Here is a 120,133-nt window from a genome sequence, read left to right as displayed (position 1 = left end):
TATTACTTAGTTTGTGTGTGATCTTCTAATTTTATAGCCATGCAGTTAGAGCCGGCAATTTTGGACACGACCCGATTACACGACACGACACGGAGTTAAGCGGGTTAGGGTTGGGATTAATGGGGTTCGGGTCATAAACGGGTCAACCCGTTTATGACACGATTATTTTCGTGTCTTAGGCGGGTTAACCCGTCTAACCCGTTTAGACACGAAATGACACGTTTAATTAAACGTGTTAACGGGTTGACCCGAACATGTTAACACGATTATATACGAAATGACACGTTTAATTAAAAGGGTTAGTGGGTTAATCTGAACACGTTAACACAATTATACACGAAATAACACGTTTAAAATTAAATAACAAGTTTAACAGGTAACACAACACGACCCATTTAAATTAAACGGGTTAAACAGGTTAATAGGTGACACGACACGACACAATACGTTTAGTTAAATGGGTCATGTCGTGTTACACATTTAATAAACTTGTCGTGTTTGGGTTTAAGGAATTTGACACAATTATTAAACGGGTCATGTTTGGGTTAGCCTGACACGTGTTATACGTGTGTCTCGACACGACACGATTACAACCCGCCAACACGAATTGCCACCCCTACATACAGTAATCAGGACACGTCAAACTATTTGACATCAATCGAACATTTTGATTTACTATGAGAAACTCTCCAATTCCTCATAGCACCTTGAAAGGTATTGAGTGACCTATATTATAATGTCATGACGATCGCAATGGCAATGAAGCCAACGCTTTAGGTAAACCTATATGGGCTTTTGATTACCGTGCACTATAATATTTCTACTGACTATTGTCCTGAATGAGTTAGAGTCATAGACTGATTAAACTCACATAACTTTGTAGCTATGCGAATATCTAGTATAATATGATTGAGATTACACATCGGAACTTGTTTTGACATCATAAACTCTTTTGTGATATCACATGCACCATAGCCAAGGGCTTTCCAACTACAACTAATTGAGATCGCATGTGATATTCACCTCACACCATAAGTAAATGGATCCCATTAGTGAACATCTATCTCCATACACCATTGCACAAAGACCATACAAAAAAGTATTCATACCTCTCACACCAGATGGTTTGTCTCAACGACAAATCTCTGATACTAATGCACAAAACAACTATGTCGCATTCAATCTAATGACTGGATACACAATAAAAAACTAGTAACATATTATTAATCCTCTCAACCATGTGCTCTGTTACAAGTTTCACATTCAATAGATTCTTAACCAATACTTACATACATGTTTACTATCTGCATCTCATGCAATACGTGGGTATGTGATTTACCATCATTTATTACTAGTATCTCATACTAATCAAGTGCAATGGCCTATGTGTTAATTCATGATTAATAATGCCTTTAAGAAATTTTGTATTATGGATATTTGTCACACATTATTAATAGTTTAAAAATAAAATCATAAAGAAATCTAATGAGTCATTCATACACAATTGGAGAGCAATTAATGAAGATATGACCATTTTATTAATTGTAATAATATCATACAAGCATCTCTATTACATATTAGATGTCATATAAATCTAGCATTATAGTATACAACATTAACACTAGGTTATTTATTCTCACCAATCTAACGATTACAACTACTTATTCATTGATTTATTATTTTTATCTTTAACTTTCATCCTCACTATCTATCTATCTTTCCATTGTCAATGCTTTAGTGTAGTGAAAACCTATGAGTCCTCAAATGCTTCAATTGGAAAAATGATAAGTTAGGGTTAAGGTTAATTTATTAAAGAATCAAATAGCATAGAGGGTTATGAGAAATGTGAATTGTTGGGTTTGATGGCCACGGTTGGTTTTTTCTCGATGATGGTCTATTGTTCCATTGCGCACAACCCTAAATGCATTTTTTCACATTGCCATGGATCTCTGTTGCTCTAATTCTTCTTTTTATTTATCTATTTTTGTCCATTGCCACCAACGAATCTATTGGTAAGTATAACTATTATTGACGTTGGATTGTTTAGGTTTGTGTTTATTTATTTATTTATTTTTTTAACTTTTAGTAAAATTTAGTATAAATTGATTTAAATATTATTTTACTAACATTGTTAGCGATAGAAGAATGTGCAAGTAAAATGTGTAAATTGTAAGAATCTTTATAATTATTTATAAACCATAAGGGGTATATGTAAAAATAACCTAAATCACAAGGTTCTCAAAGTAATTTACTCTAAAGAATCTCCATAAAATATTTTTCATATAAAAATTCTTTTTCGTACAAGATATCGTAAATTAAAACAAATCAAGTAACATACCACAAAAAGAAGAAGAAGAAGAAGATAAAAGACAAACAAATGAAATTTCATTGTAATTTGTTCATGGGTAATGTTAATTATTGACTTTAAGCATAACAATAGTTAAGATGCAATAAATGCACAAGGTTTGCATATAAAATGTATTTATTATATATTATTTTAAAGTACAATATATTTATTATTAACTAATCAAATTATTTAAATATTAAAAATAAAATACAATTAATGTATATTATTTTAAAACAATTGAAGCTTGTTGCACCTTTTAAGGCAATGGTTAACATTTCCCTTTGTTTATTTTAGTTAACTTTTAATTAAATTAGAGAGTGAAATTATTCCTTGACAAAAAGGTGGTTTATATAATTATGTCTTACCTCACTACTAGTTAGTGTTATTTGCTTTTTTTTAGTTATAGTTGTTTGTTTTTCATCTACCTACAAATAACTTAATTTATTGTTTATTATTATCAAGTATGTTTTTCAATAAATTTGTTTACTGCTTATGAATAAGTTAATTCATTGTTTAATACAAAATTTAATGGTAATGACTTGTTTATAATGAACAAACATTATTCAAATAAAGCTCACACATCAAAATATATTAATTAACAAATTAAGCTGGAATAATTTGTATCTAGCTCAACTCATAAATAGGCTAAGCTATAACTCCAAATATAAACAATCAAATCTCACGTGTAGCTAAACTTGATTACCTTGTGACCACTTTCAGTGGTGACCAACAAAAAGTTGTCATTAATTTATGTATTTATTGACAACTAAAGTAAACTATCACTAAAGAATACGAGATAGTTGTAGGTGGTATAAACTTTTACTAAAGATAACAATCAATGACTACTCAAACTCATCTCTACTAAAAATTAATAATTTGTGATGACAACAAGTTGGCCCTCTCCAATAGCCAAATATTTAATGAGGGTCAAAACAATTTGTCACAAATAGTTTTTTCATTAATGGCGAGGGCATAATCTTGTCCTTATAGTAATCCATCAGTGAGTGAAGCACAATATTTTGTTCAATGAAATATATTTAGTGACAAGCACACCATTTCTTCACTAATTGTGATCCATTAGTAAGGGTTTTAGGTTTTTCATCATTAATCGTAGACTAATTAACGAGGAAAATGTAATGATTATTTCCAATAGATTGTTTTTAGTAACAACGGCAACAACTTGTCACAAATAATGAACCCATTAGTGAAGGTTCCGTTTCAACCATTTCAAAATCAATTATTTTTAGTGATAGCCTTTGCAATTTGTCACTAATAGTTGACATTAGTGAGGACTAATCACATGGTATCACAAAAATTATTTTATCAACGAGGATATACAAATTAATCAATAATAATCACTTTTTCTATTTCACTAAATGTTTGAACCATTGGTGAGGGCATGATTTATTAGCCACTAATTGTGATCTACAATAACTATCTATCATGATATTTATTAATAATATATTTAAGTAAAAAAATTCATGTCATTCACTTAAAAATGAGCTCACGTCACTATAACAGGTGGGGCTAGGCTTAGGGTTTCTTGGCCCTTGGCCAGTTGGCTCATTTAGTTAGGTCCAATTAAATTTAAATTTTTGATATTTAATTTAATAACAAATTTATAGATATCCCTTTATAGTATAAAACCCTTGGCTTCCAATACCTTTAATTTTTAAAGACACATCTTTTCATTAATTTTAAAGCTAACATAGTTGACTTTTATGTCAAAATGACTTAGTATAGAGTTAAAAAATAATTCTAAATTAAAGTTAAAATAAACATAAAACTTAAAAAAAAAAAAACCTTGTGAATTGAAACTAGAAAACAATGCTTTTAACGCCATTACTTTCTATGACCCTTTCTCTTGCTCTCAGTCTCTACTAAATTGATGTAGAGAGAGAGGGGGGGGGGGGGAGAATTAAATAAAAAGAATTAAACACTATTTTATAAACTTTTATTGTACTTGATTTGTTAGCAACGAAAAAAATAAAAAAAAACAAATTCGGGTCTTTTAGTGGCGGCTAGAAGTAGACGCCACTAATAAGCTTAAAATTAGGCGGGATGGTGGAATGAGACGACAGTGGATTGATAGACATCTTTGCAAAACGACATCATTTTGACAAAGTGCGTCTTCATCAGTCACAAATAGATCGATCATTTTCAGTCTGGCGCCCCTTCTCATTTTTTTTGCCTTGTGAGGAGAATGGTCGATGTCCTCTTCAATTCCTCAACCATTAATCGGTACTGTTGTCCTCTCTCTCTCTCTCTCTCTCTCAGGACGATTGGTTGGGTTTTGTTCTATTTTCAGGCTGGAACAGATAGTTGAGTTGCATTTTGCCAAGGCCCACTAAGGTATGTGAGTCATGTTTTGTGTTTTGATTCCCATTTTGTTGGGTTTGATTTATTTGAGTTTGTCCTTGCATTGTGGTTTCCGTTTTGGGAGATTTTTTGTATAGAGGAAGGGTTTTATACATAGAAAGATATGTGATTCTGAAATCCGAAGATTGACGAAGGGATTATATCAGTTCTTTAAAAAAAGAAGCGAAATTCAATGGATTAGTTCGCCCGAAATCCAATGTCAGTTTAGTGTATTGGGACCTTAATTTGCTGTATAGAAAACACTAAATGCAATTAGATTCATGTGCATTTCTCAGTTCTTAATGATGAACTTTTAGTACAGAGGAATGTTGAATTTATTTGAGGAAAGTTCAACCTTGAAACACATATTCTGCCAACTAGCACATTTTCATGTACTTCAATGTTTTGTCAACAGAAGTTTTTAGAATATATCATTTTTTTAGATGTGTCTAGTTCGTCAGGGAGTAGATTTCCCTAGTTATACCACTTATACCTAATGGTATGATAAACATTAAATTGAACTGGCATTATGTAGAAGAATATGTTACTTGAACTTGTTTCAGCTTGCTTTATCTATTGTGTTGCTGTTTAGTTAGCTGTTGTATTTGATATGTATGCTGCTTGTACTTGTTGTTAATTAGCTAGACAGTGATTAGCATAAGTGGCTTAGGCTCGTAAGTATATAAACTCAGTGAGCCTTTTCTCTTGTAAGTTTGATTTCATTTTTACCTTTCGTAAAAGAATTTCATGAGAGCATTTATTCTCTCTCTCTCTTGGTTATCTTTGTGCCCTAGGTTTCCTATTGCCCTAACTGTCTTTATATGATATCAGAGCCCGCGACTTGCGTCTACGGCATCTAATCCCGATCGCTATTCTTCTTCCTCTCTTCCACCTCATTCCTTTTCCACATTGTCATCTGCCTCATAGTCTGATTTTGTAGCTGTGATAAAGGCTTTTAGTTTCATACCAATCAAGTTAGATTCGAACGATTATATTTTTTGGAAGATGCAGATCCTAGCTACGATTAGAGCTTTTGATTTGTTTCCATTTCTTAACAAGCCTCCGCCTCCACCTAAATAAGTGTTGGATTCAATCAGTGATGGTGAAGCTCTGGTGGTAAATTTAGAATACCTAAATTAGCTGCGATCTGATCAGTTGCTGCTTGGCTAGTTGTTCTCTACAATCGACAAGGAAGTGCTAGCGCAGGTGATTCATTGTGAATCATCTGCTGATGTATGGTTTTCCCTTGAAAGCCCATATTCTCGTCAAACTATAGCAAAGTCATTTCAATTAAAGTAGCAACTAAGGTCAGTCAAAAAGGACTCTTTGTCTATTAATGATTACATTTTGAAAATTAAGACCGTCGGTCATGCACTTGCTGCTATTGGTGAATCTTTAAGTGATAAGGATCTGCTGCTCGCCATATTAAATGGATTGGATCATGAATATGAGACTGTAGTTAGTCTAATTACCTATCAAATGGATGAAATTGACCCAGAGAAGGTGCAACACTTACTGTTGATGCATGAACAGAGATTAAACTCAAAGAATTTGTCACAATCATTAGTGCATTTTGAATCTATTATGAATACTCCTGTGAATGTTAACATGGCTTCAATTACACTACAAAACAGTAATAATAGAAGAGGTTTTGTACAAAGAGGAGGTGGATATATGAATAGAGGGAGAAGAAGTCATGGTAGAACATCTGGTAGATGGATCTATTGTCAATTATGTGGGAAGCCAGGGCATTTCGTTGATAAGTGTTATTATAGATTTGATAGAAACTTTCAGAGAGTCTCTGGTCAGAATTTTAAGAGAGTGTCTTCTGTTGCTTCACAATCTAATCCTAGAGCATATCTAGCTGCCTTTAGTGATTCTAATGAGTCTTACATGACTGATATAGGCTTAGCTCAAGGAACCTCCTATGGTCAATTTTTTCAACCATCTGAAACCTTATCTTAAGCCTCCTTACCAGATCACTCCTGGTTTGTTGATTCTGGAGCAACAAACCATATTACCTCTAATCTCCACAATTTGTCTTTGCATGCTCCTTACAACGGTGGTGACAAAGTCTCCATTGGTAATGGTAAGCAACTCTCTACTTCTAATGTTGGTCTTGGACAATTATACACTTATCAAACCCTACATCTATTATTTCTCTGCCTCATGTTCTTCATGTTCCTCATATGAAGAAAAATTTAATTAGTGTATCATAACTTACTAATGATCATAATGTGATTGCTGAATTCCGTTCAAATGTGCGTTTGGTTAAGGACAAGAATTCAGTTTTGGTGCTACTTCGAGGATGTATTAAGGATGGACTTTATCAGTTGGCTCCAGCTTTTGGTTAAGCTACCAGCATTCCAGATCATCCTGTTAAGCCTAATTGTCTTAAATCCTTTGCTAGCAGTTCATTTTCTTTGAACAATTGTAATGATTTTTCTTTGGAAAATTGTAAAAGATAGCTTCCATTTAGTCATGGATTGTCGCCTAGTGCTAGTGTAGCTCAACTAAATAATATATGTTAGCAATGGCATGCTCGATTAGGGCATCTTGCTTTTAATGTACTGAAATTGGTTCTTAATAAAATTCGAATTCCTTGTTCTTCCTCAATTCTTTCATTTTGTGATTCTTGTAAAGTTGGGAAACATCATCAGCTTCCATTTTCTACTCATGAAATTACAACAAATAAACCATTGGAATTGGTTTATTCGGACTTATGGGGTCCCTCTCATACCGTTTCTCTATTAGAGGGTTTAGATACTACATTATATTTGTTGATGCATACACAAGATATACAAGGCTATATCCCTTGAAATTAAAGTTTGATGCATTGTCTACCTTTATCAATTTTCATAAATTTGTTGAACTCCAATATCAAACCAAGCTTAAGGATATCCAAACTGATAATGGGGGGGGGGGAATTTAGAGCGTTTTTGCCTTATCTCCAAAGCCATGGGATACAACCTCAATTTACATGCCCTCATACTCATCAACAAAATGGTGTAGCTGAAAAGAAACATAGGCATATAGTTGAGATGAGCCTTACATTGTTAGCTCATGCTCACATGCCTTTAAAGTTTTGGGAAGAGGCTTTTCAAACTGCCGTGTATCAAATTGCTACCATCATATTCTCTTAATTTTCGTACCCCCTTTGAACTTCTCTATCATAAAGAACCAAATTACCTATTGTTGCAACCATTTGGATGTGCTTGCTTTCCTTACTTGAGACCCTATAACAAGCACAAGTTTGATTTCCATACCGCTAAGTGCATTTTTCTTGGATATAGCCATACACAAGCTGGTTACATGTGTTTGCATCCCTTGGGAAGGGTTTATGTCTCTAGACTTGTGCGGTTTAATCCTGATGAGTTTCCATATCTCACCTTGTTTTCTCCCTTTTCTCCCTCTTCACCACAGTTAGTGTCGAGTAGTTCCTCCACTTTGTTGTTTTAGTCCATTCGTTTACATTATTCCATTTCTTCTGCTTCTCAAGTAGCACAACCTTCTATTCTTCCTGTGTCAACACCAGTTTTTGCTAATTCTCCTAGCTCCTCTCTTGATCCGGTTTTTACTGCTCCAAATGCCCAACACTTATAGTCTACAACACCTAGATCTGTTGCCCTTGTACCTAAACACAAAGCTATTCTAGCTCCTTTTGTTTATCCCATGCTTACCAGGTCCAAGGCCAAACAACCTTTGACCACCTCTCCTCATGCCTTAGTAAGTTCCTTAGAACCTAGCATAGTTCATGAGGCCTTATTAGACTCTCGATGGGTTAAGGCTTTGGAGGAAGAGTTTTGTAATATCCCGAAATTTGAAAATAAATAATAATTATTCAAAACGGTGTTTGAGAACATTATTGAATATTTGAGAATTTAAGAGAAATTATTTATTTATATGGTTTTGAGGAAAATAAGGAATTAAAGGTAATTAATTAAATTATTTGGAAATGGTTAATAATTATCAATTATTGTATTTGTCGTAATTATTGAATATTTGTGGGTTAAAAGGAAATATTAATTTATTTGGTATTTGGAGATTTAAGAAAAATATTTATTTATGTAATTTTGAGGAAATAGGAAATTAAGGGTAATTAATTATTTTATTTGGGAAAATAATTATTTATTGGAGAGGATTTAGGAAAATAGGAAAATAAATTAATTTGGTGGAATTTCTAGAAAATTTGGGGTGTACGTGTAATAAGTGGAAGTTAAGAATAGGGGTGCATGTGTAATTGCTAGAAGTGTTGGGTGCTGCTGCAATTTCGGAGAAAGGGTTGCGGGTCATTTTAAAATTATTTTGATGCACATTAATGTTGAAGGAACAGCCAGCGCAGCTGGCACGCGGGCGCATGGGCGAAGGCGGGGACGCGGGTTCGAGGTTGGGCGAACGCAGGCGTGCGCGCGCGGAAGTTGGCTGATTTTAATCATGCTCCAGGCGCCTAAACGGCGTCGTTTTGGGCCTTAGGTGGTGGCCTCCAGCGGCTGCCACGTGGCTGCGTCCTGGCCGCTTATTTTTGGCCAATTTAAGGCCTAATTTGGGCTGATTTCGCGTAGATCAGAAGAGGAAATGGAAAGAAATGAAAGAGAAGAAGAAGAAGCGGCGCCGAGGCTGAAAATGGAGGAATTTGGGGTAAAATCCAAGATTAAACTTGGTTTAAATGAGTTTTAAATAGCCAGGTAAGTAAAGAAATGTGTATTAATCATTCTGTACGGTTAGAATTTTATTTTGGGTCATATTTGTTAATTTTGGGAGTTATTTTATTTTACAGCATGTATTAATTTGGTGGTGTTTAAGCGGGGAAATGCTGTAAACGACTAGATACAGGCAAGCTCTCATCTACCCTTACAATTTCTTTCCATTTTATGAACCCCTCGCCTTCCCTTAACTCGTTTCGGTGTCGCGTATTAATTATATATATAAATTGAGGATGTTATTGGCGTTATTTAATTTAAAATAAATATGAGATTTATTGGGATTTTATTTGTGGTGCGCCTACGTGGGATTTTAGGCAGTTAAATTATTTATATTAAACGGTTAGATTTAATTAATGTGAGCCACGGGGTTATTAATCGCTATTAAACGTTTTACTTCGCAGCGGGAGCACAAAAGAAGCAGGAATCGGTCGATTTCAAGCAAGCTCCTAACCCTCTCCTCGTGATCTTTAATTCTCATGAAAAACTCTGTGATTTCTCGTATTTTATCACCTCCCTTACTCTAATTCGGCGCCTAGCCTTATTTATTGAATTATTGTTCATTTGTTTTAATTTAAATTAAATCCTAGACTTCTAGAGTTTTATTTGTTGAGTGCCTACGAGGGTTTGTACCGCCCCTATTTCTTTCGGAATGATGCTGAACCCAACTTGGGGACTAGGTTCCTAGACGTGCGGGTTTATTTACGGTTTTCTTGAATTTATTTATAGTTCGGTTAGAGCTATCGAGCAGTGGGGCAGGGGTCAGTTGTTTGGTGACGTTGGGGTCGACTATTGTACGACCCTGAAGTGGACCGTCGAGTGGACACTCCTAATCACTGGCCGTTGACCGGTGCCGGGCACTGCTGACTAGCTCTGCCGGTATGTGATTTATTGCATGATTATATACATTGTATTACTGTTTATGATTTGATATGCACATGGGTACGGGTTGCATGTTGGGATATTCATTTATTGAGTATGCTTGGACACGGACATTCTAGCTTGGTCAAGTTGCATCCGGCACGGGCATATGCATCGCGTGTGGTTTACTATGTGGGCGGAGCATGGCCTGATGTCTGGATGTATGGGCGCCAGTGTATCACGTTGATGCTCATCACGCCATTGCATTTTTATGTGCATTGCATGGCTACTGGTAGTATATAGTTCTCGGACGGGAGTACCGTTCCGAGGGAGCCTATGGCTCGGGTGTCGGGAGTACCGACATGGACGGGTGACGGGAGTACCGACCAGGGACAGCGCGCGCAGGTTTGTTGGAGATTTATGTTGCCTCTCAGGGCAGCGGTAGGTTGGTATGGGACTTGGGTGCCGTGTGTCTTGTGTGGGCCCCAAAGACCGGTATGTGCTTTTATTATGTTATGCTATTGTGTTGTAGCGTCTCATGGCTTGTGTGTACCTGGGGGTTTATTCTGGGGAGAGTTTATTGGATCTATACAGCCTTTATCTCCTTATGCTTGCTGAGTCTCTCAACTCACCTTGCTTTCCATCATTCCAGGTAGTAGCAGCGTGGGCCATGGCAAGGGAGTCATCTTTTAGCGGCAGAGTCGATATGGTGTACAGGCAGTCCCGGTCAACTCTGATGGTTGAGTAGGATTTACTCTATTATTTTTACTGTGCCAGGTCTTTTCTCGTGTCTTGTGTATGTCGGCACAGGAGTCTGTGTTCATTTATTTATCATGTGATCGCTGTGTTAGCGGGGTACCCGTAGTGCATGCATGTGTTTAGCTTCGCTTCTGCTGTTCTTATTTTTGTGTATGCATGCCAGGTAGTTTTTGTCTCGTGTTTCATTCTTTCTCCTTCCGTAAGTGCTCCCGTTCGGGTAGTCCGGGTGGTTGGGGATATCCGGGCGGGGGTGCTTACAAGTTTTCTGCTTTACAGAGAAATAATACATGGGAGTTGGTTCCATTTTCTAAAGACATAAATCTAATCGGCTGTAAATGGGTGTTTAGAATCAAGTACAACTCCGATGGGACTGTTCTAAAGCACAAGGCTCGCCTAGTTGCAAAAGGTTTTCTTCAAAATTCTAGAATTGACTATGCTGAAACTTTTTGCCCTGTTATTAAAGCACCCACTATTAGAGTGTTATTCTCATTGATAGTAACTTTTGGATGGGATATATAACAGGTTGATGTCAACAATGCATTTCTAAATGGTGATATTGTGGAGGAAGTTTTTATGTTTTAACCTGAGGGTTTTGTTCATTCCCAGTTTCTCTCTCATGTTTATAGGTTGAAAAAGTCCCTCTATGGACTGAAACAAGCTCCTAGAGCTTGGTACACAAAATTAAGGGGTGCACTTTAGTCTTGGGGTCTTTCAAGGGCTGTGTTTGATGCCTCTTTATTCATAAAACGGACTCTTGCATATGTACTCTTCATTTTGGTTATGGGTTCTGATTCTTCAACTCTGCAAGCATGTATTCACGATCTAGATACACACTTCGCTCTCAAAACCCTTGGTTCTGTTAATTATTTCCTAGGGTTTGAAGCATATAGAGATCATAGTGGTATCTATCTTACTCAGTCCAAGTACATTCTAGATTTGTTGGTGAAGGCTGTTATGAAGGATTGCAAGCCTTGTGACGCCCCTGTTAATCCTAATGTGTCCCTAACTAATGAGGGTGAGTCTTTTGTCAATCCATCTTTGTATCAGACGATTATTGGATCTTTGTAGTATCTAACTTATACTAGACCAGATATAACTTTTGGAGTGAACAAGCTAAGTTAATTTTTGTCTGATTCTAAGCAACAACATTGGCTAGCATGTAAGCAGCTGCGTTGATATCTTAAGGGTACCCTTGGTTTGGGTCTATTCTTTTCTCCCTCTCCTACAGATTTACCCCTAGTTGTATACATTGATGCTGATCATGCTGGTTGTAAAGTTTGGAGTTCCAAAAAGCAGTCTGTGGTTGCAAGATTAGTTGGGGAAGCTGAGTATAAGGCCATTGCCCAAGGTGTTACAGAGGTGTTATGGCTGAAATCATTATTTGGTGAGTTGGGGTATTCATGTGTTCATACTCTAGCCATTTAGAGTGATAATCTAGCAGCCAAAAGTATTGTTGAGAACCCGATGTTTCATTCTCATACTAAGCACATTGAAATTGATGTGCATTTTGTTAGAGAGAAGGTGGAGAAGATTGAAGTAGAAATCAGATACGTGCCTTCTGCTCATCAGGTGGCTGATGTGTTTACTAAAGGATTGCCAAGGAGCAGATTCAAGTTTCTATGTGACAAATTACATATGCGAAAGTCCCCTGTTGTTCTTGATTCATGCAGTGTATCAGATAGGGAAATGTTCAAGAGGAAGTCTGATTTGAGGGGGAATGTAGAAGAATATGTTGCTCGAGCTTGTTTCAGCTTGCTTTATCTATTGTGTTGCTATTTAGTTAGCTGTTGTATTTGATATGTATGCTGCTTGTATTTGTTGTTAATTAGTTCGGCGGTGATTAACATAAGTGGCTTAGGCTCGTAAGTATATAAACTCAGTGAGCCTTTTCTCTTGTAAGGTTGATTTCATTTTTACCTTTAGTTAAAGAATTTCACGAGAGCATTTCTTTTCTCTCTCTCGGTTATCTTTGTGCCCTAGGTTTCCTATTGCTCTAACTGTCTTTACAAATATTTCCAAGATGCTCAAAGATGTCTGATTCTTGGGCTAATGAATAACCTAGGCCAACTACATTTCTATTCGGCGTGCCTGTTAAACAAATAATATAGAAAGAGTTCCATTACATGAAGTTTTTAAACTTAAGGGTTTTTAGGTTTAGGGTCCGAGGTCATGATTCTTGCTCATATGGAGATTATGATGTGTCAGCTGATAGATTTTAATTATCTAAGGTGCATGGTGAATGAAGATGTCATGTTCTTCCTTTTTTCTTTCTGTAGTGCAGTAGCGCAGCTGCTGGTGGGGCAATCAAGAAAGCTAGGGTTCATCCTTCTTCAGCAGCCTACTTTCAAGGTAACTATATAGTTAACACCACTCAGTACACAGCTTGCGCTGCTATATCTATCTATCCCTTTGTGTTTCATCTTGGGTGATTGCTGTTGTCTTTCTTGATTGTCTACTTGCTTAAGAATCATGATTCTTGCATTGAAGATGCAGCTATTGAAGGCAGAACTGATCTAATTCTTCATTCTTTGTAAACAGGTGAAGAAGGAGAAATTAGGAGATAGGAGTAACAGTCCTTGACCAGCTAATCTCCCCATTTGGGAAGGTATGGTATTTTAAATTAATTCAAACAACACAATCAACAATTCAAGTAATAATATACATAAAGAAATTTATAATTTTCTTTTTTTTTGTTAACAAATAACAGAAATTTATAATTTTCAAATGTTAGCTAACTGTCACATATAAATTCAAGGATATTTTTGTTAATTATCACTAGATTTAGTATAAGCATGACATAAAACATAACTCTCATGTGAGGAAATACATCTCCTCTAGGGAATTAAGTTTCTTTTCATCAAATTAAAAAAAAGAAATATCTTTGTATTCTTAATTAAATTCCCTAGCTAGCTGGGTAGACTGTCATAAAGCTATATATAAAGGAACAATGTTGAAGATGACTTTGGAAGGTTATGGTGTGTTTAATTTTATTATTTATTTTTCTCTCTCTTTTTGCAAATTGACACTGCTTCGGTCTTGTTAGAGGCTATTGGACACATAAGATCCCTTTAGAGTCCTTTAGATTCATAATCAAACCAAATGTCTCCCTAAACCAAATATCACTTTACTTGGTCTTTGATGTTTATAATTTGATGTGTACATGGACCAAGGACTAGTTAACTAGGTCCATGATGGAGACTTGAGAGACCTTCCTACTAGGTATTCCTATGACAAGCGTGCAAATAGTTACCTTTGAAATCTTCTCTAAAAATTGTGTAATGGATGAGGATTGTCTAAAGCAATCCTAATCCCAAGATATTAGGGATTGTTGTCACTTCCTAGCAATTTCAACCATAAATAGAGGAGAATCCATGCTCAAGTAAATCACTTTTACTTATTCAAGAGCTCTACAACTTCCTTTGATTTCAACAAATATGTTATGCAGAGAAGTAAACACAACCCTAGAATCAGAAGCGATAAATGCATGAGAATGGCCTAGGACAAACCAAGAATTAGAAGCAATAAATAAGCGAGAATGATCTAGAGCGCTGAAGGCTATTAAGACATGCAATGAACTACGAATGGGAAACACTAGGGCCCATGTGAGACATGCAATAACAAGGACTACAAAGCCAAGCGTGAAAAATCTTAAAGTCTATCACTTAGGATCGCTTTGGTCTCCGTCTGAAGAACAAGCGTGACAAAGTGCCAGACATACATGGGTCAAGATAACTTGAACCAATGGGTTATAGAAAATGAGGACCCATTATAAATGCACACAGTTATTCAAAAAACGATAAGTACAAGAATCCTTTAACAAAACAAAGTCTTCCAAAGGATTGGGGAGGAAACCTTAACCCAAGAAGGGAAAGACACAACGAGAAAAGAAGAAAATCATGGATAAGCAATGAGATGAAGAAGAAAATCATTTTATTAAACAGTACATGAAGATAATAAAGAAAAGAAAAGGTACATTGCAAAAAGCAAAAACAAAAAACAAAAAGCCCTAAAGTCTACTTCTTAGCTAGGTTGGGATAAATCTCCACCTAGGGCACGAAAAATTAGTTAGGAGCTCTAAATGGGACTATCGTCGAGGAAGGATCGACAATATCTACATTTTAGAATGACTAAGATATTCAAAAGGTGGTTAAGGTCAAACAACTAACTTGGATCCTCCACCATGGCCGGAATATCAATATAACTTGGAACACTAAAATACACTACTTCCGGTCAGGATAGACGAATCTCGTAAATTGTCACGACCAAACTATGGGTGATTTCTTGATATTCAAGCATGAAGGAGACTTAGTGCTTGGTGTAATAACATTTGATCTAGCTGTCTGTGAGAAAGTGCTTCAGCCTTTGCTTGTTAAAAACAAGCCACAAGATAGGCCAAACATTCAATCCCACCAATAAAAAAGACTGAGAAGAGTGATAGAAAGCTTTGTAGAATGTGCATCGCAATATTTTATTGCCACCATATATACCTCTCTCTCCATCCCAACACTAACATATGTACCCTACATTGAAATCACCAACTTTGAAAGGGAGGTCAGTTAAAAATTTGCTAGCTCTCGGCAAGTGCTGAAGGGTAAGAAAACTTAAGCATTGGTCTAGAATAGGCAGCAATTCTCTCTGAAGGCACAAAATCGAGAAGGCCACCAACTGAACCCATTTGTTGGGATGAAATTGGGCAGGAACTAGGCAAGCTTTCTCTCAAGAAGGCCATTCCAAATTCAGGATGAGGGAACTAATTGCCAAGGAACCCTCATGGACTCCTATGATGAAAGAATTCGCTAAAAGGTCCAAAAACTGAGGAAGCCTTTTGAAGACTAGAACTGTAAAAGATTCAAAAGACACTAGGAAAACATGTGGAAGACTAACGGGAGACATGGAACTTTGTTGGAAAACCCAGGTAAAAATTTAAAGGAATGAATCGACAAAAAACATGGAAAATTGCAAACTGACCAAGGTACCCCTTTTGTAGGGAAACCCGAAAGACGAAACAACAAAGGAAGTGGTGATCCAAACTGCTTGATGAAAAAATCCTAGAGAAATCATAGCTGTTGAATTAAAGAGGGGGGGGGGGGGGGGGAGATCCAAGTAAAACAAATTCCACCCTAAAGAAAAAAGTCCCCTGTAGGGGAGTCTCTCGAAGAGAGTAAGTTGGTAACAAATATTGCTATTCTTTTTGTGAAAACTAGAGGAAAGAGTGGGGAGCAATTGATGTGTATATGGACTAAGAACCGATTAACTAGGCCTTTGAGGGAGACCTAGGAGACCTTGAGGGAGGCTCGGAGGCCTTGAGGGAGGTCCAATGGACCTTCCTGTGGGGTGTTCCCATAACAGACATACAAAGAGTTACCTCCGAAATCTTCTTTGAAAATTGTGTAATGGATGAGGATTATTTGAAGCAATCCTAATCCTAAGATATCAAGGATTGTTATCACTTCCTAACAATTTCAACCATAAATAAAGGAGGATCTATGCTCCCAAGTAAGTGACTTTTACTCATTCAAGAGCTCTGCAACTTCTCTTAATTTTAGTGAATCTGACTTAAGTATTGGACTGTTTGCACAAGGAATGCCTTGTGTCTTTTGACGATTTTCTTCCTTGCAGAGTATTTGAAGCTTTGTGGCAGGTTTTTTCCGTCTAATAAATTATATTTTTGTCTTCAAGCAACAACAATATTGAGTTTAGGTTTGAGTTAAATGGGTTTAAGTTGAAATTGAGTTAAACTAAAATTAACTTAGAATTATCGTGTCAAATTTAAATTAACCTGCTTAACTTGAAAATAATACGATGTGGGTTAATTGTGTCACTAATATAAATTTAACCTCATTTACACTATTTGTTTCGTTTAAGCTATGTATATATCCTTTTTTGTACATAGCTCCTACTAAAAACGAAAAGAAAAGGGAAAAAACCCCTAAATCTGAATAGAGAGATGTATCTACAGGGGCAAGTGGGATTAATTTTATGCCACTAATTGATTAATGGTTATTGATTCTCTTTAGGCTCAAGGGGAGGTTTATTTCCCTAAGACCTCGGTTAGGTATATATGCTTTTCATTGGGATCCTCTAGGTTAATCCAAAATATAGTGCAAACTAAATGAAAACATGCTTGAGTTGCTTTCTCATGCACTTCATCTTGTCCTTGGCTTGAGATTTGATATATCATTTGTCATTTTAGGCATATATTTGGGCATGACCATATTCTGTAATGTCACCAAGTTTAATTTTAATAATAGTAAACTTAATTTGTGTACGTAATCATATTCTTTAATTCACACACACACACACTTGTTTGTTGAGCTGCAGAACAACCTGCACTATTCTCTCTCTGTTTACACTTTTTGAATATGATGCTCAAAAGTCAAAATAAATTAATTTCTTTGGTAGCCGATAACCAACGTAAAACCTAGTCAAATCCAAATATGAATTCTAGACAAACTATCTGTTGGAGCGTAACCCACATAGAAGTGTAGAATTCATGTAGTCGACCCCATATAGTGGGATAAAAGCTGGATATGCTGTTGTTTGTTGTTAGTGTCCACTCTCTGGATAAATGAGGGACAGGAAACAAAATAAGAAGAGGAAAGTGAAAGTTCCTGATGATTTCCTTCTTCACTTTGTTACTTTGATTTTGGTTAATTAGGAAATTAAATGAGATGAAAATATTTGGCAAAGCACCTTCCAACGTTACGTTCATTTGCATTTTGGGAAGATTAATTAAGAAACTGTAAAATTGTCTGATGAAATCAAGTTGCAGTTGCAGCATGCTGCTAGCCAAAAACTAATATATATATATATATAAAATTACTTGTAAGCTCAATTAGCTAAAAACAGATCAATCTGTACAACTAATCAACATATTAAATAAAACAAAACTAATTGTTCGCGTATTCTTTCCCGCAAGTGAACGGAATCGTAACAAGTAATATAATGATGAATAAAGTATCGTTCCCACGAGAATTAGCTTTTGATCCCTACTTTAACTACTATTAACTTTAATAAGCCACACACAATTAAAAGAATACTCAATGGAAGTTTTATATTAATTAAAACTAACTCACCAAATGGAAAACACAAAATAATTCTTTAGGTTTTTGAATGTAGAAATCTAATGCACTAGGGTTCATGAATCCACCGTAGTTCTTTAATTGGTTTAATCTTTCAGTGATCGGGTTTTATAATTCTTGCTTTGAGATGAAAATCGATGATCCTAAGTTAATCAAAAGCCTCTCTCGATGGTCAATCGAATCTATGCTTACATATTAGATTAATTATCTCTAATTAATCTACAAATATACAAACATGCATTTATCCACAATGATCATCAAAATAGGATTTCACAAGGCATAACGGTATCTCTACCTAGTATTGAACCTTATGTCGTTTATTACCAAGTGCTAATCTATATTGAATCTCTCGAAAGCAATATAAATCACAAACATGTTCTAATGGCGACCAAGCATGGAATTAGTGCATAACAAACGATCAACCCGAAAGACAAGAATATAATAAAACCCAAATACTCTTAGTTAAACCATCATTGAACTAGGTTTCATCAATCACCCTAGCCACAAAGTATTTAGCCTAACATAGTTTCAACCAATGAAAGAATAATAAAAACGGAGTTCATGATGTTGGAGAGAAGAAAGAACAGAAAAATACAACCAAAACTGAAGATCTTCAAGAAAATCTCCTTATTCTTCCCCGACTTGCCATCTTCTCCCTCTTCAAAAGCTCCTTAATCTCTCAAGAATCCTTCTTTATATAATGTTTTTTAGGTCTTCAAAGTCGTGCCCCTTGAGAGAGCCCATCTCCACTTGATTTGAAAGGAAACGGGCTCAAAACGGCCTTTTTATGAAACGTAGAGTCTTACCGCGGCCTTACCACGGAATGCTTTTCGCGATAAGGTCGTGAGCCACAGAATAAAAATTTTGTCACGGGCTTACCATAGAATGCTTTCCGCGGTAAGGTCGTGAGCCACAAAATACTTCTTCAACCACGGCCTTATCATGGAATGCTTTCCGCGATAAGGAGCATTCCGTGATAAGGTCGTGAGCCACATAAAACAATTCTTACCACGACCCTACCACACAATGCTATGTGTGACAGCACCGTGAACCGTTTCTCTTTGATTTCCAACACTTCACCAATGACGTCATTCTTCCGGTGCTTTGCAATATCATCATCCTCGACCCCGAATGGACCTTTAACCTTGCCTTTATTGCCATTTTAGCTCCAAAAATGCGACATCATCATCACTTTTTGCTCCAATTGTCTTCAACACATGCTCCACATCTACATAACCATATATAGAACCAAATCAAGTAGAAATCATGCTCATTGAATGTATAAATGCTAAGTTTATACACCAAAATAAGTGTATAAAAGACACTTATCACTAATAATAGCAACTTGATCGTGTCAATTTTTAAAAAAAAAAACAGATAAATTGTTACAAAAGAAGACTTAAGTGTTACACTGTTCTGTTTCTTGATTGTGCCAACTTTTTCCTTTTTCTTTTTTTTTTTTTCCCATTAATTTCATTACAAGACACGTTATGTTTCATGTTTTCAGAATCTTCCACTAAGGATATTTTTCCAATTGGTTCACCTTTTGCTTACCTTTTTCTGGGGCTAAGAATTTTTGTTTGGTTTAACAACTTTTGGAATTTATATTGGTTCTTTGATTTTTCACCATTGATGCCTTGAATCAACAACACTACTCAATCTTTATATCTTTCTCTGGTGTTGAGAATCTTTTATTTATTTTGGCTTCTTGTTATATATCTTGTGTGAGAGGATGCATCCTACTTTGCCTTCAAATTTGCATTATGCATGAAAGTTAGGGACTTACCAACATTTAGGAATCAAACTAAGGGAGGGGAGAAAACCTTTGGGCTAATCAATCTTAATTACACATTTCTAATTAGATATATATCACAAACCCACCCATCCCTTTAGACCTATGTTTGCTATCAATTCCATTGGGATAATTTCTATGGGGCATTTGTGTAAACATGTTGTTTTGTGGATTTCCTTAACTTGCTGACATACAAGAATTTATTTACCTTGTGTTGATTTGGTTTATCATGGTTGTTAGATGATAGCTTTATATTTGATTTAGGGATTGCTATCTTGTTACCTAATGTTGTTGATTCTTTTGGTTAGCATACTAATTTTTGATACATTACTCAAGTTTGTCTTTGATTGTAAGATTATTCGTTTCCTTTTGAAAAAAAAAATAAAAAAATTCTTCATTCTCTCTCCCCCCCCCCCCACTTTTTAGAACAAGTCTCTAATTTTGTCACCATTTATGATGAATTCAGTGTGATGGATAAGAGTTGGATGCAATTGGATGATAGACCTTGCGACCAATATGTTAATGGAGTTAATGAATTCCTTGAGTTTCCATTTGGTTAGTCATGCTTCAATGATAGGATTCAGTGTTCGTGCATGAATTCCAACCATATTGTTGTTAGAGGTTGAAGTGAATTGAAATTCCATCTACTTAGGTATGGAATAGTGAAGAATTATGTTAAATGGTATCATCAAAGGAAGATGATGTATTTGTTGAGGTAGAATAGGAGGAGATGGTAATGATGATAGTATGTGTCCTCTATTGGAAGAAACATTTGGGATATCAAACATCAACCTTGATATGGATGATGGTTCCTTCAATGGTGATGGCAAGTCTAATGAAATTGCGAAAAAGTTCTACAAATTGTTGAGAGATGTTGAACAATCTCTTTATCTAGGATGTAACCATGCCTTAAAGCTTCTATTTCTTATGAAATTGGTGCATTTGAAATGCTTAAGTGGTTAGACCTATAATTCCCTCAACAATTTGCTCCAACTCATAAGATATATATTTCTAGTGAGTGAAACTATTTTATCTTCTTACTACGAAGCTAGAAAGTTCATTAGAGACTTGGGGCTTGACTACAAGAAGATAAATGCATGTCCAAATGATTGCATGCTTTTCTAAAATGAATATGCGAACTCCCATAAATGTGTAAAATGTGGTGCTTCTAGGTGGAAGTCATGACATTTGAAGATGATTTAGTTCAAAAGAAGATACATGTTAAAACCATAAGATATTTTTGTTTAACCCCAAGGCTTCAAAGGTTATATATGCCATTAAAAACAACTACATATATGAGGTGGCACGACAAAGAGCGTGTTAGGGATGGGTTACTATGACATCTTGCCAATTCTGAAGCTTAAAAGAGGTTGGATGAGCTTTATCCACCATTTTCGATTGATCCTCATGATGTCATACTTGGATTGGCAAGTGGTGGATTTAATCCATTTGCCGCAATGAGCATTGCTCATAGTACATGGCCTATGGTTGTAGTTCCATATATTTTGCCCCCACGGATGTGTTTGAAACAAAAATATTTCATGCTTTTCTTGCTTATCTTGGTCCAAAAGCACCAAGAAATAATATTGATGCATTCTTGAAACCTTTGATCAAAGAATTGAAGGGCTTATGGGAGTTGGTGTTCAAACTATTAATGTATCAACAACAACAACAGCAACATATCCAGCCTTTATCCCACTATGTGGGGTTGGCTATATGAATTATAGACTTCCATGTATTTCTGTCTTTTGTCATATCTTCATTTAGGTCCATACACTGTAGAAGTATAAATATGTTGTATTGTTGTTCTTGCTATATCTGTTGATCTGATTATGTTGTATTTCTGTTTGTGTTGCTATTTTTATAACTTAAGTGTGTTAGGCGCTGTCCTTCATTAAGGAGTGCTAGCTGTGTCTATAAATAGCTATGCCTCTTATTTCATTGTATGTTTTTGATTCTTTGGTTAATACAAGTTGTCGAGAGACTTCATTTTTCTTCTCTCGTTATTAGATCTTTCGTGCCCTAGCTTTCATCACATGGTATCAGAGCCAATGGCCTGCAATTCGAATTCCTCCTCATCTCCTCGTAATTCCTCCTCATCAATAGCCTCACAATTTGATTTTTCTGCGGTGGCTAAGGCCTTCAGTTTTATTCCGATTAAACTGGACTCAAGCAATTATATTTTTTTGGAAGGCACAGATCCTTGCAACTCTTCGTGCATTTGATCTCGTGCCTTTTGTTAATAAGGCATCACCGCCATTGAAGTATCTGTCGCATTCAAATACAGTGTCAGCTGATGATACAGCTGCTGATGCGATCAATCCAGATTATCTTGCTTGGATGCGATTTGATCAATTGTTGCTTGGATGGCTGTTTTCTATAATTGGATGCGAAGTTCTTGCACAGGTGATTCATTCAGAATCATTTGCTAAGGTATGGAATTCTTTAGAAAATCTTTACTCGCGCCAAACAATTGCTAAGTCATTCCAGTTGAAACAGCAACTAAGATCACTTAAGAAAGGTGCGTTGTCGGTAAATGACTATGTCGTACAGATTAAGACTATAGGTCACTCTTTAGCAGCAATCGGAGAACCGCTAGATGATAAGGAATTGCTTTTTGCAATTCTAAACGAACTTGATCATGACTATGAAACGGTTGTCAGTTTGATAACTTACCAGATGGATTAGATAAATATAGAAAAGGTGCAATACTTGTTGTTAATGCATGAACAAAGGCTGTTGTCTAAGAATTTACCATTGGTTGCTCCTACTTTCGAGTCAGAAGTACACAAGTCATCTGGTATGACAGTTAATATGGCACAGTCGACAAGAACTGGCTCAAGTGAATTTGTTGCTAATAGAGGAGGTTACATGACTCGAGGAGGAGGTTTTTCTAATAGAGGAGGAAGAGGACGAGGTAGATTTTCTAACAGAAGAATCTATTGTCAGATTTGTGGTAAACCAAGGCACTTTGTCGACAAATGCTACCATAGGTTTGATAGAAATTTCTAGAGAATTTCAAATTCAGGTTTTGGTCAGTTTAATAATGGTGATGGTCAATCAGGATCCAAGGCATATATACCTTTAATGGTTCTAATGGAGCCTACATGAATAATTTAGGATATGTTCCAGGTGCTAGCTATAGCAATTTTTCATCACTAGTTCCAAACAGTTTTCCAAATGCCTATTATAGTAATTTTCCTCCTCAACTTGATAATTTGTCACAATCCTCAGCTTCTGTTGCAGATTCTGCTTGGTTTGTTGATTTTGGTGCAACAAACCATATAACGTCTAACCTTGGTAATATTTCCATTCACACTCCTTATATTGGAGATGATAAAGTGGCCATAGGAAATGGTAAGACTTTACCTATCTCACATGTTGGATACAACAATTTATACACTCATCAGCAGCCTACTTCTATTCTTTGTTTGCCTAATGTTTTGCATGTTCCTACTATGAAAAAGAACTTAATTAGTGTATCACAATTTACTCGTGATCACAATGTTGTTGCTGAATTTCATGCTACTTCTTGTTTGATTAAGGACAAGGATTCCGGGAAAGTGCTACTTCAGGGAGGACTTAAAGATAGACTCTATCGGCTATCACCAGCATTTGCTCATGTTGGTTCCAGTATTCCAGTCCAGTCCAATGTCTCAGAATCTTTGAATCTTCCCTTGTTATCAAATAGTCCAGTTGGTTTTTGTTGTAATAAACATAGCTCATTTGGTCATGAGCAACCTTCTGATGCTAGAGTAGCTCAATGTAACAATGTTAGTTTACAGTGGCATGCTAAACTTGGGCATCCATCATCAAATGTCTTACGAACAGTGTTAAACAAAGTTCATATTCCTTTTTCTAAATCTGATCTCTCTTTTTGTGACTCATGTAAGCTTGGTAAACTACATCAGCTACCATTTTCTGATTGTGAAATCAAGGCTACAACACCATTAGAATTGGTTTATTCTGATTTGCGGAGGCCTTCTCCTGTTTTGTCTACAGAAGGGTTTCCATATTACATTGTTTTTGTGGATGCTTATACTAGATACTCATGGCTATATCCTTTGAAATTAAAATCTGATGCCCTGTCTACCTTTGTGACATTCCACAAGTTTGCTGAACTGCAATATAACTCAAAACTTAGGGCATTACAAACTGATAATGGGGGTGAATTTAAAGCCTTTCTACCTTATCTTCAAAGTTAAGGCATTCAGCCTAGATTTTCCTATCCCTATACATACCAACAAAATGGTGTGGCTGAAAGAAAGCTTAGGCACATTGCTGAAATAGGGCTTACTTTATTAGCTCATGCTCATATGCCATTAAAATTTTGGGTAGAAGCCTTTCTCACTGCAGTTCATATCATAAACATCTTACCTGCTTCTCCTCTTAATTCTTTCAACCCTTTTGAATTACTATATCACAAACCACCAAACTATTTCTTGCTACAACCTTTTGGTTGTGCTTGTTTTCCTTATCTTAGACCCTACAACAAGCACAAGTTTGATTTTCATACCTCAAAATGTATTTTCATTGGATATAGTCACACTCACTCGGGTTATAAGTGTTTGCATCCCTCCGGACGGGTTTATGTTTCTCGTCATGTTCAATTTAATTCTCTTGAGTTTCCTTATCCATTGTTATTTTCCCGATCCTCTTCTATGACAAATTCCCTTTCAAATACCTATCAATCTGGTGGATCTTCTATAGTGTCACCTTCTGTTTTCTTTCCTTTTTCTTTCTCGTCATCTCCAGAAGTAGCACTGCCACATAATTCTTCTCCTAATCTTGTTCCAATTTCTCCTTCCTCACCTCTTTCTGCCTCTGCACCTCAACTCAGCTCAAATCCATCAGCATCCTCTCCTTCTTCTTCTTCTCTGCCAATTTTAACTCCTACCTTACCCAGATCCAAAGTTGCACCTGCACCTTCTATTCATCCTATGGTCACTCGGTCCAAAGCTCGCACTGCTTCTATCCTCCTCATGCTTTAGTTAGTACTTTAGAACCTGATTCTGTTCATGAGGCTCTATTAGACCCACGATGGGTTCAAGCTATGGACGAGGAAATTTCTGCTTTATGTCGTAATCAAACTTGGGTTCTTGTGCCATTTTCTAATGACATGAATTTGATTGGATGTAAGTGGGTGTTTCGGATAAAATATAAGGCTGATGGTTCAGTTCTTAATTACAAGGCCAGATTAGTTGCAAAGGGTTTTCTTCAAAACCCTGGAGTAGACTATGGTGAGACTTTCAGTCCTCTGGTAAAAGCTCCTACCATTCGGGTCTTGTTTTCTTTAGCAGTTGCTTTTGGCTGGGATGTTCAGCAAGTAGATGTTAACAATGCATTTTTAAATGGTGATTTGCAAGAAGCTGTGTTTATGGCTCAGCCGGAAGGTTTTGTCAGCTCTAAGTTTCCCTCACATGTTTGTCAATTAAAGAAGTCTTTGTATGGTCTTAAACAAGCACCAAGGGATTGGTACAATAAATTGAGGCTGGCTTTGCAGAGCTGGGGTTTTTCTAGGGCCATTTCTGATGCCTCTCTGTTCATTAAGCGCACATCAGCCTCTGTTTTGTTTCTTCTGGTTTATGTTGATGATATTTTGATTACTGGGTCTGATAACACAGCTCTTAAATCTTGTATTGCTGATTTAGAGACTCAATTTGCCTTAAAGACTCTTGGTTCTATCAATTATTTTCTTGGATTTGAGGCATATCAAGATACCAATGGACTGTTTTTGTCTCAATCTAAATATGTTTTAGATGTGCTAAAGAAAGCTCACATGCAAGACTGTAATCCCTATGAAACACCCATGGTGTCTGGCCTTTCTTTGACTGATGAGGGTGATGTTTTTCCCAATCCGTCTTTATATAGAACTCTAATTGGATCTTTACAATATCTGACCTATACACGCCCTGATATTTCCTTTGCTGTTAACAAGTTAAGCCAGTACTTGTCTGCTCCCAAAATGCAGCACTAGACAGCTTGCAAAAGACTTCTTAGATATATCAAAGGGACTATTGGATTGGGCTTGTGGTTCTCTTCTTCATTGGATAATTTGGCTCTAACAGTGTATACTGATGCAGACCATGCTGGCTGCAAGGACACTAGAAGATCTACCAGTGGGTTTAGTGTCTTTCTTGGACAAAACTTAATTGTATGGGGATCAAAGAAGCAGTCTGTGGTGGCAAGATCAGTTGGAGAAGCTGAATACCGAGCTGTTGTTCTAGGTGTTACAGAACTGTTATGGTTGCGGTCTTTATTTGCTGAGTTGGGCTATCCATGTACTACTACATCAGTTGTTTGGAGTGACAAATTGGCAGCCAAAAGCATGGCTGAGAACCCTGTATTTCACTCTCGCACCAAACACATCGAAATTGATGTTCATTTTGTGCGAGAACAGGTTGAGAAGGGTAATGTTGAAGTTCGGTACATTCCTACAGCCTATCAGATTGCAGATATTTTCACTAAAAGTCTAGCCAGAGATCGATTTTTGTTTCTATGTCAAAAGCTTGGTCTCAAGCTGTCTCCTATTCAACACAAATATTATACTTCTTCCAGCACATCAAGACTGCAAATTGCAGACTATCCTCTGCCAGAGGAGTCTGATTTGAGGGGGAGTGTGGAAGTATAAATATGTTGTATTGTTGTTCTTGCTATATCTGTTGATCTGATTATGTTGTATTTCTGTTTGTGTTGCTATTTTTATAACTTAAGTGTGTTAGGCGCTGTCCTTCATTAAGGAGTGCTAGTTGTGTCTATAAATAGCTATGCCTCTTATTTCATTGTATGTTTTTGATTCTCTGGTTAATACAAGTTGTCGAGAGACTTCATTTTTCTTCTCTCGTTATTAGATCTTTCGTGCCCTAGCTTTCATCACATACACTTCATATCAAACTTTAATATCTCTCCCAAAGTCTTATTGGGTCTGCTTCTACCTCTTTTTTTAACTAATTGTTCCATTTTATCAACTCTCCTCATAGGAGCGTCTCTTGGTCTTCTTCTCACATGACCAAACCATCTTAGTCTAGTCTCTCGCATCTTCTCCTCGATTGGCACTACTCCTACCTTATTACGAATAACCTCATTTCTAATTTTGTCTTTTCTTGTATGGCCGCACATCCATCTTAACATCCTCACCTCCGCTACGCTCGTCTTTTGCTCATGCTGGTATTTGATTGTCCAACATTTTGAGCCATATAACAAAATTGGTCTTATAGCTGTCCTATAGAATTTTTCTTTCAGTTTTAATGGGATTTTACCATCACATAACATCCCCGATGCATTTCTCCATTTTAGCCAACTTGCCTTAATTCTATGCGTGACATCCTCGTGAATTTCTCCATCTTTTTGAATCACTGATCCAAAATATCAAAAATGGTTTTTTCTTTGTATGATTTGGTCTTCCAATTTTATTATAACATCCTCCACTCTTGCATTCTTACTAAATTTACATTCCATATAGTTTGTTTTTCTTCTACTTAATTTAAATCCCTTAGATTCTAGATTATTTCTCCACAACTCAAGCTTAGTGTTCATTCCCTCTTTTGTTTCATACACCAACACTATGTCATCTGCAAATAGCATATACCATGGCACCTCTATCTGAATGTGTTTAGTGAGTTCATCAATTACTAAAGCAAATAAGTATGGACTGAGTGCAGAACCTTGATGTAGTCCCATTGTAATTTTAAACGGTTCAGTATCCCCTCCGTATGTTCTGACTCTTGTCTCTGTGCCGTGATACATGTCCTTAAGGGCTTGTATATAGGCTATTCGGACTCACTTCTTCTCTAAAACCCTCCATAATACTTCTCTAGGGACTTTATCATAGGCCTTTTCTAGATTTATAAACACCATATCCAGGTCCTTCTGATGATCCCGATACCTTTTCATTGGGCGCCCCAGTAGGTATATAACTTCCATTGTTAACCTACCAAGCATGAAATCAAACTGATTTTCCGAGACGTCTGTTTCTTTTCTGAGTCTTTGCTCTATTACTCTTTTCCAGTGTTTCATGGCATGACTCATTAACTTAATTCCTCTGTAATTTTCACAGTTTTGAACATCTCCTTTGTTCTTGTATATAGGAACCAAAGTACTCTTCTTCTACTCATCTGGCGCCTTTTTTGATTTAAGGATCACGTTAAATAATTTCGTTAATCAGGAGATGTCCTCTTCTCCCATGCATTTCCATGCTTCTATTGGTATATTATCCAGTCCCACTGCCTTATGATTTTTCATCTTTTTTAATGCTTGCCTTATTTCTTTTGAACTTATGTGCCGATAAAATATATAACTCATATTTCCTTTGGAGTTACTTAGATGTCCCAACCTAACTCTTGTGTCCCCACCATCATTGAATAATTTTGTGAAATACTCTTTCCATCTCTCCTTAATCGCTCCTTCATTCACTAATACATTTTGGTTTTCATCTTTATGCATTTCATTTGGTTTAGATCCCTTGTTTTTTTTTTTCTCTTATTTTAGCTAATTTATATATATCTCTTTCTCCATCTTTTGTATCAAGTCGTTTATATAAATTCTCATATGCTTTTGACCTTGCTTCACTAACAGCTCTTTTTGCTATCTTTTCCGCTTCTTTATAAGTTTTTAGGTTTTCTTCATTGCTACACTGATATACAGTCTTATAGCAAGTTTTCTTATTTCTAATTTTCAATTATACCTTTTCATTCCACCACCAAGACTCCTTAAGGTTTGGGGTTTCACCATTTGTCTCTCCAAGGACTACCTTTGCCGTGCTTTTCAGGACAGTAGCCATTTCCCTCCACATTTGATTTGCCTGTCCTTATACATTCCATTCCTTTCTACCCCTTAATTTTTCTTTGAAGAACAATTGTTTCTCCTCTTTTAAATCCCACCACCTAATTTTTGGATTTTGTTTTATGTGATTTTTTATCTTCCAATTTCTTACTTGGACGTTAAGTATCAAAAGTCTATGTTGAATAGTCAAACACTCCCCCGGTATCACCTTACAATCCTTACAACATAACCGATCCTCTTATCTCATGAGGAAGTAATCTATTTGGGTGATTGATATAACATTTTTATATGTGATTAAATGTTCGTCCCGCTTTTTGAACCTAGTATTGGTTATGATGAGCCCATATACCATAGTAAAATCTAGAATAAACTTACCCTCATTATTAATTTCCTCGAATCCATACTCTCCATGTACCTCTCTATAGCTGTTTCTGTCTTTACCCATGTGACCATTTAAGTCACCTTCTATAATCACTTTCTCTCCTATTGGTATCATTTGTATGAGTCCCTCTAGGTCCTCCAAGAATTTTACTTTTATCTCCTCACCTAACCTTGTTTGTGGTGCATATGTACTAAAGATATTCATAATCATTCTTCCTAAACCAACCTTAACCATAATAATCCTATCCCATATTCTCTTCACATCCACTACCTCATTTACTAAGCTTTTATCCATAATAATCCCTACTCCATTTTTCGCTCGATCATTTCCTGTGTACCATATTTTATATCTAGTTTTTGATAAAGTTTTTACTTTTTTCCTACCTATCTCGTCTCTTGAAGACACATAATATTAATCTTTCTCCTGATCATCACATCTACCACTTTCATAGCTTTGCCTGTTAATGTTCCTATATTCCATGACCCAATCCTTAATTTATGATTTTGATTTTGGCTTTGACTTTGAATTTGATTTTGTTTTTTATTTTGGTTTTGATTTTGGACTAGCTTCTTTATCCACATCTGTCCAAGCAAATGCGAGGACCCTTGCTCATTTATCACTATATTTGGGCGCCGATGCAGCGGCCCTAACTCACTTGACACTACACGTGGGCAGTGTAGCACGTCGCTATGAAAGGTTACGCCCCAACGGTTTTTCATAATTTTTCTATAATTCATGTTTTGGATCTGACTAGGTTTTACGTTGGCTGTCGGCTACCTAACACAACCTTTCTCCTTTATCCGAGCTTGGGATCGGTAGTGGATAACATCCCCTGGCAGAGTTCAAACTGTTAATGTATCAAAGAAACAAAATTTCTAATTGCATGCAACTCGTTTGTGGGCTATTAATGACTTTCTTACGTATGCAATATATTTGGATATGTTGGAGAAGATAAAAGAAAAGAAAGATTGATTCAAAGCTATCAATGAGTAGATAAGAAGATAAAGTTGTTATGAGAAAAGATTAGAACAATTCAAACTAAGAGGATAAAAGAAAGAAATGATGAAGCAATCTTTAAAACAAATGAGGGAATCCAAGTTCAAATTCATTCAAATTTGTAATGTAGTGTATTTAAATTTGTTGTATATTCCTGTAATTTAGAAGGGTTCTTAGGATATTTTTTGTATATATAATTCTCCCTATAGATCAATGGAAAGAGAGGAAGAATATTCATATTTCTCCTATTCATTTTTCATGGTATCAGAGCCATATTCTTGTGGCAGACGTTTCCTTCTCACCTACGGATTGTAGAATACGATATGGCTAAACCTCAATCAGCCAGTGAGATGTCTATTACCGTTTCTCTTCTAATGAAGAATACACAAGTTCTAGCTATTCCAACTACTCTTAACAACCACTCCTTTTAGATTACTCAACATAAACTGAATGGAACCAACTTTAGAGAATGGTCTCAATCAGTTCTATTGGTAGTTCAGGGAAAAGGAAAGGTTGGTTATTTGATAGGAGCAATTCCTAAGCCTAACACAGAATCAACAACATATGGCATTTGGGAGGCGGAGAATGCCATTGTCATGGCCTGGTTGGTCAATTCAATGAAGCCAAAAATTGGAAGAACCTACTTGTTCTGCAAGACAACTAAGGAAATTTGGGAAGCTATAAAAGAAATATACTTAGACATGGAGAACACTGCTCAATGTTTCTAGATTCGATCTACTATTTGAACGACAAGGCAAGGTATTAATTCAGTAACTGAATATTACAACTCTCTAACAGAATTGTGGCAGGAGATGGACCTATTCTATGAAATCACTTGGGAGTGTTATGAAGATGGAAGAAAGTATGACAAGATGATAAAAAAGGAGAGAGTGTTTTGACTTCCTACACGGCCTCAATTTTGATTTAGATGAAGTTAAAAGTAGATTACTTGGAACAAAGCCTTTTCCATCTATAAGGGAAGCTTTTGTAGAAGTTAGACGAGAAGAAAGTAGGAAGAAGGTGATGCTAACTGCATCAAGGCCTTCCAATAATGATGTATACACACAAACATTAGCCTTGGTTACTTCACGGATGAAATCATCTAACACATCAAGAGGAGAGTCTTAGAAGGATAAGCAGTGGTGTGACCACTGCAATAAGCCATACCATACAAGGGAGACGTGCTAGAAAATTCATGGAAAACCAGCGAATTGGAAGCCAAAGAACTAGAGGAAGGGAAATCAATCTGCCTATGCGGTAGAGGCCGAAGCTAGAAAACCAACTAATCTAACTTTATCATCAAATCAGTTGGAAGTGTTACAACAGTTGTTGAGCCAGACCAAGGTGATTAAATTTGAGGCTACAAATAATCCTAATCTGGTAGTATCTCTGGCTAAACAAGGTACATCTTGATACTCCTTAATCTCTCATAAATTCTTATAGACCATTGGATAATAGATACAGGTGCTTCGGATCACATGATTGGTTTATTTAAGATGTTATTAGATTATGAATCCTATGATCAGGGTAGAACTATTTCCATGGCTGATGGTACAACATCTATGGCTCAAGGAAAAAGAACAACTTTTGTGGTAGGCTTAATCCTAAAATCAATACTATATGTGCTTAATTTAAAATGTGACTTGTTATCAGAAGCTATAGTGGACAAACGTGTTATATACAAACATGGAACCCTAATTATCTAGGTGTTAGTGAAATGGCCAAATCTTCATGCAGATAACAATACATGGGAGTACTTACTCGACCTACTTAAGCAATTTCCCCAAGTAGCCAGCCTCCTCAACATTTCTTGAGGACAAGAAACTTGTAAGGGGTGGGGTGGGGGGAGTTGTAATGTACTTTCAATTGGGTAGGACAGTTACACGTGAAGGTAGTTAGAACTGTAGAAGCTTATAGAAGATTGTATTTGGTGGGAATGACATCCACTTGCATCCTTATTGGCGGGATTGGGCAGGGGAGATCAGTATATAAACTAATTGATCCCTCTGACTAAGGCATCAAGAAGTTAATGAGAATTGTTCTCTCTCTCTCTACAACTCTCTTTTCTTCCTATCATTCTTCTTCTACTCTCTCTTTCTTTGTTCTTCTATTCTGTCCAGTACACTCTAATTCACATCGAATTAGAGGAAATTCATTGCCAGACTCTAGCACTGACAAAAAAGGTTGTCACTAAAGAGTCAACTGCTGGTGATGGCCAAAACAATTGGTCCCTAATGTTAAAGTTATTTGAGACGGCCACCAAAGATTGTTACTAAAGGAAAAGCTTTTGAGAAGGCTAGAGTTGTCACTAAAGAACAACTTCAATGAGGGCCAAAACATAAAGCAATCAATTTAGTGGCAAGCATATGTTGTTACTAATACTATAATCTTTAGTGAGGTTCCTCAAAAATTGTCATTAAAACAACAACTTTAATGAAGAGAGACGACCCTCACTAGAATGTACTTTTAGAGACGTGCCAAGTCATCACTAAATCTTTTGCTTCTATGATAGTTGGGACTCAACCACAGAAGCTATACTATTAGTGGCAAACGCCACGATCATCACTAATGGTTATTCACTTGTGATGAAAGCCAGTTGGTCATTACTACATATATTAATGGCAAGGTTTTTAGTGACTAATTTTGATAATTGTCTAGGTCATCACTATAATTATTAGTAAACATCTTATGGTCTTTTAGTGACAGTCTTGACTTTCACTAAAAGTCATATTTCTTGCAATAACACCCCTACATCCACCTTAAGTAGGATGATATCTCTAAAATGAGCAAAAATACAAGAACCTCATAAAAAATATATATGAATCTTTAATAATTATTTGGTATTTGGGTTAAATAGTAATGGGATAAAGTTAAAGATGAGATGGAATAGTGATTGGAGAAAAATAATTTTATTCTATGTTTAGTAAATGAAATATAACCTAAAGTTATGCCTATATCTGGTCTATCAAATTGTGAATGAGGTATTGTTACGAACTAGTTGCCAAAAGACTAATTTGCCCTTTTGTCCAACCATATTATATTTATAAGAAATATAGTTCTAAGTTAAATAAAATTATTTTGACTACAAAGATATATATATCTAAATAATTTATCAATGAAAGCATTATATATATATATAAATATTATAAATAATACCTAGATATATTATAAAATTTAAAAAATAAAAAAAAATCAAATGAATCCTACTAAGTTTATCAAATTAGATGAACCAACAAATCTGAAATAAAAAAAAATCATAAGAAGAAAAAAAAAACAAGAAAATATTATCATCTGAACGTGGGATGGGTTGAGAAGAAACATAATCCTTAAATAACCCAAACATTTAATCCTACCAAGATGGGATTATATAGAACATAAGAGGTGGGATTATTTTATCCGTGCCAAAATTAGTCTCATATTTGATATTTTACTAAACATGATATTACCTTATCAAAAAGTAATACCATATATTAAAAATTTTACTAAAGGTGCCATAAAAATAACTCAAACCACATCAAATAAAAATACAGATAAAAGGCCCAGGTATATCCAAGTCAACATGGGTTGTGACAAAAGCTTATGATGGTTTGGGCCAAATGATTTTATTTACGTGAATCGGCATGAAACAAATTCATATTAAGGACTCTTAATAAAAAAGAAAAAATTCATAAAAATGATAGAAAAAATTATATTGGCGACGACATCTTCCAACTTTTTAGTGAGCGAAGGATTTGACATAAGAAGCATCTAGAATGAGAACTTGGGTCATTGATGAAGCATCCAACGACCCAATTTCTTTCCCCAAATGCCACTCTACAAGACGATTCTAGATGGTTCCACCATTTTTGAATGTCGATCCCCAATATAAATACCCCCATATTTGCTCTATTCTCCATATTGGTCCGACTAGCTCTTGAGTTTTGTATTGTGTAGAAAGTCTAGGGTCAAGGAATTAAGAAAGAGTTGGAGGAAAAAGGAGGAGGAAGATGTTTGGGAGAGTGCCGAAGAAGAGCGATAACTCAAGGTACTATGAAATATTGGGGGTGCCAAAGAATGCTTCGTCAGATGATTTGAAGAAGGCTTACAAAAAATCTGCCATCAAGAAGCATCCTGACAAGGGTGGAGATCCCGAGAAGGTATTCTCTCCTTAATCCCTAATTGCAACGTTGTATATGTTTTCTTGCAATTGGAAAATGTTTTCAGTTGAAATCCCAAAATTTAAGTCGAGTTGAAAGCTACAGCTCTTTTTCTTCTTCTCTTTTGTGGAAATGTTGTTACTAGGTTGGATTCTTGACAACTTTCCTTCTAACTAGCTAAGTTGAATTATGCTTACTGTGTAATTCTATATTTTTATGCATATTTGAGGCAGAAAAGGCTTAAGAACATAAGTTATTTGGATTCATGAGCAATCGTGGGGATTCTGTGGAAGGTAAAATAAAAGGTTTGTGGGTATGTTTGATCTTGAGGTAGTAATGAATGGAATTTGCTATGAATTTGAACATTTGGTGATTATTGATATTTTGTAAGATTGATTCATGTTTAATGAGTTGGAATAACATTTGGGAATGTTATTCTAACTCCGTTTGGTGCTACTTAAAATTTCTTAAATTATACGTTATCTCTTATGGATTGTAATGATTTTATCGCATGTTGTTGATCTATTGCTTGAAAGGAAGTATTTTGAATGCAACTCTGTTCGTTCCATAGTTAATAATTTGATGATATTGGAATGTTGGTTTTGTTGCAGTTTAAGGAGCTTGCTCAAGCTTATGAGGTGTTGAGTGATCCTGAGAAGCGTGAGATCTATGACCAATATGGTGAGGATGCACTTAAGGAAGGAATGGGAGGTGGAGGTGGAATGCCTAGCCCATTTAACATTTTCTCATCCTTATTTGGTGGTAGCCCATGTGGAGGTTAGCATGTTTTATTCATATCATATGGTTAATCTTTATGTGCCATTTGAGGTTCTATATATGCTGTTTGGGCATAAATTCCTTATGGCTTATTGGAAGGCCTTATAATAGTGATCCCAACTTCATTAATTTTGATTTTTTTTCTTCTTTTTATGAAGATGAAAATTTGCAACTACTACTCTTTGAGTGTGTACTAAGCAAGCACAGGGGTGTGCGCATTAGTCTACAAAGCATGTCACCAAATAAGCACACAAAAATGTGTACATGGACTTGCTTTTAGGGAATTTCAAACCCTAGTTGCAAAGGAGCCAGCTATAATATCTTACCACTAGCCAACTCTTTGGGGGCTGATTTCTAATGTTAGCGTAGCTAAAGAGAAGAGTATCAATTTCCCTATGAATTCTTTTGTGGGTAGGGAGAACAACATTAATTTACCAATGAATTCTTTTATTTGTCATCAGGTGCTGGTAGTAGCAGAGGAAGAAGGGAAAAGAGGGGAGAAGATCTAGTCTATCCTTTGAAGGTCTCTCTAGAGGACCTGTATAATGGCACAACAAGGAAGCTTTCCCTATCCCGGCATATCATCTGCTCAAAATGTTATGGGTATATAGCCATTAATGTTTGGTTTTGTTTTTTTCTAGTTCAACTTTAGGATGAAGCTTACACATAGGGAGTTTATTTACGTTCTACCAATGGCAGCAAAGGATCGAAATCTGGAGCTTTAATGAAATGCTCTGGTTGTCAAGGAACTGGCATGAAAGTGGTTATTAGGCAACTAGGCTCATCCATTATCCAAAAGATGCACCATCCTTGCAATGAATGTAGAGGAACTGGAGAGACCATTAATGACAAAGATTGTTGCCCTCAATGCAAGGGTGAGAAAGTAGTTCCAGAAAAGAAGGTTCTAGAAGTCATTGTGGAGAAGGGCATGCAGAATGGACAGAAAATCACATTCCCTGGAAAGGCTGATGAAGCAGTAACTATTCCATTTTGTCTCACACTTTCATCATTTTTTTGTCAATAACTAAAAAAACCATGAGCATTTTACTAATTGGTTGTTTGGTGTATGTATGTCAAATTCTAGCCCGATACAATCACAGGCAACATCATAGTTGTCCTTGAGCAGAAAGAACATCCAAAATTTGAGAGAAAGAGCGATGACCTTTTCTACGAGCACACTCTGTCCCTGACTGAGGCTTTATGTGGCTTCCAGTTCATACTGACTCACTTGGATGACAGGCAACTCCTTATCAAATCAAACAAAGAAGAAGTTGCCAAGCCTGGTTAGTGATCCAACTAGCTCATCTTATAAGAGATTGTAAAACATAAGGCTATCGATATACAGAAATAACTACAAAATTCATTTAGTTAAACTCACATGGTAGAATGAAAACTTGACATATTTATGCAAGTTTGGTGCAATTGCAGACTCATTCAAGGCAATCAACGATGAGGGTATGCCAATGTATCAGAGGCCCTCTATGAAAGGAAAACTGTACATTCACTTCACAGTGGAGTTCCCAGACTCTTTAAGCCTGGAACAGGTGAAGGCATTGGAAGTTGTGCTGCCGCCAAGGCCATCCAGAGAAAACATGAAGTTAGATGAATGCGAGGAGACCACATTGCATGACGTGAATATTGAAGAGGAGATGCGGAGAAAGCAGGCGCAAAGGAAGGAAGCCTATGAAGAGGACGAGGACATGCATGGTGGACCTCAGAGAGTGCAATGTGCTCAACAGTGATTAATATTTGATATTTTTATGTTTCTCAAGAATGCTGTATGAACGATAGACTAGTTTATATGATATGAAAGAGAACAAGCCTTTTAGCTATATGTTGTCAAAGTTAACATGTCTATAATTAATAGCTTGTCTCTCTATTTTTGGTGTTTCTTTTTGGCCAGTTTGATCTGCAAGTTGATCTCTATTTAGTTTCTTGATAATCAGTCCATTTGCTAGCAATGTGTGGTATAGCAATCTAATAATAAGTTGTTATGTGCTTAAATTTTGAATACATGATAGATGGTGGCTATTGAAAAGTTAAAAATTTAAATTATCTCCATGTATTTAGAATTTAAATAGATGATAATTTATTATTGAATTATGTTATTATATCAATGTGATGCAAATATTTTCTTTCAGAATAAATTTTATGCGACACTTAAGATTTGGTGAAATCAATGCCATTTATATGCTTTTAGAAATAACACTCACCCCTTTCATGCCATTTAACATATTTATTGAATTTGACCCTTTTGCTCTTGTTTTTGAAATGGCATTGACTATTTTGCTCTCTCTTTTCCCCCTATCTCTCTTATTTTTTTTTTTGGGCACCATCTAATTCCTAATTACCATGTTATTAATATATTCTCCTTTTTTTTCCATCTATTAAACCCAATAAGATTCGATTATCTTGTTATGGTGTTAAAAATTAGTAACATTGACAATAAAGAGATGTTTTACCTAAGATTAATGACAATAATTTTTTTATTTAACAATGATGAATTATTAACATTATTTCATGATGTTAATAAGTTATATTTGTTTGGCAATAGATGGAGTCCTCATATTTTTTTAAGTTTTATAATAATTATAATAGAGAGTATTTTAAAATTTTTTAAAAAAATTAATAGCAATTTCTTAACTATAGAGGGCAAAGTGATCCATAATTATAAATGTTAACTGAAATTCATATTATTTTAAAAAATACAAAAGCAAGTGAAGCCTTTTTACAGTTCATCAAAAAGTCATATAAAAAATTTAACTAAATTCTTAAAATTAAAATTATTTGGTCCATATTTAATATTTTTATCATGACACTCGACTCTTAAAAAAAAATAGAAACAAACACAATCAATTCAAAACAATATCAATTTTTGTGTTTGGAATGTGAAATAAATAATAGAACTCATTTGTAAATGATTTTTATGGTTGATATGATACAAGTTAAAATACAATATTTAGTTAATTATAAAATTATATTTACAATCAGTTGGAAATTTATTTAAAATTATATTTTTTATTTAAGTTTTGTAAAATTTATTTAAAAGTTTTTCTATTGAATTCGATTTAATTAATCTTCAATTTTACAGAATTAATTTAATGGAATTAAAATTTAAAATGGATATATATATATTTTTTATCTCAAACACACAAATTTTGAAGTTAAAAATAAATTCAACAAAATTCTGTTGAATTCAGGCTCCAAACACAAACAGGCGGCGCGGTTAATTTCTTGTTATAATCCGAATTACTATGATTTTATTATTTCTCATATCCGACGGTAACAGCGGCTTACATAGTTCCCGAAATCGGATGACCCGAGACCCGCATCTGGCGCCGACCGAAACCCTCGCCATTCAAAGACGGGAGAGCTCTCCCAACCACAATTCACAACCTCTAGGTTTTTGTTTGCCTTCCCTTTCTGTAAAATACGCAGACACACTAGAAGGAGAATCAAACAACGCAGGTACAGCACTCTATTTGTTTGCCATCAATTCTATCTGTTCTCACCGCTTGATTCACCCCCCCCCCCCTTTTTTTTTCTTTTTTTGACCGAGTTGCTGTCAGGTACACCTCCGGCTTCGTCCTCGATTGTAGTCCTTCGTCTCTCTCTTTGTTGCCTTTTTTTGGGGGTGTATTTATGTTATTTTAGGGATTTTTGCGGCCAAGGTAGTTGTTATCGTTGGTGTGATTGGTGGATGGGTGATTTAAGTGGTATTTTATGAATGAATTGACTTCACCACGATTCTCTATCAATTTACTTGTAGAGTTGTTTGTAGTTGTATGATACAGTAGCCGTGAATGCAGAACGCATATTTGTGTACTGTAAGCGTGCTGTTTATTCAGGAATCTTGCGAATTATCAAGTTAGGTTAAATCTTGTTGCAAAGTTGTTTTTGATGGTTCGATGCAAATTTGCATGAACTGGAAGGCATATAGCCAGGTTTGGATGGGATTTTTTCATCGCAGGGATTGTTGAATTGTTGATAAATGTAATGTTGTGTTGCTGGTTTAAACTTCAAATTTTTTTTAGATGTTTTGTTCAGTTAAATATTTTATTTTATAAAAATTAGCTAAAAGAAATATTTGTTTTCAAAGCTTTTAACTAACATAAGAACAAGATAAAACTTAATGGGATACTCTTAGGCATGACATAGGGTATAACGACCTTATCAAATATATGGTCATGAATAAAAATAATTAGTGAGTTAGAATCTATGTTGCTGATCCCACTTCATAAGATTAAGGCATTCTGTTGTTGTTGAACCAAAACATGGTACATGCATGGGTGTGTATTTTGCTGAGATCAAAGAACTTATGGTATATATGTATACATGGGAGTTTCTTTTCGTGATCCCTCTCTTTTTCTCCCTACATAAAAAGAGATGTTATAGGTATTCATACGAGTGGGTTACATTGTCAGGTCTGGTGCTCAAGTTGGATCAGATCACAGATATGAGGCGTCCAGGATATGGTGATTCAAGTGGCAATGCATATGTAACATCACAGCTGCAACGTATGTCTGGTCAGAGGATGGAGCATAAGTCTGGTCACTACCAAGGACGGCCAGAGTTGTTGGCCTCTGAGAAAGAGCATCCATACGGAGCTTCAAAACCAGAGGGACAATGGAGGTGGCAAAGGGATGAATCTAAAGTGCCAAATGCAATGTCATCTCACATGTTCAATGAAGGCAATAACCATCAACCTGTTTCATCTGAATCACCCTGTTCTAATTGATATTTGCTTTGGAAGAAGCAATAGTGTCTGTCATCAAATCTTTGTTATATCTCTGAGAAATATAACCCTTATTTCATTAGAGTTTGAGTTAATCTAGGGCTTTCAGAATATTGAATCTGAAAATAGTTAGAATTTGGCTGTTTGTCAGTCTTCTTGTTGTTTTGCCTCTATTTTGCTTTATGCAGTTCTGATTCTAAGTTGGTGTTGGTTTCTTTGCATAACATGTTAGTAGCACACAAAATATATAAAATTTTGCAGTTTAGCTTTTGAATCGGAAATCGTTCAAAACTTTTACCACTTGCACTTTGCTTTTTCTTAGAAGAGGGGTATCATGCTCGCTCCCCAATTCTTTGTTGATGATATACTATCAAGAAAGATGTGGGAAAGTAGGTTTTCTCTCAATCTTATTCCCCTTTGACGGGTGGAACAAAAATTTATACAAGCTTCCTTCTTGAATTAGGAAGTTTCTAATAAGAAAGCTTCCAAATATGGTTTTGGAAACTTATACAATTTTAGAATACAACAACTAATGAAAAGATACAGCTAATAACAGAAAGATAAATGAGCAATCTAATCTAGAAGATACATTCTCTGTTTAGGAAACATATAATACTAATACCAATCAATCGCAGATTTGATCTTGTCCGAGAATAAGGACAAGATCTGGTCCTTCATTGTTGACACTCCCCCTCAAGATTGGGAGTGGATATCGTGCATCCCAATCTTGCTTACCATCCTATGGAACACGGCTGCAGTAAGTCCCTTAGTTAGTACATCCGCTAGTTGATCACTTGAAGAGACATAAGGAGTACAAATCAAGCCATTGTCCAATTTTTCCTTTATAAAATGTCTCTCCACTTCAACATGCTTTGTTCTATCATGTTGAACTGAATTGTGGGCAATGCTAATTGTTGATTTGTTATCACAATATAGCTTCATAGGTGCTGTCCACTTAATCTTGAGATCATCTAACAATATTTTTAGCTACAGTAGTTCACACATCTTTGGGGCCATAGACCTAAATTTAGCCTCTGCACTTGACCGAGCAACCACATTCTGTTTTTTGCTTTGCCATGTCACCAAATTACCTCCTAACAAGGTACCATAGCCCGATGTTGACCTCCTGTCCACCATGGATCCTGCATAGTCAGCATCCGTGTAAGCCTCAAAGGTCATGACTTCTCCTTTCTTGAATAAAATACCTTTCCCAGGTCTTCCCTTCAAGTAGTGTAGGATCTTATACATTGCCCCTAGATGTGTCTCCTTTGGATTGTGCATAAATTGGCTAACTACTCCAACTGCATAGGCTATGTCTGGCCGAGTATGAGCCAAATAAATTAACTTCCTAACTAGCCTTTGGTAGGACCCCTTGTCAACCATATCATCTTCCAAGGCCTTTCCTAGCTTGTGATTTGGTTCAGTAGGAGTTTTAGTTGCCTTGCAGCCAAGTAGTCCAGTGTCATTGAGAAGATCTATTATATGCTTCTATTGTGAGATGAAAGTTCCCTTTTTTGAGTGAGCCATTTCTATCCCCAAAAAATATTTCAATCTTTCCAAATCTTTAATTTCAAACTCCTTGACCAAACACTTCTTTAGCTTACGCCTGCCTTCCTCATCATTTCTAGTGACAACAATGTCATCAACATACACTATAAGAACTGTCACCCCCCCTATAGTTGAGTGATTAATGAATAGGGTACGATCCCTTTGGTTCTGCCTATATCCCGTACTAAGCATCACACTTGTGAACCAGCCAAACTAGGCCCTTGGGGACTATTTTAGTCCATACAAGGCCTTCCTCAGTTTGCATTCTACATTTTCTTGTGTTGTTGGGCCATATCCTAGTGGTATATCCATGTAAACCTCTTCCTCTAGATCCCCATGCTACAATGCATTCTTCACATCAAATTGTTGTAATGGCCAGCCTAGGTTAGCAGTCAAAGATATGAGAACCTTGACTGTGTTCAACTTTGCAATCAGTGCAAAAGTATCTAGGTAGTCTACCCCATACACTTGAGTATATCCCTTGGCCACCAACCTTGTCTTGTACCTATCCAATGACCTATTTGACTTATACTTTACAGCCCACTAGATTAAACAGATTCGGTCTCTATAGTAGGGAACTCGGAATTCAAGTCGAGTTTTTCTATGAATGAACTCGATGGTGTAATTCAATAGATATGAACCATACTTATACAAGTTTCTATGTTATCTAATCCTAAAAGTTAGGAGCTAATATACAATAGAATAAGATAAGAAAAACTATTATCTCTACTTCTATCTACTCCTATTATTTTTCTTGATTTTTAGGAACTACATTTTATCTTCTTTTCCTGATCTGCTGGCGGCTGGAGACCTATCTTCATTTGCTGCATCAGCTTCTTATCTACTCCAACTCCCGTGACTTCCTCATAAGCTAGGACTCTCCAACATCGATGTTTTCCTTTAGGCAATTGCACAAGTTCCCACGTCTGGTTCTTTTCTAGGGCTGCCATCTCAACCTCCATGGCATTCTTCCAATTCTTATCCCCTATTGTTTCAAAAAAGGTCTTGGGTATAGGAATTGTATGAAGATTGGTAAGGAAGGCCTTGTGGGTGGATGACAACTTAGAGTAGGAAAGAAATAGATGCAGGAGATGTTTAGTGCAGGTTCTGGTTCCCTTCCTAAGGGCAATAGGCCAATCAAGATCACTTTTGGAAATATCAAGTGTGGGTTCAGTAGATTCAGTAGGGCTATCACTAGGTATTAAAGGATTAGCAAAGGAATTACCTGGAGATTGTTCATAAGAGTTGGCTAAATTGTCAGTGCTGTCTGTAGTGGGATTAGGGCTAGTCGTGGATGATGAGGCTTGCATAGGAATAGGTTTTGGCCTTGTCCTTCTTGAATATACCTACAGTGGTCTAAGAGTCTCTAGAGTAGGCTCCTCTGTTGTCATACCTAATGAATCCTTCAGAATAGAGGATGGTGTTGAGAAGGATGATAGATCAGGACCAAGGAGAATATGAGAGTGATCCCTATTAGACAAAGATAGGTTATGTTCATGTGCATTAGAGTGTCTAAAATAGGAATCATTCTCTAAAAAAGTTACATTTGCTGACACTAAGAGCTTCTTTGAAGGAGGATGATAGCACCGATACCCCTTTTGAGTATCCAATGAACACACTTTACTGCACGAGGGTCTAATTTTCCTTTATTGACTGTAAGGATATGAACATAGGCTACACACCCGAATACCTTGGGGTTCCAACAACCAGTCACATTAAAATTAGGGAAGTGTTTGGTTAACAATTGAATTGGACTATGAGACCCAAGAGTTTTTGAGGGTAGTCTGTTGATAAGGAAGGTGGTTGTTAGAGCTGCTTTCCCCCAATAATGTTTAGGAACATTATGATGGAACAAGAGAGCCTTGATAACAGCTAGGAGGTGGCCATTCTTTCTCTCGGCCACTCCATTATGTTGAGGAGTGTAAGGGCAAGAAGACTCATGAATGATACCATTATGTTGGAAGAAAACAGAGAGAGATTGGTTGAAAAAATCTCTAGCATTATCTGACCTAAATTGTTTTATTCCAACCCCAAATTGATTCCTGATCATGTTTTAGAATATAGGGAACACATTACTGAGTTCAGACTTTGTTTTCAACAAATATAACCACATTGCCCCAGAAATATTGGGAACATTTGATGGACCCCAAACATCACTACGTATTATAGTAAAAGGAAGCTCAATTCTTTTATTAGATAGAGGAAAAAGACATCCTTTTGTGTTTTGCAAACTCACAAACAGCACAATGAAAATTCTTAATGTCTAGATCTTTAAATAATTAAGGAAATATCACCCTAAGAGTTAGGAAAGATGGATGACCAAGTCGGTAATGGTGTAACCACAATAGGTCTCTGTTGGACTGAGCTAGGTATGACACGAGAAAAGTATTCTCCTTCTTGTCCTGGTCACTTGGTTCTCCAAGATAGTAAAGTTTAGCCCTAGCCTTAGCAAGTCCAATCATCCTCTTCTTGCCCTGTTCCTGCAACTCACAGACGTTTGAATGAAAAATTACACTACCATTAGTGTCCTCAATGAGTTTTTGGATAGATATGAGATTGGTGAATAGTTTAGGAACATGTAGGACATTTTTAAGGGTAAAATGTTCATTAAGAAGAACATCTCATTGCCAACAATAGTGGTTAGAGAACCATCTGCTATTGTTTTCTGGAGCTAGGACAAGGATTATAGGTGATGAAAAAGTGTGAAAAACGGGTTATATGATCTGAAGCTCCAGAATTTAGGACCCAAGAATTGTGGCACACAATTTTTGAAACATGTAGGGAAAAAGAAGAGAAAGAAGTACCTGTAAGGGCAAGAGAGAAGGTACCTTTCTTAGCCTTTTTGTCGAGAGATCCCCAAAAACTCCTCAATCTTTTAATCTCAGCTTTGTTGAGCTAAAGAGCATCTCCTTGATCTGGATCTTTTGGTTCAAGTTGTTGGTGGCTGCTAACCATATATACCTGCCCTTGTCCTTCGTTTCATACTGGTCCTCCTTTGGGTAACCTTCCATGAAGCTTCCAACACTTCTCTATGGTGTGCCTAGGCTTCTTGCAGTAGGTACACCGTAGAGAGTCTTTGTCCACGTCTTTCTTTTCTTCTCTAGATCCTTTGCTTTGATTATTAGCTTTCAAGGATACTAGAGCAGAACTTTCCACCGGGGAAGGTTCCAGCATAACTCATCTTCTCCCTTGTTCTGCACGTATTAGAGAAATCACTTCATTTAAGGAAGGTAAATCCACCTTACCGAGGATTTATACCCTTATTGCGTCAAACTCTATATTAAGGCCAGCTAGGAAGTCGTATGTCCTTTCTTTTTCTACAAACTTTCTATGCGACGTAGCATCTTTACTGCACTTCTTCTTCAAGCATTGGTAGTGATCTAGTTCTTGCCATAGAGTCTGCAATAGGTTTGCATACTCTGTGATAAACTTTGTATCTTCCTTGGTTGCTGCCACTTTCCTTATCTCATAGATCTGGGTTGCATCACGAACCTTGGAGTAGGTAAGATTTAGTACTTCCCAAATGTCCTTGATTGTTGTCAAGAACATTACTGTATCACTAATCTCCAGAACCATGGAATTCTAGAGACAGGACATCACCAAGGAGTCTTGCTCATCCCACTTTGCAAATGCTAGATCCCCCTCCTTAGGACTAGTTCCTAATAAATGGTTGAGCTTTCCCTTTACCTTTAGAAGGATACAGATCAATTGAGACCACTTCAAGTAGTTCTTATCATTTAATCGGTAAGCTGCTTGAACGTTCTGCAATTCTCCTCCTGAAATACCATTGTTAGTCCCAACAAACGAAATTTCTACCATATTGCTAGAATCAACCTAGTCTAATATAGGGTTTGGGGTGGTAGACACGACGTAAAAAAAGGCCACGGTAGTCACACGGAAAACAGTGACTAATATCCTATGGCTCTGATACCATGTCAAGAAAGATGTGGGAAAGTAGGTTTTCTCTCAATCTTATTCCCCTTTGACGGGTAGAACAAAAATATATACAAACTTCCTTCCTGAATTAGGAAGTTCCTAATAAGAAGGCTTCCAAATATGGTTTTGGAAACTTAATACAATTTTAGAATACAACTAATGGAAAGTTTGTATATATTTTTGTTCCACCGTCAAAGGGGAATAAGATTGAGAAAAAACCTAATCTAGAAGATACATTCTTTGTTTAGGAAACATATAATACTAATACCAATCAATCTCGGATTTGATCTCGTCCAAGAATAAGGACAAGATCTAGTCCTTCATTGTTGACATATACCCTAGATTATTCTCACGCTTTTAAATTTTTGGTTTTAATCTGATATCATGCATTTTGCGCTTTTGATTCTAGATCATTCCTACGCATTTATCGCTTTTTATTTTGGGTTATTCTTGATCATTCTCACGCTTTTGCATTTTCGATTTTTAGTCTGTTCTCATGCATCTTGCGCTTAGGATACTAGATTTTCCCTTTATCATTCTTGCATTTGCATTTTTGGTTTTTGTTATGAATTTCTGTATGATTCTCTCTATATAGCCGTTCATTAGGAATTATGCGGAGTCCTGTATTCCAGTTCTTAGATCACTGATGTGCAAATCAGTAGCAATAGGTTCCTCTCCAGCTGTTTGCAAGAAGGTTATTATAGGCTTTCAAGATTTTAAAAGTAGTTTGGCATTTGTAATTTAAATAGTTCAATTAAGCATGTTGGTTTTAGAAAAATGATATCTGGCATGCTAATCAGCTCTCATGGTCTTGGATATACACAACAATGTTTATGTAGTGAAAAGATTTTATTATGAAAAATATTTTAATTTGTTTACTCAAGATTCTAATAGTGGGCTGCATGTACTGGATACTGTTTTTTTGTTACAGGGCATGCAGTTGATGAATCTAGGTCATATTATGAAGGCCAAAGGCAAGATCCCAAATTGGCTTTAGAAAAACAAGGCAACAATGAAACTAGATCTCATCCACTTGAAGAAGATATGAACATAGGGTATGAGGACAATCCTTTGTCACAGACTTATGAAGGTCTTGAGCAGAGATTCGTTGATGACATCATGAAATTGTCCAAGGAACAAGCTGATGCAGAGGATGCAGAAAATGCAAGGCATAGGGAGGTTAGTTTATGTGCTAAGAACATTCTTTTAAGTGTTGAAAAGAGTTAAGAACTCTTATTTTCAGCAGTTATTGGCATATCTGTCTGCAACATTTATCAACTATTGAACACGTATTTTGAGGGTCTTACTGCTTAGACACTACTTAAAAAAACCTGTGATTTCCATTGCCCTATTCATATAATATTTGTTTTTGTAAAGGAGTGTTCAAAAGCCACAATGTGATCAAAGAATTAATAGACTCTTGTAGGGTTGCAATCAAATCGAGCTAAGCAGAGATTCACTGAGCTCAGGCTCGGCTTGCGAGCCAGCTTCCAAGCTCGAGCTCAAGCTAAACTCACACAAATCGAGCTCAACCTCGGGCTCGACAAGCTTCCAAGCTTGGGCTCGAATTCACTAGAAATATTTTTAAAAACTTGATATGCAAATAATCAACAAATAATAACCTTAAATCATACCTGATAATCAACAAATATAACATCAACATAATAATCAACTAATAATAACTTTGAATTACAATAAACATAATATCATTCATTATAATTTAAAGTTTGATAATTTTATGTTAAATAATATATTTATAAGATTATAAATAAATTTATTAATATAATTATAAACGAGCCTATTCACGAGTTATTCACAAACTTCTAATCGAGTATGTTCATGAACTTTAATGAGCTGAGCTTTATTGAGCTCTAGCTTGGCTCATTTACAAATTAAGTTTCAAAGTTAGGTTCAAGTTCGACTCGTTTATCTTAACAAACGAAGTCAAACGAACTTTTGTCGAGTCGAACACAGAGCTACTCGTGAATGACTTGGCTCATTCATTTGCAACCCTAGACTCCTGTCTATCGTGAATTTGCATGAGAACATGGGACATAATGATATATTTTGTATTATGCCTTTTGGGCAAAATATTATCTTGTCTATTTTATAAGCAAACACCCCATTTTGGTGCTATGAAGTCTTGTCAATAAGGTGATTTCCCAAAATGCCCTTTATATATTTTACTTGAAAACCAAAAATTAGTTATGGAAACAAGATTTGAACTCATGACATCTAAGATGTGCCACAGTATAAACTGAACCAATTTTAGCATTACACCAAAACTCATCTTGATTTAAATTTTGCCAAAAAAAAATTATTAAACTTTAGTTGTAGGTGCACTTTTTTACTTGCATGTGCATAGCACGGGTGACACCTCTAGTATTTTTATGACAAAGGAGTCTAGGCCCTTAGAAGGAAAATGAAAAGGTTCATCTAGAACAGAATCAGATATTTTGTCTTGAGCTTGTTTGAGTGAAGAATTGTATTTTTAAAAACAAAGGAGCTCAAGATCTTAGATGGAAGAAGAAAAGAATTATTGGGCGCAATTTTAAAAGTTGTTGGTCTATTAATTGTGGAATTGGTGCAGTTAGAAGGTTTGGGATTGAAGTTATTTTATATTTAAATTAAAGGGCAATAAGTGGAAAAGGAGTTGGAGTTGACTGAGGCAAGTGGCTTGTTCCAGGGCCATTTGCAGTAAAATATGCTAATCCTAGTATTTTGAAGAAGAAAAAGAAGAAGCAAGGACATGCATTATATAGAATATTTTATACTCTCTTTTTTTGCTAGGTAAAAAAAATTAATCTGAATAGCCTTGCTGACAGTTTCACAAAGATTGGATCTCCTAGGGGCTGCAAACCAAAGGATCGGCGAGAAGACGTGACAGAAAAATTGAAGGCTAGAACTGACCTAAGCAAAAACTAGAAAGAAACAAAAAGAAAGGAACAAATCTAAGGCCACACAAACAGCCAAATAAGTCATGACTGGAGGAGTCCAAAGTAATCATTGTGGACAATTGAGTCCCAATTAATGAGTTATTGTAGTTGTCAGATCTGAGATCTGACCGGTTGTGTTTCTAGGATTTCAGGAAAGAATAATGGCGAGAAAGGAGATATGAGCAAGAGGGAGAGAGAAAGAGTGAGGTAGAGTTAGAGAATTGAGATCGAATGGGAGGGAAAGGACTTGTGGAATAATCTTCACATATCCCCATCCTCATGAGCAGCTTCTTATTTATAGGAGTTGGTTACAATAGAGGCTCCTTCTAACTAACTCTCTAGAATCTCCAAGTGGCCATGTGCCAACTAGGCTGCCATGCCAAGTGGGTTATTACAGTTATAACAGCCTACAATAGCCTGCCATACCCTTCTAATAACCATCTAATTACATGTCAACCCTTGGGCTGTGACACTCCCCGCCCCTTAAAATATTTCTTGCCCTCAAGAAACTATAGAAGGCTGGTCATCCTGGGGTAACGCTGAAGTAGCTCCGGCAGGGATTCCCAGGTGGAATTGTTCGGATGTAGGTGTGTCCATTGGACTAAGACCTGGGTGATGGGCAAGGAATCCTTGTAAATTACCCGCCGATCAATCACAGCCTTAGGTTCACCGTCCATAACCGCATCATCAGATAGCTCGGGTAGATCATGGCTAACTTCAGTTGCAGTGCCGACTACCTTCTTGAGAAGTGAGACATGAAAGACTAGATGTAGCCCCACACCATCAGGTAATTGCAGTTTATAGGCGACAATGCCGATCTTATCCAATATTTTGAAGGGACCATAGTACTTTGGGCTAATTTTAGAGATAGGTCCCTTGTGAAACAAATGCTGTTGGAACCTTTTGACCTTCAGAAATACTTCGTCACCCACCTCAAAGGTTCGATCAGTTCGTTGTTTGTCAGCCTGATGTTTCATCTTTTGTTGGGCCAAGCTGAGTTCCCTCTTTATCATCTGAAGGGCATCCTGTCGTGCTTGGAGATAGTGGTCTGCTGATACTTCTGATGAAGTGTAGTGCATCACGACAGGAATGATAGGGGGAGGATAGCCGAATAAAGCCTCAAATGGGGTTCTTTTGTGTGCTGTATGGAAGTTGGTGTTATACCACCATTGGGCCAATGATAACCAACGGCTCCAACTTCGGGGTTTGATAAAACATAGGCACCGGAGATAGGTCTCCAGACACTGGTTGACGCGTTCAGTTTGGCCGTCGGTCTTCGGATGGTAGGCTGATGACATTTGCAGCCCGATGCCTAGCCCCTGGCATAATGTTTTCCAGAATTGGCTTGTAAATATTTTATCTCGATCTGAAATCATAGCTTTCAGCATCCCATGAACCTTAAAGATGCTATCCATCAATTTTCTAGCTACTTCAGTGGCTGTAAAAGGGTGAGTGAGGAGGATGAAGTGACCGAACTTAGTTAGGCGATCTACGACTACCAGGATGGTGTCAAATCCTTCCGATTTAGGGAGAGCTTCAATGAAGTCCATTGAGATTTGTTCCCAAGCTTGGGCTGGGATCTCCAATGGTTGTAGAAGGCCGGGATATGGGACCTGCTCATGCTTGCACCTTTGACAGGTGGGGCATTGCAGCACATATTGAGTGGTGTCCTTCTTGAGACCCGGCCAATAGAATAGTTGTCTTACTCGGCTGTAACCTGTAATCCCGAATGGCCCCCTATGGGAGAATCATGCAATGCTCGCAATATTCGGCTCCTCAACTGCTCGTTGTCTCCGATGACCACTCGGCCTTGATACTTTAGCAAGCCACCTTGGAAGGTGTATCTCGTGTCTCCTTGAGGTTGGATTGTCAGCTCAGTGATTTTATCCTTTATCCAAGCCGTGTTCTCATAGCTATTAGATATCTTCTGCACCTAATCGGGTACCAAAGCTGAAATGGCATGGCAAATGCCCGGTTCAGCCTTTCTGGATAACGCATCTGCCACCAAATTTTCTTTTCCTTTTCTGTATTGGATGAGATAGTCATAGCCCATCAGTTTAGTAATCCCTTTGCGTTGAAGTTGATTGTTCACCCTTTGCTGAGATAAGAATTGCAAGCTTTCATGGTCTGTTCGAATGATGAATCGCTTGCCCTCTAGATAGTACCTCCACTTATCTATTGCCATCAATACCACGAGTAGCTCTTTGTCGTATATGCTAAGGCCTAAATGTCGGGTTGCAAGGGCTTGGCTCAAGTACGATATTGGTCTGCCCTCTTGACTTAGGACAGCCCCTACTCCCACTCGCAAGCATCCGTCTCCAGTACAAATTCCTTTGAAAAATCGGGAAGGGCCAGTACTGGAGCTTGAGTCATGGCGACCTTTAATGCTGCAAAAGCCTCATCTGCCTCCTGGCCCCAATGGAAATTATTCTTTTTAAGCAAAACAGTTAGAGGTTTGCTCAGTATCCCATAGCTTCTGATGAATCGCCGATAATAACCAGTGAGCCCCAAGAAACCCCTCAATTCCTTCAGTGATTTAGGTTTAGGCCAGTTCTCCATGGCTGCCACCTTCTGTGGGTCTGTACTGATCCCTTGGCCAGTAATTATATGGCCTAGGTATTCCACTCTTGGCTCTGCAAATGTACATTTAGACTTTTTCACAAAGAGTTGATGTTTTTTGAGGATTTCAAATGCCGTTCGTAGGTGGCTGAGGTGCTGGTGTAGGCTGGGGCTGTATATTAAAATGTCATCAAAGAAAACTAGCACAAATTTTTGAAGGTAGGGAGCAAAAATGTGATTCATAAGAGCTTGGAATGTGGCTGGGGCATTAGTAAGGCCAAAAGGCATTACCAAGAACTCATAGTGTCCTTGGTGTGTCCTAAAGGCTGTCTTGTAACAGTCTTGTGGGTTCATTCTGATTTGGTGGTAACCGGAAGTGAGATCTAGTTTGGAAAAGATGGCTGCTCCGGTTAGCTCGTCTAAGAGGTCCTCAATGATGGGAATGGGAAATTTATTCTTGATGGTGAGGGAGTTTAGTTGCCGATAATCGACACAAAACCTCCATATACCATCTTTTTTCTTTACTAACAGTACTGGAGAGGCAAAGGGACTCTGGTTGGGTTGAATGAGGGATTTATTGAGCATGTCTTTGATGAGGTTCTCAATTTTTGCCTTTTGGATAGGTGAATATCGGTAGGCTCTTAGGTTAACTGGTTCAACATTGGGTTTAAGATGGATGGAATGATAAAGGAATCGTTGTGGGGGTAGGTTAGTCGGAACAACAAACAAATCCTCAAATTCCATCAACAATGTGTGAACAGGGTCAAGAGAGTGTACCTGTTTGAGATAGGGATCAGTTGAGTGTGTTGTAAGTTGGTCTTTGGTTCTTAGCTTGCCTTCTCCGACGTAGTTGCCCCTTTCCAAGGCGTATAATGAATGTAGCTGCCCTACCATTGTTTCCCCTTGATCCAGCAACTTTTGTAATCGTTTACCTGATACTGCTTTGCACTCCCCTGTCTCCTGGCACCCTTTTAGGGTGATTTTGCGGCCCTCCTTATCAAAGGTGACTTCTAGTGTGTTGAAGTCAAATACCAGAGGGCTTACCGTCCTCATCCAATCTACTCCCAACACAATGTGGCATCCCCCAAGCCGAAGAATCCTCAAATCTACTGCAAACTCAAGACCCCCCATCTGCCATTTGAACTCCCTGCATTTTTAGTGACTTACCATTTTGCTTCCATTTGCAATCATTACTGACAGAGGAGTAGTTGCTAGCAGTTCGCATTGGAGGGTGGAGGCTGTTTCCTCATCAAGGAAACTGTGGGTGCTGTCGCTGTCAATGAGTACTACCAGGTTCCTTTTTCCTGTTGTTCCCCGTACCTTTAATACTTGGCCTGATGCATGACCTTGCAATGCATGCATTGAGATCTCCCCTCCTTCGTCGTCTTCCTCTTGTGCCCCAAGATCCTCCCCTCCCTCTTGTTCCGTCTCTTCATTCTGGAGGCCTTCCATCGTAAGTAACTTGCATTGGTGTCCTGGGCCGAACTTCTCACCACTACGGAAACATAATCTCAGTTGTCGCTTCTGATCTAGCGTGAGATCTTTAGCCGGGTTTGGCGCTGGTGGAGGTCTTCCTACCATCCCATTCTTTGGCCATGGTGGATTGCTACCCTTACTGGAAGTCCCATATGAATTCTCCTCCCTACTCCCTTTAGGAAATAATCGATGCCTCTTAACAAAAGCGTCCAACGCCATCTCATGCAAGTATGCTTGTTCAGTGGCTTGTTCCACCGAAGTCAGATAGAGCATCTTGATCGTGGGTCGAATTTGTTCATCCAACCCGCTGATGAAGCTGGACACGAAATAAGCTTCGTCCAAGGATGGATGAACTAAGGATAACAACGATCTTAGCTCCTCAAATTTCATTAAGTATTCCTCCACCGATCCCTTTTGCTTGAGTTTGTTGAATTCTTCTATGACGTTAGTCCTTGTCTTCTCACCGAACCGATTGCATATGTCATTCACAAATCTAGGCCAACTCAACTCCTCTCTGCCCCTGCTCCAATTCTGGAACCAGGCATTGGCCACATCATCCAAGTAAGTCGCCACCATATTTACCTTATCACCCTCCGCCACCCGGTATTGGTAGAAGACCCTTTCACAACGTCGTATCCACCATCGAGGACAATCACGCTCGAATAGCGGAATGTCCATCCTCGGCCCTTGAGGATGGGAGTGGTTGATTTGCCCGCCTCAGTTCATGATATCGTCCTCTGTTTCCTCCCGTTCCTGACCTCCACTGGGTCATCCATCCCTTGCCGTGCTCGCGGTGTAGTCAAAATTGGCGTCGAAGAGGCCCTCGGGGGAAAGTCAGTTGGCAGACTGGCTTGGGGTTGCCGAACAAATATTCCCAAAGCCGCACTCAGCTGCTGGCTAAGCTGTTGGTTTAAGCCGGCGAATTCGTCCCTGATCCCGTTAATAGCTCTATCGAAATTTGCCGCATATCCCACGAATTCCGATCTAATTCCGCTCGCTACTCGGTCCAAATTGGACATGTATTCCGATCGACTTCTGTTAATCTCTTCTTGCGTATTCCTTATTCCTAACTCCCAAGATTTCCAGGCGATCCTCTACTTGAGCCTAATTCTGAAGCAACTCGGCTTCCATGGCATCCACCCGTGCCTCCGCCTGCTTCGCTCACGTTCCGTCGGCCATGCTACCCTCCGATAGGTCGCTGGCTCTGATACCAAATGTCAGATCTGAGATCTGACCGGTTGTGTTTCTAGGATTTCAGGAAAGAATAATGGCGGGAAAGGAGATATGAGCAAGAGGGAGAGAGAAAGAATGAGATAGAGTTAGAGAATTGAGATCGAATGGGAGGGAAAGGACTTGTGGAATAATCTTCACATATCCCCATCCTCATGAGCAGCTTCTTATTTATAGGAGTTGGTTACAATAGAGGCTCCTTCTAACTAACTCTCTAGTATCTCCAAGTGGCCATGTGCCAACTAGGCTGCCATGCCAAGTGGGTTATTACAGTTATAACAGCCTACAATAGCCTGCCATACCCTTCTAATAACCATCTAATTACATGTCAACCCTTGGGCTGTGACAGTAGTGTCCCGACAAACTCCTTTCTTCAAGTGAGGGTGGCTGAAGGTAGGTAGCGTGTGCACTCTAAGGTTGATCAGGACTTCACCTAAAATGTTTGTCAATCTATCTAACGCAGCCCTCAGCCACATAGTATTCACTACTAGTCCACAATTTTCCTTGCATCAAATGCCCCCCCCCCCCCCCCCCCCTCCCTTTGTCCAGGTATTAGACTTTAGGAAGTAGTAAGAAAATTTGTCCGTACCTTTTGTCATGGGCCTGCAATGAGATATTTTCCTATATGCACGTGAATCGTTGCCTTACCTGATTGCAATCAGAAATTATATCTGGTAGCATTCAAAATTTGATAGTTGTCAACCTTATCTGATAGTTAGGTAATTTGAGAGGGAATAAGTGAATATTCCCTCATTTCTCTTTCCCTATGAAAGAGGACCTTCCTCAAGATTGCATCCATGGTTAACCTTAGTAGTTTTTTAGCATTAAAGAAAACAAGAGTGAGTGAGAGAAAATGAGCTTCTTATTTTGCTTAGCAATTGTGTCTTCTCGCTCTTGTAAGCTTCTTTCTGTACACTTTTCACACCTCTTCATATGGTTTTACACATATATTCTTGTTATATACATATATATTTGGAAAAAAATATATATTTATATATGTCGAGAAGCTACTCCTTGTCGTGTTGCAGGGAGTTATCGGGGTTCTCGCCATCTGGAGCATTCCATGGTATATGAATGTCACCACTTGTTTTCCTATGTTAGGCACGAATGGGATTGCTTTCACTTACAACTTTTGTACACTCCTTAGATGGAGAGCTGTGAATTTGTTGGAGATCATTGATGTAGGACTTGCCCAACTCACACCACATGCATGTAGATACTTTCTGGGTTTTCTATTGTGGTCATATGGCGTCTGTGAAGCTCTTATTCAAGTTGTTTAACTTATGCTTTGTTGCTTGCAATGACAACTCTAGTTGGGTCTCTTTGGCATGCAAAAAATGCTTCATCCCTCAATCTCCTAGTAAGTCGAGGTCATGAAGGGCATGCACTTTTTCGCCACACCTTTGTTGCAATGATCAGTATTGGGCTACTGAAAATCAATGGACTGTTGCTTGGAAGAAAATGCACACCCCTCCTGAAAGGATGAAGGACCAGGTGGCTTTATTAAGTTGGCTTGTTACTTTGATGACAATTCTCTAAGCATAACCTTGTAGCTATTAGCTTGAGCTGGCTCATCAATATGTGTTTCCTACTGGTATGTTTTGTTGACCTCCATTTACCCTGTCTTCATCACCTATTTGTATATTGATGCTTTTATGCTTGAGATGCAAAGGGTGATAACATTTTCCCCTATCAATATTGTTCTTCTCACACTTAGTTGCTTTAGCTCATAGAACGTTATTAGTGCTAAAGGCAGTTGAGAAGTAAAGGCTGCCTCAAGTACCCACTAGGAAATTGATATCCCCTCCGAAGATGTAGACAAGGAAGACAATGACAATGAGGAAGAGGAAAAGTGAGTCATCACGATCAGCAAAGGACTTCTTACTAGATGAGGCTTGCACTATTCCACCTACATCACATGCCACAACTAATGAACATCAAGAGAGCATGCCCCTCCATTGTTCGTGCCACAATCACCGTATCAGGCTATTCCCACTCCCCTATTGAGTGCTTGGAGAAGGGGAATAAAAGAGAATTTTAAAGTTATTAGGTTGGCATAATTCAATCTTGCACAAAAATGGATCTTGATGTAATGTAATTGAATTTGTGTTTATACAAGTTGGTTTCACATTATATATCAATTGTGTGATGGAACGTAATCATATCAATTATCTTTATGGCCATCTCATAAACTTTTCCATGTAAAGATGGTGTTGAAACTTTATCTTATCGTTCCCTTGCTGAAGGTTAGCGTCAATAAGGGCATTTGGCATAAAATTGTCACATTGTTCTTATGCATGGATTTGTATTGTTAATGTGACTTTTAGAAGTCATTTTGACATTATAAATACCAAGCTATTGACCCTAATTTAGTTAGGATAAGGTGCAGTTAATGATGAAAGATGATGTAATATATAATTGAATTAAGTGGTCCCCCCAGACAAGTCAATTAGTGTGCTTTGTTCTTTTGTTTTTTTTTTTGCTTGTAAAAGTGTTTAGTGTTTGATTGTGTATTTTATGTGCTGGATTGTGCCTGGTTGTTTATTGTTTTGTTAATGCTTGAAATGTACTAATGTGTATGCGGGTGGGACTTTTTAAGGATCCAATAAAGTTAAAAAGTTGGAAAGTATAGAAGTGGAGACAAGGTTTAATGCTAATTTTTATATATAAAATTATTGTTTTGATTTTTGATGCATTTTTTCACTCTCTGTTATGATTAAATGTATAAGTATAACAACTTTGTTTTTGGTTTTTGATTTTTCACTGTAGAACTACATGTATGAAGGCTTAAATAAAAACTATTCTCCCATGAACACTGATCCTACTGGCTAGAAATTTTATAAATCTGATGTTGGCATCCGTCTCTGGCACCTTTGAGGGAGTTGCAGAGAGGTGTGAGGGTGATTCTTACTTGTAAATTAAAGGGACCAGGTTGTGTTTATTGGCAGTTGTTTTGCTTAAGGAGAAGAAAATGGTTAAAGGACGAGTAAAAGAAAAAAGAGGTTAGCTCTGGATTCAACCCACCAGTTCCAGCACCCTGCAATATTATATGTGGTTAATGACCTCAGTTGGCTTAGGTTAATTCAGATATTTATGTCTACATTGTGTAGATCTTATATCCCACTCTCTTGTATATGGATTTCAAAAAAACTCTTATTATAATAGGATAAGATTTGGTAAAGAAAAAAAGTGGTTGGCTCTGGGTATTATCTGCCGCTAAGTCTGGCATCTGATCAATGCCAAGTCTGGTTAAATGTCTCATGTGGCCTTGCATGAATGCAAATTTGCTGTGTGTATACTGTAGATCTCGTAGCCTCACGTTTATTGATTTGGATCTCCCTTTATGCAAATCATGAATTGTGATTGTATTTTGCAAGTAGTTGGTTGATTTGGATCTCCCTCATTTTCCCTTTTTCCCATAATTTGAGAAGAGGTTTAGTTGAGTTGTGAGAGTTGAGCGTTCGTTCTTTAATTGTCCTCCTATCTCATCTTGATGGGAGTGTTGTAGAGTAAGCTGTCCCTTCTATTTCTCTTGAAAAGCCTATTCTAGTTTTTGATGTTCTCTTGAAAAGCCTATTCTGGACAAGTTAATCGAGTGAATATGCTTATATATCTCATCTTTTGATCTTTTGTCTTATCTCATCTGTTATTTTGCCCGTATATTGCAGAAAATAAACACCATAAATGCCCAATACCAAGAACAACTAGCAGCACTTCGAGCTCGATACACCAATCGTCGAGATGAGTTCATCCGGAGGGAATCCCATGCAAGACAACAGCAGTACCAACAGGCTATGATGGACCAGTATTCAGGTGGCATAGGCGGCCCTAGCGAGGTTCGTGGCTATGGTGGAGCTGGAGCTGCAGCCGGCGAACCGCACCGAGCCTATAATGCAGACCGCTATGACACCTACAGAGAGCGGGCACGATTTATCGGGGGCACTAGGGATCATGAGTTCGAGTCGAGAGGAGGTCCATACCCCGGAGGCCGTGTTTACAATGCCGGCGGCTCTCGATACTACTAATCTAATAAGTAACTAGGCATATAGAACTCTTGAGGCTGTTTCCTTTGTGCACCCGTATCCCGCACCTTAACTAATCCTGTGCTGTTTGGAGCCATTTCAAAGGAAGAGTAGAGAGTATTACGATGATGATTTGCAATGTAATCTTATTATTTGTTGGTATCTCATGTTATCCGCGTTTACATTCTTTTTTTGGAGTAGTAGTTGTGGAGATGTTTCATTTCGATGACATTTTATTATCTAAAGTTGGTGGATGTGCATACGGATAGAGTACATGGATGGATCTCGATGACATTTATTAGCCATGGCCCATTGGTGACAATGAACGATTGGCCCTTCATTTATCCTTGCATCTCCTCTCGGTAAAAGTAGAAATTCATGCATTAATTGCGTAAAAGGGCTATCGTTTCTTTCTTCAAATTCTGTAACCTCGTCATGCATTGCAAATGCCTTCTCAAATACCATCAATGATGAGCAGACATGCAAAATTTTTAAGAGTTAGATAGATTAACAGACAGGCTTATAAAATGAGAGTTAAAAAATTAAAATATCTTCGTCTTTTAATATAATGTAAGTGAGGGTATTTTAGTTTTTTAATCCTCATTTTATAAGTCTATTTGTTAACTTGTTTGGCCTGTAGAAGAACTCGAGCAAGTATATATGATTGTCAAACGAAACTATTAGAATCTTTAATTGCCAAGAATCTTAATTTTAAATTTAACAAAATTAATTAGTAAAAATTTAGATAAAGTTGTTTTTATTAGAAGTAGTAATTGAAATTTAAAGATTTACAGAACTATTGTTAAATTATGTTGAAATGGAATTAATAATAGTGAATTGTTATATACTCATAAATAAGCTTAATAAATAATTTATATAAATTTATAATAGATAGATACACTTAAAAATTACTCATTATTATAAATTTATTTTATCACGGGAATTTATAAAATAAATTATTTGTAAAGATCTTGTATAGCGTTTCCCAATTAATAATAATTTGTCCTTTGACCCAATTAATAATAATTTATGGAGCCAGCCGCATTCAATTCACGATCGGCAGGCGGCTGGAACATTGAGCATTGCAACAACTTTGTCTTCAGCTAATTACTTACGCAATCAAAGGCCACACCCATCCCGTGGGCATGGAGCCAGACAGACAGGTTGGTTTATGAGTTTTATTATTATTATTATTATTATTATTATTATTATTTTAAAATCGTTAAAAAGTTTAAAAATGTTTGGTTATAAAGTAATAAGCCAAAATTTATTAAAAATGTTTGGTTATGAAGTTATTAATTTGCTCATCTACCTGATGCACGTGTTACCAAAAGCATGCAAACCTACCATACCACACCTTTTTAACTATGGCTAGCCAGCTTTTCAGCATCAACCACGTGACACTAAAATTTAAACGAAAATTTAATTTTAATATTTAAGATTAAAATGACAGATAGTATTATGTCTCAATACATAAACATCACTTTAAATATCAAAATTAAGTGTTTAAATAATATTTTTGAAGCTAAAGTAAGATAGGTTGCCATCAATTGATACGTATTAGTATATAAAACAAAACCATTAAGGTTTAGGTCATTGCTTTAGTTTGTCTAATACATAATTAAATGTGATAAACAAAGAACTAATTATAGTTTTCAAATTTTATTTTTAATTATGAATTTGAATAAATTTAAGACAATATACATGTTAAATTATTTTGAAAAATGTACCCCAAAATCCCCTAATTAATTTTTAAGTATTTATTTACACATTAAACTTGCATCTAGCATGTAATTTATTATTGGACAAATTTCACTCATGCCTGCTAGTTTTAACTATTTGTATAAAGATGTTTAAATATTTCAAGAGATCTTTATGATTTTATTTTGTTTAAACATCTTTGCCCCCACTCTCAACTCAAGGGTCCTATACCCTTCCTCTTTGGTTGTTTTAATATGTTGTCCATGGGCAACAGATTAATTTTGTTTGTTTAAATATCCTATTTATTGGCTTAAAAAATATTTAAATTAAGTTTTAAAAATATACTCACTAACATAATTAAAATAAATATTGAGAATAATTCTAAATATCTTATCTTATTAAATCTCTCTCTCTCTATATATATATATATATTTATAGATAAAATAATTCAAATATGAGTTATTACTGAGCGACAAAGACTATTGTAACATCCCGATCGAGCGATAGGAAGAACCAGAACAACTTACCCTGATGGGCCTACACGAACTTCCCAGGGGGGTCACCCATCCCTGGATTACCCCAGGTCAAGCACGCTTAACTTGGGAGTTCTTTGCCAACATTCAGCCCAAAAGGTATCCAGCTGGTGTTGTTTCCTTGCTTATACTATCCTCAATATATACTAACTTCTCTGGGCTCTCGGGGTATTACATTCTCCCCCCCTTGAGCACATGACGTCCTCGTCATGCGACCTTACAACCGGTCCCAGATCTCCCCCCTTGCATGGCCGATGTGGGATTCGCCTAAGGTGCCTACACGCACCCCCATGGGGGCCTACACACCCCTCCTCGGGACTCAGCCTCCTCACTGAGGTTTGCCCCACCACCGCGCTCAGAGGCTCGGGGGTCGGCTCTGATACCATTGTAACATCCCGATCGAGCGATAGGAAGAACCAGAACAACTTACCCTGATGGGCCTACACGAACTTCCCAGGGGGGTCACCCATCCCTGGATTACCCCAGGTCAAGCACGCTTAACTTGGGAGTTCTTTGCCAACATTCAGCCCAAAAGGTATCCAGCTGGTGTTGTTTCCTTCCTTATACTATCCTCGATATATACTAACTTCTCTGGGCTCTCGGGGTATTACAACTATACAAGAAAATAAGTTGTATCTAAATTGACATATAAATTATATCTTTAATTATAAATATAAAATATTATTTAAACACTTAATTTTAACATCTAAATTAAAATTAAAATTTAATATATTATATATTTACATTAATAAATGGAACCAATTCGATAACAGATAGTCAATTCTATAATTTAATAATGGCTTAATACACATTTTAATCCCTGAACTAATCAAAAAAATGGCTTTAAGGATATTAACTAAATTATATTCATTATTCATCTCTGAACAAAATAATTTTATACGCTTTTAGTCCCTGACTTAACCGACGTTAATTGAGATGTTAACTTTGTCTCGTCACATTGTCACGCCACTGACACGTCACTCCTCAGCACTACAACGTCACCACGGCTTAATACATTTTTTAGTTCTTGGACTAATAAAAAAAATGACTTTAAGGATATCAACTAAATTATACTCACTATTCATTTCTAGACAAAATAATTTTATACACTTTTAGTCCCTGACTTAACCGATGTTAACTGAGACGTTAGCTTTATCTCGTCACGCTGCCACATCACTACCATGTCACTTAGAATATCCACGCCTATTGTCCTTATTTTTATAAAACAAAAACGTCTCCACAGTTAGGCTCTCCGACCACGACCATGGGAAGGCTGGGTTCCTCAACCTAACCGTGGCTAGGACCAGGAACCTAGCAATCAGGCGGCTAGCCGCCATGGTTGTCAATTGTTGGGGTTCGAGAAACCCCAGAACCTTGGTCCTAGACCCCCAGCCGTTCTGAGGCGACCGACAATGGCTAAATCGACAATTGGTGTAGAGGCAAGAATGGTCCAAAATAAAGGAAATATGAAGAAATAGAACAAATGGCTCCTAATGGCCGCTAGCAACCATGATTGGGTGTGTGTAGACGACATTTTTTTTTAATAAAAATATGGATAACATACGTGGATATTATGAGTGACGTGATAGTGACATGACAACAACGTGGCAGCGTGACAAGGCAAAATTAACATTTCAGTTAAGCTAGAGACTAAAAATATATAAAATTATTTTTGTCTAGGGATAAATAGTGAGCATAATTTAGTTAATATTCTTAAAACTAGTTTTTTGATTAGTTTAAGAACTAAAAAATGTATTAAGCCGTGGTGACGTGACAATGTTGAGAAGTGACGTGACAGTGTGACGAGGCAAAAATAATGTCTTAGTTAATGTCATTTAAGCAAGGGATTAAAAGTATATAAAATTATTTTGTTTAATAATAAATAATGAATATAATTTAGTTGATATTCTTAAAGTTATATTAGTTTATGGACTAAAATATGTATTAAGCATTTAATAATATATCTTAACTGTAATCTTGCTACCGGGATACCGGGCTACGCCGTGGGGGCCATTTAATAATATATCTTGAGTTGATCAAGAGTGGTAGATGGTTTTGCTCCTCCTGATACGTGGGGCAGCCCTGTGGTAGGTAGCCAACTTCTATAACACACAGTCAGAGAGAGAGAGAGAGAGAGAGAGCTTATATATAACACAGAGAGATAGAGACAGGGAACCAGAACTTGGAACACCACTGCCTGGCCTGGTTGATACCATCTTGATCGAAATGAGGCCGGCCGCAGTCCTGGCCGGACTGTTCCTCCTGCTGGCTCTCTACTGCGGCATCGACCCATTCAAGCACAGCGCAATCTCCGACTTCCCCGACTTCGAGGCATACGAGGTCGACATGCCGCAGTTGTCCGAGGTTCCGGTCGACAGGGACTCCGACAACTTGTTGCAGAAGTCGGAGGTCAAGTTTCTGAATCAGGTTCAGGGCCCCGAGAGCGTTGCCTTCGATCCGCAGGGCCGTGGCCCCTACACCGGAGTCGCCGACGGCCGGGTTCTCTTCTGGAACGGCCACGCTTGGTCTGATTTTGCCTATACTTCGCCCAATCGGTCAGTTTTGAGCTGGGCCTGTTAGTGTTCTTTTCCTTTTCTTTTTAATGGAGCGTTTTGTTGGGTTTGGTTCGCTCTTTGTACATACTTATGGGTTCTATCCTTTCATTGTTTGGAACTTTGTGCTGCTGCGGATTGTTAGGGTAACTTTGATACCCCTGGTGAGGATTGGATTTCACACACCACGTACAGAAATGGGCAGAAATCTAACGTTGTTTAGCCCGTTGTCTTAGGTCCACGTTTCTATAACAACGGGATCATTCATTAATGCGTAATTTTCTATAGAGAAACTACAAACTCTCTTGCGATGCAGTTTTTGCAAGGACAAAACTGGCTCTGTGTATCTTATTGTGGGCACACACTGCGGACACACAATAATCTTGTCACATCATCTCAGAGATTATTAGTATGGCCCGCCAACAATTGAACTAGGAGCACCTATCCTTGTTCTCTATTCACGATTGGGTTGAGTTTTGTCCAAAAATTTTAATCTCAACCAGATATGAACTTGATGAAAATTTTAAGTTGATGGAATTTGAAGACAAAATTTTCGAAATTGAAGGGTTTTTGCGAATTTGCCTCTTTATGGCAACTCAGGATTTTCTGCTCCCAAAGCGCTTTGATGCTTTCAATGACGAAGTGGAAGTTGTTTATTATCGGCTTTCATTCAACAAATATATTGAGAATGATATAGTACCAGGTGTCGTAGAATTGTTGGTGAGTTATCGTCGTTCATGGACATGATATTACCCTTTTGTTGAATCAATGATATCTTGTTTTGTCTGGCTAGGCCTCTAGAATTTATTGTTTGTTGGCATGCAATTTATATTTCTTTAAACAACCCATTTTTCTTTGCTTCTTTTGGTGCACTGGAAGTATTGTTTTTAATTTCTTCTCCTCATTTTATGCTGAAACAATTGTTTCTGTAGTGATTCTCTGAATGGTATTCTTGTGTGTTTACCGAAAAATGATTTGGGGTTCAGGTCAGAGCTGTGTGATCCCAAACCATCCCCTACAAGCTACTTGAAGAATGAGCACATATGTGGGAGGCCTTTGGGTCTTCGATTCGACAAAAGAACAGGTGATCTATATATTGCAGATGCATATCTTGGGCTGATGAAGGTCGGGCCTCAAGGTGGACAGGCAACGCCGCTGGCAACTGAAGCAGAAGGGGTGCCTTTCAGCTTCACTAATGATTTGGATGTTGATGATGAAGGAAATATTTATTTCACAGAAAGCAGCACCAAATACCAAAGGCGGTGAGTTTTTGTTACTACTGTTCTTGCAGTAATTAGTTGTCACTTGTTCTTCTTAATTGTGATCAATAGTATGATAGAAAGAAGAAACATTTCATTTGCATTTAAGAAGACATCTATAAACAAATAGAGATACGATTTGGTCAGAAGATGAGATTGGGATTCATTTGCCTGTTATGAAAGTGCTATGTGTTGTTTTCTGTTTTGACTAAATGTAGTGAAAGAAAATGCTAACACTTGGTGGATCAATGCAAGGGATGAAGCAGGTTTTAAAACTTTTTCAAAACACAAGCTTAATCAACGGAAGCAAAACAAAATATCCTTGCAAGACACGGTATAAAGCATCCCTATGCATAAAAAAACATTCATCCATAGGTGGTTGAGTATCATATGCCTCAAACAAATGAAGAAGCTATCGGTTGTCAGATGCACCTAAGCCCTGATGCTCTTGGCCTTCTGTCAAGCTTCCACAAGCTGCCATGAACCGCTCCTAAAACTTGCTAACTTGGATGACCAGTCCTCCCTCATAGATGCAAGGGACCAAGTCAGTCCACGCCTAAGCCACACCAGAATGTTTCGATGGATGTGTGTTAGTCTATCTCAACGAAGGTGAACCGAGGCTGTGGGTTTGTTCTTATGGATGTAGGCTGGTCGTCTCACAACCAATGATCAACACAAGAACAAAGGGAGCAGAGAAGGGAAATTGGTTGTCTGCTTCTCGAGCAAGAAGAAGAAGTAGACGAGAGCAAGAAGAAGAAAGAGAAGCAAGGATGGTCGATTGCTTGCATGCAAGAGAAACAATCTCTCTTTTCTTTCTTCTCTTTTAATCTTCAGCCCATACCCCTCATTTAATGCTCTGCAAAGAGCATAATTAAGGAAGCAATAGAGCATTACATGCTTTGTTTCCAAAAGCGATAGAAGACGAAAGCACGCGGGTGAAATGACACTCATAAGGTTGTCGACCATTGTTGGGATTGGTCGACTGTTTTTGACCCATTTGAGCAAAACGGTCAACCAATAAACAATTGACTCCTTTTTGTGCTCCCAATTGTAACTTTTGGTTAATTGCATATAAGCCTGTTATTAACTCTTAATAGCCATTCCATTAACTCTTAATGGAATTAAAACCCTCATTAACTTTTAACGGCATGCATGTTTAACTCTTAACGAATCCCATTAACTCTTAATGATCTCCCATTGTTAATTCTTAACAGTCAATTGATCCTCTTTGTTAACTCTTAACAACATTCAACATCATCAACTCCTTAATGATGCATAACATATGAACAACGATGGATCACTAATCCAGTGCGTTGGCTAGTATGCGTGTGACCTTCTAGGTTTATAGTCATGTAGCAATCAGAATATGCCAAACTCTTTGATGCCTATTGAACAGTTCGATCTACTATAAGGATCTCTCCATCTCCCCAAAGCATCCTGAAAGATCTTGAATGTCCTCCAACATAGATTCATGACGATCACAGTGGCAACGAAGTCAATACTTCCAGTAAACCTATTTGGGCTTTTGATTATCGTGTACTATAATTCTTTCATTGACTAACATTCTGATTGAGTGAGAGCCAAGAACTGATCAAACTCATAGGACTCGGTATCTATGTCAAGATCTAGCGTGGTATGATTGAGATAACAACATCAGAGATGATACATCACATAAGATGCTCACCTCATGTCGGAGTTCAATGGATCCCATCAGTAATCATCTGTCTCCATACATTACTATACAAAGACTACACAGTGAATATTCCCACCTCACTCTGGATGGTTTCGCTCAACGGCAAATCTCTGACACTAATGTACAAGACAATCGTGTTGTCTCCAGTTCGAAGACTAATTATACAATCGAAAACTAATAACAGAACATTAATCCTCCCAATCATGTGATCTGTTACATACGTCATATTCAATGGATGTTCAACCAACACTTACCCACATGTCTATTATCTGCATCTCATGCAATATGATATGTGACCCACTATCCATTATCATTAGCATCTCATACTAATCAATGATAATAATGGATGTTCAACCAACACTTACCCACATGTCTATTATCTGCATCTCATGCAATATGGTATGTGACCCACTATCCATTATCATTAGCATCTCATACTAATCAATGATAATAGCTCATGTGTCAGTTTATAATCGATTAATCATATTTTTCTTCTGAGAAATTTAAGGACTGAGAATAACTTTAAGAAATCTCGTACTAAGATCTTTGTCACATATTTTTAATAACTTAAGAATAAGATCTTTATTAAGATATGTAGGGACTCATTCATATATAAAAGGAGAGTTATGAATGAAGATATTACCATTAATATGTTTGCAAGAATACATCATTAGTCCTTGTTACATATACTAAATGTCATTTAAATCTAGCATTAGGGCACTAACACTAACATTTAGAAAGGAAATTATATCTTACAATGGTGTCATACTTTTGAGGCACTTATTGAGGAAGATGAAATTAGTAAATGCGCCTTTAGGTTGTTACTCACACATCAAGATGATGAAAGCGGTGTTCTTGTCTTCTTGTGTCTTTTGGTTTTGATATATTTGTTTGAAGAAGATGATCATTCCAAACTAATTTTAATGACATTATGCTTCCTTCTTTTTATTTTTACATGTAATTCTTCCCATGATAACTCAAACAATTACGGGAGGTTTGACTCACGTGATTTGAGTTCTTGTTACTCAGATTTTTTTTTTGGCACCGTGCACTTTTAGGTACCAAAGTGCAGAACATGGTTCTGCTCTGTTACTGTAATATTATTCATACGATAAAATTGGGAAGATGTATAGAGCAAATTAGCCGGTCTAGATGTCTTTCAACTAGATACTCTCAAATTGCTGAGAGAAGCCCTGTATAAGTAACTAGGCTAGGCCTCGTTAATATCGAGAAATTACTGCTGCTGCATCCTGATTCTTTATTGTGAATGGCTGTATTTTATCGTTATCTGTAGTTCTTAATGCAGTATTTGTTTCAGGAACTTCTTGCAGTTAATTTTCTCTGGTGAAGATAGTGGGAGGGTGCTCAAGTACAATCCCAATACAAAAGAAACAACTGTCCTTGTTCGAAATATCCAATTTGCTAATGGCCTATCCCTAAGCAAGGATGGTTCTTTCTTTGTGTTCTGCGAAGGGCTTGGTGGCAGGTAAATCCACTTACTAATTCAACTTCTGCTTGGTGGGACTTGGAATATGATAGTCCCAAGTGTTAATGTTGCGGACCACATACTCAACTAAAATCTACACGAACAAACTCGAGGAGCAACCTTCTCGTTGCTGCCAAGGCTTGCCCTCACTAATTCCCAAAAACCCATATGTTCTTTGTGGAACAAAATCATAAAAGGGACTTCCCATGGAAGTTGAAACCCATATGTCCTTCGTGGAACAAAATTGATTTCTTTTTGATACCTAAATAAAATGCTTGTGGAGTATAAACCTGAGGGGAACCTTCTGCTTTATAGGGTTACAAGTGAGAGCCGAAAGAACGACCTTGTGCTTTATTACTAAGTTGTTACTTGTTTAAAGTAATTAGATTGTTGACCATCCATTTTTAATCCTCCATTGCACTCATTCCTGCACAGCGATGAGAAAAAAATTGAAGACAAAATGAGAGTTAAGTTAGCTTAACCACTCCAAAAGCCTTCTGGCAAGTGATCTTTACCGTACCTTTTGCTGTTGCGTTGCAGACTATGGAAGCACTGGTTGAAAGGTGAGAAAGCAGGGAACTCAGAAGTCTTCGCCATTCTACCTGGTTTCCCCGACAATGTCAGAACAAATGAAAACGGGGAATTCTGGGTAGCAGCCCACTGCCGGCGCAACATGTACGCCCACCTGTCCGGATTATACCCAAAAGTTAGGAAATTCTTGCTTAAGCTTCCAATCCCTGCAAGGCTTCAGTACTTGATCTTCATAGGAGGACGACAACACGCAATGATCGTGAAGTACAGCCCAGAGGGCAAGCTGTTACAGATATTGGAGGACAGTCAAGGGAAGGTGGTTAGAGCAGTTAGCGAGGTGGAGGAGCGGGACGGAAAGCTTTGGATGGGAAGCGTCTTGATGTCCTTCGTTGCAGTTTACCAGTTATAATGCTCCCCTCCCCGCCTTGCTGGCATGGAGTAGAATCTTTTACATTCAGATGTTGTAAACATGCCCTTTCTGATAACCCCGCAACTATTTCCTTTCCTTTCCTTTCTTTTCCACGATAGGCGACGACGGATGGTGGTTTTATTTGAAAGGCAGCCTGAGCCGACAATGATACCTTCTTCAGTGCTATAGTGTTTGCTCTGTTTTCTCTTTGCTCTGTTTTCTTCTTATGAGAAATCTAAGTTTGTTTCTTCACGTCATTGTCCCCTCCTCAAAAAGACAGTACCTAATATGGTACTCTGCTCAATATTATTCATTCAAACCAACCTTTTTGGTTGTAATGAGTAATTCTCATGCCTGATGCAGAAGCAGACCTAGCCCCAGCCCCAGGAATGGTAGAAAATAGTTTTCACTTTACTAAATGTTAGTGTTAGTGCTGAGCCGGTACGCTCATGTTTTTGAGATACACGATGTGGATGAAGAAGTTTTGCCAATGTTGACATTGGAGGATCTCAAGGATATGGGTGTGGGGTATAAATGTTGTTGGGTCGAGGCAGAAAATGTATTCTGTAATTCCAAAGCTTGGCAAGGGCTATTCTTGAGATTTTGCATGGTGGTAGCAGCTTAAGATTGCAGCCATGGCAGAGATGGAACGAATGCATGTCTCGGATGGTTAAGTACACTTTGTTTTCTTTAATAATACTAATATTTCATATGGTACTTAGTTTTGGAATTGAATTGTATCCTTGTTTATTTCTCTCTCTCTCTCTGTTTCCTCACACATATGGTTGGTCTCACTTATTTGTGATAAACATAACAATTAGTGATGAAAGAGGCAAAATTTTATGGTTGGTCTCACATATGCTTTGTTCTACTATTTCTTTTTGGTAGTCTTTCTGTAAAAGTGATGGGGTTAATGTTTTATGGGCATTCGGCTCGCTACCCTACAATTTGGGTGGGGAATTTTACGTAGAATTAGTGGATTGAGCATGTTTATTTTTTTCCATGGTTTGGGAGATCTAATCAATTTTTCCCCTTCATGCGGTAATGTGAGACAAGTACTCTTTCAAGGCTCGAAGAATGTTCATGAAGCAGTGAAACACTTTGGTAAGGCTCCTGGTGTGACACACAGCCACACAAAGCCTTACATGTGATTCAAGGGAAGAATGCTCGTGAAACAGTGAAATCGAATTTGTAAAATAAATGGGCTTTGAAAAAACTATTCTATTCATTTGTTAATTATTATTATATGTATTCCATTCAAATGTTACTTGGTCTTGTAAGCTACCTAAAGGATGAATGTTTCTTATTTAACTTTCTGAGATGAATGTTTCTTATTTAATTTTCTGAGAAAGCTGTTGTGCACTGTTTTTGCAATTTCTTAATTTGTTAATGTGCATGATAGAAGTTCATTGTCAAGCAAGCTTGCTCTTGATGACTGCTTACGTCTTCTGTTATTTCTTTGAGCTTAGAGTATTTTGAACAAGGGTGCAGGAAATGGTGTTGTCCATTTGAATTGTGAGTGGATAAAAAATTGATTGAACTAAAATAGAACAGCTTTTTTAATTTTTGCCAAGTTAAAATAGACAACTTTTTAAGCAATTTTTCTAGAAAAAAATATTTTAAATATTGTTAATACATATGCACCACAAAAATTTGCTTTACAAAATGAATCGTTCTATAGGAACTGACGAGCCTACTGAGCCCCTCATAGAAAGAGGGCAAAAAGATAATTTTGCCCCCGTCCACTTTGCAAATTTACAAAGCGGGCCATTGTCCTCGCCTGTGCTCTGTCGCCTCCCCTACCATGGCCATCGCTGCCTCGCCTTGCCTTGCGCCACAATCGATGCAACAACTGTTGGCGAGGCGAGGATGGTAGAGAGGCGACAAAGACAAGGCGACAACCATGGTAGGGGAGACGACAGAGCAGGGGCAAGGCAAATCTATGGGAGAGGAATGGAGAAAGTAGGGCATGAGGGCAAAATCATCTTTTTGCCTCCTTTCGGTAACCTGATCGGTAAGCCCGTCGAGCTTTTTATAATTTTCCTTACAAAATATGCACTAGAGAATAATTAACTATTAGCAGATTTTTCCCTTACAAACATTCACTGGACCTTAAATTACAAAACCCAGAGGAAAATAACTTCGATTACACTTTGTTGCTCTCACCGTTCAATCTTGTGCAAAGGGAAAAGAGTAGGACCAAAAATAATCATTATGTATAAATTGAGAGCCATGTCGAATTAACATAGAATTTGGTAAATCCTTGAGTCCCCAATTCAACACATAAGTGAATAACATCAAAAAAGGAAAAGAGAGTTATTTTGAGTTTCTTTCTTTCTTTCTTTGGATTATTCTTTGAATTAGATGAAACCCTTCTTTTTACAAACACATATAGAGGCTGTTTGGCTTACCCTTTTTAATTGGAGTTTTTAAGTTAGTTAACGATTAGTATAAAAGTTGTGTAATATTTAAGTTGATAACGTGTTTGAATAAATATGCTTTTAAACTGTCAGTTAATAGTTATGTGTTTGGTTTGTAAAAGCTGATAAGTTGTCAAAATTTGACAAAAAGACTAAAATAGACATGATGATAAATAATACAAATAAAATTTACAAAAAAATTATTTTTAATAAAAAATAGATAAATTATACATACTTATTAAAAAATATATCAATATAATATGTATACATCTTTTATTTTTTTTCTTAAAAAGTAGTGTCATTAATATATATACAATATATATATACCTATAAGTGTATATATTGTATATACACTTACAAGTTAAGGACGCCATCAGCGATGGAGGAGGCGGCGCCTGATGAGGCGATGGTGTGACCCACCAGCTGAGGCGATGTCTGGAACTAGATGAGGCGATGGCGCGATCGAGGTTGTAACCAGATGAGGCGATGACGCGACCCACCAACACGAGCTGTTTGCAGCGGCCCAGCTGCACGACGGTGATGGCAGTATGGAGAAGGGGTGACGACAATAGCGGCGGTAATGGCAGAACACAGATTTGGAGAAGATAATGGATAAGAGAGCTTTGGATAACGATAATGAAGGATATTTTGATATTTTTGTTGGTCAACGATGCAGCATTTTCTGGTACCAACTTTTGCTAAGCGCTGCTACAATAACTTTTCAGTGGAATAGCGTATAAGTTGAAACGATAAGCCAAACAGTTAACCATCAAACGCACCATAGCGGATGAACTGCACAAATGGCTTATACGTGATCAAACTGCTAAGCCAAACACCCACATAATCTATGAATAACCAGCAAGCCATGTAAATTATAGCTAGAAGTGAACCAACCCGAAGTAACCCAAAAAGCAACAATTGCTAATCCAACATAAAAGTATTCCTATTGATGGGCAACTCCAAACCAAGCCAAACCACAATTAACACAAAAATGAAAATCCAGTTGACAAATTGAAGCTACTGCACAAGCAGAGGCACTAAAAAACATGAAATAACATTGTATCCCAACCTGCCACTGTCTTCAAGAACAACCGCAGCAGATTAGAAAGACAGATAGATAGATAGATCGATGAGAACAAGGCGGCACGAGGAATGGTGGTGCTCTTCTTCTGCGGAGAGAGAGCGAGAGGCGGTGGCGTGAAGTGGGCATCACGAGAAATGGCGACTGAAAATTGACGACTCTAGTTGCAAGAACGACGACAGAATATGGGGGTTTTTGGTGTCCTAACCCTTGGTTTCTCTCTCAATGAATGGGGAAGGTAAATTGGGTGATTTTTGCAATATTGTTGAAGGTAAGGGGTATTTTTGTCAGAGAAAAATTGGTTTGAGTAAAGTTGTCTGGCAAAGTAGCAAAACTCGTCGTGCGGCAAAAACCAGCAAAAAGTGCAGTGAAGAGTGGAGGAGAGGAGGCAGAAGACTGAATTCAATTCAAGGTAATAAAGATGAATAAATAAAGCAAACGTATCCTTTTCATTTTCTCAACTCTTTTTCTGCCCAAAATCATGCTAACTTCTGCTTTTTAACTTTTTTCTCAGAATTTCAATGCCCTGTATCTGATGAACCCTAACCCCGTTATTTTCTTCACAGCGATAAATTTGCACGTTGAGTCTTGATATGTTTTGCTGGTACCAAATTTCTGCTTTTTGGTCATTTTACTGTTCTGATTTGCGTTGGGTTATTGCCCTACAGGCAAAACGGAGCGAAAGATTGCGGAATTTGATTGGAGTTTGTGATTGAGTTCAAGGATGGTCAGTTAGGGTTTCTAATATTCCCATTTTTTTTAGTTTTAATTTCGAATGGATTTCCAATTTATTTTCGAGTCACTTTGTGCCTTCCTGTTCTCTTTCCTCTCCCTTGATTTTTTGGGTCATTGGAATGTGTTACAGTTGTTACTTAGCATACTGTTGGTTTGACTGCATTTGTGTTTTTCTTGAGTTGCAGTCTGATATTAGGAAGTGGTTTATGAAACAACATGACAAGAACAACGGCAATGCATCAAAGACGGCGAAGCCTGCAACACCGGAGAAGCCTAAGCCTTCACCCTCCACTCCGGATAAGGAGAAGCTGGTGAGTGTGATGATTTACTTCGTCTTCTTCTTTTGTTTACTTCCTAGTGCAGGCCATCTTTGCTGTTTGTTTGGTGATGTTGTGCAATTGGGATAAAGAGAAAAACTATTGGGTATAGAATCTCCTAAATATTCTGCTGTTGTGTTTCGACAACGAAGATAATTATGACGTTTGTTTTTGCAGAAGGTGGAAACTGAGAGAAATGCTTAGTGAAAATAATCATTTTGTAATTGGATTTTCCTCTCTCTTTAAATATTAGCATTTACTATAACTTTTTGGAGAAGTATAAACAAAAATTGCTGTGCCTTCAAGTGAAATAATAGTATTAGTCTGATGAATAAATCATTAATTACATTTATCATCTATAATGATCCATGAATCAAGTCCCCTTCCTTACTTTACAGTGTCAAGAAACTAAAGTGAGTTGAATCCAGGCACATGCAGGTCAAGAAAGTTCGGACCGAAGGAAAACTAGCAAGTATTTTGCCACAGAAAAACAAAAGCCAAAAGATGAAAAGGAAGTGGAGGAACCTGCATCAAAAAGAAAGGCCCGGAAGGCTGATGAGGAGTTATCCAGTGATGTGAAACTGCCACCTCCTAAGAAACTTCACAAGGTTGGTCAGGATGATGAAGATGATGACTTTGTTCTGGCTAGTTCAAGGAAGGATTTAGTTGGTGACATCCCAAGCAAGAAAAGAAATAGTGGTGGGGTTGCCAAGAAATGTGTGGATATTGATGAAACTGACGATGATGATATTGATAACAAATCTCATCTTAAATCTGCTGGAAGGGGTCGTGGAGGAAGGGGTGTGACAAGAGGACATGTTGGTGCCAAGGGCATGGATGTTGATGAAAGTGATGGAGATGATGACAAGGATGTCAAATCTCCTCTTAAAGCCAGTGGACGGGGTCGTGGTGGAAGAGGTGCATCAGCAGCGTCATTTGGTGGAAGAGGCAGGGGAGGACGAGGTGGCTTCATGAATTTTGGTGAAAGGAAGGATCCTCCGCACAAAGGAGAAAAGGTATTAGTTCTTACTACATAAATATGAAAAGATCATCCTGTTGAGAGTGCTAACAAGGAATTGCTTATTATGCTGTCAGGAAGTCCCTGAGGGGGATCCTAACTGCTTAACTGGTTTGACATTTGTAATCAGTGGAACACTTGACAGGTATTGCCTCCATCTTAGTGAGACATCACAGATAAATTTTCTTTTGGGTTTCAGTTAACATATCTGTCTGGGACTTTTCAAGATATTTAATACTTACCGCCTTAATCAGCTCTGAGGTTGTTGTCTAAATTGCTATACTGTCTGCAAGTATCACGTTTATAGGATGTTATGACTTCTAACTTAACTAATTTTGAACTTGTTACAAGATAAGGTTCTGAACTTTGGTTGTATTCCAGTTTGGAAAGAGAAGAAGCAGAAGATTTGATTAAACGTCATGGAGGTCGTGTTACTGGATCTGTCAGCAAAAAGACGGTCATTTTGCACTTTTTTGCTCTTTTTTTATAAGTTCTTGACTAGCACTATTGAATGTCATTAACAGAATCATTTTGCTTCACAGAATTATCTCTTATGTGATGAGGATATTGGAGGCCGCAAATCCTTGAAAGCCCAAGAGCTGGGGTTTGTAATTTTGCATTGATGCATCTTTTTCCAGCTCATTCATTTCTTCTCTTTATTTATTCCAGACTTTTGTTGCCTTGTATAGTACTGCCTTTCTTACCGAGGATGGGTTGTTTGATATGATTCGGGCATCAAATCGAGGAAAAGCTGCTGCAAAACAAGAATCAAAGACACCTGTGAGCAAGCAGGTTACTTCTTCGCCTAAGAAGAGCCCCCAAAAAGGACAACAAAAGAGTATGTCTAGCAAACCTTGTGTTTCATATGTTTTCACCTTCAAGTTTTCTTTTGACCAATTTGACATAACCCCTTAGCAGTTAATTTGGTTTTGAACTCATCTTTTCCTTTTTTTTGTGTGTGGATCAAATGCCCCTTCTATTCACAACACCATGAATTGTACATTGTTATTCTCAGCCTTTTTTGGCAAAATGTTACCATTCAGAGACTTTCGTATTGAAATGGATGAAAGAGTTCCTATAATTGAACTTAGTATTTGTTTAACTGCAGCTCCCTGCACTGGAAACATTGACATTCTTATGATGCATGAAAGATTTTCCTCTTTGGAGCTGATATGAATGTATAATGTCATTCCAAGGTCCACATTCAGTGGTCAGAACAAACTGAAAATATAGAATGATGGAATGCCATTGAATCTGATGAAATACAATATAATCAGTAATAAGGACATTCTGGAATTTTAACTGTAGCAATGTTCCTTGAATGGGTGCTTCTCAATGATAAATTGGATCTATGGTATGCTTTGCCATCTGGGTTTATCTTTCCTCAGCAATTTTTTTGGAGGCCGAGGGCTCTTCCCAGGGTTTCCTTATTCATTTGGATGACTTCACTAAATACTGTTCTAATGATTCATAGTTTAAGGAGAGGTCAGTACTTGCCTGATTGGTGTTATTCAAGGAATAGTGTAGCAACCAATCTTCTTGGCTGCTTGGAGTCATTTCTTTCTAGCAACCAGTTAACCTCAGTGGAGGAAATGTTGGTTTCTTGGTGCCAGGGTTTTCTATCTGTGGTGCTGAAAAGCTTGTGGTGTTTGACATTATTGTTGTGATGTCAAACACAATAGAGCCTTAGCAGTTGCTATATTCCCTTTAAGGGTTCTATGTTGGTCTCCTTATTTTTAGGGGTATAATCTGTTCCCATTTCTTTTTCTTCTTTGCTCATTTTCTGGATGACCTGTTTGACTTTGTTTTTGTTCTGGCTTTGTTTGTGTTCTGGCTTTTGCTTCCTTTTACTTTTTGGTTGTTTGGATTTGCTTGCTTCTGATGGTTCTTTCTTTACTTGTCTGGAAAATATTAGTGTCCATTGTTATCATTTCTGAAAGAAATATGAACATATACATGTATATGTATATATTCAATTTCTATTTTCTGCCTTATTTGAACAAACATTCTGTGTGATGCTAAGAAGATCCATATGTTAAAGTTTAGGACAATATAGTCTCTTAAACATATTCGGGTTGTGCTTATGGATGTCAAATATGTAGATGGATTATAGTTTGTTGAAATGTCCACCCATGCATGGTTTTGTCATACAATTCAGGTGGCTTAGCTTATAGATGGATTAACCTGAAAGATAATAAACAGCATCTAAGTTGTTAGTCTAGTGCAAGGAAAGCTTGGTAGTGTTGCTGTTATTGAAGGGCACCTTAGTTAAAACTTTCATCAGATAAATAAGTAATTGTTGCAGCTTCTTATTGGAATCACTTATTTGGATGAATCTATGAAGTTTGAGGCTACATTCAGGACAATGTCATCCAATTTCCAGTGTTGGGTCCTCCATCAATAAGAGGAAACCCCTGAGATGTATCTTTTTGATTATGCTTAAGTCATATGTTAGTTTTGTTGTCAATGGTGATTGTGCTGCATATTATCCATGCTGATACACTTTCCATTTTTGTCTGCATGAAATAAATCTTTAACATGTGGAGATTCTTTGCTGTTCATATCATTCTATGGAAGCTACTGATGCTATCACCTGTCTTTTTAATTATTTAGATTAACATAGTTTTGATAGTGACCTTATCTTGGGCCTTATTATCAGCTTTCTTTATTTAATTTATTTGGTGATACTCACCTTGAAACATCTCTAGTATTTAATGATATTTTTTTTGGTTTTGTTTTAGAGGAACAAGTAGGCTCTTCAACCAGAAGTATAACTCCAAAAGTTTTGACTTCTGGGGGTGCCTCTGCAAAGAAGACTGATCAATCTTGGTTGCCATGGACAGAAAAATATAGACCAAAGGTTCCAAATGACATCATAGGGAATCAGTCACTGGTATCTATTCCAGCTTCTCTCCACCTTACTCACTCAGTTTTAATATCTACTTTTGGAAGCATGACTATTGTGATTAATTTTTAATGACATGCAGGTGAAACAGCTTCATGATTGGTTGGTGCACTGGGATGAGCAGTTCCTGCATACTGACAGCAAAGGAAAGGGCAAAAAGCAAAGTGATTCTGGTGCTAAAAAAGCTGTACTATTAAGTGGCACGCCTGGTATAGGGAAGACTACTTCAGCAAAGGTGGTCTGTCAGATGCTTGGTTTCCAGACAATTGAGGTGGGATACTATTGAAAAATAGTTCTGTTAGCACAATTGTTGGAAACATTCCCCAACTACACCACTTGTTTCTTTTATCTGGGTAACTTTGTCTTATTTTTCTTTAGGTTAATGCTAGTGATAATCGGGGGAAGGCTGATTCCAAAATAGAAAAAGGAATAGGTGGAAGTACTGCAAATTCAGTAAAGGAACTTGTTTCAAATGAAGCCCTGAATGCTAATATGGATCGGTTGGTTTTGTCTAAATTTAATATCAAGTTGATGCATAAAAGAGAGCCTTAATTATAAACTTTGTTATAATTGACTGTAGATTGGTATTGCAGCTCGAAGCATCCCAAGACTGTGCTCATAATGGATGAGGTTGATGGCATGTCTGCTGGAGATAGAGGTGGTGTAGCTGATCTAATTTCCAGCATCAAAATTTCCAAAATTCCTATCATCTGTATTTGTAATGACCGTTACAGTCAGAAGCTAAAGAGTCTTGTTAACTACTGTTTGCTTCTGAGCTTTCGGAAGCCAACAAAGCAACAGGTTATTTTCCTTGTTTATTATACAAGTATATATCATTTGTTTATGTACCCATGCAAACATGCTTCTCATGAACTTCTGTTTGTTTCTGAGCTTTTGTGTCACGATTCTAGGGGCATAGGGGGTATAGTTGTAATTGATTTGCTATTGACTAAGCTGTTGTACTAAGCAGTTGAGGCTTAGGTGGCTTGTACCTTTTCGGTTAAGAGGTCACAACCGAAAGGCCTATAAAAGGGGCTTTGTGTAAGAGGATGGGAATTAGGTGTGAAAATATACAAATTCTTTCCCTCTAAAACCTCTTTCCCCCCTCTCTCTCTGAATTCTCCCTCCAATTCTACTTCTCTTTTCAGTTCTTAGCCTGAGTCTCAGACCAAAGACTTGTCATTCTGGTAACCTGCAAAACAGCAGCCAGTGGGTCACTTTATCTGTATATTTGCATCAATGTGCCATATAAGGTGTACATGCTGATGCAGGTTTGCAGGAGCTAGCAAAAAAAAAAAAAAAAAAAAAAAAAACTTAGTAGTTAGTGGTGAACCTTGGTAGGGACAGTGAGGTTTTTTTCTCTGTGATTGAAATGTCATGGGTTTGAGTTGAGGAAACTATCTCTTTGCAAAGTAAGGGTAAGGCTGCAAATAAAACAACCTCCCCAACCTTTGCAAAGTGGGGAGCCTTGTGCACAGGAGATGCCCCTTTTAAGCTTCTTATTATAGGAAAGCAAGCTTTAAAGATGGAAGTCGGAATAAAATGCTACGCAGAAACTCATCTCCTAGAAGCTTGGTAGGAAAAATAATCTCAAGCATTCTACCCCTGAGCAGTAAATGATTGTGAGTCAGACAAATGCTTGTTGGGGTAAATTTTCTAGTGATTCCACTCTTGAAAGCAAGGGAATTTCCTTTGATAGTGATGGAAATACATGTAAAGATAGCCCACCTTATTTTAATTGCTCAAATTAAGTCCCTTTCTCAAAACAAAGGTAACTCAGGAAAATTTATGTATTTGAAGACAGAAATGAAAGGAAGAACATGAGATTGCTTGTAAGGGCATATTAAATGAGAAGAGAAAAAGAATGAAAATTAATGGAAATTTCAGCTTTGTGAATGACAATGACTAGCAGAAAAGACCTACTCTCTATGAGGTAAAAGATGAAAATTATAGAATTTATATATATAAAAAAAAAGGATAAGAAGCATATAATGAATGCATAAGAAAGAAAATGCAAGTTAATAGTAAACTAGCAGATAACTGATCAAAGACAGAAAACGGAACTGGGTCATGGAAGGAACAAGGGTGTCATGTAACTGGGTAAAAGGCGAGAAAGCTGTTCGCGTATTCTTTCCCGCAAGTGAACGAAATCATAACAAGTAATATAATGATGAATAGAGTATCGTTCCCACGAGGATTAGCTTTTAATTCTTACTTTAACCACTATTAGCTTTAATAAACTGCACACAATTAAAAGAATGCTCACTGTAAGTTTTATATTAACTAAAACTAACTCACTAAATGGAAAACACAAAATAATTCTTTAGGTTTTTGAATGTAGAAATCTAATGTACTAGGGTTCATAATCACCGTAGTTCTTTAATTGGTTTAATCTTTTAGTGATCGGGTTTTATAATTCTTGCTTTGAGCTGAAAATCGATGATCCTAAGTTAATCAAAAGCCTCTCTCGATGGTCAATCGAATCTATGCTTACATATGAGATTAATTATCTCTAATTAATCTGCAAATATACAAACATGCATTTATCTACAATGATCATCAAAATATGATTTCACAAGGCATAACGGTATCTCTACCTATTATTGAACCTTATGTCGTTTATTACCAAGTGCTAATCTATATTGAATCTCTCGAAAGCAATATAAATCACAAACACGTTCTAATGGCGGCCAAACATCAAAACGGAATTAGTGCATAACAAACGATCAACTCGAAAGACAAGAATATAATAAAACCCAAATACTGTTAATTAAACCATCATTGAACTAGGTTTCATCAATCACCCTAGCCACAAAGTACTTAGCCTAACATAGTTTCAACCAATGAAAGAATAATAAAAACGGAGTTCATGATGTTGGAGAGAAGAAAGAACAGAAAAAAAAAATCAAAACCGAAGATCTTCAAGAAAATCTCCCTCTTCTTCCTCGACTTGCTGTCTTCTTCTCTTTCACAAAGCTCCTAAATCTATCAAGAATCCTTCATTATATAGTGCTTTTTAGGTCTTCAAAGTTGCGCCCCTTGAGAGAGCCTATCTCTACTTGATTTGAAAGGAAACGGGCTCAAAACGGCCTTTTTGCGAAGTTTAGAGCCTTACCGCGGCCTTACCACGGAATGCTTTCCGCGGTAAGGTCGTGAGCCACATAATATTTCTTCAACTGCGGCTTTATCACGGAATACTTTTCGCGGTAAGGCCATGAGCCACAGAAAACAATTCTTACCATGACCATACCACGCCACGCAGCGTGAGCCGTTTCTCTTTGATTTCCAACACTTCACCAATGACATCATTCTTCCGGTGCTTTACGACATCATCAACCTCGACTCCGAATGGACCTTTAACCTTGCCTTTAATGCCATTTTAGCTCCAAAAATGCGGCATTATCATCACTTTTTGCTCCAATTGTCTTCAACACATGCTCTACATCTACATAACCATATATAAAACCAAATCAAGTAGAAATCATGCTCATTGAATGTATAAATGCTAAGTTTATAGAACAAAATAAGTGTATAAAAGACACTTATCAAAAGCCAATAGGTGGGAAGGGGTAATATGAATTGAATCGGGGGTCCTATTGTAATAAGGGAAAAAGAGACAGTTATGTAGTAGTGTGTAGAAGGTGTATAATTTGATTCTTGGCAGCAATCCTCTCACAGGATTGGTATATAAGCCGAACCCCTTGGCTAATCGAGGCATCGGGGAATACAATTGAATCATTCCCGCCACTCTCTTGTTCTCTCTCTCTCTATACTCTTGGTTCTTCCCTCTCTATTTCTTATCAATTCTCCATTGATCAAGGGAGAATTCCACAAAGGGCAGCATGAAAGAATTATTGTGTTTCTTGGAGTGCAATTATCAAAGCATGGTGATGAATCGCTTGGTTGTTTTCTTCTTTCCTCTCCTCTTGCTGTTGTGATCTAAATTGTTTACCTGCAGTTGAGCATTCCAGCTTTTTCTGTCCACTGTAGTGAATCTGGAATTATAATATGTTGCATGCCTGCAGGTTGGATCAGATATAGCTCATGTTTTGAGTCAAACATGTATTCCACAGAGTTCACTGGAAATGGTTTTGCTATTTTTTTTGTCAGGCTATTATTTTCTAATACTTGGCAGTTGCTAAATTCTGCTCCATTGAGATTTTGTTCTTTGATAACAATTACTTATGTTGCTTCCTCACTGAATGGTACTTACATCCTGAAGTGCTTTGAGCTTATGACTTCATCTTGGCTGTGTTAAAATAAACTGATTCAGGCTGGGAATATGGTAAGAGTTGTTTGCGTATGTCTTGTTTGGTTTGGAAGATCTAAACTTCAGTTCTGATACTGAACTGATTTTAGTTGTACTGTTGTCACAGCTAAAATCACAATTGATATTATCTTGTGCATGCATGTTTTGATATTGTCTGATGTTTAGGTATTAATTCTATAAGCGTTGGCCTTGCTTGATTTGCCTTGTTTGCATGATTAGTAGAAGTGTGACTAAAATGAAATTTATTAAATGGTAGATGGCAAAGAGGCTTTTGCAAGTTGCAATTGCAGAAGGACTTCAAGTTAATGAGGTATATGCTCTATTAAATACTACATATTTATTTAATTCTGGATATTGTTTTAGTTTGTCTCAATGTGCCATTTTGCTCTGACATCTGTCCTTAGAAAGACAATCACTTTGTGTGATTGCCAAAAGCCTGTTCCTAACAGTTATAGACAGGTCCCTCTCTTATGCATGAAAGCAAGAAAAAACTTCAGGATTTATGGTTTGCCATGTATCTCTTGAATTCCTTTGAAGTTGGTAACATAATCATTATATAGATTAATATGAGGTCACTTATGAAAAGAAATAGTAGTATATGGATGTGTAAAAGAAGTATAATGAATTATATCTTTGAAATTCCCTTGAATTATACTTTGAGTTCTATCGTATATATGACATTATATTGGTTATGAGAATTCCGACTGGCATTGTCCTTTGGCATCTTTGTTCACTTCTTATCATTCTGCCTTTACCTTGAAAAGAGAGGTTTGTTGACTCTGTATCCCATTTCCTTTTTGGAAGCATCAATGTTATTCTTCTGTTGAGATGTTTATTGCAATTTTTTAGATTGCACTTGAAGAGCTTGCAGAAAGAGTCAATGGAGACATGCGAATGGCCCTGAACCAGTTGCAGTATATGAGCCTCTCCATGTCAGTCATAAAATATGATGACATTAGAAAACGTCTTCTTAGCAGTGCAAAGGATGAAGATATTTCACCATTCACGGCTGTTGATAAGTATGGCATTTCTATTCAGCTCTCTCTCTCCACCCGCCAAAAGAGATAACTTTACTCTGCCTTTTTTCCTTTTCTATTGTGCATGACAAAATGCATTGAAAACTTTGCTTGTATATTACAAGTTTGCTTGTACATCAAGCTTAGCCTACCCTCTTTTGCATGCCCAAGCGTATGGGCACTAATGTTCCCTTTATTGGATTGTGGATTGAGTCTTGATTTTGATTTTAGTTTACTTCTAAAATATAAACATTGTCTAGTTATTTTTTACCATGGACTTGGTCTTACAAGTGCTCCATTTAATTATTTAATGTATGTTTTTGTGTTTATTTATTTATCATTTTGACGGGTGATAGAATATTGCCAAGGCATCTAGGGGACGCTAAAATCATCTTAGTTCTCAATCCAGGGAAAAGGCTTTACAGAAATTCCCAAATAAATGCTTAACTATTTGGGATTCAGCAGGCTTAAAATCTAGCATTATACTCCAAGAGCCTCTTGGTGATTGAAATTTTGGTCTGCAGTGCAGTGACAATTCACAAGATGCATTTCTTGGTGCAGGAAATAATGCATTTCAAGTGTTTTTTTTAGGTCATGCTATTGTCTGTAAATTGGATATTGAAAAAGCGCATAATGATGTGAATTGGGATTTTCTTTTGTATATTTTGAATAGGATGGGTTTTGGGTAGAAATGGAGAGTGGATCTGTTTTTGTATCTCATCTATTTAATTTTCTGTTTTCTTCAATGGTGTCCCAAAAGTTTTTTTCTGGGTCCTATGGAGGCTTGAGACAATAGGGTTCCTTTTTTGTCTGTCTTGGTGATGGAGGTTTTAGTCTTGTTTTATGGAGGCTTTAGGATCTAGGGTGGGTGCGGGTTTTGAGTTGAGGGACGGGTTGGGGGGGGGGGGGGGTGTTGTGTGTGTGCGTGTGTGTGAGGAACCCAATCCTAACTATGAATTCTTCAAAGATCTAGTTGAAAGAGAGGGAGAAATAGAGATAGAAATGAGGGAGGAATAGAGAGAAATGAGAGAGAAACAGGGAGAAACCGAGAGAAAGTGGGGGAGAATTGTAGAGAAAAAGAACTTTTAATTCTGATTATACATAACCCCAGCAATGTGGTTATAGCTTTATATATATGCTATCTACTGTTTCTACTAGAAAGTTAGTTACCATTCCTCCACTACTAGTAACTGCGCTTTTAAATCACTCCATAACCAACAATAATCTGAAAATAAAATTAATAACTAATCCTTCTGCAAAATAAAATAATTTGCTGCTAAAATAAATTCTGATCTGGGTAATCAATTGATCCGGGTTGGGTAATCACTAATCCCGGTTGTGACAGGGGGGTGGGGGGTTCAATCTTAAAGGTCGCTAACCTCTTGTTTGCAGATGATACTCTTCTTTTATGTGGTGCTTATGATAGAGCTTTTAGAATTTTGATGGCTTATCTTTGTTTAGAAATTATTTCCAGTCTTCATGTGAACCTGACGGAGTGAACTTTATCAGTCTAGGAGTTCAGGAAGTAGAGGGGGTGTTGGTTTAGCCTCAAATCTAGGTTGTAAGGTTCATATCTGTCCTGTGAGATACTGCCTTTATGGTTGACCTTCAAGTGGAAGGTTGCTTGGACTACGGTAGTTGTAAGGCTCAAGAAGAGGTTGGCCTCATAGAAAACACACCTCTCTAAAGGACTGAAGCTTATGCTTATTAAGAGCATTTTATCTAGCTTTCTTGCTTATAATTTCAATTTTTTTGCCCCCAATCTTTATTATAAGTATGTTGGGAAAGTTGCAGTGGGTTTTTCTGTGGGTTGGTTTAGGAAATGAGATCAGGTTTTATCTGGTTAAGTGGGAGAGAGTGCGCACTCTTGGGTGGGGAGTGGGCTAGATTAGAAGTTTGGCAAGTTCAGCAAGGCTCCTTAGGGAAATGGCTTTGAAGGTTCTATCTGAGCTGGCAGTCTATGGAGGAGAGCAAAAGTTTGTAACTATGTGTCATGAACCAAGGGCTTAACCTAGGATCAGTTTGGGAATCGGAAGAATCCAATTCAACTATGGCCAAGTACAGAAGGAAATTAGGGGGGAATTTGAAAGAATGAGGGAGAGGTTAGAAGTGTTAGGGGGATTAGAAGAACAGAAAAGAAGAAGATGAAGATCAAGGAAGGGGAGAGAATTCAGAAGAGGAGAAAACAGATTTCATTTCATTAATTCACGTATGAAAATCCCATCTGTTTACATAGCCTTATATAGGCATGTTTGCTCCTAACTAACTGCATAACAACACCCATGTGCTTCTAACCAAATGCTAAAATATTTAAAATATCTTCTAACAACTATTATCAACCTATTATTATATTGCCCTTCAATGGATCCTCGGGTCATGACACTATGTGTCAGGTGCCTAGGGTTTTCCTAGGGTTTTAATAGGAAATATCGAGAACAGAGAGGATTGGAGGGGGAATTGGACAGAAAGAGCGAGATAATAGACAAAATTGAGGGAGAAATGTAGATAGAACAAAACAAGAGAGAGAATGAGAGGGAAATGAGGGAGAGATCTGAGAAGTTGAGAGAGAAATTAGACTTCAAATTATCATTCATCTGTGACATTCTCTTTCTAATATGGCTTATTTATAGGCTTCCCTATCCTTTCAGATACAATACAATTGAAAGGTACAACTACTATAATAGCAAGTACAACCACCAAAATAATTACATATAATACATAATTACTACCCTATCCTTGGGGTCATGACAATTCCCCCCTCCTTGAGAGAGTTTTTGTCCCCAAGAACTTATAGTAACAACCACTGTTTTCTTCATCCAATTCCTTCCTTTACTATCTGGTTTATCCTTCTCTTTTTCCTCTCTTTCTTTCTCCTTCTAAGCCTTTTCCTCTTTTCTCTTAAGTTCCTTTCCTTTTGTCTTTCCTTCAAATATAAAATGTATTCCTCAAAGATCTTTATGTCAAGACTCTCTTCTCCAATAATTTTAGTTATTTCCTTGACCTTCATATAGACATTTTGCCAGTGAGTTGTAACAATAAGCATTCCGACAACAACCTTCTCTTCCCTATTCTTCCAAACCTGATGGCAGTTCTTCTGTTCAGTACGCTTCAATTGTTCCTTCTCTGCCAAAGCCAGCACTAGAAACTGTTTGATGCCTACTTTAACCAAAGCCATGGACTCCTCAGCCTTCTCCGAAACCAAAGGCAAAGGAACAATATCCTTAGGACTTTCTTTCTCAAAACCATTCCTCCCAACAGAAGTTCCAGCAAAAGAACGCCTTTCCTCAACCTCCATTTTCTTCCTTTGATCCAAGTCTTTGTTGACTACCTGTCCACACTCATCAGCCTTAGGATCAGTTTCCTTAGAGCCAATATAAGATCGTTCTGGTCTGGATTGCTCCATCAAAACTTCTTTAACTGCATGTGGACCATCACCAACTTGATTGGCAGCCTTAGAAGTACCTCCAATCTGTTGGCTGCTCATAGAATAACTTTTAGGCTGCAACCCATGCCTTTTGAAAATGGCTTCTAGTGCCAATTCGTGCAGCCTAGCCTTCTCAGCCATTTGTTGTACTGTGGTAGGATGCATCATTTTCACAGTAAGTCTTAACTCATTGTTTAGAACATTAATGAATCTCAATACAAAGTAAGACTCATTCAAGGTCAAATGGAAATTGAGCATCAGTGCTTTCAATTCCTCAAACCTGACCTGATAATCTAGAATAGATCCTTCTGTCAGATCCGAGGATCTGACAAAGGATCATTTAGGTAGGATTAAGAGTTAGAGAGAATTTGGAGGGACAGTTTAGATGGAAGGGAGGGAAACAACAAGAAAGAGGGAGAATGTTTGAGCGAGAGAGAGAGAAAGATAACAGAAAAGAATTCAATTCATTTCTCAACCTGCTTTCTCTCCTCTAGCTATGGATTATTTATAGCCTAGCAATACATCTATCGGGAACGCACAATCCGGTAAAGAACAACCACTTAACAACTAAGTACAAGCAATACAAGCAGCAAGCATAAGAAAAGAAAGACAATGACTATGACTCTTGTGCCCTAGGATTGTGACACCTTCTTGTTTTAGTTTATTGAACTCTTCATTGTAACGCACATCTCCGACCTGAGTTATATCCTCAACTGCAGTAGAAAAATTCCGAATAGGCAAACTACCTTCCAAAACTTATCTTTTTAAGGAATCAGAATTTTCCTTGGAAAAACATTCAGTTGGAATACTAACCTGAAACTTCTGTGAAAACAGAATCAGAAATTCGTCCAGCCTTCGATTGAGGATAGCACATTTTTTCTCTATTCCTGTATCCATCTTCTTGGTTCAATTTCTTTGAAAATTCGCCTCTGCCCACCCGGATCAATCAGTTGCCTAGATCTGAATTGCTGCTAACAGTCACCTAGATTACAGAATCAATCCTCTGAAACGGTCTCCTGAAATTGATCGACTCAGTTGCAGCTTCCTGAGGATAGCCTACCATCCAATTCAACAACTGAGATCCAACCGCGCTGGTTCCACAGCCGAAAATTACCTGAATCTGCTTTGCCTGACTTGATTGACTGCTAAAATTTTCTGGAATCACAGCTGAGAATCGTCGGAAATAAACAGCAGAGAAGCTTAGGAAATCAATAGCCGAGAATCAACCAGTAGGTAGCGCCTACTAGCAGCTTCCAAGGATAGCCTGGTTTGCCGGAAATTGCCTGGCCTTGTTTTTCTGTGTAGATTGTTGGAATTTTCCTGGCCTTGCTTCGCTGCCTAGATTGCCAGAATTAATTGCTAAAAATTGCAGGAATCACAGCCAGAAATTGATCGGCTTTGATGCCATTTGTCAGGTACCGAGGGTTTTAATAGGAAAATACCGAGAATAGAGAGGATTGGAGGGGGAATTGGACAGAAAGAGGGAGATAACTGACAGAATTGAGGGAGAAATGCAGATAGAACAGAACAAGAGAGAGAGAGAGTCAGAGGGTAACGAGGGAGAGATCTGAGAAGTTGAGAGAGAAATCAGACTTCAAATTATCATTCATTTGTGACATTCTCTAACTAAATTTGGCTTATTTATAGGTTTTCCTATCATTTCAGTTACAATTCAACTGAAAGGTACAACTACTATAAAGCAAGTACAACCACCAAAAGAATTACATATAATACATAATTACTACCCTATCCTTGGGGTCGTGACACTATGGTGTCCGGGCAGTGTGGTCATGTAGTATGTCTTCTCCATGTGGTGTTATAGTGGCTATTAATAAGAATGCTGCTATGTTCGATTGCTTGACACCATTCCTAGTGGAGTATCTTGATCCCCGGGGTTGAGATGCAACTTTCAAGATTGGCAAATTTATTTGTTGGTAGCTTTTCTTCGTTTATTCCAGTGCTATCTTTGACAAGGTATGGTGAGGACAGATGGGTAGGGAACTTATCACAAAGGGGGATCTTTACCGTTTATTCTTTCTATGGTGCCCTTTGTGATAAGACCTGAACTTCTCTTCTAGAGCCGTTTTCATGAACTATTGATAATATGAGAAAGTATAGATAAGTGGTGTTAGATTGGTTCTATCTTTTTTGGAATAGAGTCGAGTTAGTGGATTATATCCTTTTCCATGGCCTGGTGACTTGGGCAGTTTGGGGCTTATGTTTTCCATTCTAGGTCTACAGTGGGTTGTTTGTACCCGCCTCGGTGTCTTGGGTTTTATGCTTTTGGCATAAGAGTTGTGGTCTACTTGGATGACTGACCTCCTGTGCATTTGGTGGCATATTTGGAGGAAAATAGAAGGGTTTTTTAGGATGCATCACCACTTTGTTTTCCTAGTTGAAGACAAAATCCCCTTTTTGTGTTTCTTCTGTTGTACAATTTTTGGATTAATATTCTTTTGCCTCTTAAACTTCTTGCTGGAACTCTTGATTTCCTATCTTTTTTTTTTTTCATATAGGCACCCCCTTAAGGGGTGGTTCTATTTTATTCACAAGAATAGGTTGTGCCACATAAGACAGTTTTGCACAGGATTTGTGACATGATTAAGGTAAGGATTTTTTAGTTTTTGTACTTTAAATTTGAATTTATCTTGTTTATGAGATTAGGGTTTTACATTTTGAAATTTAATGTACTTTGTGATAGGATTATTTTGATTCTAGTTATTTTAGGGTTTTTAGCCTGTAAATATGGCTTATTGATGCAATTCAAAAAATAGTTGAGTTTAAATAAAATTGATTGCCAGGTTCTTTTCTTCCACCTTGTCCTTTTCTGGTCTTACCCCGTCTCTTTTACCTTACCCTCTCTTTCTTATTCTTCTCCTCTTCTCGCTTAGATTTCTTTTCCTGCTGCTACATCACACATCAGTTTGCCCCCTCAAGGAAATTCTATTTTTGTCACCTTGACTTATTAAAAAAAATAGAAGTCTATTTGGTTCATATCTTTTTCAACACTGCTCTCAATAATTCTTTCTTAGCTGCTACGTTCTGGATGGATGGGTTTATAATTAATTTCTAACTTATTTATAGTAGCTTATAAACCTAGTCTCTGCTTATTTTGAAGTCCATTTAGTTGGTTCTGCATACTCATTGCTATCCTAATTTTGACTGTTGTTTTCTTTTTGTTTGTTTAATGTTATTGCCAGGATTGTTACTGAGGATGTTCTTGAATTTGATTGAGCCTAAAGCCAGAATATAGTTTACTTTAATGTCCTGGATTACCATCGTGAAATTTTGTCACTGAATTTGGTTTTTATGTTATTAATTTAGCTTTGAAATTATTAGAATACGTTTATACTTGAACAAATTATGACAGTTGTGGATCAGTTGTATCTCTGCAGCATGCTGCCTTTTGTCTATTTCCTTTCTTCTTTCTTAAATCTAGACCAGGTTGTCCAATTCCAATCAAAATTGTGTAGGTTGTCTGACATTTTGTTTTTGGTGTGTATAAAACCCATATAACATATAAGTTTCAGCTACCACTGTGCAGACCAACTTACCTTTTGCTTATGCAGGCTCTTTGGCTTTAATGCAAGTAAATTGCGGATGGATGAGCGGATTGACCTGAGCATGAGTGATCCTGACCTAGTTCCTTTAATCATTCAGGTATTTTTCTTGTATATATTTACACAATTAGGTCAATGATAATTTGTGATCAAGACACTTGGTCCACCCTAAAGATGGCAAATCATCGAGGTCCTTTACATAATTTCTTACATATGAGAGTCAGCCTTCCTCAAAATGGCCTTCTTCAATTTGCTTATTTTATTCATTGTTATTTGATTCAATTTTCCAAATCATATTGATTCATGTGTTAGAAAATTGCGATGGACAGTCTTTAGTTAAGCATAGGAACGTGGTATAAGAACTTTTTTTCTTGCCACTTATCAAGAAGTGTGGTTTACATCTTTTTATGATGCGTGACAGGAAAACTATCTGAATTATAAGCCAAGTTCAGTTGGCAAAGATGATAATGAGATGAAAAGGATGAACTTGATTACTCGTGCTGCAGAGTCTATTGCAGATGGGGATATCATTAATGTACAGATTCGAAGATACCGGCAGTGGCAGCTCTCTCAAACTGGAACTTTATCATCCTGTATTATTCCGTAGGTTTCTTTTTTCTTTTTTTTTCTCCCTTTTTTGGTCATCAAAGGAGGCCTTGGTTTCTGAAATATTTTTTCACAGATAATGGAAAATAGGAAATCATATTCAAATGAGAAAAATTTCCAGACAGAAAAATGAGAACTTTCTTTCTCAAATTTTCAAGTTTCTACTGATAGTTGAAAAGTATCCTTTTGATTTTTTGCATCGTTTTCTTCACCAAAAAGTAGTGTAACACGGGTCTTTCTGTGGAAAAGGAAAACTAAGATGAAAATGAAAATTGTTTCAGAAAGATGGTTTTCTGTGGAAAGAATAGTGGAGATGAAAATGAAAAATTGGAGGTGGAAAATTGAAAGGCATTTTCTGCAACTAAACTGGCCCTTTGTTATTTAATTTCATTTTCACTTTGCTCTAATTGGTTTTTTGTTTCTTTTTCTCATTTCTTTTTATGGTTTCAGCTCTGCTTTGTTACATGGTCAAAGGGTGACACTTGAACAGGTGACAATGCCAGTTTCTTTGTGGCTTATCCGGCTATTTGATTGCTAAATTAAAATGAAGATGTCGTTTACATGGAATTGTCCATTTACCTGCATGGCTCAGTGATGGCTATGATGATTTTGTTTTACTGATCTTGTGGTAGTAACTGGAATTAATATGCTGTGAGCATGCAAATGCTCACCTAGACAAGGTAAGAATTTGGTACAGGAATAGTATGCTCCAATATGTCTAGGGGTCAGACATCTAGTTCTTATGCCAAGGACACCGGACACATACAAAAGTGTTTATTTCTTTAGTATTTCTTATTTAAGGAAGTTGCATTTGCAAACTAACATGTTGATTTTTTATGAAAATGAGGTATTATGTATAGTCTCACAGAAAACTCTTCTGAGTGCATGCTTAACAGTTTATATGAGGGAGAATTACGGACATCTCATTCACTCCTAATTGTCATGTGTCCACATGGGTACTTCACAAATTCAGAAGGATCCATGTAAATTGATATAGCTTTGCTGCTTTCATTTCAAGTGTTCATGGGTTATGCTGAATTTGTTTTCTTTTAACAAATATATATTTGGCTACTATGTAAAATTAGGCACTTTAGGGCCTTGGTGCTGGTTTCTAGATTTATATGGTGGGTTTTAGATACTTCTTTGTGGAATTTAAATGAGTAAGTTGAGTGTGAAAAAATATATATGTTATAGGCCTTTATTTCTTATTTGTTTTGTAAAGCGTGCATTGATTTTGAACTTGTAACTGATAAATAAGAGAAAGGGTCAATGGAATAAGTGAAAAAAAGTTTTGAGGAAAAATGTTGTAACAGGTTATGCAATTTACTTCTCATTTAGGTAATGGAAATTTGGCTATTGAAAAGGTCCATTCGGTACTGAGTATGTAGAATTATTTTAACAATTATTGCTGAGGGAAGCAAAAAATAACAAAAGTGTAGTGAATCAATAAATGCCTGCTAAAAGTTCACTTGAGGACTGTATAACTGAGGAAACTATAACGGTCGATTTAGTGCCAAGAGCTCTTGTTTCCATAATGTCGTTCTGGAGAAAGGGAGAGAACTTTCTAAACAACAAATATGATGGACACAATAGTACCCAACACCTCCTTGCAACACCTGTTTCTTGTTTTTATAACAAAGAAAATAATTAAGATCCTGTTGCGGCATGCAAAATAAAATCAAACTTTTCCTTTTACGTGATGTATATTTGGTTGGATTGCTGTATTTTCTTTTGTTTCTTTCTTAAATCAAGATCCACCTGTGAGATGTGGCTGCCAATGATTGAGAAGGTTTCATATTCAGCTATAAGATGTGGCTGTATTGCCATCAAGTGTTCTCTTCCCTACCATGATCCTACTTGAAATTAATCAAATATTAGAAAGAAATTAGGAATAGAAATTGATGAACACATCAAATTGGAGGGCATGATGGCTCTTAGATTTTAGAAATGAGGTTAAGTTTTATCTTGAAAGCACCATGATTGAAGGGTATCTAACATGCAAATAGATATGGTTTAACTTCAATCTTGTGAACCTCACCTTTGTTTTTGTAGAGAAAAAGATCAAACCTCGTTGCAGCCAAAGTGGAAAACTCAACCTTGTGCTATAAATTGCATTCTGCTTCATGCTTGGAAATATATATATATATATTTTTCATTGAATTGAAACATTTTGTTAGATGTGAGTTGAGGAAGATGATGGGATAGGAAGGTGATCTTAATTATCAAAAGAAATTTCTTCTGCATGCTCATATGTCATGGCGTATGTTGGTTGTATTTTCTTATTTTTGAGATACCTCCTTTTTTCCTGTTGTCTTGATTTGTTTCAATGGGAATGCTCTTGAGACCAAGATGCTTGTTTTTGACTTTTGGGTATTGAAGTTATTACTCAAAGCTGGATTACATGATTAGTTATTCTTATCATACTATCTTGACTTCATTTTTGCAGGGAGAACGTAATTTCAATAGATTTGGTGGGTGGTTAGGAAAGAACTCAACAATGGGGAAAAATTTGAGACTTTTGGAGGATCTGCATGTTCATCTTCTTGCATCTCGTGAATCTACTTTGGGGAGGTATCTTTGCTTTTTCCCTTGTATTACTAGATTATGGATCACAATATCTTTTTGCTGAGGTTCAACTCATAGCATCTTATAGCACCCTTCTATTGGTTTATTTTATTCAGGATAGAGGTCTTTAAGACAAACTTTTTTTGCTAGATAGTTTGTGTATGTGACTGCTGGGCATGAAATCCTCTCTCTCTCTCTCTCTCTCTATATGCCCACTAAAACACGTAACACTAGAACTCTGTTCCTTGTGTGCTTGTATTCTGCATGTGAGTTGATGCAAATTTGTTTAGAGGTGGTTGTCTGGTCTGGAATATACATGACAAAGAAGACACTGTGGGTGACATAGCGACAGATAAAATGAGATATTTTTCTTTGTTTATTTTCTTTTTATCTTCTCTTTTGTTTTGTTTTTTTTTTTATTTTTTTTGATTTTTTTTTTTTTTGGGGGGGGGGGGGAGTTGTTTGTGGTGGAGTGGGCTGTGGAAGTTAACAACTGCTTTCCTCAAAATGGAGGAGCCATAGAAAAGAAGGGACCATAGTTTATGTCGGTCATGACTATGCATCAAATGAAAATCATCCAAGTTCTTTTTTTTATCTTAATTCTGTAGAAGGAAAGATGAAGGGGATAGCAAACTATTATAGATGGAAACATGGAAAAGTATTGTAAAAACACCTGTTTTCTCTGGAAGCTTCTTCTTTCTTTTTTCTTTTTCTATTTGCTAATTTTGTGTTGCAATATAAGATGTCATCCAAAACTACTAATGAGGCTATGCTCCATAATGGAATCGAGCCAGAATCTAATAGGACGTTTATTGTTTTTTTTTTCTGTAGTACTAGGGCATATTTGTTCTTCATAGTGACTTTGACTAAACATTGATTGAGGAAATAAGAATTGGAATGTTTAAGAACTTATGCTCCCCATTCTGTCCTATTGACTTGCCGTTTGGCCTTCTGTGTTGTTTTCTTGCTAATTAAATATGAATGATGTACGGAGTTGTTGCTCAATAAATTTGTGTTGATAATGATGTTAGCAGCCAGTTCAACTTGAATGCTAGTGTGTTCTCTTAATCTTTTGCTATTGCTTATTTTTCCAAGTGATTTTGATTGTGAACACTTGTGAAAATTTATTGTGCAACTTTGACACTCAAGGTAAGGTTGAAGTGGGGATGTGCAACTAAGAATGTTTGAGCTGCTAGTTAATTTTCTTAATCTCTGTCCTTAGCCTTGGCCCTTGCCAGGCTCTCAACTAATCTTGCTCCGATTAGGTTCTCTGAATCTTGTATAGAATGGTATATTTGAGCTGCTAGTAAGATTGAAGCCTGGATGTTCCATTAAGGATCTTTGAGCTGCTAGTTAATGTTCTTATTCCCTGCCCTAGCCTTGCCAGCCTCTCAACTAGTCTTGCTCTAATCAGGTTCTCTGAATCATATATAGAATTTTATATTACATCTACAATCTCTCTTTCTTGTAAAGCATAAAGCACTTTGGATATGACGCCTTTATTGCATTTCTCTTGATGTAACTCGCTTATTTTTCTCAACCAACAGCTTTTAATGTTCCGTGAATAGCTGAGAAATTGTGCAAGAAAAGCAATAGAGAAATTATTTGCCTTCTTAGGTGTTCCTATTGACATACTTGATTTATGCTCTTTTTATTTTTCAACTTGCCCTGCCAAAAGAAGGAAAAATCTTGTTTGTGGACAACTTTTAAATTTACTGCATTATAGACCTAATGACTATGGTTTCATTGTTTAGTATGAATTGCTTGGTTGCTGATGCTGTGAATGTTTGCAGGACAACTTTGCGGGTTGATTACCTTACTCTTTTGCTGAAACAGTTGACTGATCCGCTCCGAATGCTTCGTAAGGTTGGAATGCAATTTTATTGGTCGGCTTAGTAGTTGAATCGGCTTAGTAGTTGAATTGAGTTAAATGCTTATCATCTATATTTGAAATAATCACCAGGATGAAGCTGTGGAGAAGGTTGTGGAGTTCATGGATTCCTACTGTATAAGCCAGGGTGATTTTGATACCATTGTGGAGATATCAAAATTTCAGGTAACACTGGTACTTAGTAGATCGTGCATTTAAAAAAATTTTATGTTCATGAAACTCCCTACTGATCTAATGGATGCTCTCTGCGTTAGGGGCACCCAAATCCGCTAGATGGCATACCAGCAACTGTCAAAGCTGCATTTACGAAGGCATACAATAAAGGAAGCAGCTCACGTGTGGTTAGGTCTGCAGATTTAATTAACCTTCCTGGAATTAAAAAGGCACCTAAAAAGAGAATTGCGGCAATGCTAGAACCAGTGGACGATGGATTAGCAGAGGAGAATGGTGATGCATCGGCTGAACATGAAGAAGAGAACTCTTCAGACACAGAGGAAATAGGTTTGATCTCATATTTTGCATTTTGGGAAAAATATATATTTTAGCCCAAACAGTGAAAAGTGAACTATACTTTCCTATGGTTTACAAAATAGAAAAAGTGAGTTTTGTGGCTCTGACAAATCATCCATCAAAGATCTTAATTTCTACACTTGTCCTTGAGATGGATGTTAACTAATTTACCCTGATAAAGATTTTAGAGGGTTTTCATTTCCTTATGGCGATTCTTCTATTTTTCATTCTTTAAGTCTGGTGTGTGCTAGGTGATACTGCCAAAGGCGAGAAAAAGCCACAGATGGATCTACAGTCTCTTAATTCAAAAGGTTTGTAGTAGTGCGTACTGGATGCTGGAGAATTTTCTGAATTTAATTTGTGCACTTACTCTCTGTGCCTTTTCGTCTTCTTTATCCTTGTAATATTGTGTACCTTTCTTGGTACAGCAATCCAAGTACACATGGACTTGAAGGATGCTGGAAACACAAGTGCCAAGAAGGCCCCATCAGGCAGAGGTAAAGGTGGAGGTTCTTCTGAAGGCAAAGATAAGAAAGGTGGAAGAGGATCTGGGGGTGCTGCCAAGAGAAAGAGATGAGTGGTGCGTTATATTTTATAGAGGGCTTTCCAAGATTTTGTGCTTCTTAGTATAAATAGTAAGCCTGTGTTTTGTTGCCTTCTCTTGTATTTTCTATGAAATGGAAGGAAGATAATCTTCAAGAATAGTCTTCTTACTGAGATGGGGTTTGGACGACGAGATAACCCCACCCAGAAGATGCCCAAACAAACTTTTTAACTTTTTCAATCATCTTGTTTTATTATCTTTTTTGGTTATGTGCTTTTGCAGTTTGGCTAATTAAGCTTACTTTTACTTATTTATGGTGTTTGGAGAATAATTTAAATTGAGAATTGCTCATGCATTGGGAAAAAGTTACTTTCAGCAATAGCAATTATTGGGTAAATAGCGTCCAAACTCCCTAAAAAGTCATATTTGCGAAGCGTATCTCCTGTGGCTTAAAAATGTTTTTGAATTTCTTTAAATCTGTAACAATTTTTTTGTTCAAAATATCTCATCTAGAGACTTAAAATTTTGTTGTTTTAAAAATACTTTTCAAGGGTTATTATGGAGTTATATTTTTTTGTTTGGAGCCTTTTTTTTTTTTTTTTACCTAGGTATTCGGGTTATGCGCTTAGATCTAGAGGAGACTGGTGTTCTCCACTAATTTGGCTTCCGAGGAAGTTGTATCTTATTGTAAATTTATACACTTTCAAGCGGACACGTAATTAATGTCCATTAAATAAGGTATTTTTATTTCTATTAGGAATTGATTTCCCTTTACTCCCAAAAAAATTTAAAAGCTTTATCACTCACGTCATGTTCTAGTTTGGTTGGAGTTCATGAAAAAGATAAATCACTTTTAAAGTTATTTTTAAATTAAAAGAGATTTTTTTAATAGATAAATAAAGTTTATTTATTATATATTTTTTAATTTTTAAATAATTTTATTGATTGATTAAATAATTGAAAAACATGATTATCAGCTAATAGAATAATTCAGAAATTAAAAATAAGGAGTTTCTGTATTTTAAAATATACAAATTTGTAATGAAAAAGATTGGTTGTCCGAAAATCAATAGTTGCGGCTCAGCCACAGTGGGTTAAGATAGTGGTGTACTGTTGGGTGAAACTTTTTGATTGTTTCTTCATTTTCAAGAGTTGGTTTCTCAATGCCTCAGAAAAAAGTCACGAATTTCCAGTCCAGCCCCGTTACCCTGTAAAAGATATTTTAAAAATTTTGAAATTCAAATTATGAAAGTTCCTCCATCCTCTATTTATATGTTTTATTTGAGTAATTCAATGCCAATGATGAAAATATTAAAAATTTGTCCAGAATGTTCTTTCTATTATTTTTTATGTTTAATTTTGTCTCAGTTGCTTGAATTATTTGAAATATATATATATATATATATATAATTGTCATAATTTTTTTTGGGGGGGGGGGGGGGGTGGCAAGTGATGTTACGCCAATCATCTACTAGCAAGTGTATTTATACATAATTCTTGAAATATTTTAAAACATTCATCATCAACCAAACCAGGAAGGCAAGGCAAGAAGGAACTGTCTTCATCCATTTTCCTTTCCAGTAGCAAGAAAAACAAATAAATAAATTTAGCTTGCAACTGAATGGGTTCACACATATTACAAAGTTAGTTCTACGACACCTAGAAATGAGAAATTAAAAATATTATGGAAAAGAAAGGTGCCTTCATGCTTGTGATTTAAGTTCCCATTTGAGGGGGAAAAGTTAAAAAGCTCTAGGAGTAGGAGCATAATTCTGCCTTCCACACAAACACACACATGTCCATTAAGTAAATTCACAAACCAATTTACAGTCAGTACTACTACTGATGTAGAATCCAATCCAGGCAATGTCCACCTTGTCCGGCTCTCTCTCTCTCTCTCTCTCTCTTACTGCCTTTATTCTTTCATCATATCACAATCACCCAGTGCTCTTCTGCATGCACAAAGACCACACAATTAGCCGCCAAAGGAGAAGACATCAAAAGACTTCTTTCTTCTAGGAGATAATTTAAGTATATAGCAATGAGCCTTACTCACATTGCAACTATAATAAACAGCAAAAACTGATGAGAAGGGTTAACAAAGAAAAGTAGCACTCCATTACAAAAACCATGAAATTACTAGATTACGAACCTAAGAGGCTTGAACTCATTTGCAAATTTGAAGTCATTGCAATTACAAATTCCAGTATTATATCTAAACGAATACCTTCAGTGCTACATAATAATCTGAGTTACAGTCAACAATTCTAAGACTCGTGAAGGGCAACTGCATTAAAAATCAACAAGCAGTTTGCGGATCCAGGAGGATAAGCCAACAACAAAGTTATGGAACAAATAGAGACACTATCCTATAAACCATATCACTGGCCTCAAAATAGCAGAATATAAAAAGCTCATTAAAATGACGACTCTCTTTGATAGATCTACAATTCTACAGGCATTGGACAGTTCATAGATTAAATTCTTCAAGTCGAGCAATTGTCAAAAAAAGGATCATTTATCAGTTTCCATGGATGAAACCCCACAAGAGATCTGCTTCCAACAAAGCTACAGTAATAGTTCTCTATGTAAATCATAGAAGATATACACACAAATTAGTTATATAATCTAGAAAAATTACTATCACAGACAGGTTTCAAGCCTTCAAAGTACCACTTGTATCTATTATCAAAGTACATTCATTAATATAAAGGTCAGTTGAATCTACCTGAGCAAAGAGGCATACCATCAAGCCTCTACACCACTTCATACTCAAAAGCACAAGTGCTTTTAAATTATAGTAGATGGTGATGCTCACAGATATTATTATATGATGTACCTTATGGTGTGACAGTACAGAGAGGATTAATACGTGTCATAGAATTGGTTACAAGGAGGTGAATTTATAGCTTTTGTTAGAACACTGCCATAAAACATACATTAGTATATTATTACATCATATCATACCATATTATTCTTAATAACCTAGATTTCCACCCCCCCCCCCCCCCCCTAATTCTATCTACAATTGCAATAGAATAGAAAATTCCTGAGCATCACCAAAGAGGATAGATTTTTTCCCTCCAGTTCTTTGTATATATGTCTTAAACCTATGCTTTTATTAGGTTAGAGTGAGAAAAATGAAAAAGGAAGAAGAGATCCACACAAGAGGTATAGACATCATACTCAGGAACTTAGCAGAAAAAAACATCATATAAAGTCTTAATACCACTATGTGAGGTTGATTGCATGAATTTTACCTTGTCAACCATTTCTATCTATAGGCATATCTTCTATGAGGCCCTCATAACTCATATTATATCTAAGTTCTTACCTAGTTTTTCTTTTTCTTTTTCCTTTATCCTTTTCATAAAGACTTGTTTCACTCCATACATTCTTCCATAAGAGCTTTTATTGGTCTTCTTCTCACATAACCAAATTATCTTAATTGGGTCACACAAGGAATCTGAGGTCAAAATTAGCTAGTCCTGGAACAGGCCAATAGAGTTGGCGGTTGGCATAACATTGTGACTGATGAAGAACTATATCTATTTTTTTCACTTTATGGAAAAAAATCAAGTTCTGCATCAACAACAAATCCATTATGTATCACAGGTCCAGGTTGAGGATGGCCAGCTTAGAAGAGTGGTGGTCAATAGCATACACAGCTTGGAATTTGTCATTCTACAATATTTCTCTTTGATAAACTTTGACTAGTTATTCAAGGAAAGAGCAGAAGCACGTCAAAAGTATGTCGCGGATGTGGGTGACAATAGGATTACACTCTCAATCCAGATGGACTTGAAGAGATGTAATCGGCGTAAACAGAGAAATGGGAGAGATTGAGAGAGAAAGATAGAAAGAAGAGAAGAAAGAGCAAGAAGAAGAGAAGATAGATAGAAATCAGAATTTAGAATTCATATTCAATTCCCCCTAAGAGAGTCCTGGAGGCTGATATAGCTGGTTTGGTCGCGACTAAAGGCAATCCTCACCCTCAATGGTTGTAACCAAAAGTTTTGTCCTATTCTAGCCCCCCTCCACATGGGGAATCTTAGCTAACAAACTGATTTTAGGAATTACAACAATAACTAGAAAATGAAAGCAGTAAAGCAAGACAGAAAATTACAATGCAAAAGTGAATTAAAATTTCCTGCTACTAAAGGACGATCGTGACAATTTCCCCCCTCCTTAACCAATTTCTGGTCCTCAAGAAATGCTAAGGAGACTGGCCATCCTGTGAAACTGTTTTGGGAGATCCGGGAGGTACTCCCAAGTGCTGCAATCCAAAGAGTTGCCACGCCACTTGACTAAAACTTGAATAAGTGGAGCTCCCTGCTTGTACATCACCCTCCTCTCAAGTATAGCCTTTGGTTCCACCACACTAGTAGCTTCTTTAGGAAATGTAGGTAGGGCTTTGCTTACTGGTTGGGTCCCCACGGATTCCTTAAGGAGGGACACATGAAATACTGGATGAATCTGGGTCTCTTCTGGTAGCTTTAGACAATAGGCCACCTGTCCCACTTTAGCCTCTATGTAAAAGGGAAGTATTTAGGGCTGAGTTTAGTCACCTTCTCTTTAGTGATTGACCTGAGATATGGATACTTCAACCTCAAATACACATTATCCTCCACCACAAATTCCCTCACACTCCTCTTACGATCGGCTACTTGCTTCATCCTATTCCTAGCCGATGCCAACTCCTGCTTAAGCTGTTGTGTTACCCTTCTTTGTCGTTGTAGGTATTCTTCCACTGTTGCCACATTGGACTCCCTTTCCACAATCGGTAAGGTTGGTGGTAGATATCCAAATAGGGCCTCGAATGGTGGCATTTTGATAGAAGAGTAGTGGTTGGTATTATACCACCATTGGGCTAGGGACAACCACCAGTGCCACTCCTTGGGTTGTAAGAGGCAAACACACCTCAGATAGGTTTCCAAACTTTGGTTTACCCTCTCCGTTTGCCCGTTTGATTGAGGGTGGTAGGTAATAGACATGCTTAGCTTGATTCCCAGTGCCTTCATGAGTTCCTGCCACATTAGACTTGTAAAAATTTTATCCCAATCTGAGATAATGTACTTAGGGGTCCCATGCAACTTAACCACTCGGTCCAGGAAGACCCTGGCTACCTCTTGAGTTGTATAAGGATGAGTTAGCCCTATGAAATGAGCAAATTTAGTCATCCGGTCAGCTACTACCAGTATATTGTCATTTCCTTCCAACTTAGGTAATCCTCCCACAAAATCCATTGACACGCTTGTCCAAGCCTAGTTGGGGATTGGTAGTGGTTGTAGCAATCTGGGATAGGCTATGTTTTCTGACTTGCACCTCTTGTAAGTGTCACAAGACAGCACATATTTTCTAATTTCTACCCTCATTCCTGGCCAATGAAACAACCTTTTAACCAGCAAGTAAATGTTTTGCACCCTGGAGTGCCCCCCTAACGGAGATTCATGCAAGGATTGCATGATCTTCTTCTTAAGCTCGACATCATCCCCAATTACCAATCTTTCGTGATGTCTCAACAGTCCCCCCACTCAAGGTATATCCTCCTTTCTCTTGGTTCCCACTGCCAATTTTTCTAACCACTACTTTTTTATCTCCTCCATAGTTATCAATCACCCCATGGTACCATTCTGGCACCACCTGGGATATGGCCGCCACACTTCCTTCCTCGTGGCATCTTGATAATGCGTCAGCAACTGTATTTTCCTCTCCCTTCTTATATTGTATGGTATAATCTAGCCCCATCAGTTTGGACATACCTTTTTTTTGCAACTGGGTTTGAAGTTTCTGTTGCAACAAGAACTTTAAGCTTTCATGATTGGTTTGATTATGAATTTTCCCCCTTTCAAGTAATGCCTCCACTTGTCCACCGCCATCAAAACAACTATAAACTCCTTTTCATAAATACTGAGCCCCAAATGCTTAGGGCTCAAGGCCTGACTCAAAAAAGCCAAGGGCCTATCCTCTTGGGCCAATATCGCCTCAATACCTGATCCACTTGCATCTGTCTTTAGGATGAAGGGTTTGCTAAAGTTTGGTAGCCCTAGGACTAGCACTGGCACTTTACTCATAGCCTTTTTCAACTTAGCAAAAGCTCCCTCTGCAGATTGTCCCCACTTAAACCCTCCCTTCCTTAATAAGCCTGTCAAAGGCTTGCTGATGGCCCTGTAACCCTTCACAAACTGTCGATAGTACCCAGTTAATCCCCAAAATCCCCTCAGAGCCCTTACTAAATTAGGTCTTGGCCAAGCTACCATAGTCTCTACCTTCCTCGGGTCAATGTTGACCCTTTCCTTAGATATGATATGGCCCAAGTACTCAACTTGCCCTTGACCAAAAGCACACTTAGACTTCTTAATGAAAAGCTGGTTAGATCTAAGGATATCAAAAGTGGTTTTTAGGTGAGTTAGGTGTTGGTCGAAGGTGGGGCTATAGATGAGTATATCATCAAAGAATACAAGTATGAACTTGCGGAGGTAAGGCTCGAAGATACGATTCATGAGAGATTGGAAGGTGGTCGGGGCATTGGTGAGTCCAAAGGGCATCACTAAGAATTCAAAATGCCCATGGTGGGTTCTAAACGCTGTTTTATGGATGTCCTCCGGTTTCATTCAAATTTGGTGATACCCCGAACATAGGTCAAGCTTAGAAAAGAATTGGGCATTGTGTAATTCATCCAAAAGGTCCTCAAGAAGGGGTATGAGAAATTTACCTTTGATAGTTAAGGCATTTAGTTAGCGATAATCCATGCAAAACTGCCATGTTCCATCTTTGTTTTTTTACTAATAAAACTGGGGAAGTAAAAGGATTTTGGCTAGGACAGATTATGGATTGTTGAAGCATATCCCTATCCCTAACCATTTTTTCAATTTCATTCTTTTGGACCGGAGGGTAATGGTAAGACCGAATGTTAACCGGTTCTATATTTGGTTTTAGGTTGATCTTGTGGTCATGAACTCTGGCAAGGGGAAGTGATGTAGGTTCCAAGAATAGATCCTCATACTCTACCAGTAATGTGTTAAAAAGGTCTAAGTAATGTACCTGGTCAGCCATATCTTTAGGCATGCTAACGATCAAGAACATCTCTCCTTGCGCCTTCTGTCCTTCTTTGTCCTCCTTAATGGCCACAATTGAGAACAAGTGTGCCAACTAGTTCCACTTCCCTTTAAACATCCTTTGTAGCCTCCTTCCATGGATCATTTTGCAATTAACCGTTTCTTTCCCTCATATCAAAGTCATCCTTTTCCCTTCCTTTTCGAAGGAAACTTCCATTTGGTTGAAATCAAAGCTTATAGGACTCATCCCCTTCATCTAATCCACACCTAGGACATCATCACAGCCCCCTAGTTGCAGAAGTCTTAGGCCTGCCTCAAACCTCTCCCCTTGCATTTCCCAACCAAAACCCTTACAAGCCAATTTGCTCAACACCCTATCCCCATTTGCCACTGTCACACTCAAGGGTGGGGTTCCCGTGAGTTGACATTCAAGTCTCTTGGCCATGCTTTCATCAAGAAAGTTGTGGGTACTCCCACTATCAATCAGGATCATCAGGTTACACCCATTAGTTTGGCCCTCCACCTTAATAATCTTATTATTAGCTACCCCCTTCAGAGCGTGAATTGAAATTTCCCCATTGTCCTCATCGGGGTTCTTTTCCCCTGTTCTCCTTGATCCTCCTCCTCATCACCTTCTAATAGGAGGATCTGCCTTTTACATTGGTGTCCCGGATGGTACCTATCTCCACAACGAAAACAGAGGCCCGCCAACCTCCTTTGTTCTCTCAGTTGTTCCCCATATGGTACTGAACTTGGTCCCCCTACCTGTTTTCCCTTCATCATTTCCCGGTTGTAGTTCCTTCCCCCCGTATTAGATGTGCCCAGAACTATTTCCCGCTATTACTACCCCTGCTTCTTCATCATCGCCTCTACCAATGTTTCATGTAGTCGGGCACTCTCTGAGGCATGTTCCATTGTTCTTGGCCTCATCATTTTCACCATTGGCTGTAACTCTTCACCAAGGCCACTCATGAAGCTTGACACGAAATAAGCTTACGATAGGTGGGGGTTGTGGCGGATCATGAATGACCTTAACTCCTCAAACTTTTGCAAATAGGATTCTACACTCCCTACTTGCTCGAGTTTGTTGAATTCTTCTATGGTATCCATCATGCTCCTTTCTCTGAATCTCTCGGATAGCTTTTCAGAGAACTTCTCATGTATAATCCCTTCTCACACTAAGGCACCCTTGGAACCACGCATCCATTGTTTCATTGAAATAAGCAGTAGCCAGGGATACCCTATGTACCCCCGGTATGTTGTAACACTCAAATAGTCTCTCACATTTCATCAACCACCATCGGGGATTAATTCCCTCAAATGTTGAAATCTCCATCCGAGGCATAGGGTACCTCGGATGATGATGATTGGGTGGTTCTACCCTGCCCCTACCCAACATCCTTTCCAACTCCTCCTCCGGGTCTACCTCAATCTTAGAGGTCTCAATTCCCTAGGTTCATCCTATTTCCTTGCAAAATGGGCTCATTTCTCTCCCTTGGAGGAAAGTCAAGGGATAACCTTACCAAGTTCTAGCGAGTAAACATCATCATGAACTGCTACATTTGAGATCCCAATTCTTCTCACACCCTCACGATCGAAACATCTAACCTTCGTTCCAGTCCCTCCATGGAACTCTCCAACTTGCGATCCATTGCTACGATCACCTCATGATTCCTAGTAGCTCCTTACTCTAGTTGGTCTGCTCCGTTCTGGAAATCTGCCACAGTCGAGCTGATTTGCTGCAGCTGCGTCTCAAGGCTCTTCATGCAGGTACCATCTGCCATCGCTCCAAATACAAACAAAGCCTCGACCGAGAACCAGTGACTCTTATACCAATTAATGTCATGGATGTGGGTGATAATAAGATTACACTCTCAATCCAGATGGAATTGAAGAGATGTAATCGGCGTAAATAGAGAAATGGGAGAGATTGTGAGAGAAAGTTAGAAAGAAGAGAAGAAAGAGCAAGTAGAAGAGAAGATAGAAATCAGAATTTAGAATTCATATTCAATACCTCCTAAGAGTCTTGGAGGCTGATATAGCTGGTTTGGCCGCAACTACAGGCGATCCTCACTCTCAACGGTTGTAACCAAAAGTTTTGTCCTATTCTAGCCCCCTCCACGTGGGGAATCTTAGCTAACAAACTGATTTTAGGAATTACAATAATAACCAGAAAATGAAAGTAGTAAAGCAAGACAGAAAATTACAATGCAAAAGTGAATTAAAATTTCCTGCTACTAAAGGACGATTGTGACACAATAGAACATTGTGTATGCAAGAAATTTAGCCCCACTCTCAAAATGGCCTTCCATGAAACATTGGGCACACAAGCCTTTCTTTTTTCCCTCCCATATCTTCATCTCCCGAACTACTTTGAGTAGTGAGAAAATGACATGGACATAAATAATTGGAGAAGAAAAGGTGGGACAATTATAAGCAGCTAAAAGTTTTAGTTGGTCTGGAACATAAGGCTGCATAATTAGAACTGGAAAGTAAATACATGAAACTAAAGAATATAAAAGGATAGCATGAATTCCAAGCTACAAAGATAATCCAAATTAACTACAGTATGAGCAAATATAGGAAGTGTTCCAACTGAATCAATAGGGTTTAAATTACTAAAATCAGCACGAGTAAATTTTAGTTGCTGAAAAATTCAAAATCAAGACTTACCTTTACCAAATAAGACTTTCTATTAGCTCCTCAAGAGATGACTAGTTAGAAGCAGAGCCTGTGGCAGATGAAGTTTGCATAATGCCCTCATTTAAAGAATTGTTAACACCAGCATCGGGAATATGCTCATTGTCCAGATCTGGAAATGAGCTATCCTGTGAACTATTTGATTCAAAAGCAGTTTGGCATGGTTCTGGTTTCTGGATCTGAGCTACCCGCAAACTATTTGATACAGAAGCAGCATTGGTTCTGGTATTATCTCTGGTGTCAAAGTCCTCCATCATGCGTGATACTGTAGCAATTCCAGCATTAACCTCTCTCCTATCTTCAGAACCAAGATCTGACATATTAGTGTTGCGGGAGAACAATCTCTCCTTCCAACCCCTTGTGCTCTTTGTAATCGACTCTTTGTATCTTAAGAAAATGAACAAAATAAAAAAAAATGAGTATAAACAAGGAATTTTGTAGACCAAAAAGAAAAAGAGTTTATATACCATACTTTTACGCATACCTCATTGACATTGCATTAAATCGAGATTTTAAAGATTCTGAAAATGACTGGAACTCTGATGGTCCTGCTCCATCTTGATGAGTTGGAGAAGATTGAGTATGAGATCTTCTATAAGGAAACAAATAGATCACAAAAATAAGTAAACAGATGGAGAAAAGGAGGGAGGGAACACCTCCTGATTTATGACAATGATGCTTTTGTAATTTAAAAGAAAAATGAAGGAGAGTTATAGGATTAGGATCAGCCAAACACAGATACATATATATATATATAGAGAGAGAGAGAGGGGGGGGGGGGTAAATACTGATTGTCAGACGAAGTTCCATGAGAAGCGGGAGCAAGAACACTTGGTCTAGATGCTGAAGCAGAAACCTGGATGGGTTGACTAGAAGGTGCAAGAGTAACCAATGGTGTAGAATCTTCTCCCAAGGTCGAGAGAGAAGGAGTCGGCCTAGCTACTGTGTTTGAAGGAGCTGGTTCTCCTTCACCTCCCTGAATTGGAGAAGACACAGAAGCAATTGAAGGTGCGTTAGGATGACTTGAGAACACAAGAAAATGTGGACGAGCCTGAGCAGATGATCTACTCCTCTGCCCTTCCCTCCTTGCAATATGGCGCGCCCTTCCCATGGCAGCAGCAGCAGCCAAGTGCTGAATAATACGCTCTTCAAGTTCCGCATCACTTGCACTAACTGGGAGCTGTATTGAAAGACAATTGGATTTCATGAATCATCCTAAATAAATTCACACGGCTTGTAGAAAATGATAATATAAAGCTCCAAAATAAATAATTAGATCACTACATGCTGTAAATCAAAATCTCCGAGGGTTGGGTGATGGAATATTGTTGTATTTCTTGGTGGATTCATTCTTAAAGTCTTTTCGTGTTCTATTGCTTCAAGCAATTCCTGGCTGCCAATACATACACATTAACACTATCATCAAATTAAGTATCAAGCAAATCAAAGAAATTAGAAAAAAAAATAAAGTTAAAATAAAAAATATAACCTGCTGGGATCCTTGAGGCTGATGGGTTGCCAACACATAGGACACTGGGAGCTTCTCTGACACCTGCAACAAAAGGGACACATCAATACTCTCTGTAAAGAATGAAATAATTCTTCCTTAATCTTCAAAGTACACAGACAGATCTCTTTTATAGAAGAAGTATATATAGGAATAGGAAACCTAAACATATATACACAATAGGAAACATAAACCTATACAATAGGAAAGAGATATATTTACACACTTAGGAAAGTTTCCTAAGATTGGTTTAGGCAAGTTTCCTAAACCTGATTTGGAAGCTTCTAAACTGATGCACATGCCACACATGGAATTCTTGTGAGCTAACATTCCCCCTCAAGCTGGAGAATGTATATCCCACATTTACAGCTTGCTTGCTAGCTCTTCAAACTTTTTCATTGGCAGTCCTTTGGTCAATATATCAACAACTTGTTTCTCGGATGGAACATAAGGTAAATGGATTGGACCAGATTCCAATTTCTCCTTTATGAAGTGTCGGTCTATCTCCACATGTTTGGTCCTATCATTTTGAACAGAATTATGAGCTATGTTAATTGTTGATTGGTTATCATACCACAGCCCAATTGAGCCTTGGACTTGAATCCTTAGATCTTCTAGGATGATTCTCAGTCACAAAACTTCACACAGACCACGGGCCATAGCCCTAAATTCTGCCTCTACACTTGATCTTGCTACAACACTCTGCTTCTACTCCTCCATGACACTAGATTTCCACCTAGGAAAACACAATAGCCACTTGTTGATCGCCTATCAATCATGCATCCAGCATAGTCCGCATTTGAAAACCCCTTGATATCCAGCTCATTCCCTGCACTAAATAGGATCCCCTTACTTGGAGTGACCTTCAGGTCACTAAGGATCTTCCTCATAGCTAGCATATGCTCCTCGGTTGGGTTGTGCATGAATTGGCTCACTAGGTTTACTGCAAAAGCAATGTCTAGCCTAGTGTGTGAGAGGTATATCAGTCTCCCAATTAGCCTCCGATACCTTCCCTTGTCCACCGGTTGGTAGCTAGGGTTGTTCCATAACCTGCTGTTAGGATCAATAGGAATTTTAGACCCTTTTCCACCAGTGAGCCTTGTTTTAGCCAATAAATCCAGCACATATTTCCTTTGAGAGAGGAAAATCCCTGCTTTAGAATAGCCAACCTCAATTCCGAAAAAATACTTGAGACCCAAGTCTTTGATCTCGAATTCTTTGGCTAACCTTTCCTTAAGTCTCCCTTGTTCCTCTTTATCATTGCCAGTGACAATCATGTCATCTACATACACCAAAAGAACTGCAAATTTCCCTTATTTTGAGTGTTTTATGAAGAGAGTGTGGTCTCCCCTTTGGCCATATCCTATAGCCTTCATAGCCTTAGAAACACCCGAACCAAGCCCTAGGCGACTGCTTAAACCCATATAGGGCCTTCTTGAGTCTGTAGATCTTTCCTTCATTCCCTTCTTGAAACCCTGGTGGAATGCATTCTTTACATCTAGCAGTTAAAGGTTCCACCCAAAATAGGCTGCCAATGAGAGGATTATCCGCATTGTAGTCATTTTTGCCACCGGAGCAAATGTTTCAAGGTAGTTGATTCCATAGGATTGTGTGTAGCCCTTAGCTACTAGCCTGGCCATATAACTCTCTAAAGTGCCATCTACCATGTATTTTACATTGAAAATCCATCTGCACCCAACTGGATTGACCCCCCTTAGGTCGGGACACAAGATCCCATGTATGGTTCCTTTTTAATGCACTCATCTCCTCCAACATAGCTTGCCTCCAGTTTTGATCATTTAGAGCCTCAGTTACTGTATTAGGAATGATAATTGAATCTAAAGATACTAGGAAACTATTGTGTTTTTTGGGAGAGACAATGATAGGTGTCACGACTTCACCCTTGTGATAGGAATTACTCCTAATCCGAGGGGAATTGAGGAGCGATTCAGAGAATAGAATGGAGAAATAGAGAGAAGGAAAATTAGAGAGAGAGAAAGTGAGAACAAAAAGTGGAAGGAAAAACAGAATTTGATATTCTCATTCATGCCCTCTCATTATGGAAGGGAGCAGATATATATAGGTCGTTTGGAGGAGATATTCTCCTGTTAGAGGTGGGTCCTCACCTGATACAATTCTAACAAACTATATTCCCTTTGCCTCCCTTAACGAAGTAGCAATGCTTAGCCTCACAACTATTACAAAAATAAGGTAAATGCAGAATTTTAAAAAAGGAACAGAAATAGGTGTTGCTAACGGATCATTTCGTGACAACTCCCCCTTTGTTAGCCATTTCTTGTCCTCAAGAAATGCTAAGGAGGTTGGTAGCTCATGGGAACTGCTTGAGGAATTCCGGGAGGTATTCCCATGTGTTGTCTTTAGATGTGCTGCCTCACCATTTGACCAGTACTTGGATGAGTAGAGCCCCGTGTTTATACACTGCCCGTATGTCGATAACAGCTTCTGGTTCGGTTCTTGCACTAATTTCTTTGGGAAGAGTTGGTAATACCACACTCGTTGGTTGAGCCCCCACCGACTTCTTCAGGAGTGAAACATGGAAACAAGGTGAATTTGTGACCCTGGGGGAAGCTTCAACCGATAAGCCACCTTCCCTATCTTGGCCTCGATAGGAACGGTCCATAATACTTGGGGCTAAGCTTAGTGACCCTCCCTTGAGAGATTGACTTTAAGTGGTTATACCTCAACCTTAGATACACTTCATCCCCTTCCTCGAACTCCCTCTCGCTCCTCCTTCGGTCAACATTCTGTTTCATCCCGAGGCTAACTCTTGCTTCAACTATTGTGTTATCTCCCTCTTCTGTTGTAAATACTCCTCAACTGAAGCCACATTAGAGCCTCCTCCTACTGCCAGTAGAATAGGTGGTTTATACCCGAATAAGGCTTCAAAAGGGGATATCTTAATCGATGAATGGTGGTTGGTATTATACCACCATTAAGCTAGGACAACCACCTATGCCACTCCTTAGGTTGTAGCAAGCAAACACATCTCAAGTATGTTTCAAGGCTTTGGTTCACCCTCTCGGTTTGCCCGTCCAACTAAGGGTGATATGCAGTGGACAAATTTAGTTTTGTTCCCAAAGACTTCATCAGCTCCTGCCACGTCAAGCTGGTAAAAATCTTATCCCTATCAGAGATTATAGTCTTAGGAGCCTCGTGCAATTTAATCACTCGGTCTACGAAAATCCTAGCTACATCTTGAGCTGTGTAAGGATGAGTCAGCCCTATGAAATGGGCAAATTTGGTCAACTGGTCTACCATAACTAGGATGATGTCCTTACCTTCTGACCGGGGAAGTCTGTCCACAAAGTCTATCGAGACACTAGACCAGGCTTGATCTGGGATGGGCAGAGGTTGTAGTAACCCAAGGTAGGCCACTGTCTCTGACTTACATCTCCTACATGTGTCACACCTTTGGACTAGCTCTTTAATCTCCGCCTTTATTTTTGGCCATTGGAATACTTGTTTAACCTGAAGATAAGTATTTTGCTCTCCCGAATGCCCTCCTAATGGGGACTCATGCAAGGCCTGAAAAATCCTTTCCTTAATCCTTGTATTCTCCCCAATTACAATCCTCCCACGTAATCTTAGCAACCCTTGATTCAGTGTATAGCCTCCCGTTTCCTAAGCTCCCATCGTCAATTTTTCCAACACCACCTTAATCTTGTTGTCTCCTTCATAATTGCCGATAACTTCTTGATTCATAACTTCTTGATACCACTCGGGTACCATGATGGTCATAGATGATAAATCTCCCTCCTCATGACATCTGGAGAATGCATCGGCTGCTTTATTTTCCTTTCCCTTCCGGTATTGAATCATGTAATCTAGACCCATCAACTTGGTCATCCCTTTCCTTTGCAGCTGTGTCTGGAGTTTCTGTTGTAATAGAAACTTTAAGCTCTCGTGGTCTGTCTCTATGATGAACCTATTTCCCTCCAAGTAGTGTCTCTAACGGTTTACAGCCATAAGTACAGCCAAGTGTTCCTTTTCGTAGATGTTGAGTCCTAAGTGTTTTGGACTCAGTACTTGGCTTAGGAAGGCTAGCGGTCTCCCTTCTTGAACTAGCACTGCCCCTACCCGGGTTCCACTAGCGTTAGTTTCCAGAATGAAAGGCTTATCAAAATCTGGGAGTCCCAGCACTAGTACTCTGCTCATAGCCCTTTTAAGGTTCTCAAAGGCTTCCTCTGCTTCCGGTCTCCAATTGAAACCCCCCTTCTTCAACAATTCAATCAATGGTTTGCTAATAACTCCATAATTTTGCACAAACCTACGGTAATACCTTGTTAACCCTAGGAATCCCCTCAAGGCCTTCACTATTGTGGGCCTCGGTCAAGACACCATTGCCTCCACCTTCTTTGGATCAGTACTCACCTTCCCATCTAATATAATGTGCCCTAGGTACTCCACCTGCCTTTGGGAGAAAGCACATTTGGACTCCTTAATAAAAAGTTGGTGGTTCCTTAGGATTTCAAGGGTAAGCTTAAGGTGGGATAGGTGTTGTTCAAATGTAGGGCTATAAACGAGTATATCATCAAAGAATACCGACATGAATTTGCTGAGATAAGGCTCAAAAATTCTGTTCACGAGGGATTGAAAGGTGGCCGAGGCATTGGTGAGCCCGAAGGGCATCGCTAAGAATTCGAAATGTCCATGGTGTGTTTTGAAGGCAATTTTAGGAATATCTTCATTTTTCATCCTAATTTGATGGCATCCCGCCCTTAGGTCTAGCTTAGAAAAGAATTTGGCATGGTTAAGTTCATCTAATTGGTCCTCCACCAAGGGTATGGTAAATTTGTCCTTGATGGTCATGGCATTTAGTTGTCAGTAATTGACACAAAACAACCATGTTCCATCCTTCTTTTTGACTAAAAGAACGGGAGAAGCGAATGAACTTTGGCTAGGCCTAATGAAGGATTGTTCAAGCATGGTTCTAACCATTTTTTCAATTTCATTCTTTTTGTTGGGAGGATAACAACATGCTCTAATGTTGACTGGTTCAACATCTAGTTTGAGGTTGATATTATGGTCGAACATTCAGGTAGGGGGTAAGGTTTGGGGTTCCATAAAAAGGTCCTTGTAACCCACCAACAATTTATTAAGGGAATCCAAAAGGCATACCCGATCTTGCATTCCATGGGGTGTGCTTACTGTCAACCCCATCTGCCCCTACATTGTTTGCTTTCCTTGATCTCATTCTACTGCTACAATTTAGAAAAGGTGTGCTAGCTGGCTCCATTTGCCCTTCAACACTCTTTGCAACCTCTTTCCTAATATCATTTTACAAGCTCCCATCTCCTTTCTCCCAGATAAGGTCATCCTCTTACCTTCTTTCTCAAAGGATACCTCTATCCTATTGAAATCGAAACTAATGGGGCTCACCCCCTTCATCCAGTCCACTCCTAGGACCACATGGCACCCCCCTAACTGTAGTAATCTCAAGTCGGTTTCAAACTTCTCCCCTTGCATCTCCCAACAAAACCATTGCAGGCAAAGTTACTTAACACCCTCTGGTCGTTGGCTATTGTCACGCTCAAGAGAGGGGTTCTTGTGAGCAGGCACTTCAATTTCTTGGCCATGCTTTCATCAAGAAAACTATGGGTGCTCCCACTATCTATTAGAATCATAAGATTGCAGTCCTTAACTTAACCTTCTACCTTGATGATCTTCTTGTTGGCCACTCCTTTCAGGGCATGTATGGATATCTCTCCATTGTCTTCTTCTTCACCCTCTTCAACATTTTCTTCCCTTACTTCATCCTGTTCCTCCTCTTCCTCTCCTTCCAGCAACAGGATCTACCTCTTGCACTAATGTCCCGGATGGTACTTATCCCCACATCTAAAGCATAGGCCAACCATTCTTCTTTGCTCCCGTAACTGTTCCCCATAGGGAATAGAGTTTGTTCCCGTATGGTGCTTCCCTCTAGCGCTTCCTTTGGTAGCTTCACGAATGTGACCCCTTGCCCCCATGCTGGACGTTCTTGTATTCACTCCCTTAGGCAGGTGTCTTTGCTTTTTGATTAAGGCCTCTACCATCATTTCTTGCAAGCGAGCACTCTCTGAAGCTTGCTCGACTGTTTGAGGCTTCATCATTTTTACCATTGGTCTGAGCTCATCACTCAGCCCACTCATGAAGCTTGATACGAAATAAGCTTCTGAGAGGTGATGGTTATGGCTGACCATATACGATCTAAGCTCTTCAAACCTCTTGAGATAGGATCCCACACTCCTAATCTGCCTTAGTTTATTGAATTCTTCGATGGTATCCACTATACTCCTCTCCCCAAAACGTTCACATAACTTCTCAAAAAATCCCTCCCAACTGTATTCTCTCCTTACCCTCAAACACCCTTGAAACCATGCATCTACCACCTCGTTGAAGTATGCAGTGGCTAAACTTACCCTCTGCATTCTTGGTATATTGTACCATTCAAACAACCTCTCACACTTCCTCAACCACCAACGAGGATGAATCCCTTCAAATGTTGGGATTTCCATCCAAGGCATAGGGAACCCCAGAGGATGGTTGTTCTGCTCTTCTCTTTTTCTTCCTACCATCCCTTCTAGTTCTTCCTGATTGATTCCAATCTCCTGATCTCCATTTTCCCGGTTAATCATAACTCTTCGTAAGAGGGGTTCATTTTCCTCTCTATGTGGAAAATCTGGAGCTAACCTGACCGTGTTTTGTTGGGTAAACATCACCATGAACTACTAGATTTGAGCTCCCAGCTCTTCTCGTACCCGAGTGATCATCCCTTCTAATCTCCTCTCAAGTCCTTCCATGGAGTCTTCCACCTTTCAGTCCGTGGCGACCATTGCTTCGTGGTTTCGGTTAGCTTCAAACTCCATCCTATCCATCTTGTTTTGGAATTCGGTCATTGTCGATCCCAATTGCTAGAGTCGCATCTCCATGTCCTTCATACGAGTCCCTTCCGCCATCTTCCTTAGTCACTGAGTCCTTGGCCGAGAATCTCTGGCTCTGATACCAAGTTGTCACGACCTCACCCTTGTGATAGGAATTACTCCTAATATGAGGGGAATTGAGGAGCGATACAGAGAATAGAATAGAGAAATAGAGAAGGAAAATCAGAGAGAGAGAACAGAAAGTGGAAGGAAAAACAGAATTTGATATTCTCATTCATACCCTCTCATTGTGGAAGGGAGCGAATATATATAGGCTATTTGGAGGAGATATTCTCCTGTCAAAGGTGGGCCCTCACCTGGTACAATTCTAACAAACTATATTCCCTTTGCCTCCCTTACACATGGCCGACTCACTATAATTCCGCTAATACAAAAATAACGAAGTAGCAATGCTTAGCCTCACAACTATTACAGAAATAAGGTAAATGCAGAATTTTAAAAATGGAACGGAAATAGGTGCTGCTAACGGATCATTTCGTGACAACGGGATAGGTAATTGGTTAATGGATGTTGGGTGCAGCTTCTAATTCCCTTTCTCAGATAGGCAGGTAAAAACACCTCAGTGAGGTCAACCCACATTTCCCTCAACATGGAGTGCTTCATCCTCTTCTTTGTGATTGATGTCATTCCCTTTGGCCTGTTGTGCCTGCACCTGTCTACTTAATGTGTGTGCTAGGGAAAGCAAGCAAGCTGAGCAGTTCCCACTGTGTCCAGTGACCAAGAAAGCTAGTCTGGGCTGGCCAAACCAACCTTTCGATGCTTTTCCATCTCACATTGAAAATGTCATGTTATTCCTCATTAGACATCTGGACCAAAACCATTTTCTATTTGGAACGAAATTCTGGCTATAAGACCGATCAAATGTCAGAATTTGTACTCACCCAAGGGCTTTTGCTCTATTTTCAGATGATACTCCGGCATTCTTACTACAAAGAAATGGCTGTATACAGGAATTGCAATATGGCTTAGCTCATGAACTCCTAAACGGGAAGATTACTAGCTACTTAAACTTGTAACGAATATCTAGCTCATATCGTAAACTCAGCTCTTCCCTCTTTCCATAAGTCCAATCTCCCAACTTCAGAATTTGCTAGCTCAAGAACTTATTGGGTCAATTTGTAAATAAGAAGAAAATAACAATTTATATGACCTTTAAAATGACTAATAATAATAATTTTTTATTTCTTAAAGTACATGTTTATTTTGTATTATTAAAGGCTAAAATAAACCAATAAAAGAAAAATATGGGAGAAAGAGAGAAAAAAAAAAAAGAGAAATGTAATAAAATGAGAAAATTTCTAACTGATTAAAAAAGATTAAACTTCTTCAAAAATTTAATTTATGGCAAGATTTCTTTTGCAATGTATAGAACAAAGACCATTTTTATTAATTTCTTTTCATATTAGCCATCTTTATGTTAATAATGGTAATTTAATTATAGTTCTTTGTGTTACTATGCACTGACTAATTGATAGTCTTCCAATTATATTTATATTGAAAATAGAATTTATTATTTATTTACATTAATTATATATTGCTAGAATAACCATAGAAAAAAAATTTCAGCAATGAAAATAGTTTAAAAAAATTCAGCATCGTTTTCTTGGTAGCATACATTGAAAGGATGTACTTGATATCATTGAAATTAAGTTAATTTTCTACAATGCTTCCAAAACCTGAATCTTGTCAACAACAATTGTAAGATGTATCCATTTAGTATGAAATATTAGTAACTAATTTATTTTTGATATATTCTAATTTTTTCATTTTAAACCTAAAATAACTCAGATTGTCAAGTATAATTTCTCTTGTCTTGCCTCCGCTGAGCTCTCTGGTCTTGGATCCACCACTAGGTGAATCATATATTAGTTGTACACACATCTGAATGGGACATTATTTTTAATGCAAACACATTCTGTTGTTTAAACACATATAAGGAAACCTAAAAGCCTTCTTATTTCTAGAATATAAATGTGAGAAATAAATTTTACTTATTTGATACAACAATAAATGAATGTCTTCATCATATAAATAATGCATAAGTTGTTACCAATTTCATGTAGCATAATAGAAAAGATGAAAAAGAAGTTAGGACAGGAATTATCAAAATGCATTGCATTCTATTATCTTGTAGACATTGCTTACAATGGGTATATATAATTTGTATAACTGACCTATATAGGTAATAAATAAATAAAAAGATTACAAAATATATTCTCAAAATATTCTAACATAGCACAAGTATATATTAAACAATTGTCTTGTTTCTGCCATGCACACCTCCTATTCTTTTCTAAATTGTGGTATGCCCACATCTGTAGCTTTGATGTTCAATGTCCATATCCAAGCTCTTAGTATCTTGCACTGAAATAATAGACAGCAGTATTATGAAACATACCATTTTGTAGCTCACCATTTAGGTCGCAATCTCATCAAAGTTTGCACTTTCAATTTTTCTTTTTGGATAGATACATGTTCAATCCCGAAATAGCCCATGTTAGAAAGCAAATATATATAGAAGCACGCAGAACATGACCCCCACCCAGTTGATATCATGAATGCACATACTGCAATTCATATGCTAGCTAATTTTCCTTCTTCATCCTTCAGTTTCCCAGTAATGCTAGAAAACTAACCAGAAAATCTAACCTCCTTTCTGACTCGCTTAAAAATAAAAAATCTCAATAATAAAACAAGTTGGACTAAACATAAATGCAACCATAGTTGAATAACATTACCACTCAAGAATGCATTGAAGATGAAACTCATGTTTGCAACTTGTCACCTGCATCAAAAGGCACACTTAGCTCTGAGTTAAGCCAAATCCAACCAATGAAAGAGATGTAAACACCAAATGCATACTGTTGAAGGATCACTGTCACAAAATGCTTCAAGGCATATGCTGCAAGCATCATCACATGCATCTTGAATGCCCCCTTCAACAAAAGCTGCAGCAGATGTCAAATGGTTCTCAGACTTTACGACCTCTTCCATCTTTGCGACCTTCAAGAACACAAAGTTCAGTGAGCAAACTAGTACATTAATGCAAATAACTCAGCGTTCCACATGACTACGCACCACCAAAAATAATTCTGTTATGGACGCTTATTTGCTAAAGTAAAGGCCACATCAACGGTGCTTTGAAAATTAAAAAGATAGTAAATAAGGATAATTATGACACAGACCATACAAGCTCCAAGAAAAGTAAATCAAATAAGATCGTATTTTATTGAGAAAAGAAAAGAAGAGTTGCATTATTTCAAAACTCACTCTTTTCAACACAAGATAAATTCACTCAATTCAACAAGATCTAGCCTAAGGGAACTTCTAATAGCTTTAGAACTCTACACAGTACTTTTTATCACTAGAGACACATTTGATTGTCAGGTTAGAGGGTCAGGAAATCCCATATATAGGTGCTGCTAAAATTATTTCTTTCCTCAGATAAGTAAAACGAGTAAAAGGAATATGGATAAAAAAGGTACTAACGGACTACCACCCATGTACATTAACAAGAGGGGCAGGACGCTTATATTCCCAACTCAACATCATTTACACCCAAAAACTGGAAGTTGATTCAATGAAATCTACAAAAGATATAAGAACCTGATTTCAAACTAAAAAGGGCTGAAACACATGAAAAAGTTCTTTTATTATACTAACACCAATGTTTTTCACAGGCACATGACACAAAAAACCACTCCCTTTTTTGCCCTCACCAGTCCAGCTAACCTCCAAATAAAGCTATATCTAACAATCACAATCAAGTATTAAAGACTGAAAACCTATGCCACTGCACAAGGAATAGGAAGATGGTTGGCAGTGTCCATCTTCTTCTGCACATGCAACATCAATTAACATAACCCTGCCTGCTCCTGTTCAAATTATTGTTGATACCAACAATACCATTGAAGAAGATATTTGTTTGATTTTGATACTAAAAAATCCATTGGAAACAGTTGTAGAACGTTTTTGAATGGAATAATAAGTTTTTCAATATATTGGGTCAAAATAGTTTTTGAAGAAGAAAAAAGTTTCAAAATATGGAGTTATGTTTTACACACACTCAGTTGTTTTCAACTGACAAGAAAAACATTCAAAACATTTTCATTAAATTTCGGAACTTTTTAAATCTGCCAACTCAGTTATGTGAAAATCTCTTCAGATTAGATTTTGTCAAAGTTACCAAAGCTAGGTCCCATTTGTTTTCCTTCATCGGAGGAATCTGTCAACTCAATATTATGTGAAAGTCCCGGCAGATTTTGTCAAAATTACCAAGATGGGTCCAATTTACTTTCAACCATCTGAACTCTGAAGATACCCAAGAGAATACAAAAGGTTCCTCGAAAGAGAAAGAGCTATATGATTGATTGATTGATGATAAAGATTGGAGATTGATTGTTCGATTGTCAAGGGCTCTCAAGAATCTCTCAAAACCAAAGTCTCAAGTACTTAAGTTCTCAAAGAAACTGTAGATCTTCTGTCTGCATCATTCAACTACTCAGTTTCTTTGTTTATTTGCTTTTTGTTATTTCTTGTAAAACTTTGACCTATTGAGTGGTATTTGATTTGTTCATTTGATTTCAGTTGGACTTTTAAGAGGTCGTTAGTGTGTATTGATACACTGATTCAATAGTGTATCAACCTTGTATTGATTTAGTCAAAAGGTTTCGTAGTGATCCTAGAAAACTACAAGGTTTTGTGGTGAACCTCTTTAGAAACCATTAGTTGTAAAGCTTGTAAGAGGTCAGCCCGAAAACCTCATTCTAAGTTGGTGAAGTATTTCTAGAGGTAATTAGAAAAGTGGATGCAGGTTTGGTTATAACCAAACCACTATAAATCGCTATGTGCTGCTTTGACTTTCTATTCTTCGCTTTATTATTGCCTTGATTTTTCATGTCATATTCAAGATTAAATTTTAGGAAACCTCCAATTCCAGAAACCCCCCCCCCCCCACCCCCCACCCCCGGGTGTTTCGATGCCATCTTATTGTTTCAATTATCGACATTAAGGGTTGTTGAATGAATTCCTACAAAGACAAAAAGTCTAATTAATACCCATAAAACAAAGTCCAATTAAAATTAGCATTGGGAAGTTATACTCCTTTAAAGGACAAAATAACCTCATTTATCCCACCAAGGCTTCAAAATAAGTTTTCACATCAAAATAACAAAAACTAGGTTGCATCCCGCCTAATATATATGAAAGATAGAATACAAAATATCTAGGTGTTGCAACAAATCATCCATTTGCCAATTATTCAATGATGTCCACAAGTAACACCCTAAAAGACTTCCAAAACATTTCAGTATAAGAGAGATATGGATTCACTTAATTGCCATTTATGGTCCACCCTAGCAAGAGACACCAATTATTTAGTAGATAATCCAAAATGCACAGCAACAAAATAATTTATCCATGCTTAATTTCGTCTGTGAGAACAAGAAAGCAAATATGGCTCTTGCTGGACATGAAGATATCCATTCCATGAGGTTATCACATTCATAACAATCAAGTTCTCGTTGTTAGTAGCACAATCAAAACATGAAAACCAGTCAGGAAGGCATGTGTATCACTTTATCTTCAATTCCTCAGAATGAAATATGATTGATCTTTATGGGATCTTGATGGAAACCTAGCACTTTATTAACCTTTATAATCCAAAAAAAGACAGTTATCACTTCCCAGCTTTAAACAACATTTGCAAACCCCACCTAAACATTAGACTATAAGACATAAAAGCTAAGAAAGCCCATCAGCCCTTGTTACTTCCAGAGGTCAGAATTCTAGAGAACCCACAAAATTTTATTCAATATCTACTAAAAAATCCTAAAACCGTACTCTTCTCGGAACAGAAATTAATCCTAGAAATATCATCTTGAAAGCTGTTACCCTTGCACACGGATTTGAATGCAGAGTGTTGCATAACTGAGCCAACTAAAAAGGGGTTACAAACAAAAGCCGTGTAACTGTAACCACAAATTGAATGGGGAGTGGGGAAAGGAGGTAATCCTCACTATCATCTCACTTCCATATAAAAAGGAGGGAAGAAATCAATCTGCAATTGTACTTTTTCTTAAGCGAACAAGAGACAAACAAGCATACACCTAAATTCCCATAAACACTGAAAACTAAGCATCCAAACACCAAGCAATATTTGAAGACATCAAAGAAATAAAATTTACCCATTATCGTACCAAATAAACAATTCATCAAACACACCCAGAACAAAAATTGGTCAGTTCCCCATTACTAGCGGATTTTCTAGAAACATTAAACAGAAAAAACCTAAAGTTTAAATGGGGAAAACAGCAAAATCCAGGATCAACAGTAGCCAAAACCAGAAAAAAGAAGAGGGCAACCAGCCCTACTCAGTATTCAGTAACCGGAATTGAAAAAATCCCTAACATCGGCCGATGTTCAGACAATCAAAGAGACACACATGCATAAAAATGCAACAAGTACATATTTACACATAATACAGTGAAGACTGCTCGGGAACTAATTGGGAAGATAGATTCCAGAAATCACCTCCACTCGATTTGGAAGAGGATGATACTACACGTTAATCTGAAGCAAACCTGAGCGCAAACTGCAAAGGCAATGACTTTTTTTCTTCGTCGTTCTTCACCCTTTTTCTGCCTTTTCTTTATTTATTATTTTGGCGGTGGCTGAGACTGAGAGTGACTCGCCCTCCCACCCACTCGCTGCCTTCACAACACCTGCCTTTAGATTATTATTACCTCAATCATCAAGGATTTGAGTTTATTTATTTAATTAATTAAAAATAAAAATTACAGTGCAAGACTTGACCAAAATATATGTACATAAATCTGCCTAAAAGATACAAATAATATCTGCAACTTTCTATTTGACCAGAATTTGTAAAAGATTCAAACTTTTTTATGGGTCAAATTTGTTAGTCAAATTTGGAAAAGCCATTTGCTAAGCACTACATGTACATCAATGGGACGGTTGACTAAGAATTTATTTTAGGAAATAAGATTTTTTAAATTAATATCTTCACACGTCCATCCTTGTTCCAAAGGCAGAGAATCCTAATCCCAGAACATATAGCATTAATGAAGATCCTAAAAGGTACACCCTAAGCTCCCATACCAAACTTATTGCATGGAACATTAGAAGTACAAAGAACCAATCAATTTACTAAATTAATATTATTAACAAATACAAAACAAAGAAATTGTGGAGCAGCCTCTTTTTCACTCACTGAACATGCATGCTCAGAGTGCCCAATCACACTCTCCACCTTTTTATTCGAAATAAAGAATATAAGTGATGAGAGAACAGGTAAAAGGTAATCCCAAAAATAATGACTTCCAAGGAAAGAATTAAGTTGCAGCTCTTTCAACTAGAGCCTAGAGATTGGATTTCATCCCATGCTTCCATGACTTACAGAGGTGCAACTCTAGCTTTCAATGTAGCCTACCCAGTGAAGGACGATGATTGCCAAAATCATACCACGTC

General features: G+C 37.6%; 5 protein-coding genes across 10 annotated transcripts; 4 read left to right on the top strand and 1 right to left on the bottom strand.

Moving 5' to 3' along the window:
• Positions 1-9,812: 9,812 nt before the first annotated feature.
• LOC127796301 (dnaJ protein homolog) lies at positions 9,813-36,895 on the top strand. 2 transcript variants are annotated; one of them, XM_052328372.1, is made up of 10 exons: positions 9,813-10,284; positions 10,919-11,431; positions 13,302-13,374; positions 13,564-13,630; positions 33,992-34,194; positions 34,806-34,971; positions 35,433-35,574; positions 35,671-35,947; positions 36,056-36,254; positions 36,400-36,895. In XM_052328372.1, exons 5-10 carry the CDS (start codon positions 34,045-34,047, stop codon positions 36,711-36,713), a joined length of 1,248 nt encoding a protein of 415 aa, XP_052184332.1. In that variant the 5' UTR covers positions 9,813-10,284; positions 10,919-11,431; positions 13,302-13,374; positions 13,564-13,630; positions 33,992-34,044; the 3' UTR covers positions 36,714-36,895. The 2 variants fall into 2 exon arrangements, with proteins under 2 accessions (XP_052184332.1, XP_052184334.1); XM_052328374.1 differs by lacking the exon at positions 33,992-34,194 and having other exon boundaries at positions 36,400-36,892.
• A 1,360-nt stretch (positions 36,896-38,255) lies between these two features.
• LOC127797617 (uncharacterized) lies at positions 38,256-57,644 on the top strand. Its single transcript, XM_052330662.1, has 4 exons — positions 38,256-38,439; positions 39,396-39,662; positions 46,122-46,369; positions 57,060-57,644. Exons 1-4 carry the CDS (start codon positions 38,286-38,288, stop codon positions 57,414-57,416), a joined length of 1,026 nt encoding a protein of 341 aa, XP_052186622.1. The 5' UTR covers positions 38,256-38,285; the 3' UTR covers positions 57,417-57,644.
• Positions 57,645-61,782: 4,138 nt separating this feature from the next.
• Positions 61,783-68,307, top strand: LOC127798188 (protein STRICTOSIDINE SYNTHASE-LIKE 3-like). Its single transcript, XM_052331563.1, has 4 exons — positions 61,783-62,202; positions 63,186-63,461; positions 66,470-66,637; positions 67,178-68,307. The coding sequence occupies exons 1-4, from the start codon at positions 61,874-61,876 to the stop codon at positions 67,575-67,577; spliced, it is 1,173 nt and encodes a 390-aa protein (XP_052187523.1). The 5' UTR covers positions 61,783-61,873; the 3' UTR covers positions 67,578-68,307.
• Positions 68,308-71,380: 3,073 nt separating this feature from the next.
• LOC127797113 (replication factor C subunit 1) lies at positions 71,381-94,708 on the top strand. Of its 3 annotated transcripts, none has more exons than XM_052329672.1 (24): positions 71,438-71,490; positions 71,593-71,658; positions 71,747-71,805; positions 71,999-72,124; positions 72,559-73,146; positions 73,226-73,293; positions 73,530-73,605; positions 73,691-73,752; positions 73,838-73,986; positions 75,890-76,041; positions 76,136-76,324; positions 76,432-76,553; positions 76,647-76,854; positions 80,580-80,633; positions 81,173-81,342; positions 88,333-88,423; positions 88,745-88,926; positions 89,380-89,419; positions 91,376-91,500; positions 93,288-93,360; positions 93,458-93,550; positions 93,640-93,886; positions 94,147-94,206; positions 94,324-94,708. In XM_052329672.1, the coding sequence occupies exons 3-24, from the start codon at positions 71,803-71,805 to the stop codon at positions 94,470-94,472; spliced, it is 3,027 nt and encodes a 1,008-aa protein (XP_052185632.1). In that variant the 5' UTR covers positions 71,438-71,490; positions 71,593-71,658; positions 71,747-71,802; the 3' UTR covers positions 94,473-94,708. The 3 variants fall into 3 exon arrangements, with proteins under 3 accessions (XP_052185630.1, XP_052185632.1, XP_052185631.1); XM_052329671.1 differs by having other exon boundaries at positions 71,449-71,490; positions 71,593-71,646; XM_052329670.1 differs by lacking the exon at positions 71,593-71,658 and having other exon boundaries at positions 71,381-71,490.
• A 1,270-nt stretch (positions 94,709-95,978) lies between these two features.
• On the bottom strand, positions 95,979-119,364 carry LOC127797239 (E3 ubiquitin-protein ligase RHF2A). Of its 3 annotated transcripts, none has more exons than XM_052329946.1 (9): positions 119,227-119,364; positions 115,508-115,648; positions 115,384-115,430; positions 105,687-105,749; positions 105,482-105,590; positions 104,986-105,377; positions 104,682-104,789; positions 104,171-104,584; positions 95,979-96,391 (listed from the first exon to the last, which is right to left on the bottom strand). In XM_052329946.1, exons 2-8 carry the CDS (start codon positions 115,637-115,639, stop codon positions 104,212-104,214), a joined length of 1,224 nt encoding a protein of 407 aa, XP_052185906.1. In that variant the 5' UTR covers positions 115,640-115,648; positions 119,227-119,364; the 3' UTR covers positions 95,979-96,391; positions 104,171-104,211. The 3 variants fall into 3 exon arrangements, with proteins under 3 accessions (XP_052185906.1, XP_052185907.1, XP_052185905.1); XM_052329947.1 differs by having other exon boundaries at positions 104,682-104,786; positions 119,177-119,345; XM_052329945.1 differs by having other exon boundaries at positions 119,177-119,344.
• Between the last annotated feature and the right edge of the window lie 769 nt (positions 119,365-120,133).

Source organism: Diospyros lotus, chromosome 3 (genome assembly GCF_014633365.1).
Source record: "Diospyros lotus cultivar Yz01 chromosome 3, ASM1463336v1, whole genome shotgun sequence".
NCBI lineage: Eukaryota > Viridiplantae > Streptophyta > Magnoliopsida > Ericales > Ebenaceae > Diospyros > Diospyros lotus.
Note: the sequence above shows the minus strand (reverse complement) of the source record. Positions and strands in the feature narration are given on the sequence as shown.

Bases quoted from the DNA above. Each gene is read 5' to 3' on its own strand.
- LOC127797239 (XM_052329946.1), bottom strand. From the start codon at position 115,639: ATGGAAGAGGTCGTAAAGTCTGAGAACCATTTGACATCTGCTGCAGCT. The intron at 115,431-115,507 runs GTATGCATTTGG...CTTTTGATGCAG, and splicing joins GTGACAGTGATCCTTCAACA to GTGACAAGTTGCAAACATGA. The intron at 105,750-115,383 runs GTAATGTTATTC...CTTTTGTTGCAG, and splicing joins CTTCAATGCATTCTTGAGTG to GTGTCAGAGAAGCTCCCAGT.
- LOC127797113 (XM_052329670.1), top strand. The intron at 76,554-76,646 runs GTTGGTTTTGTC...TTGGTATTGCAG, and splicing joins CTGAATGCTAATATGGATCG to CTCGAAGCATCCCAAGACTG. The intron at 93,551-93,639 runs GTAACACTGGTA...TCTCTGCGTTAG, and splicing joins TGGAGATATCAAAATTTCAG to GGGCACCCAAATCCGCTAGA.
- LOC127797617 (XM_052330662.1), top strand. From the start codon at position 38,286: ATGACCCGAGACCCGCATCTGGCGCCGACCGAAACCCTCGCCATTCAA. The intron at 38,440-39,395 runs GTACAGCACTCT...TTACATTGTCAG, and splicing joins AGGAGAATCAAACAACGCAG to GTCTGGTGCTCAAGTTGGAT. The intron at 39,663-46,121 runs GCAATAACCATC...TTTTTGTTACAG, and splicing joins ATCTCACATGTTCAATGAAG to GGCATGCAGTTGATGAATCT.
- LOC127796301 (XM_052328372.1), top strand. From the start codon at position 34,045: ATGTTTGGGAGAGTGCCGAAGAAGAGCGATAACTCAAGGTACTATGAA. The intron at 34,972-35,432 runs GTTAGCATGTTT...ATTTGTCATCAG, and splicing joins TGGTGGTAGCCCATGTGGAG to GTGCTGGTAGTAGCAGAGGA. The intron at 36,255-36,399 runs GTTAGTGATCCA...GTGCAATTGCAG, and splicing joins AGAAGAAGTTGCCAAGCCTG to ACTCATTCAAGGCAATCAAC.
- LOC127798188 (XM_052331563.1), top strand. From the start codon at position 61,874: ATGAGGCCGGCCGCAGTCCTGGCCGGACTGTTCCTCCTGCTGGCTCTC. The intron at 62,203-63,185 runs GTCAGTTTTGAG...TTTGGGGTTCAG, and splicing joins GCCTATACTTCGCCCAATCG to GTCAGAGCTGTGTGATCCCA. The intron at 63,462-66,469 runs GTGAGTTTTTGT...TATTTGTTTCAG, and splicing joins AGCACCAAATACCAAAGGCG to GAACTTCTTGCAGTTAATTT.